Below are 144,179 nucleotides of genomic sequence, written 5' to 3' on the forward strand. Positions count from 1 at the left end.
CCAAAATAAATAACTGGATAAAAACACTATAATTACCTATATTATAGGACCCTAACAGTCTCATGTCTCCTTAGGCTTATCTTCACCTTAACTCTTATACCATGTTAATATTTCGAGTCCTCTACGCCTAACATGATCACCTATTCCAATTCCTCTTGAATTAGTAATCACTTTAATTCAATATTCAAACAATAATAAGCAATTGCAGATAAAAAGTTAAATCAAATGCACAATAGAAAACAACAAAGAATAATGGATACACAGTATTTGGTCAAAGACTAGAGAAAAAACCCATAAGGGGGAAAACCCTTTCAAAATTCTTCTTCTATTAGATTTTCATCAAATGTTCAACACAGAGATACAATGTTCAAGTTCATCAACAAAGATTCAAAGGTAAAAGCCTTGACTATCCAAATACCAATCCAATATCTAATAGAAAATGAGCCAAATATATCAACTCGAGTCAAAATTCAAATATGCAGATCCTGGTCAAAGTCAATAGTAGTAGAAATAGCCCTAACCAATCTTGGTTAATGGTCAAATCATCCTTCAAAAGGCTTCGTCAAACAGTCAAAGAACTCAACCTTTTTTCCTTAGTCAAACCCTGTCAAAGTAGCCTCCAAAAACTTGGTCAAAGGAGAGATAAAGCTTGCGGTCAAACCTCAATAGGTCTACAATCAAACTTAGTCAAAGTATATGGTCAAAGTAGGTCAACTTATCCAAAAAAATTCGGTCTCTTTTCCAATCAATTTGGCTTTCCAAAATAGAGATAAATTTTGAATTTCCAATTCAAAATGATCCAAGTCAAACGAAGTGAATGGTTGGCCAAAGTTGTCGCATCTTAAAGTCAACGAACCAAACAGAAATATCCTCCTTCCCTTCACATGTGCGAGCTCAGACCTATTATTTTATACTTGTATGAACCAATCAAATCAAGAGAGTGAAGATGATGTGATGTGTGATGATGCCTCCAAGAAATGTAACATGATGTGTATTTATGTGTCTTAGGGTGATCTAGGATATTTACTTCAGTAATTTTCAAAATTACATCAAAGAGCATGTAAAAACCATATATGCAAACACGTAAAGAAGAAGCAACATAAAAGAGACCATAAAATAAATGCAACCAATATTTGATAACAAAGTTCATCCAATGTGGACTATGTCTTCAGATCCTACTCAAATAGTGGGGAGGCCTCTTCATTCATCTCAACTTTGGACCCCCCAGAGAATCTTCAGATTTCATAATAGATTCTGCATGGGAATACTCCCTAAGAATATATCCTCGAGAACTGTGTCCTCCTGGTTTTTCACACACAAGGTTTTGCCTAGGTCAGGGTTTTGCGGCCCTATCCTAGTTTCGTCCCTCGTGCTTGGCTTTGATGCTCCTTTTCTCATGGCTCCATTCCCTGCTGCTCGGATGAATGGATTGAGTCAGGTTTAAGTATTCTATGGGAGATGAATTAACCAAGGTACCTAATCAAAGATCCCAAAAGGCCAAAAATTCTAAGTCCTCAAATCTTAGCAAAACTAACATCAAATCGTAGAGCTCAGCAAGAGCTTTCCGAGGTGAACAACACCTCAATTTGACACAATATGTGAAAGTTATGCCCATTTGAAGTTTGTGTCAAACAAGAAAACAAATTTATAGGTGGACCTTAGGGTGCCACTTGGCACTTCTACATGCTACCACTTGGCAACCGAGTCATCAGTTATGGACAACATTAGAGGGACCTACTACTGACAGGGTAGACACTTGGCAGAGACGGGGCATGATTGGGTACGGCATGACTGTTGTAGTGGCCCAATGATATGGGGCCACTCAACCCAATTAAATGGTGCAATGTGGCAATCGATGGGTGACCAAATTGGCCCCCAACTAGCCAAATTAGTGTTGTCGATTGAGAAAGTCAAGTCAAATAGTTATCAAGCCTGGTGGTCACGTCAAACGGTTATCGAGTTGGAATTTTAACTTTATTGGCACATAGAACCAATGGTTATAACCATTGGTATTGTCATATGTATATAAAAGGGTCGCCAGGGGGTTGGAACCCGTGACCTACCCAAATCGCCAATACCTATTGATAGTCCACCAACAAACGTGCCCCGCGGAGGGGCTTTATAATATTTTCCCACCCACATATATTTATATCGAGTCTTGCCATTCGAATGGGGACATGACCACCAGAACCACGTGAGCGGAACAATTCCGTCAGAACTATGATGCAGGATGGGAACCAGGAGACGCGAATTTTGAAAAGGGTATATTCCCTAGAATATTATAGGAATATTCCTATGCAGAATCTATGTGGAATCAAAAACATTCTCTGAGGGGCCAAAGTTGCATGTGACAAAATATAGTCAATTTTATACTCAAATTACTCAGAATTTTGAGAGGAATTCGCTCGTTCAGTCTATTTCTAGATCTAAGAAGCCCATTTTCAGGTCACTCCCAAGATTGGAGGTGTAATGATGTAATTTTTCATGTACTCATACTTATTTTTTCTTAGATGAATGAAGATGCCTCCCCACTATTGAAGCAGAGTCTGAAGACGTAGCCCACAGTGGACAAACTTTATTATCAAATTTTTGTGTGCATTGCCTTTATGGTCTCCTTTATGTTTCCTCTTATTTAGGTGTTTGCACATATGGTTTTTACATGCTCTTTCATGAAATTATGAAAACATCAATGAAGTAAATATCCTGGATCAGTGCTACTCGCTAGGCAGTTTGGCTGGCGGTCTAAAGTTAGAGAATTGATTGGACGGGGGTTGCAAGTTCCAAACCTGTTGACCCCATTTTAATATAACACACAACAACCCTTATATATATTAAAGAATTGTTTAAATCATTTTTTATTTTACACCATCCACCCAAACCATTTGTCCCAATTACATTAACCGCTTCCCATAACATTTTGTAATATATATAACCATTGTATATACTTAACATTTGTTGAATCCACCAAACGGGTTGAACCCTTCATGTTGTCCTAGTTGGTTTGGGCCAATTTGGCCACCAATTGAGTGCCACGTGGTACCATCTGATTGGGCCAGGTGGCCCCATGCTATTGGGCCATAATTCTGCTGCCATATTTAGTGGGATGTCGCTGTATTTGGTGTTTCCATCCAACTGTAGTGGTGTCACTACTTTTAACTGGAGGTTCGCCAATTTTATCCCCCCTACTGCCAAATTTGGACAAACCTCCCACTTTGGCATTGGTCCAAATTTATCTAGAACCAACTAACTTGTCATTTTTTCCAAGTTTGACTACAACTTTGATTGGGCATACCTTTCACATATGAGCTTGGATTGAGCCATCATTTTTGTTATTGGATTCCTTATTATGAGATCTTTGACTTGGCCATGGTTTTGTTGAGATTTGAGAGCTTTGATTTTTGAGCCTTTTAGGGATCCCCTTAGATCATTCCTCCCCTATAAAGGACATTTAGTCTTCCAAAAGTATAAATAGTACTACAACCTTGATCTGCATAACAAATGTCTATGACAATCCACCTTTCCTTTCCTTCACCTTTGTAATTTGGGACTAGGAATGATGAAGCTAACACCTATATCCATATGCAAATCTGTAGCTGCCAATGCATGTCTAACTTGCAAGATCTCAAGCAAGATCATAGTTGAAAAGAGTTTATAAAACACTCATGGTCAAGTTTTATAATAGAACCCATACCTTTTCCTATCCAACTAAAGGCCAAAATATCACTATGTTGCATATTCAAGTGATGTTATACACTTCATCACTTTTACAAGTTTTTTTTCATTTATGGGGTCTTTTAAAAAGAAACGTGTGATTTATAATGGTGGCCATACTCAACTACTTAGAAAAGCTTTCTCCCTAATTGGCTTCCTTGTTGAACTGCTTCATTGGTTTGTTCCTTCGTAGGTGCTTTCACATGCTTCTAGTCCTTCTTTGGGCGTAGCTTTGAATGGAGCTTCCAACATGTGGCTTTCTGATGTCCACCTTGTTGCAATGGTTTTATTTCCTCCAAAATCTCTTAACCTTATTTTGTGTCTCCTTCCTGGGTGACATATCCTTCCTTAAATGACTGTCTTTGGTGCAGCTTTGGCGATGTGAACTTGACTTAGTTCTTCCTCTGAAATGCTTACTATCACTAGAAGGTTGTGATGTGATCTCAACATCCTACCATTAGAGGAAATTTCAATCTACAAATGGTCTCCTAAGGAAAAATAATAAAATAAGAGTTATGAATTTTGGAGGGAAAAGAAGAAAACTACTTTTTTTAAATTGTATTTTTGGCTTATCTCTTTATAGGTTTACTCAAATTTCAAGTGTAGACACTCATTGGATGTGGAATTAAATTCCACATCCAACGAGTACCCATTATGCATACTTTTGAGAAGACCCACATTGATAAAAATTGAAGATACATTAAAAAACATGTTGAACACACTTTTTTAATGTATCTTCATTTTTTATCAATGTGGGTCTTCTCAAAAGTATGCATAATGGGTACTCATTGGATGAAGAATTTAATTCCACATCCAACGAGTGTCTACACTTGAAATTTGATTTAACATATAAGGAGATAAGCCAAAAACACAATTTAAAAAAGTAGCTTTTCTTCTTTTCCCTCCAAAATATTTACATGTACTTCTTTTTAAATTTAAAAGATTTTGATTGGTTTACATATTATGACATGGAAATTACATGAAAATTTCATGGGCACTTTTAGGCTAAAATTTCCTTTAATGACTGACTTAGACTTTTCACTTGAAGACTCTTCTGTCTTTGTGGGTTTGGAATGTCTTTTTGCTTCCTCTCTAACATATCTCGATATTCCATATTGGGGTAGTTCCACCACTTGGATGGGATTCATAATGCCCCGGAAATTAACTCCTAGGCCCGTTTCCGTCATATCCCATCTTATTCATTAGCTTAACCAATTCCTGTAGTGTGCTTTTCAAATGCACCAAAATCATCAGCATAATGAGAACATGAAATTTAAGAATCACTGACACCATTTACCTCAATTGTCGTTTCTGAAGCAGGTGATGATGGTTTCACTAAGCCTTCATTGCACTTCAAATTTTCCAAGGCCTCTTTTGTGGCTTGTAACTGAAGCTATAATCCTTGCTTCTCCTCTTTTTCTTCTTGTAGTAGCCTTCTCAGTTCAACATTCTTTGCTTGAATGCTCTGGTTGATCTCCTCAAGTTCTTGGAGCCATGCATTCTTTGATGTTCTGCCCATCATTGGTCCAACAACTATAATTCCAAGAACTGTAATCTTTGTCTCATCACCTGAATCAGAACCCAGGTCAATTGGTCCAACACTTGTGGTCTTAACAGCTTCGATCTTCATCTCAATGTCTGAATCAGAACCTAGGTCATGTTGCACTGTAGCAACAATTTTTGGCTTCCCTTTGCCACCATAATTCTTAGGCTTAATTCTGGATGCAGTTTCTAGAAATACTCCTCATCATGCCCTTCTTTCTTGCAATGAGAGAAATATGGATTCTCTTCCTTTTTCTTTTTTGTCATTGTATTCTTTGCATGGTCATCTTGTTCATGCTTTCCCTTATTTTCAGGGCGAATGACTTTCACACTAGTTTCATCAAGAGTAGTTGGATCAAACAACAACAATGCACGATGAAAACAATTGTGTAAAGCACCAATATGTTTCATCAAAGTATCAAGTGAATCTAAAGGAATACCCAATTCCAATGCATAGTTCCTAAATGCCTTTGTGAAACTTGGAACATTTTTGCCTTTGCCTTGTCTCAGATATAGCCATTGCATCATGGGTTTTTCCTGGTATCCTAATGTATAAAATTTCCCACTTAATGCATAAACAAATTCAGACCAAGAAGAAAGGAGTTTACTCATATGCTTTCTAGTTTTCTGACGTTTTCTCTCCCACCATACAAGAGTGGTGCCTCCTATTCGAAGAGATGCTAATTGGATCTTTGCTTCATCCTCTTTGATCTATTATATTCAGAAATATACTTCAATTTGTTTGATCCAATTATCTAGCTTTTTAGCATTAAATTATCCATTGAACATGGACAAATCAAATTTTACATCCAACTTAAAAAAATGATTTTTAGAAGAATTTCTATGCTAATTATTATAATGATGAGAAGAATATGAAGAAGCTATGTTGATGGAGGTTCATTAGGTTCTCATCCATTTCCCTAATTTACCAAAGTATTGTACTCTACGTTTTCTTTCTTCTTCTTTTCCTTCTTTAAAAATTTCTTCTCAGAATCTACACCATATTCTCCATGTTGTATAAAGCTTTACAGAAAGGTTTCTCATTCTCGGTACATGCATCGTCATCTTCCATTTTCCTTCTTCGTGTTGCATGTCCAATATCTAGGTCAAAAGACTTAAGCTTTCCTTCACCCTTTTTGAGTTTGGCCTTGGTTATCATCCACACTCACAATTCACATGAACAAGAAGATTGGTCTGTTACTAGCATGATCTGAGATCTTTACTTCATTGATGGTTTCATAATTGCATGGAAGAGCATGTAAAATACATATATGCAAACACTTAAAGAAGATGCAACATAAAGGAGACCATAAAGAAAATGCAACCAATATTTGATAACCAAGTTCTTCCAATGTGGACTATGTCTCTCGCCCCTGCTTCAATAATGGGGAGGCCTCTTCATTCATATCAACAAAAATGAAAATGGGTACGTGGAAAAATACATCATTATACCTCCAATCTTGCGAGTGACTTGAAAATGGGCTACTTGGATCCAAAACAGATTGCATAACTGAAATCATGGCGAAATTTTGGTTAAAATGAGTATAAACTCAACTATATTATGTTACTGTCAACTTTGGACCCTCCAAAGAATCTTAAGATTCCACAACATATTCTGAATGGGAATATACCCTCAAAATTGTGCCCTCCTGGTTCCACACGTGCATGGTTCCGTGGCTCTATCTTGGTTTCGATGCTCCTCTGTTCATGGCTCCGTTTCCCATTGCCCGGAAAAATGACTTGAGTCAGGTTTAAATATTATGTGGAAGGCGAATTATCCAAAGCCTCACTCATTGGGCGGTTTGGCTAGCTATATAAAGTTAGAGCGTTGGTTGGTCAGGGGTCGCGGGTTACAACCCTGTTGAGCACATTTTGATATAACACACAGCAACCATTATATATATTAAACACTAGTTTAAATCCCTAGTTATTTTACACCATCCACCCAAACCGTTTGTCCCAATTACATTAATCATTCAGCGTAACGTTTCGTAATATATATAACCATTGTGTTTATTTAACATTTGTTGAATTCGTCGAATTGGTTAAAGCCTTCACACTGTGCTAGTTAGTTAGGGCCATTTTAGCCGCCAACTGGGTGACACGTGGCACCATTTGATTGGGCCACATGGGCCCATGCTATTGGGTGACATGGGCCCATGATATTGGGCCACAATTCTTTTACCAGATTTAGTGGGATGTCGCTATATTTGGCAATTCTCGCCCATTGTAGCAATGTCGCTACTTTTTACCAAAGGTCTGCCAATTTTAGCCCATTGGTCCAAATTTATCTGGCACCAACTAACTTTTCCTTTTTTCCAAGTTTGATTACAACTTTGATTGGGTATAACTTTCGCATACGAGCTGAGATATAGGCATTACTTGCACCATTCGATTCCTTACAGTGATATCTTAAACTTGGTCTTATTTTCTTTGAGATTCAAGGACTTTTGGGCCTTTCAGAGATCCTCCTAGATCACAGGGAGTTAAATTTTCTTGCCCAGGGTGACTTGTCCTTTTGTGCACATGTGGGTTTCACATCAAAAATAATATTTTTCCTTGACCAAATTGAATTCTTCCAAGGGCCAATAGGGTATTCTCCAGATGAGGAAGACTTCCCAATGAAGGGAATTTCTCCCAGAGCCGCCAAAATTTTAACACATAACTCATATTGCATTGCAATGTTCATATTTTGTGATTAAATATTTCTTAATGGTTATGTCACATTACAACATTCATCAAAAGTTATATTTTTTCTTACATTCCTCAATAATTACCTCTCATTATAATGTTTCCAAAAAGTATAATGCACTCTAATATTCATCTTAGTAAACTTATATGGAATATATATGTTTCTTGATTATTCATCTTAGTAAACTTATATGGAATATATATGTTTCTTAATTGTTATCTAAAATAATAAAATTCATCATATATTATATCAGATTTATAATGTGGCCTAATAAATATAAATATTATACTTCAAAAAATAAAGCTAATATATTACCTGGTTTGGATCAAAGATCCATCTAAATGTAATTTGAAATTTAAAAGTAACATTGTTAAGTTTTATAATGAAATGGACCCTAAGTTAGAAGGATAGTGATTATTTTTGTCAACTACACTAGATAAACTCAATTAACAAATTCTATAAATTATTATAATAAAGAAATAACAGATATATATTCAATGATGAGATTTTATACAATTACAAAATCTATATTACCTTTTCATATTTAATAAATTGATATTTAACAAATTATATATTTAATTTAAAAATAAATTTAATTAAGAAATTTGTCTAACAACAATTTATTAAATATATATATATATATATATATATATATATATATATTTATTTATTTATATTTTTGCCAAAGTCGTATAGAATCTCATAGAAATTATTTAAAATTAATTTATTAAACATGGAAATATAATGTAGATTTTTTTGCAATATAATTTAAGTGGTATATAATCTTTCATATATATATATATAGATATAGTTTAATTTATATGCGAAATTGTATTTTCCTCACTAGAATTTATTAAAATCTGGTAATGCAATTTCAAACTTTTTTGTTGTTTAAAATAGATTTTTGAATGCATAAATATATTTAGCACCCTGAAAAACCTTGGAACACTCAAAATTATGATTAAACAATTTAAACTCAAGGTTTTAAAAATATGTGACGAATTTTGATTAAAATTAACCAGAATTAATGAAAAGAACCCATTTTGTCTATATATATATAATCTATATTATATTTCCATATTTAATAAATTAATCTTAAACAAATTATATAGATAATTTTAAATTAATATTAACTTTTTTATTATCAAATTTTGAAATATTATTTTTCCCATCTTTTAACAATTTAATATTAAATTTATATTCTATAATACTTTAAAATCGATATTAAAATTTTTCATTTTAATTATTATAAAAAATGATGTATTTTTGTTTTTTTAATATATAAATACAAATATAATAATTTATATCCTAACTTCTAACCATTTCCAAATTTCAGAGAAATGCTTGGGCTATCTTAGTTGTATTATATCTCTGTATCTCTTATATATTCCATTTTATCTTTATTTTAATATGCAAAATACAAAACTTTATTACTTTAAAAAATATAAGATTTTATAATTTTTTTGTGGTTAATAATAAATTTATTAATATGATTAAATTATTTAATTTAATTGATGATAAAAATGATGATGATTAACGTCTATTAAGACCAATACGACTTATCAAACTTTAAGAAAAGAAAAAGAATCTAAGTGTGATTCTTCAAAATCTTATTTCTATGATCCAAGAGAAGGGAAAGAAGCGCTCCAAGATCGCTATAGTTGGGTTGGCTTAATAAGTCAAGAAGATTGGAAGTGTGACAAATGCTCTAGAATTGAGAGCGGATGTGAGTAAGAGTCAGGCAGTCTAAAGGAAGTGCTTTTCATATTCCACCTTCTTAGTATCACAAATCTGATAGATTCTATCATTCTAGGGAGCCTTGGGAGTAGACCACTGCTCGGTTTCAGTTCAAAGCTCATGATAATTAGTTCTTATCCTAGCGATGTTCATTTTTTTGCTAGTTCTGGTCAACACAGAGAGATAACTCTGGTTATCAAGGGTGGGGTTGATCACCTCCTTATAGTATCTTAGCTTCCTTTTACCCTCCAGCTCCTTATCCTCCCACAACTTGTCCTTAAAATTGGTGGTAATAGTATCTTATAGATAGTCTGTAAACAAACCCAAGACAAGGAAATGGGAGCTGGAAGAGAAGTCACTTTTGAAAAAAAGGAGAGAAAGATGGAACATGCTTCTACATTTCCAAAGAAAGTTGAAGAAAGTAATGCTTCCCCCTTTCCACCTTTTCAAAAGTGTTAAAGAAAAATTCAAGTCCTCCCCCTATTTGACAAGAGGTAAGAAAGACAACAAAGAACGAAATTCCAACTCAAAAAAAACTCCAAGATTGCTTGATTTATTAGACCAAATTTAACTTGTTTATAAATGAAATAATCCTAAAACTACTTTATTTTAATAAAAAAATAAGTAAAAAATTTATAAATGAATAAAAGAGCTTTTGTTTATTTAAACCGAGCTCATGGACTATATTACCACATATCTGTATATAATCACTTTGGGCCTTATTTTTTTAATAAAATATTATGTAGACGGCTTCAAAGGCTTACAAACCCCTTTAATCAAAATTTGATGTTGGTAAAGTTACCCATTTAATTTAATTTCTAAGTATTGTAGGTTGGAGACATGTGATTTTCAACGTCTCCTTCTCACCCAGTTTTTTAAAGGATTTTGAAACGTAAATAAAATCAATAAATATGATATTTAAAAATTAATATGATGAATATCATTAATAATGATAAAGTTGACGAAAATGTTATTGGCATTTTACGTTAATTATTCTTAACATATAAAGGTTTATATTTTTCCATAAAAGTAATGATATATTTTTACTATTAAATTTTAAAATTAGTTAAAAATAATTTGATATATAAAATATTATTTTTATAATAATAATAATAATGATTAATGTTTATTTATGATAAATTATAAACAATTATTTATTTAATTAAATAAAAATTTTAGCCATAGTATTTGGTTTTGAGGTTACATTGTATTTAAAAAAAACATAAGAGATAATTTTAACTATAGTTAGAAGGAACGATGGTTTTTTATTTTATGAAAAACAAATGATTTTATTAGAGATAATTTTAACCATAGTTAGAAGTGACAATGGTTTTTTCATAAAAAATATTTAAGTTAAAAGCATCTTTAATTTTAAAGTAAGATTTAAAAGTGCTTTGTAATTCATTAAGATTTTGTCTTTTTAGCATATTTGGAAACAACTTAATAGTCTAAATTCCAAATGCATTTGATAGGAGTGAAATTCTACCCCCTTACACACATTTTCATTTACAATAATAGAAGGGACAATGGCTTTTTCATGAAAATTATCTAGGTTAAAAACATCTTTTGATCCTAAATTAAGACTTAAAAGTGCTTTGTAATTGGTTAAAATTTTGTCTTCTTAACATATTTGGAAACAACTTAATAACCTAAATTCCAAATGCATTTTATAGGAGTGAAATTCTACTCCCTTACACACATTTTCATTTATAATAATAACCAATGATATTGTCCTCAACATTTCACAATTTTCATATCTATATATATATATATATATATATATATAAATGAATATGATTATTATTATTATTCTTCCCAATTTTCTTAAATATATAAAAATAAAAAACCATAACTTAATTATTATTATAACACTCTGATAAAACTTAATATTAATAGATTCATTGTTAATATCATTACCAATAATTTTTTAAACCCATAAAGAATATAAAATCATAACTTAATTATTCCTATGGCAATTTGACCAATCTTAATGTTGTTGGGGGATCAGGTAAGAGGAAAGATGCAAATGATGGTTCTATGAAGTGTTCACAATCGACATGTAAGAAGAACATACGAAGTATTGCTTCTGCTATGCCTTCATCTCCAGGGATTAATGAGGGAAAAATCTAGATCCATGCTTTGATAATAATGAGGAGAGTTATGTGTCACTATGTTGTTATCTACGTCACTTGCCACATTGACCAACACCTCAACTTTGAAGACATGATGGAACAAGAACTAGGTTTCTACGTAATGACAACTGTCGCGGGGGATCCATCCCCCCACCCTCCTCTTCTACTTCTCCTTAGTCGCACACCACATCTTCTATGGTAGCAGTTTCCCTTAACGCACTAGCTCAGAATGGATTGAAAGGGATTAAAACTAGGAATGAGAAATTTATGAAGAGACTGGAAAGTATTTGAAGGTTCAAGTAAATCCCAATAAGCCTAGAGCTACAACTCTCACTCTTGCTAAAAGGGATTTGGTAGGGAAATTTATGGGAATCTGGCCATCCCCTAATACCCTTAGGTAATGGGTGGATATGAGTTGGAAGCCCTTGGTTAAGGGACAAATTGAATATGATTTATGTGGGAAAGGCTTCTTAACTTTCCTTTTTAAGCACAAAGAAGATAGGGATTTGATCTTTTGAAAAGGACCATATTTTATGGGTAATCAAGGACTGCATTTGGACTGATCGACATTGGATTTTAACCTAGAGAATGATGTCCCATATGTTGTTCCAGTTTGGGTCAAACTATCACATCTCCCTCTTCACTGTTAGGACAAAGATACCTAGAGTGGTCCAAATCTCTTCAGTTACCGGAATTAACCAAGATCTTTTACTTCTGTGGTGTTAGTATAATTGCATGTGAAAGAGTATGAAAAAACACATGTGCATACTTTCAAGAAGAGGAAACATAATGACAACCATCAAATCAAAGAACACAACAAGTTGAGAATCGAGTTCACCCAGTGTGGGTTACATCTCCGGGCCCGGTGTCAAGAGTGGGAAGGCCGCTTCATTAAATGGTGCAAGACGATGATGATGTACATGGTATCTTCTTTGTCGTTACAAGGATAAACTCCCTCAAAAAGAGTGGCATGTCTCTCCACGAGATTCTCTCCTACATGAAATCTCACTCATATGGGCCCTCCTTTAGCATGACAAGATATGTAATTCTCACATGAAGTGGCATATGAGTATCCTCCAATAGAATGGTAAACAAGGATCTCAACATCAAAAACGTAATCTCAGCAAATCAAAATAAAGATATAGCATCACGACATTATATATCTCCACTTCTGGCGATGGCTTGAAAATGCACAACTTTGTTGAAGATATGGACTGCACTGTTGAATTCATGGTGTGAAATTATGTCGAATGACTGTAAACTTGACCCCTTTCTGACACCGTCAAAATCTGGACCCTCAGGGATCTCAAAGATTCCCTAAAGATTTCATCTCGCTGGTTGATGGAAGTTCTACTGTTCAGATGACAAATATGACTTCACTGTTATGCTCCTTGCAAAAAACTGAGTACTTTGAGTACAAAGTCGGCCTGGTTCGGAAACTGTAAAAAATCAACCCTTAGGGAATCTTTTAGATTCCTCATGATTCCACAAAGACTCCTCTATGCAAATTGACTGAAGGTTTATTTCTCAGATCTGAAAATCGATAACGCCATCAAACTCTTGGCGAAATTATGGTTCGTTTGAGTATAAAGTTGACATGATTCTGTCACTATGAAAAATTGGCCCCAAGGGAATCTTTTAGATTCCTCACGATTCCGCAAAGATTCCTCTCTGAAAATTGATTGAAGATCTGCTGCTAAGATCCGAAAATCGATCACACCATCGGACTCCTAGCAATATTCTAGTTCGTTTGAGTATAAACATGGTATGAATCTGACTCCGTTAAAGTTTGGCTCCAAGGGAATATTTTAAGATGCCATAAAATCTTTATGGAATATTCCTCGAGAATATATTGCAGAATATTCCTACCTTGAGATCCGTGCCTAAGCATATTTCCACTTCTAATTATGCTCTTGTGTCCTAGTTCTTCCACAAACCATACGTTGTTCCACTCCCCCTCTCCATGCGAATGGGATATGTGAGTTTATATAAATTATTTGTGTAGGTTTTAACCTTGTATAGAAATTACTTGCATATGAATTCTAAAAAACAGATTATATACAATGGTGAGAAACACAAAAAAAATATACAGAGATTTTACCCTGGACCCCAAAACCGGGACTACTAGATTTATTTTTCATTATTATTCCATTATGTTACAATACATATATATATATATATACATGTTGAAGCATCCATAAACCCCAATCCATTAACCCTGGATTAGAACATAATCATAGTTCCCTTGACTGGATCTACAAGATACCATGGGTAGAAAACCATCATGCCCAAAACCATGTGCAAAACTCATACACAAAACCATAGGTAGGTCCACCTGCCACCGCCTCTGTGACCCCCCCGCTACGCCCGAGGCAATGAAGGGGGCTAGCCTCCCCCCTCTAACACCCCAGCTTCGTGCGTGGGGCTAGTCATGGAAATAATATTACACACACCCAACATTCTCCCACTTGTTTTTTTATTTTCCACACAAGGGGCCAAAGGAGAGCTTAGTCATTGGTCCAACCCTGCAATGTCCATTATTTCTCTACACCAAGAAAACTTCCCAATACTCACAGACTTCGTTAATGCATTTGCAGTATTCTTCAAAGTGTCCACCTTTACCAACAACACCTTTTTTTCCTCAACCATATCCCTCACAATGTGATATTGAACATCAATGTGCTTTGTCTTTGAATTATAAGAAGGGTTCTTTGCCAAGAAAATTACACTTTGGCTGTCAGAGTCTATCCTTATAGCTCACTATACTAATCCCATACTTGAACACAATCTCTGCAACCAAACTGCTTCCTCAAGATGAATTGCCTTCACATTGGCAGAGTCAATAGTAGTTGGTTCAAACAATAATAATGAATGTCTAAGGTAACTATGTAATGATCCAATATACTTTGTTACTACTTCAGGTGAGTCAAGTGCAATGCCCAAATTAAGTGTCTGTTTTCTAAATTCCTTTATAAAGCTTTGAACATCTTGACCTCCCCCTTGCCTTAAGTATTTCCAATCCATTAAGGCTTTTTGTTTATAACCCAAGGGATAAAATTGTTCCTTTAATGCAGAAATGAAACTAGGCCATGAGTAAAGAAGATTACCCACACTCTTACTACTTCGTAATTTTCTCTCCCACCAGACAAGAGCGGTGCTACTCAACCGAAGAGAGGCCAGATGAATCTTTGCCTCATCCTCTTCGATCTGTTGAATTCTGCAGTAGATTTCAATCTGCCTAATCTAGTTATTAAGCTTCTTTGCATTACTTTCACTGTTAAACATGGGAAGACCAAATTTGACATCTAATTTAAAGAAAGGTTTCTTAGATGCATCCTTGGAATTTCTATGATGATGGTGATGAGAGGAAGAAGAACTTTCACTCGTGGAAGGAGAAGGAGGGGGTTCTTCTTCACCATTTCCATGCACTGAACCTTGTTCTTCTGCCTTTTTCTCCTCTACTTTCTCCAGTCTTGAAAGAAATTGGCTGACATTTTCTGTCATTGTATCGAAGGTTTTGCAGAAATTGAGCTCCTCTTCATAGTGTGCCTCTTCATCTGCCATGTTTCTACTTCGATGTGCATGCCCCGCTTCGGGATTGAAAGACTTTAGTTTCCCTTCGCCTCTTCAGAATCTGTTTCTTGTTAGCATACAAACATGCAATTCACATCTAAAAAGACCTGCTCTGATACCACTTGATCCAAGATGTTTTGCTTATAGATGTGTTAAAGAATTACATGCATAAATTGTAGCTTAACATAGAAAACTTAATGTGCACATGAGAAAAGAGGAGAAACACATAAAGCATGAAAGAAGACAACAAGACTTGATAACGGAGTTCGTCTGACTTGGACTACGTCTCCAGGCCCTACTCGATCAATGGGGAGGCCTTCATTCATTAAGTGGCATGAGAAAGAAGAGTACAAGCATCAGTTACAAAAAAGGAGTTTTATACCTCCATATTGAAAAATGGCCGAAAAATGCAGAACTATGATGGAGAAATGGACAACTCCATTGCGTTCGTGGCGTCGAGAAATGTTGAAACCATATAAAATTTGTCAAAATCTGACAAAGTGAAATTTCGGCCCTCCTGCAAAATTCTACCTCGAACTATGTGCATTGCCTCCTCTCCTGGGCACACTGACAAACTATGCTTAAATAAAAATTGTCCAGCGGATTTTCCAAATTGGACAGTTGGCTGAGTTGGTTAAGGATCCCGGTTAATAGGGAGGAGGTCGGGTGGTCAAACCCCGCCTCCTCCTTTTTCCATATAACAAAGCTTTTTAATTAGTAATTTGGTTGGGCTGGGCCCGCCTTGGGCGGCCCGCCCACCGTACCCACCTCCCTCATGGCTGTTGCGTGTTTCCTTTGGGCGTGGTTGGGTCTGTGCCCCAAGGGCTGGCCCACCACCCACTATGTATATTTGAAGAGTGCCGTTGGGTGTGAGTTGTGGGGTGGCAGGGTCATGGCCGCCCACCCCGTTTTGGGTTGTGGTTCCGTGGGAGGGGCCAAGGGTTGTGGCCCACCCCTCCACCAATATTTTTATTGTTATGTGGTTTGGGTTGATAAGAGTTGGGGTGGCGGGGTTGGTGGCCCGCCACCCTTTTTTTATATATTTTTTTGTTCGGTTCTTTTATATATTTTTTTGTTATATGAACCGAACTAGGCATTTTTGAAAATTCAGTTTTGGACCAAAGGAGTCATTTTAACGAGGCAACAATTTTTCCTGGAATCTGGCCGGAGGATTTTGTCCACCGGAAAAGTCAAACTGTTCCTTCATTAATCCTACCCAGTCATAAAAAAGTCAACCCACTTTGACTGCCTCTATCTCCTTCATCCGGATTTGAATTAGAGTGTCGTTCACACCGTTGGAATCAAGGCGATGAACACTTTGATTTGATGTCAAGTTCATCATCTTTTCTCCACTTTGAATTTTGAGCCTTTTCCATGTCATTGGTGTCTGAAGATCCACCTAGATCAATCCTCCCGCTTGAGGAGCTTTTGGACTGCCAAAATCTTTATCAGTCAATTGGCAAGCGAGGGAATTGTTCCCTCACTCTTTCTTTTTCCAACCATTTTGCCTTGCTAGGGTGCATCCCTTGAAACCAAATCGAAGGTATTCCACATCTCCCCATCATGAAGTCCTGGCTCTTCTATCAAGGATGATGTCTTTAGGCAACTCATCGAGATACTCTGGTGCAAAATCAACAACTATAGGAACTGTGCCCACCTCTTCGGTGTCCATAATCAATGGTGGCTCATACAGCTTTAAGTTCTCCACATTCACTATGGAGTACATTTGCATATATATCAGCAAATCGAGATGGAAGGCATTGTTTCCAATCTTCTCCAAGATGTTGAATGGAACATACCGTATTGGTCGCAACTTCTTCCCTTCTCCCTTCATTCTGTCCTTGCTAATATGGAACCACACTTTGTCACCCACTTGAAATTGATGGTCGACTCGGTGTTTGTCACGTCGAGCCTTGTACTGGGCTTGAATTTTCTCCAACTGCTCCTGTACTACTTGGTGAATCAACTGGATCCGCTGAATGAACTACTGTGATTTTTCCCTGTCATCACGTCCACTGGAGTCATCTTCCCTTCCAAATACCATATCAAAAGGGTCTTTTGGCAGGTAGCCAAAACATGTATTAAATGGTGAACGATGCGTAGATGACTGCATTTCTCGGTTGTAGGAATGGTGCACATATGGAAGATGCTCATCCCACAACTTGGGATGTTTCCCACAATAGCCTCGCAACAAGTGTACCATGGTGTGGTTGACAACCTCTGTCTATCCATCAGTCCGTGGATGAAATGTCGTGCTTTTTTTCAACTTGGTGTCCATCATCTTCCACAAGCTGGTCCAAAACTCTCCGAGAAAGCGAGAGTCCCGATCTAACACAATCGATGTGGGCAACCCAAAATGGACCCAAACATGCTGAAAGAAAAGATAAGTAGTCTACTCTGCAGTGATCTTCTTTTTACAAGGCATTAAAATACACATCTTACTAAAACGGTCAACGATGACATACAAATAGTCGTGACTTTTCCTAGAGAAAGGAAAACCTCCTACAAAATCCATTGACACACTTTCCCATGGATGACTCGGAATAGGGAGTGGTGTGTAGAGCCTGATTTTTCTATTAGAGGGCTTTGAAACAGAACACATCACACATCCCTTTACATAGCGAGTCACAATGTTCTTCATATGAGGCCAAAAACAAAATCTTTGTACGTGACACAAAGTTTTTTCAATACCAAAATGACCAGACACAAGGGAGGTGTGGGCTTCCCGGATTACATGTACCCTTTCTCCTGTGGGTATGCACAATTTACCCAGGTGATACAACAATTTCCCCTGCAAGTGATAGTTGTCCACCTGTGAACCATGGGTTAGTTTTACATAAATCTCCTTAAAGTCATCATCATTAGCATATTGTTCAACATAAATTTCAAAAGATAACGAAGCATTATGCAAAATAACAGAAGCAAAAATAGGAGGGCGAGATAGCATATCGACCACTTTGTTGCTAGTGGCCTTCTTATACTTTATTACCAGATGAAACTGCTGAAGAAAACCCATCCACCTAAAATGACGAGATTGCTACAACTTGGTTTGTGACTGAAGATACTGCAAGGGCTGATGATCCGTATGGATGATGGTCTCCTTGCCGATCAAGTAGTGTTTCCACTTTTTCACACTCTAGACTAAGGCATATAACTATTTGTCATAATTGGGATAGTTTATCATAGCCTGAGAGAACTTCTTTGAATGGTAACATATTGGCTTCTTTTGCTGCATCAGTACAACTCCCATGGCATATCCGTTGGTGTTTGTCATGATCTCGAATGGCTATTGGAGATCTGGTAAGGCCAAGACCGGTGCGATGCTGATATTTTCTTTCAATGTTTCAAAGGACTTCTACTGCTTTCCTCCCCATTGAAGGAATTGCTTTACACTTGTCAATGCGTGTAAAGGTGCTGCAATAATAGAGAAATTGGCAATAAATCTCCTCCACTACTGGATTGCACCCAAAAAGCTATAAACCTCAGTTACACTAGTAGGCTTAGGCCAATTTACAATTTTTAGCTGACCATGACCAACAATATGACCTAGGTAAACCAAAGAGGTTTTTCCAAATTCACACTTTGACAATTTTACATAGATTTTTTCGTTTTTCAATACATCAAGCACTTTCTTCACATGGCATACATGTTCATTCCAACTTTTACTAAAGATAAGAATATCATCTAGATATACAAGAAAAAATTCATCAATGAAAGGCCTAAAGAGATCATTCATGACCCTCATGAAAGTGGTTGGAGCGTTGCAAAGTCTGAATGCATCACTATCCATTCGAACAACCCCTGTTTGGTCTTGAATTTGGTTTTCCACACATCTTGCTTTGCAATTCGGACTTGGTGATAACCACTATGCAAATATAATTTGGTGAAATAGATAGCATTCTTTAACTGATCTAATAAGTCACCAATGTGGGGAAGAGGGTAACAATTTTTCACTGTGATTTTGTTTAGTACTCGGTAATCCACGCACATCCTCCATGTGTCATCTTTCTTCGACACTAAGACAATCGGTGAGCCGCATGGAGAAGTGCTTGGTCTGATGACCCCTTGGTTCAATAGTTCATGCACCTGCTTTTTGATCTCCTCCATCTCAATGGTCGATAACCTGTACATGCCAATATTTGGTAAATGAGCTTCATGCTGCAAATGGATCTCATGTTGGATTTCCCTCTTTGGAGGTAATCCCCTTGGTTCCTAAAACATCTCATCATAGTTAGAAATTAATTCACATAATTAATTTTTATGCACATGATCACAACCCTGGAAAGCATTGGATAATTCTACATCCTTCCCCCTTTCAACCATAAGCATGCAACCCTTGCTAGAATTCACCAACCTCTTCATTTGTCCTGCACTTACCAGGCTGGCGTTGATTTTAGTTTGATGAGCCCTTACAATATGTTCTACCCCATATTTTGTGATTTGGTATTTGTTTTCATGACGGAAGAAGGTTTCCTTTCTATCATATATATATGGACTCCCCAACACCATGCCACAGATATCCAATGGTATCACATCAAGTTTTACCTCATCCACTAACTTAGAAGCGATCACAAATTTAACCTTACACTGCTTAGTTACATTCAATTTTGCTTTATCGTGTATCCATCCAAGTGGGTAGGGTTTTGGATGTGGTTTGGTTTCTAAGTCTAGCTTCTTTACCAAGGACTCTGAAATTAAGTTTGCTTGGGATCCGGTATCAAATAGAGTTTCCACTTTTGTATGATGAAATAGTTCAATTCTCTTTCATTCATTAGAAAGAGACTCATTTATTGAACTAGTGCATTCATGTGATTCAAAATTAACATGAGGTGTAAGAGTACCTTTTGTTCCTGCTGCTGTGATCAATGCTTCATCTCCAGAATCAGATCCAAGGTCTTGTTGCATAGTTTCCACTGTCTTCTGCTTTCCTTTTCCTCCATACTTCTTTGGTCTCTTTTCTAGGTACTGTTTCCAACAATGATCGTCATCGTGACCTTCCTTTTTGTAGTGATTGCAATAAGGTATTTCTCCTTCATCTTTCTCGGTTGATGTCGTCCTCTTCTCCTTTCCTTTTCCTTGACATTGGGTTTTCCATTTGGAGGTTTGAAAGGTGGTTTCTTGAAATGATCATCTCTTTCATTTTTTCCCCTGTTCTCAAGATGAATTGCCTTCACACTGGAAGAGTCAATAGTAGTTGGTTCAAACAATAATAATGAATGTCTAAGGTAACTATGTAATGATCCAATATACTTAGTTACTACTTCAGGTAAGTCAAGTGCAGTGCCCAAATTAAGTGCCTATTTTCTAAATTCCTCTATAAAGCTTTGAACATCTTCACCTCTGCCTTGCCTTAAGTATTGCTAATCCATTAAGGCTTTTTGTTTATAACCCAAGGGATAAAATTGTTCCTTTAATGCAGAAATGAAACTAGGCCATGAGGAAAGAAGATTACCCACACTCTTACTTCTTCGAAATATTTCTCTCCCACCAGACGAGAGCGGTGCTACTCAGTGGAAGAGAGGCCAGCTAAATCTTTGCCTCGTCCTCTTTGATCTGCTGAATCCTGCAGTAGATTTCAATTTTCCTAATCCAGTTATTAAGCTTCTCTACATTACTTTCATCGTTAAACATGGGAAGATCAAATTTGACATCTAATTTAAAGAAAGGTTTCTTAGATGCATCCCTTGAATTTCTATGATGATGGTGATGAGAGGAAGAAGAACTTTCACTCATGGAAGGAGAAGGAGGGGGTTCTTTTTCAGCGTTTCCATGAACTGAACCTTGCTCTTCTGCCATTTTCTCCTCTGCATTCTCCAGTCTTGAAAGCAACTGGCTGACATTTTCTGCCATTGTATAGAATGTTTTGTGGAAATTGAGCTCCTCTTCATAGCGAGCCTCTTCATCTGCCATGTTTCTCCTTCGATGTGCACGCCCCGCTTCGGGATCGAAAGACTTTAGTTTCCCTTCGCCTCTTCAGAGCCTGTTTCTTGTTAGCATACAAACATGCAATTCACATCTAAAAAGACCTACTCTGATACCACTTGATCCAAGATGTTTTGCTTATAGATGTGTTAAAGAATTACATGCATAAATTGTAGCTTAACATAGAAAACTTAATGTGCACATGAGAGAAGAGGAGAAACACATAAAGCATGAAAGAAGACAACAAGACTTGATAACAGAGTTCGCTCGACTTGGACTATGTCTTCGAGCCCTGCTCGATCAATGGGGAGGCCTTCATTCATTAAGTGGCACGAGAAAGAAGAGTACAAGCATCAGTTACAAAAAAGGAGTTTTATACCTCCATACTGAAAAATGGTCGAAAAATGTAGAACTCTATGTTGGGTTGTGTTATATTCTTTCCACATAGTTAACAGGGGGTTTGAAGGGCATCCGTAACCCCACTTTATGGGGTCCGGGGCAGCGCCTTGGAAAATTTTGGTTTTGGACCCTATGTTAGGTTGGGCGGACCCACCTATGGTTTTGTGCATGATTTTCGCACATGTTTTTTGGACGCGATGGTTTTTGGTCCATGGTATTGGACGTGATGGTTTTCGGTCCATGGTATTGGAAACGATGGTTTTCGGTCCATGGTATTGGATGCTTCGGCATGTATAAATATGTATTGTAACATTGAAAGGAACAAAATGAAAAATCAAGCTGGTAGTCCTGGTTTTGGGATCCAGGGGGAAATCTCTGTGTATATGTGTTTTATGTGTTATGATATCGCATTGTTTACTTTCTATGTTTTAGAATTCGTATGCAGGTAATTTCTATACGGGGTTAAAACCTAAATTTTGTATCAGAGCAGTTTTGGCTTCAAGGGGACGCCTTTGTTGCTAATGGGTTTTGCTTGGGCCTGTGGTAGACCCTGTTTAGTGGGAGATCTACGAGATCGATTCTGGTGGTGAAAGAAGATGGAGAGCAGTGGAAAGATAGAGATCGAGAAATTTAATGGTCAGAGTTTTGAGTTGTGGAAACTCAAGATGGAGGATCTGTTGGTGGATAAAGACTAGTGGATCGCGGTAGATCCGGGTACTAAACCAATGGGAGTGTGCGATGAAGAATGGAAGAAGTTGGATCAGAAGGCAAAGAGCACAATACGATTGTGTGTCTCAGATTCAGCATTGCTGAATGTATCAGGGGAAGCTAAGACAAAGTCTTTGTGGGACAAATTAGGGACTTTGTACCAATCTAAGCCTTTGGTGAATAAACTGTTCCTGCGGAAAAAGCTGTATAACTTGAGGATGAAAGATGGAGACTCGGTGATAGAGCATCTGAATGCATTTAATACTGTGGTAAGTCACTTAGCATCTGTTGATATTAAAATTTCAGATGAAGATAAGTGCATTAGTTTTTTGTGTTCTCTACCAGATTCGTGGGATAGTCTGGTTATTGCAATAGGTAGCAATGCAATTGCCTTGCAGTTTGATGAAATAGTCTCAGCCTTGCTGACGAAGGAGATGAGACGGAAAAATATAGAGAGCCAAAATGGTGATGCCTTGTATGTATGAGGACGGTCCAAAAACAGAAACAAAAATAAGTCATCGAGTAGGAGATCTAAATCTAGAGGGAGATCTAAATCTCTAGGAAAACCTGTAAAGGTGGTATGCTGGAAATGCAGAAAGGAAGGGCACTACAAAAGGGACTGTAAATCCAAAGCTCTTTACAAAGGAAAGGGATCTAATGATGCTCCTTTTGCATAAGCGAAAACCACCTCAGATGAAGGTGGGGATGTGTACTTGGCTTCTTCAAGTACACATGTAGATCATGAGGCATGGTTGATTGACTCAGGTGCATCCTTTCACTTCACTCCCCATAGAGAGTGGTTCTGCGAGTATGAGAAATATGATGGTGGTGATGTCTTCTTCGGGGATGACAGGAAGGATAGACTCGTTGGTCGCAGAAAAGTAAAGTTGAAGTTGCAAGGTGGAAGGGTTAGAATGCTTCCAGGTGTTCTACATATTCCTGCATTAGCCAGAAATCTGATTTCTGTTAGCAAGCTAGATGATGTAGGTGTAAAAACAGTGTTCGAGAAGGATACTTGCAAGATGGTTCGGGGAGCATTGATATTGATGCGGGGAGTTCAAATTGGAACTCTGTACAAGCTGAAGGTAGCACTGTTATTGATGGGTTCAATAGTTCTGTGGTTCCTGAAAGAGGAGCAGAAAAAATAGTGGTCTCTGGAGAGAAGACCATGCTGTGGCATCAAAGGCTTGGACATATTGGAGAAAAGGGCCTTCAGATACTTCATGGTAAAGGTATGGTAGAAGGTATGAGTAATAGCTCTCTGAATTTTTATTTCTGTGAAAATTGTGTATATGGGAAGCAGAATCAGGTGAGTTTCCCCTCTCGTAGTAAGAGGGTGAAACAGATATTAGAACTTGTGCATAGTGATGTGTTTGGACCTGTGAAGGTTCCATCACTGGGTAAGTCTGTGTACTATGTATCATTTATAGATGAATTCTCAAGGAATAAATGGATATATTTCCTTAAGAAGAAATCTGAAGTCTTTGACAGGTTTAAAGAATTTAAGGCTCTGGTGGAAAACTAGACAGAGAAGAAGATAAAGGTGCTGAGGACAGATAATGATGGAGAGTTTTGTAGTAAGGAATTTGAAGAATTCTGTAAGAAGTGTGGTATAGCATGACAGAAGACTACTCCATATCACCTCAGCAAAATGGAGTTGCAGAAAGAATGAATAAGACGTTGATGGAAAGGGCAAGAAGCATGCTCAGTGGTGCCGGGTTAGGACAGGAATTCTGGGCAGAGGCGGTGTATACTGCATGTGTTGGGTCCCTATAATACTAGTGATTACCCCATTACTATTGTAGTTATACCCCTTATTTATATTGTTGTGCCCCCATTGCCCCCATATTGTTATTAATGTGCCCATAGAATCCCTCTATTGTTATTTTTGTGGCTTTATATTATTATTGTTAGGTCGGCTGGATTATATTGTGACTCCTTAGACTCCTATATATAGAAAGGAGGTTTTGTCATTTGTATCATCCAAGAATTGTTCATTTATGTAATGTAAAGGAGGTTGCCCCCTCGAAGAGGCTGAATTCTAAGGCGTTGATCTATCTTTTCTATCTTTTCTTGAGCTGGTTTCATAACATTTGGTATCAGAGCTTTGGATTCTAGGGTTTCGCTGCTCCAAACAGGTCATCGTGGAATTTTCGCTATAACGTTTTTTCTGTGACGTTTCAGAAGTCACAAAAAAAACCCATTTGAGAAGAAATCACGCTGAACCTTGGGTCCAAATTTCAGAGCTTTTTGCGTGATATTTTCGGAGATATGATCTGAGGAAGTTGGTCTTTTTGCAGACTCCTGAATTACATTCAAAACAGGTGACCTGGGGAAAATCGTCATAACTTTCTTTCTGAGCATCGGATTGAAATTTCGTAAGAAGGTACAGAAAGAGGACGGACTTAGTTTTTTTTATATATTTTTCAGAGTCAAAGGTTGAAACAGTGACTCGTGGCACTTCATACAAGTTCGCTCTACTGAACTAGTCTATAATCAGGTCACTGTGGGAGATTGTGCATAACTCTTTCTTGGAGAATCCAATTTGGATCAGACTAGTGGCATTGGAAAGAGGACATAGAAGGCTACTACAGGTCACAATTTCAGAACTGGATGATTCGAAATTACAGAGATACATCAGATTCAATATCAGGCTTCTACAAAGTGAAAAAAGGTGTGTAGTTTTTTTTTAATTTTTGCATAAGCTTGGTTTGAAGGAATTCAAAGGGCATAGTAAAGCATTATTATCGGTAACTGATGCCCCGAGGAAAGAAAATGCAAACACCTAGTAAGGAACCTGAAAGCTCTAGCATGACTCATGAAGAAGAGGAAGAAATGCTACATGATATATCAAAATTACAAGAACAAGTGCAACAAATGTCACGCTCACAAAAGCTAACAGATGCTAAGATAAATGGCGTGGAATCTAAGATAAAGGGCATGGAAGCTAAGATGGATGATCTGAAGACAGTTTTGAGGACAGATTTGAAGACGGACATGGCAGATTTGAAGACAGATTTGACAAATTTTCTACAAGAAATACTTACTAATGGTGAAAAGGTAGTAAAGGAAACTCATGATGAGAACAAAAGAAATGTTAATCATGATTCCATAGACTCTAATGTTGGATCGAAGACCCACCATATTCCAAAAATCGATATGAGGAAGTTTGATGGCAAGGATCCCGCCACATGGATATTACAGATGGAGCAATTCTTCGATCTCAATAATGTGCAAAACACACAAAAGGTACGTATGGCAACTTTATATTTGGAACCAAATCAGTTTGTATGGTATCAATGGCTTTGCTCTCGTAAACAATTTATCACTTGGGCAATTTTTACGGAAGAATTGATAGCACATTATGAGGATACAAAAAGCAACACTTTTTTTAGCCAATTGATAAGTCTCAAACAAAAGGGTTCAATAATGGAGCACATTGAGGAGTTCCAAAAATTGAACATAAGGGTAAAAGATATTCCAGAGGAGCATAGGATTGATGTGTTCATAGGGTCTTTAAAGGATAATATCCAACATGATGTTCGCCTTTGGGAACCTGATTCATTAGAGAAGGCATTCAGGTTAGCAAGAAAAATGGAAAGCAAAATTATGGCAACCAGGAAGCATACCACTCACAACTATAAAGACGGAAGTGTTGTTGCCCCTAGTCTTCCACAACCTATAAGGTTGACACCACAACAATTGGAAGAAAAAAGAGCAAAAGGGCTTTGTTACAGTTGTGATAGCAAATACACTAAAGGTCATAAGTGTGCTGAGAAGAAATTATTCTACATAGATTGTGAAGAGGAAGAAGAAAAGGAGCAAGAAAGGTCAAAAGAAGAGGATATATCCAGGAACAAAGCCTAGATGAAGAACAAATAAATCCGACCATATCTTGTAATGCATTGGCGGGAATTACCACTCCTCAAACCATCAAGATAGAAGGACAAATCAAGAAGAAAAAGGTAATAGTGTTGATTGATTCAGGAAGCACCCACAATTTTATTCATTGTAGGGTAGCAAAAGAATTGAATTGCTTCCTATATCCAGCACCAGAGTGTCAAGTGATGATTGCAAATGGAGGAACAATAAATTGCTCTGGAAAGTGCCATAATATCAAGCTATCCATGGGAGAATATGTATTGACTAGCCCAATGCTTTCCATTCCAATGGGAGGTGCTGATGTTGTACTAGGAGTCCAATGGCTACAATCCTTGGGTACAATAGCTTTTAATTTTCAAGAACTTTTCATCAAATTTTCTACGGAAGGAAAGGAAGTTGAATTAAGGGGTATTGCAGGGAAACCAGGAAAGATAATCAGCTCTAATGGTATGACAAAGCTTCTAAAAAAGGAGCAAAGAGGTGTAATTGCACAATTATGTTCGCTAGATGTTTCCACATTGGAATCATCTATTTCTCCAGATCTCCAAAAAGTCCTGGACAATCATTCCAAGGTATTTGAGACTCCCAAAGGTCTCCCACCTATGCGTGATCATGATCATGCTATTCATCTGATTCCAGGAAGTGTTCCTCCAAACATCAGGCCGTACAGATATCCCTATGTCCAAAAAAGTGAAATTGAACGTATGGTTGCAGAAATGCTAGAGGCTGGTATAATTCAACCGAGTCAAAGTTCTTTCTCTGCTCCAGTAGTATTGGTGCACAAGAAGGATGGATCATGGCGCATGTGTCCGGATTATAGGGAGCTCAACAAGCTCACTATTAAAGATAAGTTCCCCATTCCTGTCATTGATGAATTACTGGATGAATTGCATGGATCAATTTACTTCACCAAGTTGGATCTTCGTTCAGGATATCATCAAATCAGAATGAAGATTGAAGACATTCCGAAAACGGCATTTAGAACTCATGAGGGTCATTATGAATTTTTGGTCATGCCTTTTGGCCTTACCAATGCACCTTCAACATTTCAAGGTTTGATGAATTCAATTTTCAAACCATTCCTTAGAAAATTTGTGTTAGTATTTTTTGATGATATACTAATCTACAACAAGTCTTGGAAGGATCATGTTGAACATGTTGACAGGGTGCTACAACTATTGGAGGAGAAACAATTATATGCAAAAAGATCCAAATGTTTCTTTGGAGTCCAGGAGGTGGAATATTTGGGTCATATTGTATCTCATGAAGGAGTTAAGGTAGACCCTAGCAAAATTAAAGCCATTAAGGAATGGAAAATCCCCACATCCATAAAGCATCTGCGAGGATTTCTTGGGTTGACAGGGTATTATCGCAAGTTTGTTAAGAATTATGGGAGAATAGCAGCACCTCTAACAACATTATTGAAGAAAGATGCATTTTCATGGACTCCGGAAGCAACAAAGGCCTTTGAACATCTTAAAGAGGCAATGTGCCAAGCACCGGTCTTAGCTACACCGGACTTCACAAAAACCTTTATTGTGGAATGTGATGCTTCAGGAAATGGAATTGGTGCTGTTCTAATGCAAGATGAAAGACCCATTGCTTTTGAAAGTCGTCCAATCAAGGGAAAGTTTTTAAGCAAAGCTATTTATGAGAAGGAAATGTTGGCAATACTCCATGCACTTAAGAAATGGCGACCCTACCTAATGGGAAGACACTTCAAGGTAAAAACGGATCATGATAGCCTTAAATACTTTTTAGAACAAAGATTATCCTCTGAAGAGCAACAAAAGTGGGTCACAAAGATGTTGGGTTATGACTTTGAAATCATCTACAAAAAAGGGAAGCAAAATGTGGTGGCAGATGCACTCTCAAGAAAGGATGAGGATGTGGAAGCATTGTTGTGCGCCATTTCTATTATCCAACCAGATTGGATAAACGAAGCAAGGGAGGAATGGAAGAATGACGAAGAAGTGTGGGCACTTATTCGAAAGCTACAACAAGATTCCAGTACGTCTGATACATTTAGCTGGAAAAATGATTCGTTATGGTACAAAGATCGCTTATACCTCTGTAAGAATTCCCAGCTAAAACAAAAGATTCTTATGGAATTGCACACTTCTCCCTTAGGAGGGCACTCAGGATTTTTAAAAACTTACCACAGGGTTAAGAAGGAATTTTTTTGGGATGGCCTTAAATCAGATATTCAAAAGTTTGTGGCGGAATGTTTGGTTTGCCAACAAAATAAAGTTGAAACAATTAAGACACCGGGTCTATTACAACCTTTATCCATTCCAAGCCAACGTTGGGAGGAGGTTTCAATGGATTTTATCACAGGTTTACCCAAGTCTGAGGGAAAGAGTGTCATCATGGTGGTAGTTGACAGACTTACCAAGTATGCACACTTTTGTGCATTATCACATCCATTTAAAGCCAGTACAGTTTCTACTGCATTTATGGAAACAATTCAAAAGCTACATGGAAACCCAAAGATTATTGTAAGTGACAGAGATCCCATTTTCACTGGAAATTTTTGGACAGAATTATTTTCTTGTCTTGGTACTCAGTTAGCTCATAGCTCATCTTATCATCCTCAATCTGATGGGCAAACTGAGATAGTAAACAAATGTTTGGAAGGATATCTTCGTTGCTTTGTATCTGATAAACAGACACAATGGGTCAAATGGTTGCCTCTGGCTGAATGGTGGTATAACACTTCCTTCCATACAGCAACAAAAATGACCCCATTTATGGCACTTTATGGGTATCAACCACCATCCATCACATCATATTTAAGAGAAAATTCTAAGGTTCAGGCAGTGGAACATCACATCGAACATCAACAACAAGTCCTCCAACTCTTAAAGGATAACCTCGTGTTGGCACAGAATAGAATGAAACAACAGGCAGATCAACATCGCAGTGAAAGAAGTTTTGATGTAGGTGATTGGGTATTCCTACGGCTACAACCATATAAGCAAATGTCCCTCAAGCAAGCTAAGAAGGATAATAAATTATCACCAAAGTATTATGGTCCGTACAAGGTGTTGCAAAAGATTGGTACTATGGCATACAAATTGGAGCTTCCTGCAGCTTCTCGATTGCACCCAGTTTTCCATGTTTCATGTTTAAAGAAGGTTATAGGCGACAAGCTCCCAGTTCAAACAATATTGCCAGAACTTGACGAGGAAGGAAAAATTATATTGGAACCGGAAGCAGTCACAGAAACAAGAACTCGACAGCTACGAAATCGATCAATTTCAGAGTATCTTATCAAGTGGAAGAACTTATCCGCTGAAGATTCCACATGGGAGGATGAGAATTTTATGCAGAAGTATCCAGAACTACTCAAGCGTTGAGGACAACACTTTTTTGAAGGAGAGGGGCATGTTGGGTCCCTATAATACTAGTGATTACCCCATTACTATTGTAGTTATACCCCTTATTTATATTGTTGTGCCCCCATTGCCCCCATATTGTTATTAATGTGCCCATAGAATCCCTCTATTGTTATTTTTGTGGCTTTATATTATTATTGTTAGGTCCGTTGGATTATATTGTGACTCCTTAGACTCCTATATATAGAAAGGAGGTTTTGTCATTTGTATCATCCAAGAATTGTTCATTTATGTAATGTAAAGGAGGTTTCCCCCTCGAAGAGGCTGAATTCTAAGGCGTTGATCTATCTTTTCTATCTTTTCTTGAGCTGGTTTCATAACAGCATGTTACCTGGTCAACAGGTCACCTTCATCAACATTGGAGGATAAGACTCCACAAGAGGTATGAACTGGTAAGAAACCCTCTCTTTCACATCTGAGGGTATTGGGATGTGATGCATATGTACATGTTCCAAAGGAGAAACGAACCAAGTTGGATAGTAAATCTGAAAAGTGCATCTTTATTGGGTATAAGGATGGTTTAAAGGGTTATAAGCTTTGGAACCCAGTCACACGGAAGGTTGTGTACAGCCGAGATGTGGTATTTAGAGAGGTGAAAGATGTTATTAAACATGAATTCCAATGAAAGGAACATGAGAAGATAGAGTTTGAGCTAAAGGAGGAAGAATCAGACTCTATAGCAGAGGAGGAATCAAAAGATGAAGAGCCACAAACTCCAGCTGTGAGAAGATCAGTTCGAGAAAGAAGGCAGCCTAAAAGGTATAGTCCATCTGCTTTCTATTCAAATTTTTCTTTATCTATTACTGATGATGATCCCAGAACTATGAAGGAAGCAGTAGATTCAAAGGATGGAAAACTCTGGAAAGAGGCCATGGTTGATGAAATGACATCTTTGCACAAAAATAAGGCTTGGGATCTGGTGGAGTTGCCGGCTGGAAGGAAAACCATTGGTAGCAAATGGGTGTTCAAAAAGAAGACAAATGCAGAAGGAAAAGTGGAAAAATACAAAGCTTGGTTGGTAGCAAAAGGTTATTCCCAGGTGCCAGGAATTGATTTTGGTGATATTTTTTCTCCTGTTGCCAAGGTAACTTCTATTAGATTACTTTTATCTGTTGCTGCTGCTTTTGATTTTAAGGTAGAACAGATGGATGTGAAGACAACGTTTCTTCATGGGGATCTGGAAGAGGAAATGTACATGAAGCAACCTGAAGGCTTTGCGGCGAAGGGTAAGAAAGAAGTAGTATGCAAGTTAAAGAAGTCTCTGTATGGGTTAAAACAGTCACCAAGGATGTGGTATCAGAACTTTGATACATTTATACGGGGACTTGGCTTCACCAGAAGCAAAGTAGATCACTGTGTGTATTTTAAATTAATTGGTGACCGTGTTATTTATCTGGTCTTGTATGTGGATGATATGTGGCTGGTTGGAAATGACAAAGAAATTATCGAGGATTTGAAGACCCAATTGTCCTCCAAGTTTGACATGAAAGATCTTGGTGCTGTAAACTATATTTTGGGCATGGAAATTAAAAGAGATCAGGCAAAGAGGAAGCTCTGGTTAAACCAGAGGAAGTATGTAGAGACAATACTGCAGAGGTTTAATATGCAGGATAGTAAACCGGTGAAGGTTCCTATTCCTGTAGGTGTGAGCTTATCTGCTGAACAATGTCCTAAGACACAAGAAGAGGAAGAGGACATGTCCCGTGTTCCATATGCAAGTGTAGTCGGTAGCCTAATGTATGCAATGGTCCGTACTAGACCAAACATTGCACATGCAGTGGGAGTATTGAGCAGGTTTATGTCAAAAACAGGAAAGGAGCATTGGACAACAGTGAAGTGGGTTTTCAGGTATTTGCGTGGCACTAGTTATTATGGTTTGTGCTACCAAGGAAGACCAGGATTGGACAGAGTGTTGGATATTCGTGGCTTTGTTGATGCAGATTGGGCTGGAGATCTGGATCAGAGAAGATCTACAAGTGGGTATGTGTTTAACCTATTTTGAGGTGCAGTCAGTTGGATGAGTAAGAAACAATTTGTAGTGGCACTATCAACTATAGAGGCAGAATACATGGCAGCCACTCATGCAAGCAAGGAAGCAGTTTGGTTGTAGAGATTGTGTTCAAGTATGGGGTTAGTACAGGAAGCTATAAGGATAGACTGTGACAGCCAAAGTACAAATTTAATGACAAAGAACCTTGGATGTTCAGTGTCACTTTGTGAGGGATATGATAGAGGACAAAAAGGTGTTGCTGGTAAAGGTGGACACTTTGAAGAATACTACAGATGCATTGACAAAATCTATGAGCTCTGAGAAGTTCTCTTGGTGTAGAGAGACAATGGGCATTTCAGGGTTGGGAAAATGACTAAGCTCTCTTGTGGCCCCCTGTGGAAAGAAAAAAACAAGTGGGAGAATGTTGGGTTGTGTTATATTCTTTCCACGTAGTTAATAGGGGGTTTGAAGGGCACCCGTAACCCCACTTTATGGGGTTCGGAGCAGCGCCCCGAAAATTTTTGGTTTTGGATCCTATGTTAGGTTGGGCAGACCCACCTATGGTTTTGTGCATGATTTTCACACATGTTTTTTGGGCGTGATGGCTTTTGGTCCATGGTATTGGACATGATGGTTTTCGGTCCATGGTATTGGACGCGCTGGTTTTCGGTCCATGGTATTGGATGCTTTGGCATGTATAAATATGTATTGTAACATTGAAAGGAACATAATGAAAAATCAAGCTGGTAGTCCCGGTTTTGAGATCATGGGGAAAATCTCTGTGTATATGTGTTTTATGTGTTATGATATCGCATTGTTTATTTTCTATCTTTTAGAATTCGTATGCAGGTAATTTCTGTAAGGGGTTAAAACCTACACTCTGATGGGGAAACGGATAGTGCCATTACGTTTGTGGCATCAAGAAATGCTGAAACCATATAAAATTTGTCAAAATCTGACAAAGTGAAATTTCAGCCCTCCTGCAAAATTTTGCCTCGAACTGCGTGCACTGGCTCCTCTCTTGGGTGCACTAACAAATTGTGTTTAAATAAAAATTGGTCGGCAGATTTTCCAAGGTGGACGGTTGGCTGAGTTGGTTAAGGATCCTGATTAATAAGGAGGACATCGGGCGATCAAACCCCACCTCCTCCTTTTTCCATATAATAAAGCTTTTTAATTAGCAATTTGGTTGGGCCGAGTCCGCCTTGGGTGGCCCACCCACCATACCCACCTCTGCCATGGCTGTTGTGTGTTTCCTTTGGGCGTGGTTGGGTTCGTGCCCTAAGGGCCGGTCCACCACCCACTATGTATATTTGAAGAGTGCTGGTGGGTGTGAGTTGTGGGGTGGCGGGGTCATGGCCGCCGACCATGTTTTGGGTTTTGGTTCTGTGGGAGGGGCCGGGGGTCATGCCCTGCCCCTCCACCAATATTTTTATTGTTATGTGGTTTGGGCGAATAAGAGTTGGGGTGGTGGGGTTGGTGGCTTGCACCCCTTTTTATATATTTTTTTGTTATATAAACCAAACTGGGCATTTTTGAAAATTTGGTTTTGGACCGAAGGAGTCATTTTAACGAGGCAACAATTTTGCCCAGAATTTGGCTGGAGTTGGCCAGATTCTGTCCGTTGGAAAATTCAAATTGTACCTTCATTACTCCTACCCAGTCATAAAAAAGTCAACCCAAATTTGACTGCCTCTATCTCCTTCATCTAGACTCGGATTGGAGTGTTGGAATCAGGGCGACGAGCACTTCTATCTAATGTCAAGTTCATCATCTTTCTGCCACTTTGAATTTTGAGCCTTTTCCATGCCACCGGTGTCTAGAGATCCACTTGGATAAATTCCTCACTAACAAGTTCAACTATGGAAACTTCTAAGTTGCAAGCCTCATTGAATAATATTCATTCACATCTTAAATTAGAAAAAATGTCTTCCTTAGCCAAGGATACCAGAATAAAAGGGCTGGAAGATTTGGTGATAAAGTTAGGAGTGGATCCTAGTGATGTAAATCATGCTAAAGAAATAATCAAAAGAAGAAATTCAGATATACAAGAGCTCAGAAAACAACTAATGCTACCTATAACAAAACATCCACAAGCTAAAGAAGTAGGGAATCTGGAAAAAGAGAAAGAAAACATGTTGAAAATGATTGTGGAGCAGAACATACAAATACAAAAAATGGAAGCTAATATGGAAATCATGTTGAAGGAAAAAGAGCAGCAGACAAGTTCAGGGACTTTTGTAGTACAGACAAATACAATCAACGAGGAAGCAACAAAAAAATTATGAAACGCCATGGGATATTTATCTCTTAGAAATGTGGAAATTAAGAAGCTGAAAGCAATACTGCAGAAGATGGAGGAGAATAAAATAAAAGTATATAATGAATATATATTTGAGATATAGAAAAGATTCAAGCTAACCAAACATAACAACAATGAAATGTTAGGTTGGTCTGATAGTAATTTGACCAACATAACATTGCCTCATGTTTTGGTTCTCCCATGGCCTGTTTATATAGAATTTTTGAATCCATATTCCCTCTTTAGGTTCATGAATGATAATGACTTATGAGTAGGACACGATGATTCCAATGAGGGTTGAATATCTTTAGGGCAACTCAAATTCACTTGTCCTTGACTACGATCCTATCAGGGAATCGTCTCCAAGTGTGGGAAGTGGTCTCAAATTTGTTGACTTGACCATTTTCTTGATCGCAGAACATTTAAAGGAAATACCTCGTGGTGCACAACTATCAAAGAAGCAGGGGCACAAACTTCAATTTTTTAGCTCCGTATACTTTGGACCTTAAGAGAAATTAAATTTTTTGAACTTCATAATGTCTTCAATTGGAAAACCTTCACTTATGCATTCTGATGGATGACTTTAAGCATCTTTTGGATTGTGCACACATGTGTACGATTTTCTAGTGTTAAAAATTCCCCCTTGATGTATGAGGTTAGGAGCAATCATATAGCCAAAATACATCACATTTTTTTGTTCTAACAGAGAATCTGATTAACTTCTTGAGAGAGAGAATAACTTGTTATAGAGATGAGTAGGGAAACCCCTTGATTGAGCATAAAGGATAACCATGCTCTGAAGAAAACCTAAAATGTAAAAATTGTCTATACGAGTCGGGCATGTTCGGTGCCCATTATGATCACTAGTGATGAATTATTACAATCAGAAAGGAGATGGTTATGTCCAATCAACATTGTGGTGGTTGACATGTTGATGGTTGATGATTATAACCACTGACACCCTCAAGGGCATTTCTTGATTAATACACTGAATCTGGTGCCCCCATGCATAAGAAAGGTGAAGCACTGCTTGGGTGAGGTGATGAGGTATGCATGGGTCTTTGACTTTGGGTATCTCCCCCATATCATGATGTCAGAATTGCTGAACTAGGTGCTTAGTGATACGTGGGTATTTAACTAAATGAAAGAACTGCAATGATCATTAAGCATAGTACCACCTTTGTTAGAAATAATACTGAGAGGGGGGCGGGGTGAATCAATATTTATCAAATCAATAACCTTTTCATTTCCATAGTCAGATTTATATACGCTACTTCATTGAAGGTAACTCGCATGTACACGCAACTGTATTTAACGCAACCAGCGTATATCCAACAAACTTATGATTCAGATAATTTATCATATGTTGATCTTTAATCAGTGCATCAGTACTTCATTAACCATATAAACAATAACCATGTGCAGTAATAACAGAACAAACCATCACACATAAGAAACACAGATGAACACCAAGATTTAAGGTGGAAACCCAATGCGGGACAAAAACCACCTGCTGCTGTCTTCTTTTAATATAAAAAAAACCTGTTTACAATCTTGTACTAGTGCAGAATCATACCAGTATGTAGGCACCCACCTACAGAAGGCTACAACCTTCTCTTGTTCTCCAGCTTCTACTGGAAGGGAGCTACAACCCCCTATCTCTTGTACTAGCCGATTCGTTTACTACTACGTAGGCGCTGACCTAGAGAAGGTTCCAACCTTCACTCTTTTTCTAGCTGCTATTGGAAGGGAGCTCCAACCCCCTAGCTCTTGTACTAGCTAATCCATTTACTAGTACATAGGCGCCAACCTACAGAAGGCTCCAACCTTCACTCGTTTTCCAGCTACTACTGGAAGGGAGCTCCAACCCCCTCGCTCGTGTACTGGCCGATATGTTTACCGGTACATAGGTGACAGCCTACAAAAGGCTACGACCTTATCTCTTCCACCAGGGACCACGTTTCATAAATTATCAGATTGGATACTCCTAGAACACAACACCACAATCTGAAGGCCTCATTTCATCATATTTTCATACTGGACCCATCAACAACATTGAAGCTCAAAATCAATCATAACTGCAATACAACCTTCAAATACATCTGCATAAACCAATCACTAAAACTCAATCATTAATCTCTGAATCAACCACAACTGAATCAATCATTGAAAACCCATCATCACTGAAGAAAATCACAATCAATCAATCTGAACATTTAGAACACTGACACCAGAATACAGTCACCAGAACACATAGCAGAACCCAAAACTCTGCAACAACAACTAGAACCAACTGTAACTTCAAATATCATATTTCATAATGTATACGCTACTTGGATGTGATGAACCAGTGTGTATACGTGCTTTTATCAAAGCGAACCAGCGTACATATCTGCAAATACTAACTTAAAAACTTCACAACTATTCTAGACTTCAGTCATACCCAGATCATAACATTTATAGAATAAAACATGCGTTAGTATTCAGATCTAGACTATCCATGATCAAACCACATAATGATAATTCATTTCAGGCCTTATGATCCTGATCCATCATCCATCATCAACCACATAGGTGCATCCTTAGTTTAGATCAAGCAAAGCATCAGAAGCCCATAACCTGCATATTTGATCTATCACTTCATAAGATATTCAATGCTTGCACACTTGACCTAATGATGTTCTCCTCCTTATATAGTTTTAGGCCTTTCTCAATACCTTGTACCAAAACCACTTAGGACCAATACCTTGGACCAAATACCTAGGGTCAATACCTCAGACCAAATACCTTGGACCCAAAATACATTGGACCAAATACCTCGAACCAAAACCTTGGTTTTCCAACATGTACGCTCTTCTCCTCCTGTGGGAGTGTGTGTATGTGTATACACTCTTTTTTTCTATGTGCCCGTGTGTATATGCTACTTTGACAAAGTGAACAAGTGTATACCTCTCTTTCTTCAATCTCTAGAGTTTGATCTATAATCCTTTGCTATTAACCTTTTGCACTATGAACTGTCATCTGTGTGAGTTTCCATCAAGGACAACACCTATATCATAATGCCAACAATCCTCCCCTTTGGACTTGATGGCAACAACAACACCAAGACACTCTACCCCTATGACATCAAGGGAAAAGGGCAGAAAAGATATTCTCCCCCTTTGATATACATTATGTTGTCCATGCTCCCCCTGAGTACATGTTGAATTCTCTGATTAAGCTCCCCCTTTGTATATGCTGAGATGCACTAAACCGTCCATGCTCCCCCTGAGCACATGCAAAGTCTGAAAAAAATATTTTTCAAAAGAATAACATGAATCTATAACTCAACTAAGTGAGTATGACCTTCCTATCACCAATGACTCTTACATCAATCTCCGAACCAAGTTGGGATATACCAAATGTTTATACATGACTGAAATAGAAATTATTACATCATCCTTCCCATGCATAGTGGGGTTACAAATTAGGTCTTTTCATGACATTTACATCAAATGATATACATGACATTTATAACAAGGAACAACAATCTAAACAATACCATGATAGTCATCAGCAACTATCATACATCATATATGAACTGCACCATCAGCATCTTCTAGTAGCATCAATATCAATAGCTTGTATATTTCCATCATCAAATGAGTCACCTGCATCAAAACAACTATGTGGATCAAGAAATATAAGTATCTTCATGTACCAAGATCTTCTAACTTAATGCCAACATTGCATTATTAGACGCATATGCTCCCCATGAACCTGTGCCAGCCGTTCACTATTAGATATGATCATTGCAAATATCAGTAAGAATCATTAAGGAATCATCATCAATCAGATATAAATCAAGTCATCAACAACTCAAGAGCACTTCTACATATTATCAGTAGATTGTAATCATCATCAATAAGAACAGATAATTGATTGAACCATATTAGACCCCTTTTCTTGAGTCTGTCCCACTACGTTTTCCTCAAACCAACATATACGCGTCTGTGAAGCTTCGAACTCACGTATATACATGACTTGTATTCATGAAACTTTCATATGAGATTTATAACACTGAAGTATCACACTTTCATCTCCTCATGAGTCTGTTATGTCTGTAGACTGTGCTATTCCACATCTTTCTGACTGTACTTCCTTCTTCTTCCATATCTTCGAGTGTGATGATGTTTTTTCCTTTCGGTATGGTGCTTTAAATTTTCTCCTGCATTCCTTTTATATATGTCCAAACTTGTTACATGCATAACATCTTACATGTTTCATATTCCTTCTATAGCAGTCAATGGCTTTGTGACCAAACATTTTGCAAGAAAAAACAATATCCTTTAAAGTACCCGGAAGCTGATGATCTTTCTATGTGATGGTCTTGAACCATTCTACTTCTGCATCTTGCTGCAACGTGTCCAAAATTATGACATATAAAACATTCAACATTATTCATCAGAGGAAATAATCGACTATCACTTCCATCGTTAGGAGTAAATGATTTTCTTTGAAGACTTTCTTTCCTTGGTTGTTGATGGGGTTGACCTCTTATCTCCTTGTTGAGCATTTCATATTTTTCATTAGAGTTCTTTGCCTCATCTTTTGAGCTACATTCACCTTCAACAGATTCATGAAAACCAAGACCAATTTTGATGGTAGGAGACCTTTGACTACTAAGAATATTATCTAAAATTTTAGTACTGTCTTGAAATCGTAACAGTTTATCCTTTTCTTCTAATTTACCTTTTAAGATATTTACCTCAACCTGATATTGCTCTTCCTTTTCTAGATATTTCTTCTTCATGATTTCTTCAACCTTTCATCCTTCTTCCACTTGTTGCCTTAATTTGAGAATCTCCTTTTCTTGTTCTTCATTTGCTTGAGGTAGTTCTTCATTCTGCTTATTTGAATTTTCAAGATCTCCTTTTAGAGAGAGGATCTTAGCTTCAAGGCTTTCATAGTAACTGGATCTATCTTTCAGTCTCTTGATTGGTGTACTATTTTCATTTACTTCATTTATTAATGATGTCACTTCATCTTGCAGCTTTTGACATTGATCTTCCTTTTCCTTGTAATTCTTCCTTACTTTGTTTCCTTCCTCCAGCTGAGCTCTTAACCTGGTAGCTTCTTCTTTGAAGGCACACTCCCTTTTGTTAAATAGATCTTCTTGATCTCTAATTTTATCTGTGAGTCTTTTAACTTCTGCCTCTATATTTCTTTCACTATCACTTTCAATATCTTCAACATTGCATGAACAGAGAAAAGTATCACTAAAAGACCAAAAATTTGTACCTGATACTTCTTTTGCTTGTTCTGAATCTGAATACTTGCTTCCACCTGATGGCCCATTGTCTCTGTTGTTGTCATTGTTCCTTTGAGATGTCTTCTTCTTCTGAGGCGCTTTCTTCTTTAGCTTCTTTCCCATTGTTTCTACAGATCTCCTTCAAGCGATCAAGCTTCTGCCAAAGGACCCGCTCTGATACCAATTGTTGGAAATAATACTGAGAGGGGGGGGTGAATCAATATTTATCAAATCAATAAATTTTTTATTTCCATAGTCATATTTATATACGCTACTTCATTGAAGGTAACTTGTGTGTACACGCAACTGTATTTAAGGCAACCAATGTATATCCAACAAACTTATGATTCAGTTAATTCATCGTATGTTGATCTTTAATCAGTGCATCAATACTTCATTAACCATATAAATAGTAACCATGTGCGGTAATAACAAAACAAACCATCACACATAAGAAACACACATGAACACCAAGATTTAAGGTGGAAACCCAATGCGGGAGAAAAACAACCTGTTGCTGTCTTCTTTTAATATAAGAAAAACCTATTTACAATCTTGTACTGGTGCAGACTCATTCCAGTACGCAGGCACCTACCTATAGAAGGTTACAACCTTCTCTCGTTCTCAATCTTCTACTGGAAGGGAGCTACAACCCCCTAGCTCTTGTACTAGCCGATCCATTTACTAGTACGTAGGCACTGACCTACAGGAGGCTCCAACCTTCACTCATTTTCTAGCTGCTACTAGAAGGGAGCTCCAATCCCTCGGCTATCGTACTGGCCAATCCATTTACTATTATGTAGGCACCAGCCTACATAAGGCTCCAACATTCACTCGTTTTCCAGTTGCTACTGGAAGGGAGCTCCAACCCCCTGGCTCTTGTACTGGCCGATATGTTTACCAGTACATAGGCGCTGACCTACACAAGGCTACGACCTTCTCTCTTCCTCCAGGGGCCACGTTTCATAAATTTTCAGACTGGATACTCCTGGAACACAACACCACAATATGAGGGCCTCGTTTCATCATATTTTCATACTGGACCCATCAACAACATTGAAGCTCAAAATCAATCATAACTGCAATACAACCATCAAATACATCTGCATCAACCAATCATTGAAACTGAAACATCAATCTCTGAATCAACCACAACTGAATCAATCATTGAAAACCCATCATCAATGAAGCAAATCACAATCAATCAATCTAAACATTCAGAACACTGTCACCAGAATACGGTCCCCAGAACACATAATAGAACCTAGAACTCTGCAACAACAACCAGAACCAACTGCAACTTCAAATATCATATTTCATAATGTATATGCTACTTGGATGTGACGAACCAACGTGTATACGCGCTTTTATCAAAGCGAACTAGCGTACGGATATGCAAATACTAACTTAAAAAATTCACAGCTATTCCATAATTCAGTCATTACCCAGATCATAACATTTACAGAATAAAACATGCATCAGTATTCAGATCTAGACTATCCATGATCAGACCACATAATGATAATTCATTTTAGGCCTTATGATCCCAATCCATCATCCATCATCAACCACATAGGTGCATCCTTAGTTTAGATCAAGTAAAGCATCAGAAGCCCTTAACTTGCATATTTGATCTATCACTTCATAAGATATTCAATGCTTGCACACTTGGCCTAATGATCTTCTCCTCCTTATATAGTTTTAGGCCTTTCTCAATACCTTGGACCAAAACCACGTAAGACCAATACCTTTGACCAAATACCTAGGGTCAATACCTCGGACCAAATACCTCGGACCAAATACCTTGGACCAACACCTTGGACCCAAAATACCTTGGACCAAATACCTCGGACCAAAACCTTGGTTTTCCAACATGTACGCCCTTCTCCTCATGTGGGAGTGTGTATACGTATACGCTCTTTTTGTTCTGTGTGCCCACGTGTATATGCTACTTTGACAAAGTGAACTAGTGTATACCTCTCTTTCTTCAATCTTTGGAATCTGATATGTAATCATTTGTTTTTAACCTCTTGCACTATGAACTTTCATCTATGTGAGTTTCCATCAAGGACAACACCTGTTTCATAATGCCAACAATTGACATGAAAACTTGCGTTAGTGTCGAGTCTTAGGGGGACCATTGTCGCCAATGAGAAATAGTGATTCCCATTGTGCCACCTGAGGATTTCCATTAAAGGGGGGAGTATCCAAGGTACTAACTTGATCCGAGAATATGGTTGTTGAAGTCAAAAGGAAAGAAGCGTCAAAGACCCAAAATGTTTGTTCAAGGAATCAATATAAGGTGAAAACAATCTGTAATAGTGTGGGTTAGACAAGGCGTGATAATGAAATATGGTGATATGAATGTATATGGACAACTGGCCAGAGGTCAAGTTATAATACAAGTGGCGACAACCAAAACACTTTTGAAGACATGGATGGCCCTAGAGTTGGTAAGACTTCCAGGGTAGGTGTAAGTGTAGAAACTTTTTCTACAAATCATCTAGCTCCGATACCATGTAGAAATTTTTTCTACAATTATCTAGCTCTGATACCATGTAGAAATTTCGAATAATATGACACATATTCAACAGAGATTATCCTGATCATACAATTTAAGCGGAACATGTATAATACATAATCTCCTCTACGTTGATCATCAAATTACAGAAGCAGAAACATCCACAGGCACACATAGAAGCATCAATCAAACTCATAAACACAGTATGTATCCCGGGGAAAGCATCTCGCTAAAAACCCCACACTATCTGTATATTATATTGATTGAATCATGTAACAATACAAAGCATAATACTTCTCACAAGTATCTCCACCTGTTACACACAATACAGCTCAGATTTGATCTCCAAATCTCTTCCACTGCTTGCCTGCCTCCACTGCTCAAACCTGCTCGAGAACTGATGAGAATAGCTTCCCAAACTCGATTTTACACTGCAAAATAGTCACCCACACTATGTTGGACGTGAGCAACAGCTATAATATCATGAAGATACGTGAGCAAACTCATTGGCATACTCAATCCTTTGATTGTGCAAATCATCATGCACAGCTATAGTCACAACTGATAGCAATCTGATCCTCTAACACCTGTCCCTGCTGAACTGAACATGCACTGACATGCAACTGAGTTAACTGATGTATTCTATAGTTGCATTATGAGTTAATAACTTGTGAATTAATTAATAACTAATTCACCCAACTCATCTTTAGTCTATTGATCAGTTAGACTAAATACAACCAGTTTAACAAAGCTAAACTGAACACAACTCCATCAACTGTACCTCCAGTCCACTAAACTCAACTCACTTGAGTTCTAACTGAAGTCATGCATGCAACAACTCAACTGACTCATAAGAAAAACGAATTTCCTTCTGACAGCTGCATGTGCCACTTCCGTAGCTCAAACTGAAGTGCTCCAAGAGAATAAGATTAAGTTTATAGTCCAAATATTATTGTGAGATAATAATATTTGACTTTTCTATTTTTGACTTTGATCACTCACACTGTGATCACTCACACTGTAATCACTCACACTGTGATCACTCACACTTTCATCAAAAATAGAAGTCCATCTATTTTTCCCAACTTGATCAATCATCCATAGACATGATCCATATGTCTAAAAATAGACATAGTCTAAAAATAGACTTGCGCCAAAAATAGCCTGCGGGCCCACTTAGTGAAGGCAACTCTTTTCACTAAGCTCCATCATCTTGTTGCACTCTCAACAAGCATTTCTTGTTGCACACTTTTCAACACTCCCTCTCAACAAGAAAGGCTTCCTCTCAAACCCGATCCTGTAACTCTGGAATGTTCTCCATGCAACACATTTGGCCGGTCCACTTGCTCTATCATCAAAGTCTCTGACTGCATCCGTGCTGCTGCTGGTTCTATCTCCCAGCATTGCATCCGCACTGCACCTCCCAACTGACCTCCCTGTTGGGATAGAAACATCCTCTGATGCTGAAGCTCTACCTGCTGCTGACAAGTGCTCCCTCTCTGACATCTGCGCTACTGCAACATCTCCATGCATCTCGCACCATTGCACACCTCTCTGTGCCACCTAACACTGTGCAAAACACTTGTGCCTCTCGCATTGCTATAGCCTGCTAGCTATGCGCTGTCCTGGGATTCCCTGCATTGTCGCTCTCTCTGCCGCTCCATCCGCATCTGTCTCTACCCAATCAGTCAGTTCCTGCTACTACACATCGGGGCTCCCGTAGCAAGGTCTCATCCAAGAGGTTGGGTACCTCAAGGATCTTGCCCCTCCTCCTTGGGACAATCAATCCACATCACCCCACCTCCTACCTGGAGGTATGGATGCATGCGATCCCTCAGCCCACCTGGCTTGAAGTTTCCCCCTACTGGAGGTCTCTGGATGAGTAGATGTCTCTACTCGATCTCCTCTCAGCTTCCCTTGTTGTGGCTGCTCCACAACCTCCTGAAGCTGCTGCACCAATCGTGGCTCCTCCACAATCGTTTGAGACTTCTTCTGGCTCTACATGTTGAGAGGTAATATACGCTCCCTCTCAACCACCAAGTCTCCATCAGTTGCCTCATTGCTCAAGGCTTTGCATGCATCTTGAACCTCAAGAGCATATAGGTTCTTGACCCGTGAACCAATCTGCTTCACCTGTCTAGTGATGATGTGTCTAAGGAAAACCTTTCCCTTAGTAAAGACCACATCATATCCTCTATCTTCCAACATCGCGATCGACACCAAGTTTCTCTTCAGTCCTGGTACATACTTGACATCGGTCAAGGTAAGGCGAGCTCCATGCTCCCTCTGAAAAATAACCGTGCCTACACCTGAGACACTATACTTCTCATCATTACCCATCCCTATGAGTATCTGGAGATCTTTCTCCTCCAAAGTACTGAACAAACTTTTGTCACCGGTCATGTGGAAAGAAGCTCCACTGTCAAGAAACCAACCACTTCCCATCATGGATGAAACCATACATGCGAAGAGTGTGAAGTCCAACTCAAACTATGAAGCAAGTGAGGCTGCCTCACCTTCAGATCCTTCCCCGGATCCCTTCTTGGACTTCTTCTTTGGGCAATTAGTAGCATAATGACCCAACTCATGACAGCGAAAGCATCTCACCTTCGCCTTGTAAACCTTCTTCCCATCATTGGAAGAACTGGATTCGGAAAGAGAAACCTTCCCCTTCCCCTTCTTCGCCTTACTCGCTAAGGCACAGTTCTCCTCATCCTGCATGGATGAAGAACCGTCTCTGGTGCTCCGTCTAATCTCCTCCTGCATCAAATCCGACCATGGTCGTTCCCAATTTGGCAATTTCTCCCTTCCATTCACCGAGTCCTGGTAGCTATGCCAACTCTTAGGAAGGTCAAGGTGTCCTAGACTCACCATCCTCATCATCAATAGTAACCCCCACACTTCCCAGCTCATCTCGACACTGAGTGAACCTCGTGAGATACTGGGGCATACTATCTCCATTCTCGAACTGAATGTTTCTGAGTTTTATCTCTTGCTTTGGAATTAAATTCGAATTCCACCAGCTCAAAACTCAACCGCTTCCGATCTAGAATTCGTGAGAACAAAGTATTTCTTGTACAGAGATTGACTGTCTGGGCATTCACCGGATATCTCACCTTCCAAAAGAAAGATGAATCCAGAGGCTACCTGGCCCGATTACAGACTCTACCTGAAGAAATAAAATGTAAACACTTTCTAAATAATAGATCCGATGATCAATCCTCGCTTGATATCCTGTAAAAATCTCTTCTACAAATCAAGTAGCTCTGATACCGTGTAGAAACTTTTTCTACAAATCATCTAGCTCCGATACCATGTAGAAATTTTTTCTACAATTATCTAGCTCTGATACCATGTAGAAATTTCGAATAATATGACACATATTCAACAGAGATTATCCTGATCATACAATTTAAGCGGAACATGTATAATACATAATCTCCTCTACGTTGATCATCAAATTACAGAAGCAGAAACATCCACAGGCACACATAGAAGCATCAATCAAACTCATAAACACAGTATGTATCCCGGGGAAAGCATCTCGCTAAAAACCCCACACTATCTGTATATTATATTGATTGAATCATGTAACAATACAAAGCATAATACTTCTCACAAGTATCTCCACCTGTTACACACAATACAGCTCAGATTTGATCTCCAAATCTCTTCCACTGCTTGCCTGCCTCCACTGCTCAAACCTGCTCGAGAACTGATGAGAATAGCTTCCCAAACTCGATTTTACACTGCAAAATAGTCACCCACACTATGTTGGACGTGAGCAACAGCTATAATATCATGAAGATACGTGAGCAAACTCATTGGCATACTCAATCCTTTGATTGTGCAAATCATCATGCACAGCTATAGTCACAACTGATAGCAATCTGATCCTCTAACACCTGTCCCTGCTGAACTGAACATGCACTGACATGCAACTGAGTTAACTGATGTATTCTATAGTTGCATTATGAGTTAATAACTTGTGAATTAATTAATAACTAATTCACCCAACTCATCTTTAGTCTATTGATCAGTTAGACTAAATACAACCAGTTTAACAAAACTAAACTGAACACAACTCCATCAACTGTACCTCCAGTCCACTAAACTCAACTCACTTGAGTTCTAACTGAAGTCATGCATGCAAAAACTCAACTGACTCATAAGAAAAACGAATTTCCTTCTGACAGCTGCATGTGCCACTTCCGTAGCTCAAACTGAAGTGCTCCAAGAGAATAAGATTAAGTTTATAGTCCAAATATTATTGTGAGATAATAATATTTGACTTTTCTATTTTTGACTTTGATCACTCACACTGTGATCACTCACACTGTAATCACTCACACTGTGATCACTCACACTTTCATCAAAAATAGAAGTCCATCTATTTTTCCCAACTTGATCAATCATCCATAGACATGATCCATATGTCTAAAAATAGACATAGTCTAAAAATAGACTTGTGCCAAAAATAGCCTGCTGGCCCACTTAGTGAAGGCGACTCTTTTCACTAAGCTCCATCATCTTGTTGCACTCTCAACAAGCATTTCTTGTTGCACACTTTTCAACAGTAAGTATGTTATGACTAGTGTGAAAAGGGTAAATGAATGTGGATTATGTTCAAGCTCCGACCAAGGGTGACTAGAAACTGCCACTTGGTAAAAAGACATGAAAATATGTGTGGGAACCTTTTTCCTAAAAAAATATTTGTACATTTTCCAAAATAATATGAAGGTGGTTTGGATGTATAGACATGAAGGTATGTTGTTTTTGCTGAGGGAGGGGGCCCCATTGGTTGGTCTCCATGTTGGGTTGATGAGGCGGACGAAGTGACAGAGATGGTCTACTGTAATATGGGTGAATGGTAGGTAAAATGTAGAACGTGGTGGTGCATCCACCTTGATCCGTCACAACATACAAGTGGTGGCCGGGGAATGGGATTGGTAATAAATGAGTGAAGAAGAATGAGGTTGATCTTCAAGGCATGCAATCAGAAGTGGTTCTCGGGCCTGGGTAGATGGTCATGGATCCCAACAGTATGTGGGGGTCTATAACATGAGGTGATCCATGAGTGGGGGCTATATCAACTGGTGTGGACATTTACCGTATGCAAGGGGAGATGATGGTAAACGTGGTCGAGATGATGGACCCTATGGTTCATTTCAGAGAAATGATGTTAGGATATGCAAAGTTTTTTAGGATCCTATCATGATGAGTGATGAATGATACCTACTTTGTTACTCGCCACTGGGGTGTTGAACATGGTAGGAAGTTGTTGACGTGCCTGCAATTTAAAATCCAATACCCCAAGTAAAAACATATTTTTTGATCATATAAATAATCCGAAAGCAACTGAACTAGATGAATTGACAAAAAAAGAGAACGCACACCTGAAGTGGTACTCTGATCATGTGGCGGGTCCAAAAATGAGTTTTGGGTTGAAATGGAATGGAGGGTACCATGATGAAGATGATGTGTGTTGGGATAAGGTCCCTAGGGTTAGTTATGGGGTTAATTAACCAAATTTTTGTATAAGTTTTTGTAAAAGATGTAAAGTCTTTGCGAAATGTAGATGCGGAGTGCGTAGGTAGATAGGAGTCAAAGAGGTCTTAGCCCTTTGTTTGGGAAAGTAAGTAGGTCAGTTTTGATACTCACCCATGGTCTGCTGACCATGTTATTGTATTGAAGAAAAACATATATAGTCGAGTCATAGTGAGTCTAAGAAAAAAACGAATAGTAGTGAAGTCAAGATAGAAATTGTTTTTGGTGAGTGCTAAGGCAAGAAGGCTCTGCTTCCTGTAATTAGGAAAAAGGGGAAGGCTCTTGCAGCTGAGTGCACATGAGGCCTTGGTAAGTTGGTAGCTGAGTGCGTGGACCCTTGCAGCTAAGTGCGCAGGGTGAAAGAGTATGTAATATGAACGTTGTGAATGAATAAAGACTGATTTTGAAGAATTATCTTGCAATCTGAGCATTATCATTTATTTTGTTTATGTTATGATCTGTCACTTGATAATATGTTTTCTATGGAACAATGAATAAATGTTGCGTGAAACTACTGAATCTATCTTATTTCTGCATGAATGAAGTAATTACCTATGGTCACATAGTTAAGGGTTAATTCTGCTATGTTTTCTATTGAATCAGATAGATCTACATGGAGGCAGATCTAGGGTTATTGATTAATGCGTGAAAGTGGATAATTCACCTATTTAGTATCTGCAAAAACTGATCATAGACCTTCACAAAGGTATAGAATCCATTTTACCTGAGTTACAATAGCAAGCCCTAGAAGGATATCGATCTGCGCAAAGGCAGATCTAAACTATTAGAGCTTAAGAACCACTTATCACATGTCCTTGGATGAAAAAACTTACTTCTAGCATCCCCCAATACTGCTTTGGGTAAGACTGCAGTCTACACTATGCAGGTTGTTGCCGAAAGGGCCAGCAATTAGGGTTTTTTTGGTTGGTAAGAGCAACTTTGAACATGGGTTAGGCCCCTTTAAGCCAACAAATGGTTCTATTGTTGGGATCTGGATCTATTTGAGAGATGTGTGATAAATGGTTTCCTATGAAGAAAGAGCTTGATAAGTGGATTGATCGAAAATTATATGCATTCGCGGCTCAGGAAAACATGAGCCCTAAATTATCCACGGAGCAGTGGTTGTAGATATTTTTTTACATAGATGAGACCGATGTGTTCTTTTGTTTCTTCCCTGAAGAACTATACGAGTGATTGTCTAAATTAGCCAATAGCCAAGGGACGTGGAGGCTCGAAGGCCCTAAAGTGTGGACTCTTGAACTGGTGCGACGTCTGGAAGCATCAGAAAGTAATATCGTGCGGGTTGTGGACCATTGGATTGATCGCACATTGAGAAACCTTGTGACTTCTTTTGCGATCGATAGAAATATCAGCTATAGAGAAGCAGAGCAAAGAATCTTTAAAGGACCATGAGGTAAGTATTTGAAATAATTGAAGACTTGGATTAAATTGTTGTCATGTCAAAAGTGGGTTATGCAGTTACCTTGATGTTCGAGGTTACGTGAAGTGAGAGATTATTTAGAAGAAACGGAGGATATAGCCTAGAATATAGTCCGCTCATTGAACCCCCTTCAAGTGACGGCGAAGGGACAATGCTGACTACGCCGCGAAGTGCAGTTCAGTTAATTACGTAGGGTATTCCAGGGATACCTCATCCATCCACTCCACCTCCACCTCCACCTCCGCCTCATACACCTACACCTTCATGCTCTCCGCCTCCATTTCCTCCAATCAACATGGTGAATGCGATGAAGATGCTGATTTTTAAAGGAACATGGACCGAAGATCCCGAATAGTTTTGGTTTTTTGCATGAGCTGTTTGGACAACACAAGAGATTATGGACGATAATATTAAGAAAGAAATTGGTTACATCCTTACAGGATCGCACATTAACATGGTATATCAAGTGTTGCACTGATAAACCCGACACGACATTGGTGGATACCCAGCTAGCTTTAAACAAGGAGTTCAGTAAGCCTAAGTCAGAGGCACAATCTGTAATTGAATTTAAGGAAATTTGATAGAAGGTAGATGAGGCACCCTAGGATTTTGATTAGAGGTTGAAGTGGATAATCTCATATTCCCAACATCGCGACTGATTTATAGCATCGCTCTTGCCACATATAAGAATACCTCCCTCACAGTAGAAGATAACAACGCAAGTAGAAGCCTTGGAGATTGCGATGAGGATGGATGCCTCGCCTATCCAGGACATGAACCTGGGAGTGCAATAGATTCATTCATAGCTGGATACCCTGCACTTAGAGTTGCAGAGCCTGAAGAAAGGAAAAAAGCTCAACCAGAGGTGCATGCTGAGTTTTGGTGTCTGAAGTGTAAGAGCCATGGATATGATAAGGACCATTGCCAAGTCTTTAAGAATTATATTATAGGGGGAGGGCTTGTACCTCTGAAACCCGAGAATAATGTTGGGACAAGTTCGGGAGCTGCGCTGTGGTGTGCTATCTATCAGGTTACATGACAACATGCTCCTGATAACTGCCATCTATTGTAGAAGTTTGTAAATACCCCTCAACAATTATTTTGCAATTTATGTAAGTCTGTAGGACATGTTGAACGCCATTGTAGGAGTTATAAGCTGATGATGGATAGAACCCATACCTACAAAATGCAGGCAGAGAACCAACCTCAAGATCAAGGCGTAGGAGTAGTGTGTGGAGGATTCCAAGGCCGAGGATGAGGAAGAGGCATTGGAACAGGACAAGGGTGTGGGCAGGTAATCTTCTATAACTGTGGCAAAGAAGGGAACTTCACGCATGATTGTAGCAACCCCACGCATCCCTCATGTCAATATTGTCAACAGTTTGACCATGTCATAGAGGAATGTCTGGTCCTTATGGCGAAGATGCAAGTAAAGAAGGTGCAGCGCCAACAGCCTACGCAGAACATCTAAATGATGAGGGCTAAGCCCGTCGAAGAAGATTAGAGCATAAATATCGCATTGAGAAGTGGTATGACCACTGATGTAGATAAAGGTAAGCAACCTGAGGAAGATGGATGGGTGCGCAAGGCTTCTAAGAAGGAAGTAGATTTTGATCTTAATTGTGCCAAGGAGACGTTCATGGAAGCAAAGAAGCACTTCGCTGAGGCCTCCACCTCAGGAAGTCAGGAGAAAATGCCAAAGACTATTGCGACACCAGAAGTATATCCTTCAATACTAGCTACTTTCTTGAAGACTTACATGAAGTTACTGCGTGACCAGAAAACAGTAGAAGGGTTACAAGAGTTAATATATAAGTGCGCTAATAAGGAAAAGACTCCTACTGAGCAGCGCATAGTAAGAAATATAGGTAAGCATAAAATGCGAACGGGGTGCGAGATGAGGCTACCTGCGCAAATAGATGATTATGAGATGGACCAAGTAATCTTGGATCTGGCGTCTGATGTGAATGTCTTGCCGAAGTAGAGATGGGAAAGGATGGGGAGACCTACGCTGCACTGGTCTCCTATTTAGTTGCGCATGGAAAATCAGTGGAATATTATTCCAATGGGGTGCTTATATGGTGTAACGATGGACATTGAAGGTGCAAGTGCCTTAGATGAATTTGAGGTCATTGAAATAGTGGATGATAGTAATCCATACCCTGCGCATCTAGGAGTTGACTAGGATATTCATATGAATGGTGTAATCAACTTGAAGAAGTGGAATATGTCATTTGAGAAGAAGTCACTCAGGGTTGTAGTGTCATTAGACCCTGTAGAAGGAGCGCGTTATACTAAACTTGTGCGCAAGTATGTAGAAAGTGATGATGATCTAGATCAGATATACAAGATAACAATGCGAGATGAGAATTGGCTCAATCCTATAGCTGATGGATGAATTGCATGGGACAGGGATAGCTCCTACACCTCAAATTCAGATGAAGAGATTGAACACTGGAAAATTCAGCTGCATGAAGTATCTATGTCCGCTGTAATATGATGACCAAATCACTGAGATGTGTCTCCACTGAGGTAAGAAATCTTATGCATTATGACGGTTAGACTGACGTGGAGTTGTTTTTGGATGAATTTGAAAGGGAAGTACCAAAAGAGCATCGATTATAGGCCCTAGAATTGGCGCTATGCTTTACGCTTGCCCGTTGGTGGGGTACACACAAGGAGAACTTTGTTGGATGGAAAGAATACAAGAGAATGATGAAGTTAAGGTTTGGGTATGCTAATACTAGAATGACAGAAAAATACAACGGGAAGGATGATCCACGCGATCATTTCGCACGATGGAATGAGGCCTGGGGGATAGAACCACAACCAGAATGGGTGCATATTTTCTGTCATACGTTAGATACAATCCCAATGAAATGGTATCTAGAGATGGAACTTTGCCATGGGACTTCTGAGCGGGTCATTTTAAGGGAAAGTTTTCTATTAACCTTCAGCTTCGAGGATGGTTTTGAGAGCATTGACAAGGTGCTACAAGAAATAAAAGAAGCTATATTTAGAATGCTGAAGGAACCTGTACTGTGGACTCAACATGATTGGAGTACACAATTGCACCATGGGTTGGAATGTTATAATGTGATTGTTGCTCAAGAAGAGGATGATCTGCAGAATATTACCATTCTAGAAACATAAGGATAGCGCGAGGTCGAAGGACTGAAGGTGGCGAACCTAGATATATTAGAGCCTCTGAAAAATTGATAAGTAAACATTGGATTTGAAGAAGAACCTAACTTCGCAAAGATAGGAGACTATTGGGATGAAGATACAGTTGATAAGGTAGCTGAGATGCTGTGCGAATATCAGGATTTGTTCCCATCTAAGTTTTCATATTTGAAAGGGAGCATCAGAGATTTAGGCGTTATTAAGTTTACATTGAAGCCAAATGCGAAGCCTGTTAAGCAACAACCTTATCGACTGGATCCAAAATATAAGGAGAAGGTGTGCCAAGAACTGGATAAAATGCTGAAAGTTGGTATTATTGAGCTAGTGGAAGAATCAAATTGGGTAAGCCCAATGGTGTTCAAAGAAAATAAACAGAAGGGTGAGATTCGCATATGCATAGATCTGTAGAAATTGAATGATGCCTATGTGCATGACTCATTCCCAACACCGTTTACTGATGAAGTGTTAGAGAATTCTGGTGGACAGGAGGCATATTCGTTTACTGATGGATTTTCGCGATATCATCGAATAAAGATTGCACTGGAAGATCGAAGCAAAAAAACCTTCACGACTAAGTGGGGTTTCTTTCAATATATAATTATGCCTTTCAGATTGAAGAACGCGCCTGCAATCATTTCTCGGGTAGTGATTGCGGTGTTCAAGGAGTTTATTCATAAATTCCTAGAGGTATACTTTAATGATTGGACTATGTTTGGATTAGTGAAGCGCCATGTTGTGAGTCTGTGCCTAATGTGGGATACATGTCGAAGGTATAAGATCACATTGAACTTAAAGAAATGCATATTTTGTGCGCCCTTTGGGATTTTTCTCGGCCATCTTGTATGTAAGCAGGGATTCATGGTGGACCCTGTGAAGATTGTTGTCATTGTGAATTTGGAGGCTCCTCGAAATGTAAAAAACATGCATGCGACATTGGGGCACACTGGGTATTACAAGAATTTTATTAAAGCATATGCTCAGATAACCGTGCTGATGGAGAAACTGTTGAAGAAAGATGCGATGTTTTGTTGGGATGAAGACTGTCAATGCAACTTGGATGTCTTGAAGGAAAAAATGGTGACAATGCTTATTTTGGTGTTTCCGGATTGGAAGAAGGAGTTCCATGTGCATGTATATGCATCTTGTATTGCGATAGGAGTTGTATTAACACAGGCAGGTGAAGGAGAGATTGGTCATCCAATAGATTTTGCGAGTAGAAAGTTATCCAAAGCGAAGAAGAATTACTGCACTACAGAGCGTGAAGGGTTGACGATGGTCTACGCGCTGCAGAAGTTTAGGAATTATTTATTGGGTGGACACTCTAAAATTTATACAGATCACTCCACGCTAAAGTATGTTAGCCCCCTAATTTTCTCTCTTTTTGCCATTTCCCCTTCCTTAATCATAACCATTTACCGTTGTTTTACCTCTCTTATACACCCTCATCTTGCACCAGTCCAAGCACGGTGACATATTTGGTATAAACTTTATTTTTCATATTTTTAACTTAACTTAGCATTAATTAATCATTTATTACATGATTTCTTACTTTTAATGACTCTTTGTAACTTATCGATATCTCCAATGTTTATTTGGTAGTTATAGTACTTACTGTGACTACTGATCCTAGTGCAGGATCAGATCTTGCACCGTTGCCAGCACAACAAATCCTTGCAGCAGATTTGAACCTCCTTGATCACCACCTCATTTTGAGCAGCTTCAACCATGACAGCAACATCGAGCCAAAGGCAGTCGAGATCGAATCGCCCTGTTTTGAGCAGCTTCAACCACGACAGAAAGATCGATCCAAAGGAAGTCAAGATAAAAAATGTGAAGAACGAAAGCTGGAGATTGGCTACGACTAGTTTTGTTAACTGTCTAAGTTTAAAGGCCGAGAAGCTAAATTCTGTGGCTGGTTATGTAATCGGTTGAAAGATCTATATAATGTAGAATGTAAATAGGACTAAGGGAGTTTTTTCTGGATAGAACAGAGACACATCCAGAGAGGTGATAACAGGTTTCTGTATTTCGTTCTCACCCGAATTTGGGCTGGATGATGTATTAACGTATGTACTTGCTGTTGAGTGATAAAAAGGTGCCTTTTAACCCCTATTTTCCCTACATTAATTATCAATCCAGGTATGATTTTTTATCTCAAGAGTGTACTCAGTTTGAGGCGGTCACTTGTTCAAGAGTAATGCTTGCAGTATAGTGTTTTACAAAAGTAAAAGTAAATGAATGCTGGAAACAAAATCTAATTATAATGCCAAGAAACTTAAATGCTTTGTAACTAAATCATTCACTCAAGGAACTACAACAATCATCAGTCAAGGATACAGTAATGATAACTATTCCCCCTGTAAACTGATGTAAATGGAAATCAATCACAGACAAGATATCCAATCTGAGAACTTAGACAACAATAGTCAATGTTCGTTACAGTTGTAGATCTTTCTATCCACACTCAAGTAAATATTGGAAATAACAATTCAATTAGCAGAAAAGGAACAACAACTAATTCTATTGAAAATATCGAACAACAAAGCTTAATCTACAGGAATGAATTGAGCAACAATCTTAACTGAAAGGAATCGAACAACTATCTTTAACTAAGAAAGGAATTGAAAAACAATTTAAGAAAGGAACAACAAATCTAAGTAAATCTACATAAATTGAACATCAAACTTAATTAAGTGAAAACACACAATGACTATAGAATCAGTAATCTTATTTTAGCATACAGGACATTAACCATAGTTATAAAGGAACGATAATTGCAATTATAATTGAACAACAATTAAATGAACAACAATCGCAATCATACGTGGACTAAAGTTAAATGAACAACAATCACAACTGTAAATGAATAGCAATATCAATTTGTAAATGAACAACAGAATCCTAATTAGACAATGCAATATTTTTTCAGAAGGAACAACATAACATTTTCGGTTGCAAATAACAATCTTGCTATCTAATTACAATTTTGATATAACGGAGTAGTTCAATGAAATGTTTAGAAACGAAAGGTTACTGAATAAAGTAAGTTAAGGGAATGCAAATAAAATCAAACCACACACGACTGTAATCGTAAAATAGTGATACAAGAAGCAAGTGATTCACTAGGGCTGGGCCCTTAGCCACTAGGGAAGCACTGCTGCGGTTACTCCAAGATCAGAAGACGGAACAACAATGAAGTTATATATTAATCATAAATGATAGAGTTACAGTGATTGCTCTTCAAAGAGAGTCAATGATCAAAGTTAAGTTTACAACAATAAGTTCTACAAATTAACAATAATCTGCCCCTTGGGATACCAGCGCTGCCCCTTTTTATAATGGCCAAGTGGAAGTATCAAGAGTACCGATAAGCTTTGAAACAGCGATCCCTCAGGATCAAAGGGTCATGAGGGATTCAATTTGTATTTGATCTCTAGTTATGGTTTTGTTCTCTTGCGCTGACGCCGCGTTTTCTCTTCCTTTTCCTGGACCATGCGCTCCAATATTGATTTCCTCGTCTGGATACAGCTTCCTGTCAAAGGGACAATAGTTGCTTCTACTTTGTCTTTTCCTCCCGAATAGTGATTTTCCATTTCCTTCACTTTCTGTATAGAAAAAGACAATAATTAGTCATTTTGCATCAATCACAAATCTCCTTAATTCTAACATAATTCTTTAATCATATTGCCATCTTAGAGTGTAAAGAAGTTATGATTCAAAGGAAAACATAAAGAAATAAATGGTAAATACATACCTTTTCCAGTGCTCAACACACCCCCCTTCTTACCCTTTTTCATGCCCTCATGAAAACATTGTAATTTACATGCACGGCAGTTAGGGAATAGGTTGGAGAAGGATTTGCATGCAGTGGTCTAAAACCATGATTTCTAGCTAAAGATTAAAAAATATGCCCTGTTTGGCCTTCAGGCAATTCATATAGGGTTCTATACCCTGGTGCAAGAGACTAGATGATTGGACTTCGAAACCTACAGCCTAACCAATGTGGGCCCTCCCTCAAGATGAGGTTACTATAGGTAACCAGGCGATTAGCAACTAACTTAAAATTTTCGTAATTGAATGGCTCTCTGTCTTGAACATTCCAATTGGAAGTCTTGTATCAGAGTTTAGCTACTGCTATCACAAGGTCTTTGATGGCTAGAAAGTATTCTACTCCTTGCTGGAAAACTGTTGTGTGAATGGGTTCCAATGTCTGGATCACACCCTGATTTCTCATTAAGCTTCTATGCTTATTCCACAGTCATAATGGGTTTCTTGGTTCACCTCTTACCCACAGATCTAACACGTTCTCCTGTCTTTGAAAGGTATTATGGGCTTTAAGCCACTTTATCTGGTTAACAGCAAAAGAGATGAATGCCTGAAGCTGGATATCACCCACAAAAGGGCTCGGGTTTTCTTCCTTTTCACCGTCCAACACAAGATTATGCAAATAAAACTCACATAGCAATTGCTAGAGTTTCACCCCATAATGTTTACAATAGATTATGAAATCATAAATAGTTTTTAACTCTATAGGCACCCCTGCCTTGACAACTTTAATTTTTAATTGTAAGTACGTTTCCATAAAAGACAAAGCATAGTTTTTGGCAGGTTCCCTACATGCTAGAACATCAGTATATAGGGAATAGAGAGTATCCATTTGACTCATAACTGTGTCTAGTCTATTGGTTACATTTTTAACTTTTTCCTTTGCCCTCATCCATTTATCAAAGGCCTCGCTCCCTAATGCATTGATGTTCTTTACTCACTGCCGTAACTTCTGATATTTTTCCTGAGGAACAGTTTCTTTTGTGAGCTTTTCTATCGTTTGTTGGGCCTGTGCCAAATCTTTTTGAAGTCTCACTATCCTCGAGTCATTGTCCATCAAAACATTTTTGGGTTGGAGATCTCCCTGAATATTCTTATTGCGACATCTCGTTCCTATAGTCTGCGTTTCCTTCTCATGAACTGTCTAATTGGTCATGATGCTAGAGGACAATGCCTCTGTTTGGAATTCCTTATTACAGACTGGTGTGCTTTCTGTTTGGGCCTTTGCATTTGTAACAACCGCATGCTGTTCCTTGCGGTCCTAAATGATAATAGGTTTGGTTTGAGTCCTTTTGGTCTTCATTTTATGGGGTTTCGTCTGGGTGGCTGCATCCTTTGTTCCAGGGGTTCTTTTTGAGATCCTCCCCATTTTTAGGACCGTTATTTGTTGTCTGAGATGTTTAACTACATTTAATAGCCTTTGCTGTTCCTTTCACAGCCTTTGGATTTCATTTGTTTTCATCGAAGGAATAACTGTTTATTTTCTTGGGCCGGGGCTTTGTTCTTCAGGGATTGTACCCTCGCCTTGGCCTATTTCCATGTTTTCTGCTTGGAACACTTCTTCAGTGTTCTCATCCTACTGATCAGGTTTCTCAAGAGTGGACACCCAGGGTTGATCTGCTATTTCCCGGGCGGCTTCCTCTTCTACTTCTTCTTCGTCATGCATTTATTCAGATGCACTCCAACTATAAGCAGAGTGTTCCTGAGATTGTCTTTCCTCTTCTTACTCATCATTCTTTTCTTTAGATGCACTCTTATTGTGAGAAGAGTGCTCCTCTGATGGTCCTACCTCAATATGGAGGTTGAGTGGGTTGTGGGGCTGGATATAATCCCCCATGTTGGCCAAAATTTGGGTCAATTCGTCTTATTGCAGAGGGTTTTGTAATGGGCTTTCGCTGGGTTGCTCTACTTCCTCCCCTTCTTCCTCGCCGGAATGCTCAGTTTCCTCTTCCGATTCCTCTTCTTCATTTTCTTCTAATTCTTCTTCTTCATCGTTTCCCCTCCTTCAAGTCGTGGGGGTTGCTCGTCCTCTGAGTCATATATCTCTATTGGCTGGCTACTACTTTCTTGGGGATTTCCCAACATTCCTTTGCTTCTCTCCAATCTGGCAGACTGTCTTCGTTTCTGCGGTCTCATTGGTGTGCTATCGGTTCTCTTTCGTTTTGGGGCTGGCAAGGCCAATCTCCCATCTATTGAGAATATCTATTCTTCCCAACTACCTTGCTGTTGACCGAGACTGTAACTGACTATTAGCCAAATTAAGCCATGATGACTTACTACCGTTCCCACATGTCAAGATTTTCTTATACTTCGAGCAACATCATGTAACAAAAAATTCAAGTATGCGGGAAAATTCACAACTCATTTTTGTTTTAATACAACTAATAGTTTGAGATGGCATGGCCTTACCATGTCTTTTCTGCCATCGCAAGTGATGTAGCTTTGCACAATCCTGGAAAATTCTGCCCATGGTTCTCCTAGGATTGCAGACAGAACTACTTTCCCTTTGACAATAAGGCTCTGTCCTTCGTCCCAGAAGATGGTTATAGCATCTTGAAGTCTCACTTTCTTCTGGGTCCATACTGGTCCAACAGTTGGCAGTCCCGATACTTCAGAAATTATCGTGTCTGTTACTGTTATTTGCCTCCCCCTCACCATGGAATGATCTTCTTGCAAATTTTGTAGAAATTCAATGGCCACTGTCTCATTAGACTGCTGTAGTTGGTTAAGGTAGGCAATCCATCCTGCTCTTATTAAAATTTCGTGTGCAGCTTTGGAGATCATTAACACCTATGGCTCGTTGCATAACAATCTGCCTCCCATCTTTGTTCAAGCTTAGCACACTGTTACTTTTTTTTACAGAGGAAAAACACAGAAACGATGATGGAGCAACAAGCTGTGCATATTGGGAAATATCAATACCGTTAAACTTGCTATTCTCGAGTTTTGATGGAGTCATAGTACCTCCAGATAAGGAATCGACATGTATGCCATCGTATTATGGAGGTCACCCATGCCCCCCTGAAATGTGATAGGCTATCCTCAGCTGACAAATAAAGGAGTAGCATGCTAGACTGCAGTCGTACAGTAAAATAAAGGAACTGTGTATATATCCATGACATGATTACAAAAATCAACGGATTACTGAAATTGAGGCTTATGATGGAAATTGCAAATAGATATGGAAATGCCGTGAAATGATGTGAAAAATGGAGGATAGGACAACTGACATAAGTAAAATTCCACTTTAACCATTATGATTGATTTATAAATTATTTTTCATGTATAAAAGGTTCGAAAGGGTTATATAACATAATCTCATTTGAAATCAATATAAAGATATAAGAATAAGGGTTTATAATGACTATTGGTGTTGTTAGTGTTAGTATTTGAAACCTTCCACCAGCGATCAAATATGCTCTTACAAAGTGGTCTCAGAGTGTCAAAGTCAAATTTTGTTAGTTTAGTGAGTTTTCAAGTAAAATTTGGTCACTAGGTATTAGGTCTAGGGTTTGTTTTCACTCCTTCCAAATTTTTCCAAATGTCGGTCCATGTCACCATTCAGCTGAGTGTACCATCATTCAAAGAGTTGTCATCATCATTTCAGGTTCCAATGGGTCATTTTACACCTTGTTCATTCTTCAATTGTACTTGGGTAAGGCTCATTTCCCTCTCCTAGGGTTTTGAAGGTAATTCTCTTGGATGGTCAAATCATCAACAAAACTTGTATCCTAATGTTCATACACCTTCCCCTATCCTTAATGTACCATATTAAACACTTCCCATCACTGAGATCCCCCGAATTCCTCATTTTCCCACAAACCCTAGTTTCTTGCTACAATTTGACAATTTTCTAGGCTAGGCCTGTGTTTTTCCCTTTTGAATCCCTTCCCCTCACTCAACATTTGAAATTCCACTTTCCCCTACTTCCTAACATCCCTCCGTACTTCCCAAAACTTTCTAAATAATTTAGAAGCCCCTTATCCCCTTGATTTCGACAAATCCCCTGTTCCACACATCAGGATAGGTTTTACTCAAATGATGTTTCTGAGCAAGAAAAAATGAATTTGGAAAATGTGAGATAGGTTTTTGTACATAATAGGCCAAGGAAGAAATACCTCTTTCACTTTTTACACAGGTGTCATGGTTTTAGAGAAATATCAAAAATATAGTTGCCTCAGGAGAGTTGCTGCACCTCTAGAGTGACCTTAGGAAAATCAAGATGTCTCCTAGCTTGGTTGGCCAAATGATTTGTTTGATAAGTGAAATGATTAGTAGACACAAAGATATTTTCAATGAGCTATCATGAGATCAATTTGGATTTGAGGAAGACCTTCACAAGTTTACTGCAACAACACTCTGCATTTCTTGGTAAATGTAAGCATGGTAAATGATGAATTTGATGTAAATATGGTTGAAAATCACTTCTTAAGGTAGATACATCAAGTTCCAAGTGGTTTTGAGCTTTAATGAATTGGTTTCCTTGGTTTTAGAGGCAAGATGTTCCCCTGCCCATATTCCTGTTCTTAGTTTAGATATGGTTGAAACCACCCCTCTTCTCATGGATTCGACCCTGATAGCTAGCTTGAGTAGTTTCCTTGCCTATATCATGTACTTTTTGATTCATTTGTAAAGGTTGGACTTTGGCAGAAGTGTTGGACTCACTGAACATTTTGTATCAGTAGTTTAGCAAGGAATAAAACCAGGTTTCATAGCTATTTTTGCGGGATTCTTGTGACAGTGAGTTTATGTATTTTTTCTTCTTTGTAATGAGTTTTTCTGATGTTTTATATGTATCTAAATCCATCTTTCTCTTCTAAAACTAAATGAATCAAGGTGAATAGTCAAAATACACTAAGTTAAAGTGCTTTGTCTTGGGATTGCATTTAGTTTTCAATGTTTTCAACTGTTTGAAGAGGATTCATAGTTTTCTATGCCCTCCTCAACTCCTCAGCTGTCTTACTTTACCATCTCAATCCTTTGCTAGTACATAAACTCTTGTCTACGCTGCCCCATAGGACATGACTGTATCCCTGAATTGATTTTCCAGATCCAATCTGTCTTCTCCAATTGATCTAGCAACCAAAACCTAAAATCAAACTAGAAACCCTAATCTACTATACCTAGCCTAAAATCAACATTCATTTCAGTCATCTCAAGCCCTAGTTGCCATTATCCTAATTGAGATTGACAAGGAGAGAGCCCTCTCCCGAACTGGTAGGGCTAGCTACTAGGTTAAGCGTGTATTGATGTTGCCCTAGACCTGCCTTCCTTCAGCCTGAGGTAGATCTAGGCACTAACATAGTGGCAACCATACTGGGGAACGTAGTTTTATGTTCCTCAACAAAATGTAATCAAGTTCAGATCTAATTGTTTATGGTGAACGACGATCAGATACAGTAAGGATGAAATCATTCACCTCGCGACTCCTAATCAGTTTCAAGATTAGATCCAAAGACTCCACTGGAGGATGAACCAACCAACAGAAACATGAAAGGACAATATGGAAAGATTAGGTATTCAAGTTGGAATTTCATCCAAGACATTATGTTCTTTGTTATAAATTATTTTTCTCGTTTCCTGAGAATGTCAAGAAGGCTTTACGAAGTATATTGTATCTGAGAGATCCTAGACCTCCATTTGATTCTTTCCCTGTGAATATTGCCAAATATGCACATGCCTTTGAGCTTGATCAAGAACCTTCTTCTGAATCTTGTGATGACCGTCTTCAAACTGATGAGCCTCAAGAGACCAAGACTGATTCTACACCTTCTGTACATATTCCTATACCTTGTAAAATTCCAAATCGATACAAGCCTCTAATTTTACCTCCTATATCCCATGCTTTCCCTAAAAATCATGACCTATATCTACCAAGATTTGATGGTGCATGCGACAACATCACTGCTGAGAGGCATGTACTGAATTTTGAGTCTTTTCTTGACCTTTTTGAAGTTGATGAAGAGGATGTCAATATTAGGATTTTTGCTCTTTCTTTGCAAGGCAAAGTCAAGAGTTGGTTCAAAACCCTGCCTGATGCGAGCATTTCAGATTACCAGCAGCTCATCAAAGTTTTCCTTGACAGGTGGGTGGTCAGACAGTTGCCTTTCTTGATTCTAGAAGAGTATAACCAGCTGAAAAGACAGTCGGGGGAGACGGTGCAACAATTTTCTTCCAGGTTTAACCAAGTCTATTTTTCGATGTTGGTTAATATAAGGCCTCCTCCTGGATCTGATCTCTTGTACTACCCGGAAGCCTTTGATCTGGAAATGGAGTTTCAGCTGAGAGAAAGGAACCTTGCAACATTTGAGGAGATGCAAAACAATGCAGTAGATGTAGAGGCTCATTTGTTGATCAGAAGGGCAAAGTTGAAGGAAGAAGAGATGAAGAACATAGATCTAGAGGAATCGACATCTTTGGAGGTAAAGCTAGACATTTTGGTAAGTGTAGTGGAAGAGATGATGCAAAAGATCACCACAAGGAATGAGTATGATGTTCAAGACCGTGGCTCATTGATTGAAGAAGAACAAGAGGCTGATCCAAAACTTTTTCTTTCTTATCCCAGTTGTCATAGATCTGATAATGATTGTTTTGTAGATCATCTTGGAGAAGAGAGATCTGTTGATATGACATGTATTCTTGATGATGTGTTTTATACTGATGAATTCCCTAAGTTTGATCAGTATGATGATGATTATGTCCTCCAAACAGAAGCTAGTCTTGTAGACAAATCAGCAGCTAGTTTATGGGAGGAGGAAGTTCACTTTCCACAGTTCGAGTACAGTGATCAGCCGTTGCATATCAGCTATGGAAGTGAGGAGGAAAGTGCATCAAATTTTGAAGTAAGTGAAGGATATTTGCCTTTTTGTTTTGCTTCATTTCAGTTCATTAGAGACAACTTTCATGCAATCAGAAATAAACTGTCGACAAGTCTTAATCTGGACCATCTTGAGGGCAATGGAGACTTTTCATATCCAGAGTTGCAGCCTCCGAATGCCATTGATTGTCAAGTTGCAAATGAAGACTTGGAAGCTGGACCATATGACCAAATGATGCAAGATGATTCCGTACCATTTTGTTTTGAAGCATTTAAGCTTTTGAAGGGAAAATTGCATAGTATATCTTCAAATGAGCATCCTATAGGAAATCATGTAATCTCATTGAAACCAATAAAAAATGGGTTGCAGCAGTCTTTTCAAGTTTTTCACGATCCAATAGCTGATGTGTTGGATGATGTCTGTAGTCAAAGCCCTTCTCCATTAGCTACCTATGAGCTTGAAACAAGTATTGATACAAACTTGATCTGGCTGCCAGTTTCTTTTTCATTATCAACAGGAGTCTCGTCACAAAGCTTAGATGAAAGTTTTCATTCATGGTGTGAGGAGAAGAAAATCAATCCATTGGATGAGCTAAGTCTCAGTGCACATGAATTTCAAGATCCTTATACAGTGTTTTTGGAGGCGGATAGAGAATCCATATTATTCAATTTAGGAAAATTTCGATCTGTTTACAAGTTTTCATGGGAGTTTCCTTTCAGTAGTTCTCTCTTATGGTTCATAAGAAAGCACTTGCGAATAATTCAAACAGCAGCCAGAATACTTACTTGGTTGCATTGGTTGTTTCATTTCACTTGATCAGGTGATGAATGGAACAGTTAGATTAGGCTTTATTGAATAAGCTCCATTTTGAGCATATTTTCCAGTTTGTCAGTTGTATTATAGTATTGAGTCAGTTTCAAGTCAGTTTGTGTCGTCAAGTTGTCAGTTTTCAGTCATCTAGTTTTAGCTGAGTGTCTAGTTTCAACTTTTGAGTGTCTAGTTTCAGCTTTTGAGTGTCTTGTTTAAGTTTTGAATTAGTCTCAGTTCTTAGTCATTTCAGTTATGAGTCTTAAGTATCAATTCTTGAGTCTTGAGTTTTGATGTTTTTGTTGCCAAGATATTGACTCCATATTGCCTAATGGATAAGGCACTGGTTTGCTCTCCCAAAGATCTGTGGTTCTTGGCACCTCCAAGGAGCTACCATCCCCATTGGAGCCAATGTTAGTGTCAGTCTTTGAAACCTTCCACCAGTGATCAAATATGCTCTTACAAAGTGGTCTCAAAGTGTCAAAGTCAAATTTTGTCAGTTTAGTGAGTTTTCAAGTAAAATTTGGTCACTAGGTATTAGGTCTAGGGTTTGTTTTCACTCCTTCCAAAGTTTTCCAAATTTCGGTCCATGTCACCATTCAGCTGAGTGTACCATCATTCAAAGAGTTGTCATCATCATTTCAGGTTCCAATGGGTCATTTTACACCTTGTTCCTTCTTCAGTTGTCCTTGGGTAAGGCTCATTTCCCTCTCCTAGGGTTTTGAAGGTAATTTCTCTTGGATGGTCAAATCATCAAAAAAACTTGTATCCTGATGTTCATACACCTTCCCCTACCCTTAATGTACCCTATTAAACACTTCCCATCATTGATATCCCTCAAATTCCTCATTTTCCCACAAACCCTAGTTTCTTTCTACAATTTGACAATTTTCTAGGCTAGGCATATGTTTTTCCCTTTTGAATCCCTTCCCCTCACTCAACATTTGAAATTCCACTTTCCCCTGCTTCCTAACATCCACCCCTACTTCCAAAAACTCTCTAAAGAATGTAGAAGCCCCTTATCTCCTTCATTTCACTTCATTTCGACAAATCCCCTGTTCCACACATCAGGATAGGTTTTACTCAAATGATGTTTCTGAGCAAGAAAAAAAACGTGAGAGAGGTTTTTGTCCATAATCTTCCATGGAATAAAAATTTCCTTCACGTTTTACACAGGTGTCATGGTTTTAGAGAAATGTCAAAAATATAGTTGCCTCAGGAGAGTTGCTGCACCTCTGGAGTGACCTTAGTAAAATCAATATTTCTCTTCGCTTGGTTGGCCAAATGACTTGCTTGATGAGTGAAATGATAACTAGACAGAAGGATATTTCCAATGAGCTATTAGGATCTCAATTTGGAGTTGAGGAAGACAATAAAAGGTTGACTGCAACAACACTCTACAGTTAGGCAGCCTCATTTTTGCACATTTTGACCAGTCTTGGGAGATTTGACTTTTGACAAGGCAAATGAACTCCAAATTGAAAAATTCAAGTTATTTTAGAAATTAGACTCAATAGGAATTCCAGCGAGCTATCTGACAACCAATTTTGACATGGGTAAGGTCTCCAAAACCGGGTTTGAAAGCGGCACTGCACATTAAATTTTGCAACACAGGAAAACCCAATAGGTGTGTAGTGCCACTGGCACTGCATTTTTGATGGGTAACTCCATTTTCAAAATGGCTTGCATTTTTGGAATCAACATGGAAAAATATGAAATCTCAAAAATGGCGAGGAATTTTGGATAAGTTCTAGGTCTCCAAAAGGGCAAAAAGCATCCAAAAAGGGCCCTCTCTGCCACTTTTTTTCCACACAGGAAGCAGTCTTGGGATAATCAATTTTTGGAGGGGAAAATGGACTCCAAATTCAGAAATTAAATTTTTTCCAGAAATAATACTTGAAATATTTCCAATGAGCTATTCTGCACTTGATTTGGACTCCGGGAAGGCTTCCAAAAGTGGCCTAGAAAAGGCGCTGCACATTAAATGGATTTTGCCAATTTTGCCTGATTTTCCAGATTTTTCCTAGTTTTCTTGGGAGATCACTTTTTCCTCATTTCTTGGTAAATGTAAGCATGGTAAATGATGAGTTTGATGTAAATATGGTTGAAAATCACTTCTTAAGGTAGATACATCAAGTTCCAAGTGGTTTTGAGCTGTAATGAATTGGTTTCCTTGGTTTTAGAGGCAAGCTGTTCCACTGCCTATATTCCTATTCTTAGTTTAGATATGGTTGAAACCACCCCTCTTCTCATGGATTCGACCCTGATAGCTAGCTTGAGTAGTTTCCTTGCCTATATCATGTACTTTTTGATTCATTTGTAAAGGTTGGACTTTGGCAGAAGTGTTGGACTCACTGAACATTTTGTATCAGCAGTTTGGCAAGGAATAAAACCAGGTTTCACAACTATTTTTGTGGGATTCTTGTCACGGTGAGTTTATGTATTGTTTCTTCTTTGTAATGATTTTTTCTGATGTTTTATATGTATCTAAATCCATATTTCTCTTCTACAACTAAATGAATCAAGGTGAATAGTCAAAATACACTAAGTTACAGTGCTTTGTCTTGGGATTACATTTAGTTTTCAATGTTTTCAACTGTTTGAAGAGGATTCATAGTTTTCTATGCCCTCCTCAACTCCTCAGCTGTCTTACTTTACCATCTCAATCCTTTGCTAGTACATAAGCTCTTGTCTGCCCTACCCCACAAGACATGACTATATCCCTGATTTGATTTCCCGGATCCAATCTGCCTTCTCCAATTGATCCAGCAACCAAAACCTAAAATCAAACCAGAAACCCTAATCTACTATACCTACCCTAAAATCAACATTCATTTCAGTCATCTCAAGCCCTAGTTTCCATTATCCTAATTGAGATTGACAAGGAGAGAGCCCTCTCCTGACCTGGTAGGGCTAGCTACCAGTTAAGCGGGGTTTGATGTTACCCTAGACCTGACTTCCTTCAGCCTGAGGTAGATCTAGGCACTAACAGGTGTATGAAAAGTATGAATTCAATACCATCAGCAGAGCTCTGTTGTCCACATTTGTCCATAACCTTGATAGAGTTGCTTGTTTCACCCTTGGAACCATAATCCTTTGTGTATGCCTAGGAAAGTGCTGTGCGATGTCAGAATGGAGGCCATTGTGCTGGCTTGGTAACCAGATGAATCACAATGTGATTCAGCGGGAATGAGTGAAAGGTGGGCAGGCCGGCTCATGATGAGACCTCCTATTCCAAGGACTTTTTTTATTTTTCTGATATGTCTCTTGGATCATTGATGAGCCCCAATTTTTGGTAACAATTTGGGCTCATTTGGCCTACTCACCTTGCTCAACCCTTCATCTTTTAACACTTATGCATTCATTTCTTAGTATATTCGTGTTATTTGTAGGAAGAAGGGCAGGCATTATATCTATGTGGCTAATACATGATGATTTCAGGTTTTTGGCATTAAAGAGAGCAAAAGACCACGCAAATGGAGACAAGGAGACAGCAAAGGTGACATTGCGGGTTCATAGGGAGGTTGTCCATAGTCTTGATGACCTTCCTCGTGATTTTCACCTTAACTCCGAGCTCCAATAGCTCTCCCCACCGAGCTTAAAGGCAGCCAACAGATTCTACAGGATCAACAGTTTAACTTTCAGTTGGACAGCCAAGCTCCATGAATGGAGGAAGCCAGCTTGATCTTCATTGTGTATAAATATGAAGGCCGTAGCCTTTGATAGGAGCTTTTTGAACTTTTGAACTAATATTGTAATTTCTGAGTACGAGCTACAGCTCGGTGTTTGTTTTTGTAAGCCAGTTTTGGCATGACATTAGACTCTTGATTATGAATAAAGGCAAGAAGATTTGGATCTAATTCTGAGTTTTTAAGGGAGCTATAGCTCTCAGGTTAGGGTCCAACCTGAGAGCAATAGACCTCCTCTTCTTTGTAGTGTTATTTTCCTTTCTTTTCAGCACTTTGTTTCTTTGCTTTGACATGCATTTCGAGAACACAGTCTGCTGATTTGATTTCTTTAATGAGATTGAGTAGGATTAGCTTATGGTTAAATCGCTTTCAGTTGCTTAGATTAGAATAGGAGGATTGTAATTCATTGGAGCTCCAAGAAAAGGTTGATAGTGCCTTCACTGCCATCTCTGTTTAGAGATTGGGGTGCAGTCTGTACCAACCACCAAAAAAACGCAGTCTTTTTACTTTCATGCAAGCTACAACACAGTCATTTTAATCATAGATCCATCCATGCACTCTGATCTTGAGCCATACTTCTTCATTCCAACTCCATGCACGACTTCTCTTCAGGATTTACATTGCTGTTCATTGGTTTAATAGCACAGGTAGCACAGGTTAATGAATTCTCATTTTTGGTGCAAGACATAAGCAATTTGTTTTATTTACACTACTCAGCATCATTCCATTTCCTTCTTCTTCTTCTTAACCACGCCTAAAACCACCTACTCGACCTCTGTTCAGCTCGTTTACCTTCCAACTCTTCCATTGTCCACGTAGCTCCATTTTCTTGACCTTTCGTTGTTTCCATCCTTCTATCCACCAACCAACTTCATGCACTCTTTCTCCATCTTATTTCTCTGCCCCTGAGCCATCACAAGCTCCATCTCCATCTTACCTATCCACCCATACCGCTCCATCACTTCACCATCACCCAAAACTCCCACGGTAGAACATCCTGTAGAAGTTAGCAGACTTCCTGTAGAATTCCTGAGGTTCCTGTAGGATCCCCTGCAGACATCCTGTAGAAGCCTGCAAACTCGGTTGCCGAGCACCTGAACATTGTGGACTTCTATGGACTGATGCTAGGGATCCCCTGGGACCTCTCCTAGCCCCCCTGACCTTTCCCAAGCTTTCCTTCCCTTCAAACCACTCCTGCACAGTCAAAACCTAGTCAAAAGCACAATCATAATAACTCCAACCACTTAAGCAAAAATACAAAAACATGTTCTTTTCAGATGCAAGTAGCTTAGATTCATGCATTTCAACTCACTAGAAGTAATGGCATCATTGGTAGAAGTTTCATTCCCATTTTTGCATTGTAAGGGTTAAGCTAGTCAAATTAGGGTTTACTAGGGTTTCCATGTTTTGTTGGCTTTCAGTTTCTTTTTGCAAAGTAGGTTAACTTCCTTCGAGATAGCTTTCGTCCATCACTCATAAAGCTTCTTCTGAGAGCATATAGAAGTTGGCTTGAGCCCTAGCGGACTTGTGCCAGCTGACCAAGTGACAGCTGCGACAAGAGCTAGTACTTGTGCATACAGCACCGTCGCTTCCAAGTTTGTACGAACTACCGGGTTGATAAAATTAGAGATAGGAAGCTCCAGGAGTTGTAGCATTATTGCTACAATACTGGAGCCCACGATCTTTTTGGCGCCGTTGCTGGGGAAGCGTCAGAGTATTAGTAATCGTTGCTTTTCTTCTATTTTCTTACTCTTGCCTTCTGCTCAGTAGTTTATTTCATTTCCATTCTGCAAAAGTAGCCTAGACATTTCCTGCTTTCATAGATTAGCATTTCCTGCTTTCATAGATTAGCATTTCCTGCTTTCATAGATTAGCATTTCAATTCGGTCATTTCATTTCTGCAAGCGTAAACTAGCATTTCCATTCCTGCAATTTCATTTGAGCAAAGTAGATTAGTTCTTTCCTGCTTTCAATTCAATTCTGCATCTTCATTTCAGTAAGATAGTTAGTTGTAGATCAATCTGTTTCAGTTTTGCAGGTACCAAAGAAAAAAACAAAAGAAATCAGAAAAAAGGGAAAGTCTTTTCCATTTCATGCCTCGTAGGAACCGAGATAAATCAGGCAAATTCCTACCCAACACCCCCACCACATCACTGAGTCACCCTTCTCTCTTCTTTGGTGACAGTGACCCAGAAGAACCTATAGGTGAACATCCTGAGATATACAAAGATCCTATAGAAGAAGAAGAGTTAGAGACCACTCCATCTGAAGCTATGGCTGACAATAGAGGAGAAGATGAGAGAATAGAAGGTGCCTTCCCCATCCGAGAGACCAATGGAGAGATGAAAATGAAGAACATTAGCCCCTCTACTTTACCTCACTTCCATGGACTGACTACTGAAGATACTGATACCTTCCTGTTTGAGTTTGCTGTCCTTTGTAGAACCTATGACTATACTGAAGATGAGCAAAAGATGAAACTCTTCCCTTCAACTCTTAAGGATGCAGCATTACGCTGGTTCATGGGCTTACCTGGGAATAGTATCACCACTTGGGCTCAGATGCAGCAAGCTTTCAATACCAAGTACCGGGATTACTGTAGGTCCAAGGAAACCAAGGGAGAAATCTTTTGGATGACCATGGGAAATGATGAGTCCTTAGAGGATTATGAGGAAAGGTTCCAACTTAGCTATAAGCGGGCCAGGTGCACACTTGACCCTGAATCCCTCAAGTTGGTTCTGCTCCGAGGAGTCCCTGAAGACCTCTTAGATACCCTTCACATGTTAGATGGGGGGGGATATTTACCAACTGCCTTATGAGGACATCAAGACTGTGTTTAGAAACCACTCCACGGCAGCTCGGAAACGAAGAAGAGGAAACCTCCCCTCAGCTGGTATTCCTTTCTCCAAACATGAGTTTGCAAATCAATTAGAAGATCTTAAGAGTGAGGTGAGACAGACCATTGCCATGCAAATGGACACATTCAGGATCCAACAGAAGAAAGAAGAAGCTGAGAGAGCCTTGGCTGTCTTCTGCCCTAGGTGCACAAGGAGACACCCTAAGAACGAATGCCCATTGCATTCGGTTGAAGTATGTTTCGTTTGTGAGGAGGACCATCCCACAAATCAGTGTCCAACCTTACCTGGGTTTAAAGCCATGTACCAAGGGACAGAAGCCCCCACTGAACCTCTCTACTACCTCAACCAAAGGAGGCCACAAGGATCTAGACCTTACTAGCAGGGAATGCAAGGGGCACCTCAAGCTTATTACAGCCACAACCAATCGACTCCTATGCCTTCCTGGGGTCCCCCTGCTCATCCTTCCTGGTCCATGCCTCCTCCATGGTCTTATCCACCTCAGTACCCTACTCAACCTACTTCTCATTCATATCATTCACATGCCCAGCCACAGCCTCAGTGGAATGCACCTCAGTCGGGGTGGAGGCCCCAGTACAACACTCCTCCTGCCATTTTGCCTCCACCACCAGTTCAAACTCAGCCATTACCTCCTGCTCCTCCAAGGCAACCTCAAATGCCTGCTCAACCGAACCCGAACCCCAACAATAGACAGGCTCAACAGGTATATACTGGGGAAACCTCATGCGCTACCTATGCTGTGGAGATCCAGGAGATCAATCTTCGATCTGGAAAGACTCTACCAGATCGCCAACCTCCTCCCCCAGAGGATGAGGAAGATAAACAGGAAAGTGAACCAAAGGCTATTCCACCCTTTCCTGAGAGACTAGCAGCCACCACACAACCCAACCTAGAAGAAGATGAGCTTCTGGGAGAGCTCAAGCAGTTGTGTGTGAAAATACCACTTCTCCAAGCCATCAAGGATGTGCCAATATACAACAAACTGGTTAAGGAAAAGTGTTTCAAACACCCAGGCAGGTGGAAGAAAGATGCTTCAACCATCAATGTCATAGGACAACTGTCTGACCTTATGTTAGGACAAGTCATCTGCCCAAAGTACCTAGATCCTGGAAGTCCTGTAGTAGATGTCCACATCAATGGCTCCATCATACCTCACACCTTGATTGATCTGGGGGCTGCCATTAATGTGATGACCAGGGATACCATGCTCAAACTCAATCTTCAGGGTTCCTTGAGGAAGACCTCGACAGTACTGCAACTAGCAGATCGCTCCACCGTGACTCCCGAAGGGATTGTGGAGGATGTCTTGGTCTCTATTGACTCTTGGGAATACCCTGTAGCCTTCCTGGTTCTGCAACCAAAGGCAAAGCTTACTGGATATCCTCTCATTTTGGGAAGGCCTTGGTTAGCCACTGCAGATGCTTACATAAGTTTCCGTGCAGGAAATATGACCATCAAAAATGGTCCTATGTCCAAGCAGCTAGTCCTATACCCTCCTGCCCAACCCTCCTTAGAGCATGACTTGCCACTCTGGTTGGAGGAAGGAGAGGAAGATGAGGTGTACTCAGCACCTCTGTGCACCCTAGATACCACTAGAAGAGACCCCCCAACCGAGGATGACTTGATTGAGACCTTGATTCAGAATCCACCTTCCAGTGCACTATCCTTAGAAAAATTGGTGGAGGATGCCCAAGCTAGCACCTTAGTGGATCTTTGTACAACCAACCCTGTCACTCCCAGAGTCAAGAATGTGGAGTTCGGCCCTGAGAGAGCATTAAAGATCAGCTCCTCCCTATCTCCTTCTCAGGAAAAGGAGCTGTGTAGCCTGTTGGCCAGCCACCTAGATGCTTTTGCTTGGAGCTATAAGGAGATGAAAGGAGTCCATTCTTCGGTCTATACCCATCATATATACATCAAAGAGGATTGTAAACCGGTTAGGCAACCCTAGAGGAGAATGAATCTAGCCCTTAAGGACATTGTCAAGGAAGAATTGCAAAAACTGTTGGATGCCGGATTCATCTACCCCATCTCAGATAGTGAATGGGTGTCCCCTCTGGTGTTGGTTCCCAAGAAAAATGGGAAATGGAGAATCTGTGTGGACTACCGAGAACTGAACAAAGCTACCAAGAAAGACCATTTCCCTCTACCTTTCATAGATCAAGTGTTGGATGGACTGGCAGGAAAGAAGTTCTTCTCTTTCCTGGATGGGTTTAGCGGGTACAACCAAATCCAAATCAGCCCGGAAGACCAAGATAAGACCACCTTCACTTGTCCTTGGGGTATCTTTGCCTACCGAGTCCTTCCCTTTGGGCTATGCAATGCTCCTGCTACCTTCCAGAGAGCTGTCTTAAGCATCTTCTCGGAGCTGGTCCATGATGCAGTGGAAATCTATATGGATGACTTTACTCCTTATGGGGCCAACTTCCAGGAAGCATTGTCCAATCTGGGAAAAGTCCTAACCAAATGCATTGAGATGAACTTGTCCCTTAGTCCTGAAAAATGTGAATTCCTAATGACTGAAGGGACCGTGCTAGGCCATACCATTTCTTGCCAAGGGTTACAGGTGGATCCTAACAAAATTGCTCTCATCAAGAAGGTTCCACCTCCTCAAAAGGTAAGGGATGTTCGAAGTTTCTTGGGATTAGCAGGATATTACCGGAGATTCATTAAAGACTTCAGCAAGCTAGCCTCGCCATTGTTTGGCCTGTTGGAAAAAGATGTGGAGTTTAAATGGACTGACGATTGTCAGAGGGCTTTGAATGAATTGAAGGACAAGTTGGTGTCAGCCCCAATCCTGAGAGGTCCAAACTGGGCCCTACCTTTCCACATCCACACTGATGCCTCGAACAAAGCCATAGGTGCAGCTTTAGGACAAGTTGAGCAAAAACTTCCTTATGCCATTTACTTTGTTAGCAAAAACTTGTCCAAAGCTGAGCTGAATTACACTGTAACCGAGAAAGAATTCTTGGCTGTGGTCCATGCATTGAACAAGTTCCGACATTATATCACTGGCTATCAAACCTTTGTACATACAGACCATGCTGCAATTAGATATTTAATGAATAAACCAGATGTGAATGCTCGTATTATTAGATGGTTACTTTTGTTGCAGCAGTTTGATTTGACCATTGTTGACAAACCAGGTAGAGAAAATGTTGTTGCTGATTTTTTATCTAGATTGGATTTGTCTGCAGATGAGGATGGAACAGTGGATGACCAGATGCCCGATGAACATCTGTTTGCTATTTCAGTACTCTCTCCATGGTTTGCTGATATAGCAAACTACCTTGTTTCAGCACAGTTCCCTCCGCACCTATCTTCAAGAGAGAAGAGCAGAATCATCAGAAAAAGTGCCTCATTTACTTGGATTGGGGGCAATCTGTTCAAGCTTGGCCTCGATCAGATCTTAAGGCGTTGTGTAAGGGAGGAGGAAGTCTTTGATATCCTCCTCACCTGTCATGATGGGCCTTGTGGAGGACATTTTGCAGCAAAGAGAACTGCCTTCAAAATCCTGCAGGCAGGCTACTATTGGCCCACACTTCATCAAGATGTTAGAAGATATGTCAGCCAGTGTGACCAATGCCAAAGAATGGGGAAACCGACCCAAAGGGATGAGATGCCTCTCCAACCTCAGGTGACTCTTGAGCCATTTGAGAAGTGGGGTATGGACTTTGTGGGCCCAATCAACCCTCCTTCGAGGCAAAGGTCTTACATCATTGTGTGCACTGACTATCTGACAAAGTGGGCAGAGACCAAAGCAATCAAAGCAGCAACAGAAGAAAAGGTGGCCGAGTTCCTAAGAGAAAACATCTTCTATAAGTTTGGATATCCAAGAGAGCTGGTCACCGATCAAGGGAGCCAGTTCACCTCCAACCTGGTTGAAGATCTACTAGCTCATCACAAGATCAAGCATAGGACTTCCACCCCCTATCACCCTCAAGCAAATGGGCAGGTGGAAGTCACCAATAGAGCATTAGAAGGGATCTTGACTAAGGTGGTGAGCAGCAGCAGAAAGGACTGGGCAGATCACCTGGTTGAAGCCACATGGGCTTACAACACCACTTGGAAGACCACCACCGGCTTCACACCTTATGAGCTGGTCTATGGGAAGAAAGCTTTGCTGTCCATTGAATTTGAATACAACACTTTGAGGATAGCAGCTCAGCTGGACCTAGATCTCAGCCATGCACAACAAGAAAGGTTATTGCAGCTGAATGGACTGGATGAGCAACGAATGCAGGCCCTCCTTCACTCGGAAGTGGTTCAACTTCAGAGAAAGGTGTGGCATGACCAACACCTCCATGACAAGCAATTCCAGCCGGGAGATTGGGCCTTGTTGTATGACTCCAGGTACAAAGATTTCAAGGGGAAGCTGAGAACCAGATGGCTAGGTCCATATTCAGTGGAGAAATGCCATGACAATGGATCTGTTCTTATTCGAACTATTGATGAGGAAGCCATCCCCATGCTTGTCAATGGGCATCGATTGAAGATCTACAGGAGACCTCTCTCAAGACAAGAGTTCATCAAAACTATGGAGAAATATGTATTGGTCATAGAGAAGGGTTCTGCCTCTGCTTTGGGCATACCCTGAAAGATTCAAAAAAATAAAATAAAAAAAATAAAAAAAATAAATAATAAAGATCCTTGGGTGAAAACCTCTCTGAGGCGCCCAAGGCAGGTGGTAGGGGTGAAAACCTCATTGAGGCGCCCCTATTGTCTTTCAAAAAAAAAAAGAGAAAGATTTGAAAAGATCCTTGAGTGAAAACCTCTCTGAGGCGCTCAGGGCAGATGGCAAGGGTGAAAACCTCTTTGAGGCGCCCCTGTTATCTTTCAAAAAAAAAAAGGAAAAAAAAAGGAAAAAAAAAAAATAAGCAAAAAAGACAAGGACAACAAGTTCATATTGTAAAATTGCATGCAGGTTGCAGGTGTCTATGGAGGAGAGGAAGCCTCTCAACTCAAAGCCAAGGGTCCTCATCATGCTGTCAAGAGACCTCACCAGCACCTCCTCCAAGAATACTCATTCTTTTTTCTAAGGTATGTGCAATGTTATCACGGCTGAGTCTTCTACAGGAAGATGTAGATCTTCTACAGGAAGATGCAGATCTTCTACAGGAAGATGCAGATGTTCTACAGGAAGGTGCAAACTTTCTACAGGAAGCGCAAACTTTCTACAGGAAGCTCTGTATTTCTACAGGGAACTTCCTGTAGAAGTTCAGGACGGGCCAGAATCCATTTCATGAGGAGATCTAACGGCTAAGGATCGGTTTGGACGCATGCAAGCAACTGTTGCCACCCTTGCACATTGCTGTTATCTTGTTCCACCATCCTTGTCGACATGCAACAAAATTACCTGCACCAGCAAAGCAGATCGATGAGTTATCAAGGAGAAAGCAATTTTTGAAGATAAACAAATGCTGAGATCTCATACCATATCCATCCCAGTCATCCAGAAGCTCCGGGAGCATGATCGTGAGGCCAGATCCTTCGTCGTGCAGCATGCACCCAAGGAGGAAGAACTGTTACAAGACATCCCGCGGGAGTCCTGTAACAGTTGAGCCCGCTAGAGTGTATACTCTTCACAGCGCTGGCCATATGCAATGAAACGCGGGCGCATGCAACCAAAGCATCCAATCCATCGGCGGTAGCCTGTAAACATGAACCTCCGGACCTGTGTAAAGTCATCAGCGGCAGATAGATCCACTCATCATCGTCCAAAAGCTAGAAAATCGTGTTGCAGCTGCGCAGGTAAGTGTCTCGACCCTTCCTTCCTTCAGATTGCATGAATTTTACTTTGAAATTGTCTGCAAAGTGTGAGGTGAACGGGTTGAATGGTGGTATGGTCACTTGAATGGCCACGTCGACCGGTTAATGGTCCAGTCGGAAGTTTGGGTGGCGGCTGTGACAAAAGGAATGAGCAGCACGCACGTGAGAAAAATCCCGTCGGGAAGAACGAGTCTAACGAGAATGGCGGCGGCGGATCTGCTGAGGGATGATCGGCAGTAAGTGAACTCGCAGACAAATGATGGGATGACGTCGCCCAACGGTCCGGCGGGGACAGCTCACCCCCACGCCACAAATTCTTCCGGTTCAAAATCTAATCGGCTAGATTGCCCTCATGCATTTATCAATCACCGTTTTGAACTCGAGTGGCTATCCTGATCTTTCTGCAGTTCGATACGCCGAGCCTTTGGCTATCAGAACGCTTGTGAAGCACACCCAGAGCGCAGACCAACTGCAGTCTTTCCCGAAAATCGCGCGCTGCTCCTGCAGGAACGCTGTTTCTACGGGAACGCAGTTTCTACAGGAAGGCGGGTGCCTCACGTAAAAAGGTGGCAGATTAAAAAGGTAACCCTGAACTCTTCATGCAATTGGTTTTTAAAGGTGGCAGAATCGTCGTCCACAGTCTGGTCATAGAAAATTGATGAAATTGTTGTCTGCTGTGCCTATACTGTCATTCTACAGGATGTCAGGGTAATTAAACTGTGTTAAGTTCCTCAGGGATAAGTTTTGTGGATTATGTGAATGACAGAAGCGTAATTCTACGCTCTGTCTCAGTAGACCAAATTTCTTCCACAATCACCACCTCTGGTTAAGGAAACTGTTTTATCATGCCGGGTGGGTTTATTAGACGAGAACCCACTGATTCAACCAAGTTAAGGGAAAACTAGGAGGTGGTGGAGCTCTTCACACGGGTTCAATGGATATCTTTTTGTGACAAATTGCAGGGTTACGACGATGAAGTGGCAGAAGAATTTTTGCAGGCTCTGAGGCTGAAATCCAAGACACTGGCCACAGTGAACTTCAGGGGCCTAAGCCTCAAGATCAACCCGCAATATATCAGTCGAATTACTGAACTTCCAATGGGTTTGCCATGGGATAAGGAAGAAAGGAAGTTGAGCCAGCAGGCCAAGAAAGAATTCTTTCCACCTGAGGAGGAATTCTCGGAGGACAAAAATGGGGTGCGTAGAACCAGTTTGCTGCCACCATGGAACAAAGTTAGCCTGCAGATCATGAAGTATATAACCTGTGAAGGCCGTTTTAGCATCGTGTACGGGTATCACTTTAGGTTGCTCACTGAATTGAGGCACCAGATTGATCTTCCTGTAGAAAATAAACTGAGCATTCCTTATTTCCTGCTACAGTCTTTAATTGAGTGTGCCACAAAGTTAAAAGAAGGCATACCAGATCAGGTAGCCCACCATGGGTTGATCAAAATTCTTGTGGAGGATGCACTTCATTCATATAAGGTTCCCCTCTCATGGGAATCATTCAGGAATTTGACAAAAGATGGGGACATAAAGATGTTGACCGAGGAAAGTGGTTCCTCCAGCAGTGAGGAAAAAGAATCAGTGGCCGCGGGAAAGAGAGAAACAGGCCAGAAGACCCCGACCACAGTGCAGAAGAAAGAACAAAAGAAGAAGCATGAGAAAAAGGATGACAAAGAAAAAGGTGACACACCCATCTTGTCAGCAAGAGAGAAGAGGTTGCACGGCAGAACGGGCAGAGCGGAGATGGTCCACATCAGCCTAAGTACCTCATCAGCACCCGCAACCAAACCGAAAAGCAAAACCCATGCAGCAAAGCAAGCCAAGGTGGTGAAACCTGTGTCTACAGGAAAGCAGAAACAGGCTTCTACAGGAAGCCCGAAAACAGAGAAAGGGTCTTCTACAAGAAGCCCGAAAATTGCTAAATCAGGGTCTTCTACAGGAAGCCCTGACAAAGTGAAACCCAAGGAGAAGAAGGCTAATATTCGTGAGAGAGAGGCAGCAGCTGTGCTGGCTGCCCTCAGCATGCCACCTAAGCCAAAAGAGAAAAGGAAGAGGGAGACCCCTCTATACTTTAAAGCTCGAAGAAGTGTCCGAATAAAGACAGGCAAACCACAGCCTTCGTCCAGCAGCCCAATTGTCATTGAAGATACCCCTACTTCTCCCAAGGAAAAGTCCCCCTCAAGGATAACAGTCACCTATGAGAAGGGGAGCCCAAAGAAAAATACGTGGCAAGAAAGGTTAGACCTGTTGACTGAAAAAGCTCGGCTACAGGAGGCTGAAAATGTTCTACAGGACACTCTGGCCCGGCTACAGGAAATGGAGAAGAGGGAAGGAGAAGGACCCTCATCACCACCAAGGGAGGGTGAGGTAGAGCCACCTAAAGAGGCAGAAGAAGTACATATACTAGAACCCAGCCCTCAGCCTAGTCTGAGTTCATACTACACCTTTTTAGAGGCGGGCAAAATCATACCGCAGAAACTTACTGTACCCCTGTTTTTTGCATTAGAGGAACAAAGAGTCCGTACCCACACATGGATGCAGATCGCCAAGTCAAAGGGTGTGGCGGACATAGGTCCCTTACAAGAGCAACTCAAGGAGGTCAGGAGTGAATTCGCCATGGCTAAACATGTGGCTAATTGCCAAAGAGTGTACCTACAGGAAGAAAACCAGAAGCTAAGATTGCAGCTACAGGAGCTGAGGGCAGGGGCAGGTACATCCTCCAAAGACACCACAGAAGAACAACAAGGCAAAAAGGAGCTGACCACCAGTCTTGAGGAGCCAATGACACTTCTATAGGAAGCAGAATAGCAAGCACAAATTGAAGTGCAAGCTCTAAAAGAACAGCTGCAGCAAAAGGAAGCACAATTGGCCTGCATGGCCAGTTGGGCCATGGAGGCAATACAGTGCAGACAACCTGCAAAATCCTATGGTTTGTATTTGAAAGACCAATGGCTGCAGTTCCAAATAAATACCCTGGCACAAAAAGGTATTTCTCAGATCCAGGACCCACAACAATTTTCTGAGTTGTGCAGTACTAGTTCGTCAGAAGATAAAGCCAAATTAGCAGAGTTCTACCTCCACAATTTGGCCTTGCCTAATGAAGTTTCCTGGGATCCCAATACTGCCTTGGGAGATATGCAATTGATGGCGTTCGCTTCATGGTTGAACCATGAGGATCAAAGAGCAGCTGAAGCAAAATCGGTCATGAACCGAGAATTGAATGAGCCATTGTTCATTCGAGCAGAACCAGAGGATCCAGTGGCACTCATCTCAGCACACCAACACTTGTCTATTGATCCCACAGCTTCCTTGAGATTTATGGACCAACAGGCCCAAGCCATAGCTCATTTTGAAGACATGGAAAGACTGTCAGGAGAAACTGCTGCCCAAGCATGCACACGCAGATGGAATACCTTGGCACACAGTTTGAAGATCCGAGAGTACCATACCCCAACTCGGATGAGGGAAGCTTTGGTAAGGGTAGACCTTTACAAGAAATCCATGCAAAGCCTCCAGGCCAGCTGGATTGGCCTTAAACTCAGCCCACCACCGCTGCTAGGATTGGCTGAAGGTAGCACAGAGAAGGATGACAGTGAACAATGGGAAGAGGTGAACAGGAAAGCTGGGTTTCATATCAGCAAGGAGGACACTACCACAGAGGCTTGGGATGTAAGGGAAGCAGTAAAAGCAATGAAGGATGAAGATTTGGACTAAGTTGCTCAAGGATGAGCAAATATTTTAGCTGGGGGGTGATGATGAGCCCCAATTTTTGGTAACAATTTGGGCTCATTTGGCCTACTCAGCTTGCTCAACCCTTCATCTTTTAACACTTATGCATTCATTTCTTAGTATATTCGTGTTATTTGTAGGAAGAAGGGCAGGCATTATATCTATGTGGCTAATACATGATGATTTCAGGTTTTTGGCATTAAAGAGAGCAAAAGACCACGCAAATGGAGACAAGGAGACAGCAAAGGTGACATTGCGGGTTCATAGGGAGGTTGTCCACAGTCTTGATGACCTTCCTCGTGATTTTCAACTTAACTCCGAGCTCCAATAGCTCTCCCCACCGAGCTTAAAGGCAGCCAACAGATTCTACAGGATCAGCAGTTTAACTTTCAGTTGGACAGCCAAGCTCCACGAATGGAGGAAGCCAGCTTGATCTTCATTGTGTATAAATATGAAGGCCGTAGCCTTTGATAGGAGCTTTTTGAACTTTTGAACTAATATTGTAATTTCTGAGTATGAGCTACAGCTCGGTGTTTGTTTTTGTAAGCCAGTTTTGGCATGACATTAGACTCTTGATTATGAATAAAGGCAAGCAGATTTGGATCTAATTCTGAGTTTTTAAGGGAGCTATAACTCTCAGGTTAGGGCCCAACCTGAGAGCAATAGACCTCCTCTTCTTTGTAGTGTTATTTGCCTTTCTTTTCAGCACTTTGTTTCTTTGTTTTGACATGCATTTCGAGAACACAGTCTGCTGATTTGATTTCTTTAATGAGATTGAGTAGGATTAGCTTATGGTTAAATCACTTTCAGTTGCTTAGATTAGAATAGGAGGATTGTAATTCATTGGAGCTCCAAGAAAAGGTTGATAGTGCCTTCACTGCCATCTCTGTTTAGAGATTGGGGTGCAGTCTGTACCAACAACCAAACAAACACAGTCTTTTTACTTTCATGCAAGCTACAACACAGTCATTTTAATCATAGATCCATCCATGCACTCTGATCTTGAGCCATACTTCTTCATTCCAACTCCATGCACGACTTCTCTTCACGATTTACATTGCTGTTCATTGGTTTAATAGCACAGGTAGCACAGGTTAATGAATTCTCGTTTTTGGTGCAAGACATAAGCAATTTGTTTTATTTACACTACTCAGCATCATTCCATTTCCTTCTTCTTCTTCTTAACCATGCCTAAAACCACCTACTCGACCTCTGTTCAGCTCGTTTACCTTCCAACTCTTCCATTGTCCACGTAGCTCCATTTTCTTGACCTTTCGTTGTTTCCATCCTTCTATCCACCAACCAACTTCATGCACTCTTTCTCCATCTTATTTCTCTGCCCCTGAGCCATCACAAGCTCCATCTCCATCTTACCTATCCACCCATACCGCTCCATCACTTCACCATCACCCAAAACTCCCACGGTAGAACATCCTGTAGAAGTTAGCAGGCTTCCTGTAGAATTCCTGAGTTTCCTGTAGGATCCCCTGCAGACATCCTGTAGAAGCCTGCAAACTCGGTTGCCGAGCACCTGAACGTTGTGGACTTCTGTGGACTGATGCTAGGGATCCCCTGGGACCTCTCCTAGCCCCCCTGACCTTTCCCAAGCTTTCCTTCCCTTCAAACCACTCCTGCACAGTCAAAACCTAGTCAAAAGCACAATCATAATAACTCCAACCACTTAAGCAAAAATACAAAAACATGTTCTTTTCAGATGCAAGTAGCTTAGATTCATGCATTTCAACTCACTAGAAGTAATGGCATCATTGGTAGAAGTTTCATTCCCATTTTTTCATTGTAAGGGTTAAGCTAGTCAGATTAGGGTTTACTAGGGTTTCCATGTTTTGTTGGCTTTCAGTTTCTTTTTGCAAAGTAGGTTAACTTCCTTCGAGATAGCTTTCGTCCATCACTCATAAAGCTTCTTCTGAGAGCATATAGAAGTTGGCTTGTGCCCTAGCGGACTTGTGCCAGCTGACCAAGTGACAGCCGCGACAAGAGCTAGTACTTGTGCATACAGCACCGTCGCTTCCAAGTTTGTACGAACTACCGGGTTGATAAAATTAGAGATAGGAAGCTCCAAGAGTTGTAGCATTATTGCTACAATACTGGAGCCCACCAATCATATCGCTGGTGTGGTGGCCGTAGTGGGAATTCCATTTCACTTGCTTCCTTATGATCATGGTAGGCTGGCTCTTGATGAGACCCCCTATCCTTGATCTGACAAATCATTTTAGTAATCATATAGATATATATTTTTCTCTTTTTTTCTTTTCTTTTCTTTTATATAGCACTTTCCTATTTATATACAGAGGGTGGCTCAACACTCCTTAAGAGTAGGGATAGTGGAAGAAGTATGAACATCTCAATAGAGGAAAATATGCCCTTATTATTATTCAATAATAATGATCAAAGTGAATTATGAAGATTTAAGGAAGAACCAACATGATAAAAATAATCAATCAAATTGGTTTTAGTGAAATAAAGACAACAAAGTGATATAAATAGTTGTGTCCTTTCCTCTTTTTTCTTATCGATTCAAAGCAATTTCTCTAAAGATAACAATTTTTCTTTGATTTGCTGATTTCAGTATCCTCTAGTTTTTGTGTTCTTGCATAAATGTATACTTGTGCCTTTAAATGAACCATCATTCGCAAAAATCCTCTAAATGATAAAACACACATGCACACAAAAAAACAAAAAAATGCACTCAAAAAGTGTTGTTCCTTAAAAGGAACAACTGCTATTCCTTAAGAGGGACAACAAAAGAATATCTACATGCAAAAACCATGGTTCCTTTGTAGGTTTTAACCCCGTACAGAAATTACCTGCACATGAATTCTAAAACACAAAAAATAAACAATGCGAGATGATAACACATAAAACACATATACACAGAGATTTTCCCCTGGATCCCTAAACCAGGACTACTAGCTTGATTTTTCATTATGTTCCTTTAAATGTTACAATGCATATTTATACATGCCGAAGCATCCAATACCATGGACTGAAAACCATCGCGTCCAAAAAACATGTGCGGAAATCATGCACAAAACCATAGGTGGTTTCGCCCAACCTAACATAGGGTCCAAAACCAAAATTTTTCGGGGCTTTTCCCTGGACCCCATAAAGTGGGGTTACGGGTGCCCTTCAAACGCCTTGTTAACTACGTGGAAAGAATATAACACAACCCAACATTCTCCCACTTGTTTTTTTCTTTCCACAGGGGGCCACAAGAGAGCTTAGTCATTTTCCCAACCCTGAAATACCCATTGTCTCTCTACACCAAGAGAACTTCTCAGAGCTCACAGATTTTATCAATGCATCTGCAGTATTATTCAAAGTGTCCACCTTTACCAACAACACCTTTTTGTCTTCTATCATATCCCTCATAAAGTGATACTGAACATCAATGTGCTTTGTCTTTGAAGGATATGCAGGGTTCTTTTCCAAGAAAATTGCACTTTGGCTATCACAGTCTATGCTTATAGCTTCTTGTACTAACCCCATACTTGAACACAATCTCTGCAACCAAACTGCATCATTTCTTCCTTGAGTGGCTGACATGTATTCTGCTTCTGTAGTTGGTAGTGCCACTACAGATTGTTTCTTACTCATCCAACCGACCGCACCTCCAAATAGGTTAAACACATACCCACTTGTGGATCTTCTCTGATCCAGATCTCCAGCCCAGTCTGCATCAACAAAGCCATGAATATCCAACACTCTGTCCAATCCTGGTCTTCCTTGGTAGCACAAACCATAATCACTAGTGCCACACAAATACCTGAAAACCTGCTTCACTGCTGTCCAATGCTCTTTTCCTGGTTTTGACATAAACCTGCTCAATACTCCCACTGCATGTGCAATGTCTGGTCTAGTACAGACCATCGAATACATCAGGTTACCGACTGCACTTGCATATGTAACACGAGACATGTCCTCTTCCTCTTCTTGTGTCTTGGGACATTGTTCAGAAGATAACCTCACACCTACAGGAATAGGAACCTTCACCAGTTTACTATCCTGCATATTAAACCTCTGCAGTATTGTCTCGACATACTTCCTCTGGTTTAACCAGAGCTTCCTCTTTGCCTGATCTCTTTTAATTTCCATGCCCAAAATATAGTTTGCAACACCAAGATCTTTCATGTCAAATTTGGAGGACAATTGGGTCTTCAAATCCTGGATAATTTCTTTGTCATTTCCAACCAGCAACATATCATCCACATACAAGACCAGATAAATAACACGGTGTTATCGGGAAAACTAGTGTCTATTTAGAACTACTAGTCACACTAAAACGGGTAGCTATCTTAGAAACAAACAAACTAAAGTCACTTGTGTTTTTCTTTACGAGAGATAGATGAGAAAGAAGCAGAGAGTACCAACCTCAGTCTTTCTCTTGGCTCCTTGCTTGTTTCCTTTCCCCTTTGTCAGAATCTCGCCACTCCTTCCTTACTTGTACCGCTTCAAAGAGCACCTGTAGAGTCAAAGCAGCATAATACCATCAAAGCATAGAGATATATCACCGTAAACAACATAGGATCATATATATATTGACCATATAAATGCATATAACAACACAATATTCAGAGATATACAAGAATATGGAGGAAAACTCAAATAGCTTTATTGATATAAGTGCTGGCATTTTGGCACAGGTGTGGCGCTACGGTACAGGTGTTGTCCTTGATGGCAACTCTCTTTGATGACAGATCTCAGTCCAGACTACAAGAATGAAGAGAAATTTCATATACGCAGGTTCATTAAGCCCAAGTTGCGTATACACGCTGGCACGCTACATACTAAGTCGCGGATACGCAGGCTCGCTATATACGAAGTCGCGTATACATGCAGTTTCATGAACAGAAAAGAGCGTACATGTCGAGAAGCTTCCCTTTGGTCCGTGGTAGTTATTCCTCGGTACTTGAGCCTATGTTTTTGACCAAGGTATCTCGACAGACGTGTTGATCCCTAGTTTTGAAGTTGATGGTATTGTGTTACTATGGTTTTGGACCGTGGTATTGTGAAGGGCCTAAGGCTATATAAGGAGAAGAAGATCATTAGGAAATTGTACTGAAAAAGTCTTAAATATCTGAAAAAGAAAGAGATCTAGTATGCAGGTTCTGGGTTGCTTGATCTAAGCTAAGGAGAGATCACACCGGTTGATGGAAGACTAGATCTAAGGATAGATCGGGATCAAATGGTTTGAAATGAACTATCGGTATATGGTTGATTACGCATATTTTTAGATCTGCATACTGACGCAATGTTATGTTCTGAGTATGACTGATGTCTGGTACAGCTGCAAGTTATGAGAAATTATTTTTAGATCTGTACGCAGGTTGTCTTTGGTAAAATCACGTGTATACGCGGGTTGGTTTCATTGAAGTAGCGTATATCTTTTGAAGCTTAATTTTTGGGGTTGCAGTTGGGTCTGACTGTTATTGCAGAGTTCTGTAGTCTCCTCTGTGTTCTGGTGACTGGGTGTTGACAGGTTTTCAGTGGTTCAGTGATTCAAAGATTGATGATGCTAGTATTGGTTTTTTTGTGCTTCAATGATTTGTGAATGAATCGTGGTCTTCAGATTGTAATGTTGTGCTTCAAGAGTATCCAGTCTGAAAATTGATGAAAAGAGGTACCTGAAGGAAAGAAGATTGTAGGCCAGCACCTACGTACTAGTATCTTAGCTAGTACAAGAGCAAAGGGGGTTGGAGCTCCCTTCCAGGAGAGTCTAGAAAACGAGAGAAGGTTGTAGCCTTCTGCAGGTTGTAGCCTGCGTGCTGGTATAAGGCTGCACCAGTACAAAAGATTGTAAACTGAAGTTTCTGATTAAAGAAAGATAGAGACGACTTGCAGTAGGTGGTTTTCACCCACATTGGGTTTCCACCTTATATCTTTGTGTTCATGTGTGTGGCTTTTGTGTGATGATCTGTTCTGTTATACTGCACCTGTTTACTGTTAAAATGGTTAATAATGTTCTGATGCATTTACTGAAGATAAGCTAACTGAATCATAAGATTTCTGGATATACGCTAGTTGCTTTAGACACAGCAGCGTGTACACGCGGGTTCACTTAACTGAAGTAGCGTATATGTTTCTGAATATGAAATTAAAAAAGTTTTTGATCTGATAATACTAATTCACCCCCCCCCCCTCTCAGTATTATTTCCAACAATAAGTAGTAGAAGAGAGGATTACAACCACTTGGTCTGACCCAGCGCCATCCTCCCAGCTTGAAAGCCCTCTTCACCTCATACAAAGCAAGATCACCCAACAATGTCTTCAAAGAGAAACCAACAACACTTACTTGCAAATTACAAAATTCCAGCCTTTGGATCTCTGGGATGAACGATCCATATATAGATGTTTGCAGGGGGGTGAGTCAGCTCTTCTAGGATTTTGATTAGTGTAATCTCTCTGATAGTTCTTGGTTCCACTTGGAGATTTCATGATCTCTTACTCATCCTTGGGCGAATTCAAAGAGGCAAGTGTCAAATGAGTAGCTTCTAGAAGATTCTCAGGGTCTCCACCTAGCAAACTACTTGTGCCATTTGTCTGCTCTCGCTCATCATACCCTATAGAAGGGCTTTCCAGTATGCATCACACTTTTTGCATGTGGCAGGTGAGATGCATCGCACCCTTAGCACTGGGCAGTCTGTATGGTCCTGCTTTGACCAGTTCTGAGTAGTTTTTCATGGAGAACTTCTGGGAGATGATGTAATCAGCTGACCTTGCTCCTTTAGGGTATGAAACAACACTTTTAGGGACTTAGAAGCCCTTGGTTTATGGACATATGTGATTGGGGTTGCAGTGCCCAAATATGTCTATAACAGTTGCCCCCTAAAGCATGAGGTCGTAAATCTTTTTGATGTCGGGTGAAATGCTTTATAATGAGGATCCAAGGTTTTTTGAACTGGCAGGTGACCTGTAACAAGATACAATACAATACACTATCTTCATAATATTTTCATGATCAAGCTGAGGCGGGCATTCCCATGCTCAGCTTTGATAAATTCATTTTCATGTACATAGTACAGACAACCGTCTGTGTGTAGATTGATGATTCTGGTAGAGACATAATCCCTTAGTTTGGATGATTATCTGTGTAGCAATGATGTACATTTGATGTCTTTATTTTCCTGAATATATCGTAGCCCGGATGGATGAAACTAGATCCGGAGTCTTCAAAACTCGTTCAATCTTCGCTCGTAAGTACAAGTCGGTCCATGTGAAAAGATGTTCTGACGTCGAACATGGAAAGACATCACCTGATTACTAGCCGATGATGTAAGCTGTTAACAAGCGCGAGAGGAATCACCGATGACGATGATGACCCTCAAGGTACTGCAGTACAATTCACGTCGTGTGAATACATGAGTCGATGTCGAACACCACGCAAAATCTTTCGGTCGAAGGCCATTAATGTGAACCTGTCACAAGAAGTGAGAAACTTGGCATTAAGGCATGCAAGCTTCAAAGTACTGAAAGGGTTGTTCCTAAGTTGACTTCTTGGATAATGAGCTGATGTCAACAAGAAGTGACCCATCGTAGGAGGGCATTAATGAATCAAACATATACGACATGGAACGGAGCAAATGATTTTGTAGAGGTGAAATGATCTGATGATACAAGGTTCAGGGTGGCGGTCATGAAAGAATGAAGCGTGAAGGTATTGCAGCGGATGAGACAAAAGCTGGGTAGGTGAATTCTCTGAGCGACTTCTCTTGAACATATTGGCGACACTAAAATGGATTGGTAGTGTTAACCCCAAAAGTGGATGGTACGGTGGACCAATGGCGAGATGACCGACGAATGGAATAACCCAACCCGACTCAATCATGGTGATGGAGTGAAAGTGTCATGTTCAAGAGCGACTTGCTACCAATAAAGTTTCTTCGAGTTTTCTTCCCAATTTTCCCCAGTAATTTTTGACTAGTACCTATTTATTTTTGTCAAGCTTGGGGAGGATAACATATGCTTGTTCTATGATTTTCCCTTCGGGCAAACCCGTCGCTATGTTTTAACAAGCCTAGTGATAGTGAAACTCGCTCTTGTCTGGATGGACAAGTTTGTCGCTATTGTTTTAACGAGTTTAACGACAAGGATAACTCAGTCCTTTTCATTTTTAGAGAGTCTAAAAAGAGACGGAAAGGAAAATCCAATATTCCGTTTTCGTAGTATAATCCCTTAAGTCTGAAAAAGTATAAAACAATGCGAAAGGGATGACTTTTTGATAGTTTTAACGAGCTGAACAAGACAAACGCTCGATCTTTTTGTGTAATAATCCCTCAAGTCCAAAAAATATTAAAATCTAGAGAAGGGATGGCACTTCCCATCACTTTAATGAGTTGGAGAGGCCAATTGCTCGGCAATCTTTTCATATTTTACAAGTCAGATGAAAAGAGCTGAAAGGAGACTCGTTTTTTGAGGAACAAGTGATATATTTGAGTAGCAGCTGGTTCCAGGTAAGGGTTGGAACTTTCTAATCATGGCAGTGTTAAGAAGATGGCTAACAGAATCACTCGTCGTAGCTATTACTAAAAATGGGTAAACAATCAAATGGAGGCATATGATCGGCTAAAACATAGTGGAGGTGATAGTAAGAACACGACGAAGGCTCAAAAGCTAATGATAATGCATTCGCAATGGTTATTTACCGGAGGTGGGTTCATTTTTTAATGAGCTTAAACTCTGGTGAAACATATGCTCATTGGTAGGTTTAATTTTTAACAAGCTTGAACTTTGCATAAAACTGCTCGTGCCAGTCGTATAATAAGGATGTCTCATCGATAGGTTCATTTTTTAGGGAGCTTGCACCATTCAAAATTCTGCTTCGACTCCTTTTATTATGCAAGCTAGGAACGACCAACTACTGTCTTAGGGGTTAAAAAACTACTAAGGTTAGGTAGGATAGCTTCCCGGTGGGAAACATATCTTTTACTCTGTCGTTTCCGTCGGTCTCAGCAAAGGTGAATGGTTGATTAGACCAATCACCTAACTTAAGTGGTTGAAGTTAGTAAAAACTACGAGGTTAGAGTTACATTGGCCACTTTTCACTTGCATGCCCCCAGGTATAACGAAGTAGAGTTTCCAGGTTACCCTTCAATTTGCAGACAAAACATTTGTTTTATCGGGAAAGGCATACCTTTTGACGGAAGTATCTTATTCCAGTCTAATCCCATTTTCCTAAATGGACGGATGTGCCAGACTAGTCATACATCCTCCGCGAAAACCCACCTTATAACTGGGTTTTTCCTGCTGAGGCAGACCAGGGCACATGCCCCCTGGGTTTCAGTCATAACCACCGAATCACTCGCGCTCATCAGGTGGATGGACTAGAGATTGATGAGACATTCCTTTGCACAAAAAGGATTGTTAGGGATGGTATTTGACTATTAGCTATGTGTGAATAGGGGAATGAAAGCTGGTCTACGAGCTGGACCACTCTGCCTTCATGTGGAAAACACATCACTCGAGAGAGTGAGGAAACAATAGCTCCCATTCTATAAATGTAGCCGCGCCCAAGGAGCAGATTGTAATCTAAAGGTCCTTGGAATACCATTACGTTCAGATAAATGGTTTTCCTTCTCAAAGTTATAGGCAAATTTGGGAGGATCCCTAATGGTTGACTGGTTCCTTTGTCGAAGCCTGTCAGATTTCGCATTTCAGGCAAAAGTGACGGTGAGCCAAGTTCTTTCCAAGCAATTGAGGAAAGGATACTCACAAAAGCCCCTTCATCTATGATGGTACCAACCATGACCATTCTATAAGTTTGCACTATGATTCGGAATGGTACATTAGATGGTAGACAGGGTTTGCCTAGTAGATTCCAATCGAAGGAGATGACTAGGCTGCTTGGAGGTGGGACCGAATAAACAACCAGATACATCTCTGACAAACTTCCTTCCTGCGGTAAAGGAATGGGTAGATTTCCCCCATGTTCATCGGAGTCTGTGTTTACGAAAAGAATTTGAACAGTGTCGTTCTCATTCTCTTTGGTGACTGTATCATCTGAAGGTGAATCCTTCGAAGACAAGATGGGGTCGACTGCCATCTTGACCTGTTGAGTTTGGTTCGATGTGGACTCAGAGGGTTTATCTTCAATGATAGGTGCTTTGACCGAAAACAAGGGTGTGTCAGCCAGATTTTCAACTAGCGATGGACTCGGAAAAAGTTTCTTGTATCCAGGAGGAAATCGCTGCGGTGATACATGACGGTTATCCAAGACTCTTTTAGCTTCATCCAGGAAGGGACAATGGTGGAGGCCATGATCGCCTTCACACAGTCTGCAAGGAAATTTAGATTTTCCTTTCTGTTCGGTGACTTTGTTTTCACTAGTTGACGGTGTACTCTCAACATGATCGTCAGAGGTTGACGACACCGGGTTGTGCAAGCGGGGAGACTAGTCCCTTAAGATCTGTGGGATGCAAGGACAATCTCTATGATAATGGTCCCCTTTGCAAACGACACATGGAGATTTAGGTTTGGATGGTGCAGTGTGTGGATTTCCGCTAGACGATGTACGATTGCCCCTTTTTTCCGTTGGCTCCTTCTTCTTCTTCTCCTTCCCTTTCTTCTTCTTCTCAGTTACTTGGTTTTTAGCCTTACTAGCTTCACCAAGCGAAGAGGAAGAAGGAGAGGGAGAAACAAATGAAGTAGAAGGTTGGGGGTAACTCTAGTATCATCTAGTTGCTGATTTGATTGCTCAGGAATCACGGTGCTTTGAATGGCAGAGGTCGAGAAAAGCCATACTGGCAGGCCAATTGTCAGTCTTGGAAGGGACAATGTGGCCATATGAGGTGCACCAACATCTCCCCAAGAGGAGAAAGGACTAGGATTTCCCCAAAGGGGAAATCCTTGGTTGGTGGACTCCATTTTATCAACCTAAGATCAACGAGGGAGCAGTGACATTATTCCGATTAAAATAAATTTTAGACGCTTTGACACAACTTGCTTTTTCAATTTTTAAGAGTCGAGAAAAAGCTAAAGATGACTCTAGTCGCCTTCAATTTTTAATGAGCCTGAAGTGACAAGTGCTCAGATGGACCTTTTCCTTTAAGGAGTTTGAAAAGGAACGAATGAGACTACTTTGGAAATCTAGACAGAGGGATTATCAAACCAATCGCAAAACTGCAGAATTCTTTTTACGGTATGACAGTCAATCTTCCCGAATGCTGTGTTCAGTGCATTGCAATCGATAGGGTGGTAGACACGACTTCCTAAGGATAAAGGATATAGCCTATTGTGGTCTCCTAATATATACTCGACGGTACGTGGGAGCACAAGTCCATACTAGCACTTGTCATCTCAAAGAGGAGGAATCACCCAACCTACGATGAAAGCAACAGTTACCAGGCTTTACGACGTCGGAATACGTCTCTAGCCTAGACTTCTAGATGTTGCACGTTAGGTTCCAAAGCGTTTTTATGTTCATTGAATTTATTTTACAGTTGATCTTTATTAAGAAGTTTGCCTTTAAGGTTCACCGCGTGATGTAGATATACAACTTCTAAATATGAAATCTAAGATGATAAATAGTCGTTTACTCTTATTTTTGCAATGAAAATCCTACCTACTAAGGAAAGAGAAGCAAAATCCTTTCAACATAGAGCAGAGAGCACACACTAGATGCACTGTCCTAAATCAAAATCAACAAGCAGTCTAATTGCAAATGCACATGCATGTATTTGTTTTCCGCTTTCTTAATGTGTGAATGACAAAAAGAATGCTAAATACAAATCTGAATTATTTCTTCTTTCAGAGCGACAGTACTAACGTTTTTCTTTTCAAAAAATGAAAGGAAGACAAGATGACACTTTGCGATTTTGAATTGAAAACTTCTTTCGACACTTGAAATACTATTAATTCAGATCAAATACAAGAGGAACAGTGTAATAGACTATCAAAAAGAGGGGGATCCTTTTCTTTGACTGAAAATGACACTTGCGACACTTTCAAATCAAAAGACGACAATTCGATTAAGCTACTGTTTTGTAAAGGAGAACTGTAAATGGCGAAAAATACATAAAAAAATTCATAATTCTTTGTACAATGGAGGCTGAATGATGCAAATTAAGGGGGTTTCAATAGTGGTCTACTGATCACAGACAACAAAACTCATGAATAAAGCTGAAGACAATGAAGAAAAAACCAAAATCTAGAGGCAGAAACAATCTTACCTGATCATCGCACCTGTAACACAGGGAAACAGGGATTCATCCCACCTACTGCACACGAGAGGTGCGATGCATCCAGTCTGCCAAAAGGAGACAGTGTGATGTTCCAGGAACGAGACTTTAACTTGATTTTTGGTCGCAGTTTGCAGCTTAGTTCAAGGATTTAGGCTGAGCTAATGATAGTTAGTAACTATAAAGTATAGGGGCTGATCTAATGAGGTTAGTTGAGCTACCTCTAGGGCACTTAGAATGTTTGCAAGTCAATTGTTCAGTTCATAAACAAACCCAGAGATTGATTGAAGCAGCGTTGATCTACTTTGCACTTGCATAGAAAATGCAGTTCGAAGGCTAGCTGGCTTAACTTCAGGCTCCGTCTGTGGTTTATGAATCAAACAAATAGAGACAAGCAATCAAACTATTCGCTCCCCAGTGGAATCGCCATTTTGTTATCGGGAAAACTAGTGTCTATTCAGAACTTCTAGTCCCACTAAGACGGGTAGCTATCTTAGAAACAAACAAACTAAAGTCACTTGTGTTTTCCTTTATGAGAGATAGATGAGAAAGAAGCAGAGAGTACCAACCTTAGTCTTTCGCTTGGCTCCTTGCTTATTTACTTTCCCCTTTGACAGAATCTCACCACTCCTTCCTTACTTGTCCCGCTTCAAAGAGCACCTGTAGAGTCAAAGTAGCATAATACCATCAAAGCATAGTGATCTATCACCATAAACAACATAGGATCAGATATATATTGACCATACAAATGCATATATCAACACAATATTTAGAGATATACAAGAATATGGAGGAAAACTCAAATAGCTTTATTGATATAAGTAGTAGAAGAGAGGATTACAACCACTTGGTCTGACCCAGTGCCATCCTCCCAGCTTGAAAGCCCTCTTCACCTCATACAAAGCAAGATCACCCAACAATGTCTTCAAAGAGAAACCAACAACACTTCCTTGCAAATTACAAAATTCTAGCCTTTGGATCTCTGGGATGAGGGATCCATATATAGATGTTTGCAGGGGGGTGAGTCAGCTCTTCTGGGATTTTAATTAGTGTCATCTCTGATAGTTATTGGTTCCACTTGGAGATTTCATGATCTCTTACTCATCCTTGGGCGAATTCAGAGAGGCAAGTGTCAAATGAGCAGCTTCTAGAAGATTCTCAGGGTCTCCACCTAGCAAACTGCTTGTGCCATTTGTCTGCTCTCACTCATCGCACCCTACAGAAGGGCTTTCCAGTATGCATCGCACTTTTTGCATGTGGCAGGTGAGATGCATCGCACCCTTAGCACTAGGCAGTCTGTATGGTCCTGCTTTGACCAATTCTGAGTAGTTTTTCATGGAGAACTTCTGGGAGATGATGTAATCAACTGACCTTGCTCCTTTAGGGTATGAAACAACACTTTTAGGGACTTAGAAGCCCTTGGTTTATGGACATATATGATTGGGGTTGCAGTGCCCAATTATGTCTATAACACACGGTCACCAATTAATTTAAAATACACACAGTGATCTACTTTGCTTCTGGTGAAGCCAAGTCCCCATATAAATGTATCAAATTTCTGATACCACATCCTTGGTGACAGTTTTAACCCATATAGAGACTTCTTTAACTTGCATACTAGTTCTTTCTTACCCTTTGCTGCAAAGCCTTCAGGTTGCTTCATGTGGATTTCCTCTTCCAGATCCCCATGAAGAAATGCTGTCTTCACATCCATCTATTTTACCTCAAAATCAAAAGTAGCAACAATAGATAAAAGTAATCTAATAGAAGTTACGTTGGCAACAGGAGAAAAAATATCACCAAAATCAATTCTCGACACCTGGGAATAACCTTTTGCTACCAATCAAGCTTTGTATTTCTCCACTTTTCCTTTTGCATTTGTCTTCTTTTTGAACACCCATTTGCTGCCAATGGGTTTCCTTCCAGCCGACAACTCCACCAGATCCCAAGCCTCATTTTTGTGCAAAGATGCCATTTCATCAACCATGGCCTCTTTCCAGAGTTTTCCATCCTCTGAATCTACTGCTTCCTTCACAGTTCTGGGATCATCGTCAGTAATAGATAAAGAAAAATTTGAACAGAAAGTAGATGGACTATACCTTTCAGGCTGCCTTCTTTCTCGAACTGATCTTCTCACAGCCGGAGTTTGTGGCTCTTCATCTTCTGATTCCTCCTCTGCTGTAGAGTCTGATTCTTCCTCCTTTAGCTCAAACTCTATCTTCTCAGGTTCCTTTCGTTGGACTTCATGTTTAATAACATCTTTCACCTCTCTGAACACCACATCTCAGCTGTACACAACCTTCCGTGTGACTGGGTTCCAAAGCTTATAACCCTTTAAACCATCCTTATACCCAATAAAGATGCACTTTTCAGATTTACTATCCAACTTGGTTCGTTTCTCCTTTGGAACATGTACATATGCATCACATCCAAATACCCTCAGATGTGAAAGAGAGGGTTTCTTACCAATCCATACCTCTTGTGGAGTCTTATCCTCCAACGCTGATGAAGGTGACATGTTGACCAGGTAACATGCAGTATCCACCGCCTCTGCCCAGAATTCCTGTCCTAACCCGGCACCACTGAGCATGCTTCTTGCCCTTTCCATCAACGTCTTATTCATTCTTTCTGCAACTCCATTTTGCTGAGGTGTATATGGAGTAGTCTTCTGTCGTGCTATACCACACTTCTTACAGAATTCTTCAAATTTCTTACTGCAAAACTCTCCACCGTTATCTGTCCTCAGCACCTTTATCTTCTTCTCTGTCTAGTTTTCCTCCAAAGCCTTAAATTCTTTAAACCTGTTAAAGACTTCAGGTTTCTTCTTAAGGAAATATATCCATGTATTCTTTGAGAAGTCATCTATAAATGATACATAGTACACAGACTTACCCAGTGATGGAATCTTCACAGGTCCAAACACATCACTATGCACAAGTTCTAATATCTGTTTCGCCCACTTACTACTAGAGGGGAAACTCACCTGATTCTGCTTTCCATATACACAATTTTCACAGAAATCAAAATCCAGAGAGCTATTACTCATACCTTCTACCATACCTTTACCATGAAGTTTCCGAAGGCCCTTTTCTCTAATATGTCCAAGCCTTTGATGCCACAACATGGTCTTCTCTCCAGAGATCACTAGATTTTCTCCTCCACTTTCAAGAACCACAAAACTATTGCACCCATCAATAACAGTGCTACCTTGCAACTTGTACAAAGTTCCAATCTGAACTCCTCACATCAATAGCAGTGCTCCCCGAACCATCTTGTAGGTATCCTTCTCAAACACTATTTTTACACTTGCATCATCCAACTTGCTAACAGAAATCAGATTTCTAGCTAATGCAGGAATATGTAGAACACCTGGAAGTGTTCTAACCCTTCCACCTTGCAACTTCAACTTTACTTTTCCGCGACCAATGATTCTATCCTTCATGTCATCCCCCAAGAAGACATCACCACCATCATATTTCTCATACTCGCAAAACCACTCTCTATGGGTAGTGAAGTGAAAGGATGCACCTGAGTTAATCAACCATGCCTCATGATCTATATGTGTACTTGAAGAAGCCAAGTACAAATCCCCACCTTCCTCTGAGGTGGTTTTCACCTTTGCAGAAGGAGCCTCATTAGATCCCTTTCCTTTGTCAGGAGCTTTAGATTTACAGTCCCTTTTGTAGTGCCCTTCCTTTCCACATTTCCAGCACACCACCTTTACAGGTTTTCCTGGAGATTTAGATCTCCCACTTGATGACTTATTTTTGTTTCTGTTCTGGGTCTGCCCTCGTACAAAAAAGGCATCACCATTTTGGCTCTCCATATTTTTCCGTCTCATCTCCTTCGTTAGCAAGGATGAGACTATTTCATCAAAATGCAAGGCAGTTGCATTACTACCTATTGCAATAACTAGACTATCCCATGAATTTGGTAGAGGACACAACAAACTGATGCACTTATCTTCATCTGAAATTTTAATATCAACATATGCTAACTGAATTACCACAGTATTAAATGCATTTAGACGCTCTGTCACCGAGTCTCTATCTTTCATCCTCAAGTTATACAAATTTTTCCGCAGGAACAATTTATTCACCAGAGACTTAGATTGGTACAAAGTCCCTAACTTGTCCCACAAAGCCTTCTTCGTAGCTTCCCCTAACACATTCAACAATACTGAATTTGAGACACACAATCATATTGTGCTCTTTGCCTTTCGATCCAACTTCTTCCATTCTTCATCGGACACTCCCGTTGGTTTAATACCCAGATCTACCATGATCCACTGGTCTTTATCCACCAACAGATCCTCCATCTTGAGTTTCCACAACTCAAATCTCTGACCATTAAATTTCTCGATCTCTATCTTTCCACTGCTTGCCATCTTCTTTCACCACTAGAATCGATCTTGTAGTCTCCCACTAAACAGGGTCTACCACAGGCCCGAGACGCCTCAGCAACAAAGGCATCCCCTTGAAGCCAAAACAACTCTGATACCAAATGTAGGTTTTAACCCCATATAGGAATTACCTGCGTACGAATTCTAAAACACAGAAAATAAACAATGCAAGATCATAACACATAAAACACATATACACAAATATTTTCCCTTGGATCCCAAAACCAGGACTACCAGCTTGATTTTTGATTATGTTCCTTTCAATATTACAATACATATTTATACATGCCGAAGCATCCAATACCATGGACCGAAAACCATCGCATCCAAAAAACATGTGCGAAAATCATGCACAAAACCATAGGTGGGTCTGCCCAACCTAACATAGGGTCCATGGGGTTATGGGTGCCCTTCAAACCCCCTGTTAATTATGTGGAAAGAATATAACACAACCCAACATCCTTTAAGAGGAAAAACAAGCAAAATAAAAAAAAAATACACTCAGAACTGCTATTCCTTAAGAGGAACAACAACTGTTCCTTAAGAGGAACAACAACTATTCCTTAAGAGGAACAACAACTATTCCTTAAATGGAACAGTAAATAAAGCAAGTGCGAAATAAAATACTGCTCCTTTGGCGGAACAGCTTAAGATCATCCGAAATTGAAATTGTTGTTCCTTTAGAAAGAATGGCAAAAAGAAAAAAAATGCAAAGGAGGGTTGTTCCTTTAAAGGGAACGACAAAACAATCTGGAGGAAGAGTTGTTCCTTCGGAAAGGAACGTCAAAACAATTTGGCGGAAGTGCTATTCCTTCGGAAAGGAACAACAAAACAATCTGGCGGAAGTGTTGTTCCTTTGGAAAGGAACAACAAAAATGCGGAAATGCTGTTCCTTTGGAAACGAACAACAAAAAACGAAAATGTTGTTCCTTCAGGAAGGAACAACAAAAATGTGGAAATGTTGTTCCTTTGGAAAGGAACAACAGAAAATGAAAGTGTTGTTCCTTCACAAAGGAACAAAAAAAATGCGAAAATGTTGTTCCTTCGGAAAGGAACAACAAAAGTGTGAAACTGCTGTTTCTTTGGAAAGGAACAACAAAATGCAAAAGTGTTGTTCCTTCGGAAAGGAACAACAAAAATGCGGAAATGCTTTTCCTTCAGAAAGGAACAGCAAAAAATGAAAGTGTTGTTCCTTCGAAAAGGAACTGCAAAACATGAAAGTGCTGTTCCTTCAGAAAGGAACACCAAAAAAGGCGGAAATGTTGTTCCTTCCAAAAGGAACAACAAAAAATGCGGAAATGCTGTTCCTTTGGAAAGGAACAACATAAAGCGAAAGTGCTGTTCCTTTGGAAAGGAACAACAAAAATGCGAAAGTGTTGTTCCTTTGGAAATGAACAACAAAAAGCGAAAATGTTGTTCCTTTGGAAAGGAACATCAAAATACGAAAGTGTTGTTCCTTCGGAAATGAACAACAAAAAAACGAAAGTTTTGTTCCTTCGGAAAGGAACAACAAAAAAGACGGAAATGATGTTCCTTCGGAAAGGAACAAAAAAATGCAAAAGTGCCGTTTCTTCGGAAAGGAACAACAAAAAAAGCGGAAATGTTGTTCCTTCAGAAAGGAACAACAAAATGCAAAAATGCAAAAAATTGTATAGGAAGTAGTTTATACAAGCAGAAAAGAAAAACTTATGTACAAAGTTTAAAAACAATGAAATTATTTAGTGAACCAATGCCGAGGAAGGATTGTTTTCCTCAGCAAGAATCTGCATATCAGAATCTTCCCAGAGCTGTTGGTAAAAGGATTCCCGAGTAAGCGGTTTGTGGTACAATCGCACTCGGTGGCCATTTGCTTTGAAGGTATGTCCAGATCCGTCCATAGTAGTCAAAGTAATGGTGCCATTGTCATGCAATTTCTAGATTTCATATAGTCCAAGCCATCGAGTTTGACGTTTCCCCGGAAAATCTTGAAACCTAGAGTCATATAGGAGTGCCAAATCTCCATCGTGGAAGATTTTCTTTTTGATCAGGGCGTCATGCCATTTTGCTCTATGTTGTTGAATTAGTGCAGTGTGTTGAAGAGCCGAGAGCCTAATTTCATCTACCTCGTTAATTTGCTGTAATCTATTAGTCTGGGCCTCATTTAAATCTAGATTGATCTCCTGTGCTGTTCTTAATGTTTGTATTTCAAACTCTATTAGAAATAAGCGTTCTTTTCCAAATACTAGCTGATATGGTGAATAACCGGTGGTGTTCCTCCACGTTGTTCGGTATGCCCACAAGGCCTCCGGCAATCTTGAAGCCCAATCATTCCTATGTGATGCAATGGTTTTTTTCAATATTGCCTCTATCACCTTATTCATGCTCTCTACTTGGCCATTTTCCTGTGGGTGATACGGAGTGGTAATTTTGTGCTGAATGTGATAATTTTTTAATGTTGCAGTGATTTTATTAACTACAAACTGTGGTCCTCCTTCCATGATTATGTCCCTCGGGAGGCCATATCGCACAAATATTTGGTACAGGAAATGAATCACAGAGTCCTCTGTAGCTCTTGGAAGTGCCTCTGCTTCAACCCATTTGGTAACATACTCTGTTGCTATTAGAATATATGTTTTCTGATTTGATGATGGGTTGATCGGACCAATAAAATGGAGCGCCCAATGCTCAAATGGTTCAATTACTAATTGTGGGTTTAAAGGCATTTCGTCGGACTATCCAGGCCATCCTGCTCTTTGGCAACTGTCACATGCTTGCACAAACTTCTTAGCGTCTTTAAATATTGTGGGCCAGTAATAACCTGTTTGAAAAACCTTGTGACCAGTCCTTCGATTTACGAAATGTCCGCCACACGGTCCATCATGACAGGCTTTCAGAATGTCAAATATTTTTTTTTCACGGACGCATATTCTGATGTGGATATCTGCCCCTGTATGAAATAGTAGCCCCCAATCTAAGAAAATCAGGTACTACATTGCACAATCTGTTTTCGTTCACTGGAGGTTAGATGTTTTGGTAATTTTCCTACTGCTAAATAATTTGCAACATCAGCATACTAGGGTGTCTGTGTCCACTAGCTTCGGCATTCATGAGAGAAAGTCAGCTACAGGATTCTCTTTTCCAGGTCAATCTTTTATTGTGATGTCAAATTCCTGCAATAAAATCAACCATCTTGTTACTCTACCATTTGTAATAGGTTTATTTGCTAAATATTTTATGGTGGAGTGATCTGTATATAAAACAACATGATACCCAGTGATATAATGCCTAAATTTATTTACAACATGTATTACAGCTAAAAACTCTTTTTCAGTAACGGTATAGTTTAGCTCAGCAGGAGACAAATTCTTGCTAATATAATAAATTGCATATGGTTTTTTGTCTTCTTCCTGCCCAAGGACTGCTCCAATAGTTGTGTTTGAAGCATCCGATGAAATTTGAAATGTCAGGTCCCAATTTGGGCCTTTGAGCACTGGGGCTGTTGACACAAGCTTTTTCAGATCCTCAAAATCACAGTCGTATTTATCTGTCCAAACAAAATCAACATTCCTTGCCAGTGCGTATAGAGGTGCAGTTATTTGAGAAAAATGTTCTATGAATCTCCTATAATAACCACAAAATCCTAGGAAACTGTGTACCTCTGTCTGTGTGGTAGGAGTAGGTATTAACATAATTATTTGAATTTTGGCTGGATCTACCTGTATTCCAGCTTCTGAGATATAATGACCTAGGATGAGCCCTTCGGTCATCATCATATAGCACTTTTCATGGCTCAAGCAGAGCCTGGTGGTGATACATCGTTGCAGCAACTTTCCAATGTGTCTAGTGCTGGCTCGAAATCATCTCCATATGGTGTGAAATCATCCATGTATACTTCGAGCCCTTCATTTATTAAATCTGAAAAGATGCTGAGGATGGCCCTCTGAAATGTGGTAGGGGCATTGCATAGGCCAAAGGGTAGGAGTTTGTAAGCAAATGTTCCCCAAGGAAAGGTAAAAATAGTTTTGTCCTGGTCTTCAGGGGCAATCTTAATCTGATTGTATCCACTGAAGCCATCCAAGAAAGAAAATAATTTCTTTCCTGCTAAGGTATCTAATACCTGATCAATGAATGGAAGGGGAAAGTGGTCTTTCTATGTTTCTTTGTTTAATTCTCTGTGATCTACACAAATCCCCCACTTTCCATTCTTCTTTGGCACCACTACTAGTGGAGAGACCCACTTGCTATCGGAGATTGGATAAATAAAGTTCACATGCAAAAGTTTTTGTAATTCAGTTTTCACAATATCTTTCAGGTGAGGGTTGAGTCTCCGTTGGGGTTGGTGAACGGGTCTAACATCTTTTTCTGTATAAATTTGGTGCGTACACAGCTGGGGATCAATTCCCTTCATGTCCGAATAATCCCATGCAAAAGCTTCCTTATATTTTATCAGTAGCTGGACTAGCTTTTCTTCTTGTTCCGGAGTCAGTTTTTTGTTAATGTTCAAGGTTTTTCCTGGCTCAATCTCTATAGTTTTTCTGTTTGAAGCAGAGGTAGTGGGTATTGATTGTTCATGAGTGTCTTTGAGTGGATCTTCTTCTAGTTCATTGTCAAATGCTGCCTCTATCATGTGATATTGTACATGAGATCTAGATTCTGATTGGTTAATCAATTTGTTAATAACATCATCCTCTATTTGATCTTTAAAATCGAGGGCATCTTCTATGGTTAATGGGGACCTAATGTTTTCTGTGAGGTATGATACAGGTTGTTTGTTAGTTTTTATTATTGTTACACTTGGCTGGGGTGGAGGGTATAGAGCTAGATTCTTGATATTGCTCCCTCTAGTTATAGTCATACTGCCTTGTCGGCAGCCAATGTAAGCATCAGCAGTCGCAAGCCAAGGTCTACCTAATATTAACAGATGTCCATCGAGTCGGTTTTTGGGGTTGATTATCAGAAAGTTGGCAGGATATTCCCAGGAATCTACGGATACCATCGGTCAGCCAATTCCAATAAGGTGGAGGTTGGTTCCACTGATGTGATGCCCAACTTTTGACAAGTGGTGGTTGTTAAATTGCAGCTCCTAAATCAACTAGGGCATTTGAAAAAGTTTGTCCATTGATTTTCACTGTCACTATAGGATTCCCTGGGTCTTCATATTTGACAGGTGCTTCTCTTCTTGATAACAGATCAAATAGGGTGCCAACTACTTGGACTATTGGGTTATTTGTTATGAATCTCCTCCTTGTTTTTTTTATACATAACTCTTTGATGGTTTTTGCATATATTGGGATATCTTGGATAACTTGGAGGAGTGGGATTTTTATATACAAATTATTTAGTTCTCCCAGAATATCAAAGTCAGGATGTTCGTTAGGGCGCGGTATGATTAATCGTTCTGGGAATGGGGGAGAAGATGTGGTTGCTTGGTCATGAGTTTGTTGTCTGACCACATCTTCTTCTTGTAATGGTTGTTCTGTGGGTAACTGATTTTCAATTTGAACATTTTTATCTCCCTCAGTTTCTATAATGCGCCCAAACCTTAATTGAAGGTTGTTGCACTCCCTTACATCGGTTTCTAGTTCTGGTGTTTCGATTATTTGAACAGATTGAACCAGTCTATTATTTGGGTTTGGGTTGGCTTGGGCTGGGAGTTGTGGTCTTCAGTTGGACTGGGGATTTTGTTGTAGTGTATATGGCACTGGCAATGTGGGTTGAGGGAGTGGGATGGTTCCAGCTGGCTGATTCATCGGTCTTTACCAGTTTGACTACCAGGCTTGACTCTGCGAAGTGGGAGGGGACCATTGTGTTGGATATGCACTGTTTTGCCAATATGGTGGAGAATAGGGAAAATTTGGCCAATTAGTTTGGCCTATTTGATTTGGCCATGGTAATGAAGGAAATGGTTGTTGTGACCAGTTTGAGAAGGGTGGCTGATTTTTCCACATTGTATTATATTGTTGAGCATGATATTGCAGAGGTTGGAAAGAAGAAGATGGATCAGAGGGCATACCTGGTTGTCGTGGCTGCCATTGACGGTGCTGATTGAGTAGGTACACTGGTTCTGATTCTTCTTCCGCTTCCTTCTACACTGCTTTAAAACCCAGGAGTGAGGGGTAGTTCTCTGTGGAGTGGTCTTTTGTACAAATAGCGCATACTTGAACTGCATCCAGTGGGAACTCTTTATGGTTGTGTTTCTTTTTGCATCTAGAGCAGAATATTGCTAGATTTTGCTCTGCTTCTGCTTGTTTCATTTTAGCTTGCATAATATCAAGCTGCGTTGTCAGAGTCTCTAATATGTCGTTTTGAAATTCTCCAGTAAATTCATGATTTCTGCACGGGTTACTCCTCCACTAGAGATATTGCTATCCCTTGTGACCATATCACGTTCCGCTGGTTTTAGCCTTGTATTGCCTCGTAAACTCCTGATGCACAAATCAATAATGTCAGCAAAATTTTCTTGATAGATGTCACCTTTTCCCATAATATTTAGTGTTTCAAACCATTGTTCTTTCATGCCTTTAATTAATTTCATTTTTAATACATTGTCAGGTAAGGGTAGTGATGCATAAGGCGATCTCTGAAGATTACATTGAAAATGTTCAACATATTCTTCTAGTGTCTCATTAGGTCTAGCTACCATTTGAAATATTTCATCCTTTAACTCTCTAGACCTACAATAATACTGATATTTCTTTAGGAAAACACCTTTCATTTGATCCGAGTCGTTTATGACACCTCCACCTAACTGCATAAACCATTGTAAAGCAGCCCCTTTTAGTGTGGAGGGAAATAATTTCAGCTTTTGGGGATCGATGGTATAGTCGTACCCCCTGCACATTACATCGAATTCAAATAAAAATGCATCTGGATCTTCCGATGTTAGGCCATGAAATGTAGGAATATGTTGGAGAGGAATGGCCTTCATAGGTGCATTAGCTGTAGTATCTACAATGGGATATTATAGTGTGGAGGTTTGGGGTGTTTGTTGGTTTTGGGCCATTTGGTCAAATATGTGCCAATATCCTTCTGGGATGTCTAGGAGGGTATTCCTAGGCTGGTTAGAAGGAGCAGGAATGGCCTTAACAACACTTCCTTTGTTTGGGATGATGAGAGTTCCTTTCTGAACTAATGTCTAGGGGGATCTTGGTTTCTCAGGTTCTTCAACTTTGTTCTGGATTATTTTCACAACACTTCCCTTAATCTGGGCTGCTTAGTGTCTGAACTATTCCAAGAGGAGATCTTGGTTCTTCGATTTCCCCTGTTTCTCCTCCTCCTTCACAGAGATTACTAAGGTTCCCTTCTTGTAACGATTTTGGGCTAGAATTCTTAATTTCTTGAAAATCTTGCTCCTCTGTTAATTTGTGCACCTCAACAAAGGCTATAGATGGTGATTTTGTGGCCCGAAGGGAACTAGTAGGTTGTTTAGAAGCAGCTTTTCTAGGGCCTAATGACGGCTGAGATTCTACTTTTTTAAGGATATCATCTATAAAGGTCGATCGGCCAAGGGTCGTCGGTCCCTTAGCTTGATCAGGTTTGGGTAGCGGTTTTGGATTCTTTTCATTCTTTTTCTGCTTAATCATGCACACAAATCAAATACTTATTTCTACCCAAAATAATCAACAAATATGCAGGAAAGCGGGCAGGGGAGCAGGGTTGTTACATGCTCTGTACGCAGGTTCTTACCTTTCATTTTTAAAACCCAACTCTCTCCTAGCAAGTACTTACACTACTCTCTTTTCAAAAGAAACAAATGGCTACACTCTGCCCAGCTATGGCGCCAAAATGTTGAGCGATAAAAAGGTTTCTTTTAACCCCTATTTACGCTACATTAATTATCAATCCATGTACGATTTTTTATCTCAAGAGTGTACTCAGTCTGAGGTGGTCACTTGTTCAAGAGTAATGCTTGCAGTATAGTGCTTTACAAAAGAAAAAGTAAATGAATGCTGGAAATAAAATATAATTATAATGGAAAGAAACTTAAATGCTTGTAACTAAATCATTCACTCAAGGAACTACAACAATCATCAGTCAAGGATACAGTAATGATAACTCTTTCCCCTGTAAACTAATGTAAATGGAAATCAATCACAGACAAGATCTCCAATCTGAGAACTTAGACAACAGTGGTCAATGTTCGTTACAGTTGTAGATCTTTCTATCCACACTCAAGTAAATACTGGAAATAACAATTCAATTAGCAGAAAAGGAACAACAACTAATTCTATTGAAAAGATCGAACAACAAAGCTTAATCTACAGGAATGAATTGAGCAGCAATCTTAACTGAAAGGAATCGAACAACTATCTTTAACTAAGAAAGGAATTGAACAATTATCTAAGAAAGGAACAACAAATCTAAGTAAATCTACAGAAATTTAACAACAAACTTAATTAAGTGAAAAAACACAGTGACTATAGAATCAGTAATCTTATTTTAGCATACAGGACATTAACCACAGTTATAAAGGAACGCCAATTGAAATTATAATTGAACAACAATCGCAATTATACGTGGACTGTAGTTAAATGAACAACAATCACAACTGTAAATGAATAGCAATATCAATCTATAAATGAACAGCAGAATCCTAATTAGACAATGCAATATTGTTTCAGAAGGAACATCTTTTCGGTTGCAAATAACAATCTTGCTATCCAATTACGATTTCGATATAATAGAGAAGTTCAATAAAATGTTTAGAAACGAAAGATTATTGAATAAACCAAGTGAAGGGAATGCAAAGAAAATCAAACCACACACGACTGTAATCATAAAATAGTGATACAAGAAGCAAGTGATTGACTAGGGCCGAGCCCTTAGCCACCAGCGAAGCACTGTTGCGGTTACTCCAGGATCAGAAGACAGAACATCAATGAAGTTATATATTAATCATAAATGGTAGAGTTACAACAATCACTCTTCAAAGAGAGTCGATGATCAAAGTTAAGTTTACAACAATAAGTTCTATAAATTAACAATAATCTGCCCCTTGGGCTACCAGCGTTGGCCATTTTTATAATGGCCAGGCGGAAGTATCAAGAGTACCGATAAGCTTTGAAACAACGATCCCTCAGGATCAAAGGATCCCGAGGGATTCGCTTTGTCTTTTATATCTAGTTATGGTTTTGTTCTCTTGCACTAATGCTGTGTTTTCTCTTCCTTTTCCTGGACCATGCGCTCCGATCTTAATTTCCTCGTCTGGATACAGCTTCCTGTCAAAGGGATAGTAGTTGCTTCTGCTTTGTCTTTTCCTCCTGAATAGTGATTTTCCATTTTCTTCACTTTCTGTATAGAAAAAGACAATAATTAGTCATTTTGCATCAATCAAAAATCTCCTTAATTCAAACATAATTATTTAATCATATTGCCATCTTAGAGTGTAAAGAAGTTATGATTCAAAGGAAAAGATAAAGAAATAAATGGTAAATACATACCTTTTCCAGTGCTCAACACTTGCCTCAGTGAATTAATAAAAAGGGAGCTCCGCCTCATGTTTTATAAATCACATTTCCGTGTTTGAGTTGATGAATTAATTAAAGTATTGAGAAACATTTTTATTTAAAAGGGAAACGTGCTGGTTGGCTAGGGCCCATCCAACCCAGCACGTTTACCGTATTTACTGTTTCTTGTAATTTGTGATTACATTGTCAAGTGTGATTTAATTTTTAAGCACATGCATTCTTGTTTGAGTGAAAGTGGATCCATTGTGTGAAGTAGATAAATTTCCTTTTCCTACACTTGATCTCAGATTGATTTTCCCCGCCTGGTCCAAGCAGGAGAAATAAACCTGCACCAGTGCACGTTGGTGTGATGCAACAAGCCTTCTTAGTCTACTTCCCACAATCTTCTTTCTTTCATTAAATGCTTATGACATGATAAATGTATATGTATTATTTCTTTATTCCTGCACTCTGTCAAGATTAGAAACATTCACTTTTTATGTGTGCAATTTGATTTAACAGTATAATAGCACTTGCAGTAACTAAGCACTCATTTTAAGAATTAAATGCTAAGTGCAAGAAGCTCTGATCTGGTGCAAGAACTAGTTTCTTGCCACGGGATCTGAGTGCTTTGAACCTGGAAAAGTTCAAGCCCTTGCAGGAAGTAAAAAGCCTTTAGTAAAGACACCATTTATACCTTCTGCATAAATCTTTTTTCCTACACTAGTGCAAGTAGATTGCAATAGTACATGATAGAATAGCGCAAGAAGGAAATATCGAAAGGAGCAAGTTTAAGGGCCCATATGATGAGACTGCTAAGTGTCTCTGCTAAAGAAAAACACACACTCAATAGTTAAACAATAATTAGCTAGAGTGATTTCCATTTACTTTTAATTCCCTCTTGCAAATGCATTCTTCCTTGTTCCAGTCTTAGATTATTTTGATGGTTCAAGTTGCCTTTTTCTCTTTTTAGTTTGGTTCTACAATATTTCCTTTAAAGAAAGTAGGGATTCATATTAGAAAGATTCATACCATCTATGGCATTGCCTATGCTTCGTCTCTAAGTTTATGGATTCCTCAGGTTGACAAATTAAGTTTAAGCAGTTTGCTTAAGTGTAATTCCTACACCCAACATTTTGGCGCCGTTGCCGGGTAGGCGATTTGATTTGGTAAGAATTTTCTGATTACACAATAGAGGTAATTTTTCCTTTATTTTTGCAGTATTATTTGGAAAAGATTCTTTGAAGGAATTTTACTGGTGTTAATTGATTTTTGACAACATTTTTATTAGAATTTGTTTGTTATTTTTCTTTCTTTTTTGAAATAAATGCCTAGAAAAGGTAAGGGTTCGAATCCCACTAAGGGTTGAAAGAATTCTGAAAACAATTCTCATATTGGGTCTCCTTCTGTAAGCAGGAAGCCCAATCCAATTCAAATCCATCATGCAGGAACAGTCCACCTGGATTCTGGTGACAACAACTCAGGTGTGGTTCAGCCTATTGGGAGAAAAAGGGAAACAATGGCAGACCATGAAGATCATGTGGAAGGGACTGGTGAAAACTAGGTAAGTGGAGAACAATCCATTTTTGTGTTTCCAATTGTGGACCCTGATACTGTGGCACAAATGAAGAATATTCCACCATCAACTCTCCCTCATTTCCATGGTAAAGTTCATGAAGATCCTGACTCTTTTCTATTCGAGTTTGATATTTTGTGTAGAAGTTATGATTATTCAACTGACGCTCAGAAGTTAAGATTATTTCTTGTTACTCTCAAGGAATCAACTCTATGCTGGTTTATGGGGTTAGGAGGAAACACTATAAACTCTTGGGATCAGATGAAGGGAGTCTTTTTGTCTAAATATCAAGAATATTGCAAAATTTGGGACATGCACGATGAGATTTTTACAATCATACAAGATGATGATGAAACTCTTGAAGATTACCTAGAAATATTTCTGTATATTTTACAAATGTCGAAACTTAAGCTTGATCCCAGTACTATTAGAACCTTGTTCTTAAGAGGACTTACTGATAATGCTAGAAATAATTTAAATATGTTAGGACAAGGTGATATTTCTCAGCAAACTTTTGAACGAATTTGTGAATTATGCAAGAAATTTTCAAGAAATCGGTATAGATCTGGTAGAGGAACTCGAAACAGAAATAGAAAAATTGAATCTACTGATGCTATGATTATTGGACTAGAAAATAAAATGGAAAACATGAAAATTGATATAATGAATATTGTTACCAAATAGTTGGACTCTTTAAAATTTCAACAAAAACTCATGAAAGAACAAGAGTCATTATGTATTTTCTATCCTAAATGTAGAGACAAGCATCCTCCTAAAGAGTGTCCTCTAATTTAAAAGAAACTAATAAGTATGCTATTTGTGCAAAAGACCATGTCACAGAAAAATGTCCCTCTATACCAAGACTTAAAGCTGTATTTACAGGGGGACAACCTGAATTTGAATACTTGTATGCTATGGGGGCAAAAAGGAATTGGCCTCAAGTAGGTGCAGGTATGGCTCCTAAATTTTCTCCGCACTATTTTGGTTATAATTCACATGCATATTATTATCCTAACACTAATCATCAGTGGAATTATGGGAATCAATATCAACATGGGCAAACTTCTCAATCATGGCAACAAGGTTGGAGAGGGCTAACTCATTCTCCATATTCCTACCAGCCACCTTTGCAGTCATATCCATCTACACATACACCTTATTCAATGCCTCAACTTCCAAGTCAGTTTACTCCACCGTTTCCTTTACCTCCACCTTGTCGACCTCCTCAGTTGCCTGCTCAACCTATGCCCAATCCTAACAATAATAAAGCAGTGCAAATGATCTATGTAACAAACCCACCTTTACCATTCGAGTACCAGTCGATTCCAGTTGGGGTTCATGATATTCAATTAGGATTGGGAAGCACTGTAACATCAGAAAATTAGAAGCAACATAGAGTGATTGTTGAAGAGAAAGGAGAAGAGGAAACTCTTAACCATTCTTTGAAAGCTATCACTAAGTAGCCCTTAACCTCTGAATCTTTGCCATCTTCTTCCAACCAGCCTCCCTTCCTAGAGAGGCTAGTAATTGAAAGAAGTGAGCCTATTTCTGAGACTAGCTTTGCATTAGAGCTTCATAATCTTTTCATTAAGATACCTCTGCTTCAAGCCATCAAAGAGATCCCTATTTGTACCAAGATTATTAAGGAAATTTGTCTCAAGAAACCCAGGAGGAAGAGATTGGAACCCCAAACCATTCAATTTGTTGGTAGGGTAGCAAAGTTGATGACGGGATGTGTGTCTATGGAAAAATATATTGATCCCCGAAACCCTATTGTCTCAGTTCATATTGGTAATGTCCTTGTCTCTAATGTTCTTATAGACCTGGGGGCAGCCATTAATGTCATAACTAAGCAAACCATGGATCAAATTCAGTTATCTCATCTTCGACCTACTCCCACTGTGCTTGAATTAGCAGATAGATCTAAACTTAAGCCAGAAGAAGTATTGGATGATGTGATCATCTCATTAGATTCTTGGGAATATCCTGCTAATTTCATTTTTCTTTAGCCAGAGAACCCAGTAGGATGACATCCCTTGATCTTCGGTCGACCATGGCTTGCTACAGCTGATGCATGTATTGGATGTAGTTCCGGTGATATGTATATTTCGCATGGAGATTCTAGGAATAAAGTTACCTTATACCCCCTGCCAGATCCATTTAAGACCTCCAAGATACTTTATGTTTGGATCAAAGCAGTGATGAGGAGATTCAATCCATTTCCCTTATCCATTATTATACTGGGTCTTCATAAGAAGTTGAGATTCAAGATTTCCTGAATAATCTAGAAACTATGCCTAATTTTGAGCTATTGAGCCAGATTTTCAGCCTAGATTTTCAAGATAATAATGATTCTCATTCTTCTATATTGCTGCATTTGACCACTCCCTTGAGTACCCCTGAGCCTGATACTACTCTTGTTGAGATATTGGCCCTGGTAAATGCTTGCATATTAGTTCAGATTTGGACTCATCTCAGTATGAGCAGCTTGTGAATTTGTTGCAAAACCATCTTAGTGCCTTTGCATGGGGCTATGAAGATATGAAGGGTATTCCTCCTGAACCTGGTACACATTATATCTATATTCAGGAAGGAACCCAACCTGTTCGACAACCCCAAAGGAGAATGAATCCAGCGCTAAGAGATCTTGTGAAGGAAGAAGTACAAAAACTCTTGGATGCCGTTTTATCTATCCAATTTCTAACAGTCAGTGGGTCTCTCCATTAGTTCTAGTACCTAAGAAATATGGAAGATGGCGTATTTGTATTGATTATCGAGAATTAAACAAAGCCACTCTCAAAGATTATTTCCCTCTTCCTTTCATTGACCAGGTGCTTGATACCCTTGCAGGAAAGAAATATTTTTCCTTTTTGGATGGCTTTAGTGGTTATAACCAGATACAGATTGCACCTGAAGATTAGGATAAAACTACTTTTACATGTCCATGGGGTACATTTTATTATAGAGTGCTTCCCTTTGGTTTATGTAAATCCCATCTACCTTTCGAAGCGCAGTCCTGGCCATTTTTGCTGACCTAGAATTTGTAGAAATTTATATGGATGGCTTTTCGGTGTTTGGTAATTCGTTTCAGTAAGCTCTCGAAAATATGGAGAAAGTACTTCTTCGTTGTCAAGAAGCCCATCTCACCTTGAGTGACAAGAAATGTAGATTAATGTGCAAAGCGGGAGTGGTACTTGGCCATTTGATTTCTGGTAAAGGTATCCAGGTGGATCCATCGAAGATTGAAATCATTTTGCATCTTCCTGCACCCAAAACTCAAAGGGAAGTAAGAGGTTTTTTAGGACATGCTGGTTACTATAGGAGATTCATTGAAAAATTTTCTAAGATAGTTGCCCCTCTTTTCCAACTTCTAGCTAAGGATAGTGAATTTTCTTGGACCACAGCTTGCCAACAGTATTTTGAAACATTGAAGGAAAAGTTAGTACATGCACCAGTTTTGAGAGGTCCTAATTGGTCCCTGCCTTTTCACATTTTCTTTGATGCTTCAGATTTGTCTATTGGCGCAGCTTTAGGACAAGAGGAAAATAAACAATCCTATGTTATTTATTATACTAGTAAGAATTTGTCTTCCGCTGAATTAAATTATACAGTTACAGAGAAAGAGTTTTTAGTTGTAATTTTTGCAATTAATAAGTTTAGGCACTATATTACAGGATATGAAGTATTTGCACATACTGACCATTCCGCGATTAAATATTTGATGAAAAAACCATTGCCTAATGGTAGATTGACTAGGTGGTTACTATTGTAGCAGGAATTTAATATTACTATTGTTGATAGACCAACAAAATCTAATGTTGTAGCAGATTTTCTTTCTAGATTAGATAATCCTGGTGAAGCAATTCTTGTTAATGATGATTTTCCAGATGAACATATTTTTGCTATGTCAACAGATTCTATGTGGTTTGCTGACATTGGTAATTACTTGGTTACTGGGAAAACACCACCCCACTTGTCCGCTCATGAAAAGCGGAATATTATTCAGAAAAGTGTTGCATACTCTTGGATTCAAGCAGATCTCTTTTACACTGGTCCAGATCTGATTATTCGTAGGTGTGTAAGAGAGGAGGAAGTGTTTGACATATTGAAATCTGCTCATGATGAACCTTGTGGAGGCCACTTCACTGATAAGTGGACTGCATATAAAGTATTGCGTGTTGGTTACTTTTGGCCTTCCTTGTTTAAGGATGCCAAACAGTACGTCAGGTGATGAGATAGCTGTCAGCGAATGGGCCAACCTAATCAAACCAATGAAATGCCTTTGTGCCCCCAAGTTATGATTGATCCATTTGAAAAATGGGCTATTGATTTTATAGGGCCAATAAATCCAACGTCATTAAGTAAAAAGAATATCTTGGTTTGTACAGATTTTGTTACAAAATGGTAGAAGCTAAAGCTATTTCCTTTGCTATAGAAAAAGTTGTTGATTTTCTTTTTACTAAAATCTTTACTAGATTTGGTGTGCCTAGAGAAATTTTTTTTGACAATGGCCTGTAGTTTATTTCTAATCTGATACAGGGTGTGATGGAGCAATACAAGATTCGGCACAGGAAATACACGCCGTATCACCTGCAAGCAAATGGCCAGGTGGAATCCACAAACAAAGTGATCGAGTCCATTCTTACAAAGATAGTAAATATGCATCGGAAAGACTGGGCTAAAAGATTACCAGAAGCTTTGTGGGCATACATAAGCACTTGGAGAAATAGCACGGGACATACACCATATGAGCTGGTATATGGAAAACAAGTTCTGTTACCAATTGAATTTTCAGATTAAAACTTTCAGAACTACAGTTCAGTTAGTACTAGATCTCTCTGAGGCACGACAACAACGTCTTCTCCAAATAAATGAGTTAGATGAATTTCGTAGGGATGCTGTTCAACAGAACATACTAATTCAGAAGAAACATAAAAGGTGGCATGACAAGTCTATTCGGAAAAAGCAATTCCAACTAGGTGATTGGGTGCTCCTTTATGATTCTAGATTTAAAATTTTTAAAGGGAAATTCCATACACGTTGGATGGGACCTTATGAAGTGATCCGAGTATTCGAGAATGGAGTAGTAGAAGTTAAAACTATTGATGGACAAAATTCAGTATTCTTGGTAAATGGACATAGATTAAAGAATTATTTTCAGCTACTTACCAGGAAAGATTTTACACAGCAAGTCCAACAACAATTCGGGACGGTAGTGGTGAATGGTAATACCAACCTTTTGAAAAAATGAATTCTTCTTCTTCTTAAAGATAAAAAAATAATAATACAATTTTTTTTTTTTTTTTTAATGAGTAAAGAAAAAACATTTTCCTATAATTATGAAAATCAGTTCGCTGACATGATTGCAGAAGGATCAACCTGAAAACCAGCTTGTAGGTAGGAAGATCAAAAATTTCTAATAAAAAGAAAATGTTGCTTGATCTTTAGATATGCCAGCGAACACCAAGTAAAATCAGGTTCAACAGAACCAACCTTTATAAAATTGGGGTAATTAGCATGGATATTTTATTCAAGTAACGCTTAATTTTCGCTATAGTTATTTTTTATTGCACCAGTGCAGGCAGACCTTCCAGAAAATTTTCTGCCTTTCTTCATATTCCACTTTCGTAATATTCCCTTAGTTTTCTTCTTCAATCCCAGAATGATTAACCTTCCCATATTCTTCTGAATTTACCTTGTCCATTTCGAAAAAAATCCCACTTTACCCTTGAATTTTTTTCCCTATCCCACTTTTGTTTACCCCCTCTTGTGGTACTATTCCTGGAATCCCTATAATAGAATTCCTTCCCATTCTGAAATTTCCCTTTTCCCACTTCTTTGTTCCCTCATGAATTCATTGCAGGATCTCGCGCACAAAGAGCAAAAGGATATGCTCTGAAGCATCAAGAAAGGGCGAAGCAAATTTCCAATATAAGTTGAGGAAGCTAGGTTGGAAGTCCAGCCTATATTTTATTTAAATTCTTTGTTCTTTTTTAGATATTATGCTTGCACTAGTGCAAGCATGTTGTCCTATATGATAATGCAAGCAGAATGGTACCAGCAGAATAGCATAATTTAAGCGGTGCAAGCAGACCAGTGCAAGCATGCACCTTGTCAGAAACATAGTACAATTTGTTCTTTTCATAGTATACATCATAGGAAAGTGGTCATCATGAAAATTTATAAGAAGTCCTTTCACTTAGTCAATGAGTACTTGTGCTATCATATTAACCAAGAGAAAATTATTTAAAGTACAAGGTGTTTTAAGTTAAGAATCATGATCATTTTTAATGAATGCTAAGTTCTCTTTTTTGAATTATGAAGGAATGCGGAAGTGTTTAACCATTGCTTGGACATAATTGCCCCTTTCCGCCATAATACTAGATGTCCTTCACTCATAATGATTACCTCACCTAGCCGTTAAAATGCTGCCGCAAGTACCAATCCGACATGATTTCAAAGATCCCGTGTCTCCATGGCTATTTTAGTGGAATGAATGGGTTATAAGATGGAAAGGATAGTGGACAGTTGGATCCCTATCTATAAGAACCAATTTTCCGGTGTTGCATGAAAATTCTCTTACTGTTCATAGTCGTTAAGCAGCGATGCCACCTGTTCGAAGCGAACCCTTGTCTCTCATTAGGGTAGAAAAAATTGATGAGTATTGTAATAGTCTTGCACTATTGTGAGACTCGGGCTTTCTTCAGTTCTTGAAAAAGTTTGATGGGCACGATAGAGAAGTTTCCTTACAATTTTCCAGAAGTTTCAAAAACGGCCGACTAAAAATTGGGCCTCTAAAATTTGAAGTTACAGAAGAGTTTGTAGCAGCAGTGACAGGGTTGGAAAACACTGGTGAGCAGTGGTTTAAAAATCTGAAACTAGAAAGCAAGAGATGGCATCATTTTGTCGTTGACAAGAAGATGAAGGTAGATTGGAAGGAAGGAGTTCCACGCAGTGCCCTGCTGGGACAGTGGCAGGACCTCCTTTTAACCAGAAGAAGAAGAACCAGAAGAATTTCTTGATGTAACCATGAGGGATACTGAGGTCCCTGAGGAAGACACAACCCCTGTTGAGACAGAAAAAGAAAAATATTTGGTAACTCCTGCTGCTCAGGTAGTTGAACTAGAGCTTCAAGTGCAGAACTTAGAACAGCTCATAGCTAAAGCGTAGGAGGATAAAGAACAGAGTAAAGAAGAATTAACTATGGAGATCTAGAAAAAGAAAAGAGAAGTTAAAGTCTGGAAGTACTGAGCTACGCAATGTTTCAAGTGACTTAAAAAGGTGACAAAGAAACTAAAGAACATCAGAAAAAAGAAGTCTAAAACATTGCAGGCTGATGTTAGTATGCCAGAGTAGAATTGAGCTGGAATGCTCAAAGTTTTGAAGGTTTTTTTTGCAAAGGTAAAGAGTTGTGTGAGGACACACAACAGTTTAGGGATGGGAGGATGTTAGCCCCCTAATTTGCTCTCTTTTTTCCATTTTCCCCTTCCTAAATCATAACCATTTAATGCTGTTTTACCTCTCTTATACACCCTCATCTTGCACCAGTCCAAGCACGGTGACATATTTCGTATAAACTTTAATTTTCATTTTTTTTTAAACTTAACTTAACATTAATTAATCATTTATTACATGATTTCTTACTATTAATCACTCTTTGTGACTTATCGATATCTCCAATGTTTATTTGGTAGTTATAGTACTTACCATGACCGCTGATCCTAGTGTAGGAACAAATCTTGCACCATTGCTAGCACAACAAATCCTTGCAGCAAATTCGAACCTCCTTGATCACCGCCTCATTTTGAGCAGCTTCAACCACGACAACAAGATTGATCCAAAGGCAGCCGAGATCAAATCACCCCATTTTGAGCAGCTTCAACCACAACAACAAGATCGATCCAAAGGCAGCCGAGGTCAAAACTATGAAGAACGAAAGCTAGAGATTGGCTATGACCAGTTTTGTTAACTGTCTAAGTTTAAAGGCTGAGAAGCTAAATTCTGTGGTTGGTTATGTAATCAGTTGAAAGATCTGTTTTGGCCCTTGGCCAAATATATATATAATGTAGAATGTAAATAGGACTACGGGAGTTTTTTTTGATAGAATAGAGACACAACCAGAGAGGCGGTAACAGGTTGCTGTATTTCGTTATCGCCCGAATCTGGGCTGGACGATGTATTAATGTATGTTCTTGCCTCAATGAATTAATAAAAAGGGAGCTCCGCCTCATGTTTTATAAATCGTATTTCTGTATTTGAGTTGATGAATTGATTAAAGTACTGAGCAACATTTTTATTTAAAAGGGAAACGCTCTGGTTGGCTAGGGCCCATCCAACCCAACACATTTACCCTATTTCCTGTTTCTTGTAATTTGTGATTACATTGTCATGTGTGATTTAATTTTTAAGCACATGCATTCCTATTTGAGTGAAAGTGGATCCGTTGTGTGAAGTAGATAAATTTCTTTTTCCTGCACTTGATCTCAGATTGGTTTTCCTCGCCTGGTCCAAGCAGGAGAAATAAACATGCACCAGTGCACGTTGGTGTGATGCAACAAGCCTTCTTATTCTACTTCCCGCAATCTTCTTTCTTTCATTAAATTCTTATGATAGGATAAATGTATATGGATTGTTTCTTTATTCCTGCACTCTGTGAAGATCAGACACATTCATTTTTTATGTGTGCAATTTGATTTAATAGTATAATAGCACTTGCAATAACTAAGCGCTCATTTTAAGAATTAAATGCTAAGTGAAAGAAGCTATGATCCGGTGTAAGAACTAGTTTCTTGCCACGGGATCCGAGTGCTTTGAACCTGGAAAAGTTCAAGCCCTTGCAAGAAGTAAAAAGCCTTTAGTAAAGACACCATTTATACCTTCTGCATAAATCTCCATTCCTGCATTAGTGCAAGTAGATTGCGATAGTACAGGACAAAATAGTGCAACAAGGAAATCTCTAAAGGAACAGGTTTAAAGGCCCATCTGATGAGACTGCTAAGTGTCTCTGCTAAAGAAAAACACACACTTAGTAGTTAAATAATAATTAGCTAGAGTGATTTCCGTTTATTTTTAATTCCCTCTTGCAAATGCATTCTTCCTTGTTCCAGTCTTAGATTATTTTGATGGTTCAAGTTGTCTTTTTCTCTTTTTAGTTTGATTCTACAATCTTTCCTTTAAAGAAAGTAGGGATTCATATTCAAAAGATTCATACCATCTTTGGTATTGCCTGTGCTTCGTCTCTAAGTTTACGGATCCCCTGAGTTGACAAATTAAGTGTTGAGGAGTTTGCTTAAGTGTAATTCCTACACCCAACAAAGTACCTGGTCAATAAGCCTGTGTTGGGGGGAAGATATGTCGATGGTTACAATTGTTCCAGGAGTATGACTTTGAAGTGATTGTGAAGCCTAGAAGACTGAATTAAGGTCCAGACCATCTTTCAAGGATTGAAACATGTGAGGAACCAAGTAGTTTGGAGGAAGGACTTCCGAATGCGCAGCTCTTTGTGGTGCGCGTCGTGGATGATCATTTTTATGAGATCATTCAATTTTTAACAACGGGAATAACCCTGGAAGGCTATTCCACTCAATGAAGGAGTTAGTAGTTCGTGCTGCGGATTTTTTAGTAATTGTGGGTCATTTGTATAAGATTTGAACAGATGAGATATTGCACAGGTATGTTCTAGAGTTTGAATGCGCTAGTATCCTAGTTGAAGCCCATGGAGGAGTGGTAGGAGGTCACTATGCAAGGAAAGAGACTGCGCAGAAGATTTTGTGTACTAGGTTATGGTGGCCAACATTACACAAGGATTCTAAGGCATACTGCAAGGCGTGCAATGCTTGCCAAAGGATGGGGAAGCCTTCGCAAAGGGATGAATTGCCTTTAAATCCTCAAGTCTCGTTGCAAGTATTTGAAAAATGGGCCATTGACTTTATAGGTTCAATACAACCACTAGGAAAGAAGACAGGCATGCGGTATATCATTACTGCAACTGAGTATTTAACCGAGTGGGCACAAGCACATCCAGTGAAGGATTGTACAACGACCACTGCTGCGAAGTTTTTATTTGAATATGTCTTAACAAGGTTTGGATGCCCTAAGATTTTGATGAGTGATAGGGGTATGCATTTTTTGAATGAAACAATTAGCACAATGCTTGAAGAATTCCAAGTGTATCATCATAAGAGCATGCCCTATCACTCGCAAGCGAATGGAACGGTGGAAGATTTTAACAATATTTTTGAGCATGCATTGACAAAGGTATGCAACGCGCAAAGGAATGATTGGGACATGTACGTAACTACTATGTTATGGGCTTATAGGACAACTTGCAAGAAGTTGACAGGACAAACACCATTTAAGTTGGTTTATGGAACTGAAACCATAATGCCTATGGAGTATATTGTGCCAAGTTTACGTATTATAGAATTAATAGAGATGGCAGATCATGAGACCTTGGATGAACAACTCGCGTAGATCATGGAGTTAGAAGAAGACTGCTTCCTTGCAGTATTTCACCAGCAAGTGAAAAATGGGAGCGAGAAGGCATGGAATGATTGACATATTAAGCTACGCACGTTTAAGGAATACTGAGAGGGGGGGTGAATCAGTATTATCAGAACTATAAAACTTTTTCAATGCTCAGAAACATATACGCTACTTTCGTTAAGTGAACCAGCGTGTACACACAACTGTGTCTAAAGAAAACAACGTATAACCAGAAATCTTATAATTCAGTTAGTTTATCTTCAGTTAAGTGCATAAGGACATTATTCACCATATTAAGAGTAAACAGATGCAGTAGAACAGATCACACAAAAACCACACACATGAACACCATGATATAAGGTGGAAACCCAATGTGGGTGAAAACCACCTGCTGCAAGTCGTCTCTATCTTTCTTTAATATGAAACTTCAGTTTACAATCTTTTTGTACTGGTGCAGCCTTATACCAGTACGCAGGCTACAACCTGCAGAAGGCTACAACCTTCTCTCGTTCTCCAAATTTCCTTGGAAGGGAGCTCCAACCCCCTTTGCTCTTGTACTAGCCAAGATACTAGTACGTAGGTGCTGGCCTACAATCTTCTTTCTTTCAGGTACCACCTTTCATACATTTTCAGACTGGATATTCCTGAAGCACAACATTACAATCTGAAGACCACAATTCATTCAACTTTCACAACAGATCATTGAAGCACAAAACAACCAATACTAGCATCATCAATCTTTGAATCACTGAACCACTGAAACCCTGTCAATCACCAGTTACCAGAACACAGAGCAGACTACAAAACTCTGCAATAATAGTCAGATCCAACTGTAAACCCAAAAATCAAGCTTCAAAAGATATACGCTACTTCAATGAGAGAAACCCGCGTATACACGCGCTTTTAACGAAGACAACCTACGTACAGATCTAAAAATAAATTCTCTCAACTTGCAGCTGTACCAGACATCAGTTAGACCCAGAACATAACATTGCGTCAGTATGCAGATCTAGAAATACGCATAATCAACCATATCATAATAGTGCATTTCAACCAATAGATCCCGATCTATCCTTAGATCTAGTCTTCCATCAACCGATGTGATCTCTCCTTAGCTTAGATCAAGCAACCCAGAACCTGCATACCAGATCTCTTTCTTTTTCAGATATTCAAACCTGTTCAAGATATCTTTGCCTAATGATCTTCTTCTCCTTATATAGCCTTAGGCCTTGCTCAATACCAAGGGCCAAACCATAGAAATCCAATACCATCAACTTAAAAACTAGGGATCAACACATCTGTCGAGATACTTTGGTCCAAAGACATAGGCTCAAGTACCGAGGACTAACTACCACGGACCAAAGGGAAGCTTCCCGACATATACGCCCTTTTCTGTTCATGTATCTGCGTGTATACGCGCCTTCGTATATAGCTCACCTGCGTATACGCGACTTAGTATGAAGATAACCGGCGTGTATACGCAACTCGGACTTAATTAACCTGCGTATATGAGATTTCTCTTCATTCTGTAGTCTGAACGGAGATCTGTCATCAAAGAGAGTTGCCATCAAGGACAACACCTGTACCATAGCGCCACACCTGTGCCAAAATGCCAACAATCTCCCCCTTTGGACTTGATGGCAACCCCAAGATCCTTAGAATCATTCTCCCCCTTTGTCATCAAGGGCAAAGGGCTGAGCTCCCCTTGAGTACATGGTGATATCTCTGCTTGGCTGTGCTGAAACATGCTCCCCCTGACTGTAGGCCAGATCTGCAAAAGATGTTCTTCAATAAGAACCAAGACTTATACATCATAAGGGACGTTCCTATCACCAAAAGACTCAATACATACATCCATACTCCCTACCAAGAGGGGACACATCAGAAACAACCAATTATATTACATCATTCATCCCAGGCATAGTGGGGAAACCAACATAGGCCGTTACATGACCTTGACACCATAAAAGAGATATCACAAAAGAGATACATGACATAGAGACAACAGATCATGGAAAATTTTAGGGGCTAATGTTCGCCCAGTGGGCTAATTTTCCGTGATTTTTCCACAAAAAAGATTCGCCAATTTCCAATTTTATAAAAGACGATTCGCCCAAATTTTAGAATATAAAATTATTTTACCTTAAAAATCGCCAACATTATAGAGAGACTATATATAAAATAATTATAAATTTGATTAATTTTACAAATATATCAATAAACATTTATAATTTGCATATTAGGGATTAGTGAGATTCGCCAATGTTTTAAACTTCAAGAAAATTTTCCATCCTTAAAATTTTCCTTGCAACAGATCTAGACCAAGACTTATGAAAATCACCAACAGCATCTGATAAACATCTTTTAGATCAGTAACCAGGATTTCTTTCTGAGCTCCTTCTCCTGAAACCAACAACCAAAACATCTAAATGCCAACAATGCTTTATGAGACTTTTAAGCTGCTCCCCCTGAACCTGTGCCTGCTGCACAAGGATAATTTTAGGGGTGAATGTTTGCCCTTTGGCCAAATTAAGGGGTTTTAAATTTTTAGTGGGCGAATATTTTGTATCATAGTACATTTTTACAAATCACCTCAAATAGCCCACCTTATTTTAAGGGAGAGGGTAAAAAAGGTAAATTTAGCCCTTCAAATTAGGACTTACAACCTTCCATTCGCCCCTTTTCAAGAATAGGTTTTATTTAAGTGAATCCATTCGCCCATTTTCAAGAATAGGTTGTATTTAAGTGAATCCTATGGGCCAAATACCATATTTATAAAAGAGGTATGGTAAATTAATAAAAATATAAATAAATGAGAGGTATGGTAAATAAATAAAACATTTTTTATATTTACTCCATAAGTCACCTTATATACATGTAAGGGTGTAAACAAATAAAAATATAAGTAAAGTGGAGGTATGATAAATAAATAAAACGTCTTTTTATACTTACTCAAAAGGTATGGTAAATAAATAAAAATATAAATAAACTAGACGTATCATAAATAAATAAAACCTCTTTTTATATTTAGTTCATAACCCTCGTTCTATTTATGAAGGCTCAAGAAAGAGGTTTTATTTAAGTGAATCCTATGGGCCAAATACCATATTTGTAAAAGAGGTATGGTAAATTAATAAAAATATAAATAAACGAGAGGTATGGTAAACAAATAAAACATTTTTTTTTATATTTACTCCATAAGTCACCTTATATTTACGAACACTCAAAAAATGGGTTAAATTTAGGTGAAACCTATGGCCAAAATATTATGGGACAAATACCATGGACTAGATTATTATTAATACCATGCAAAAAACCATTATTAACCCTAATATTAGAATTAATAAAAATACAAATGGCACATGGTATTGACCCATGGTATTCACCAAAATGGAACATGGTATTGACCCATGGTATTCACCTGGAATGTAGCCTATTTAAATGGGGGAATTAAACCAGCATGTAGCCTATGCTAAGATTCACTATGACTTTACAAAGTTTTATTATTTAGTGAAAGACTCGCCAAGATCTTACAAGATTTTATAATTGAGTAAAATATTCTAATAATAATAAAAATGGCACATGGTATTGACCCATGGTATTCACCTGGAATGTAGCCTATTTAAATGGGGGAATTAAACCAGCATGTAGCCTATGCTAAGATTCACTAGGACTTTACAAAGTTTTATTATTTAGTGAAAGACTCGCCAAGATCTTACAAGATTTTATAATTGAGTAAAATATTCGCCATGCCTGGTGAGAGATTCGCCAAAAAATTATATATACATATTATATTATTGATAAAATCGCCTTCCATTTTTCCTATATACCATGGAGATTCGCCCATTTATTATATTTATAAATTTAGGGGGGGTTCTTAAAATTTTCCCTGCTGCTGCACCCCCCTGAAACTGTGCCTGAAGAATTCTGACATACCCATCTCAGACCTTTTCAAACCAGAGTTTTCCCTTGCTGTTCAGAACTCCATATACGCGATTTCTCCTGCATAAACTAGCGTATGTACGCGGATATACTTTCTGCAACAAGCGTACAACATACACGCGACTTACTCATCATAAATCGGCGTATATACGCCGATATCCCTTACGTAACTTGCGTATACCAACTTTTCTGTAGAACAGACAATCTTTAACAGCAGGATGAAGCATCAACTACTCCCAACTTTTGTCTGAGATATTCAAAAGTTTCCCTGGGCAGTGGTTTTGTGAGAACATCAGCAACTTGTTCCTTAGAAGGAACATACTCCAACTTGACCTTCTGCTCAAGCACTTGTTCCCGAAGAAAATGGTACTTGATTGGTATGTGCTTGGTCTTTGAGTGCATGACTGGATTCTTTGAAATGCTGATTGCACTTGTATTATCACATAAGATAGAGACTGGTGGAGTGCAAACGATTTGAAAGTCCTGCAAGGTCTGCATCATCCAAAGAAGTTGTGTGCAACAAGATGCCGCAGCCACATATTCTGCTTCAGCTGTAGATAAGGCAATCGAACTCTGTTTCTTGCTGAACCAAGATACTAATCTGGAACCCATGAAGAAAGCACCACCACTTGTGCTTTCCCTATCATCCACACTTCCAGCCCAATCTGCATCTGTGTAAGCATGAAGAGTGAGATCTGTGTTTCTAGGATACCATAAGCCATAGTTTTGGGTCCCTTGAAGATACTTGAAGATTCTTTTGACTGCCTGAAGATGAGTTTCCTTTGGGTTGGCTTGAAATCTTCCAACAATTCCTACTGCATGTGTAATATCTGGTCGGGTACCTGTCAAATAAAGCACACTCCCAATCATGGATCTATAAGTGGGTTGGTGAACTGCTGCTGATTCATCATTTGCACTGAGGCTGCATCCTCTAACCATGGGAGTACATACTGGCTTTGAATCTTCCATGCCATACTTCTTCAAGATCTGCTTGAGGTACTTGGTTTGAGACAAGAAGATACCTCCTTCATTTTGTTGGATTTGCAATCCAAGAAAATATGTCAATTCTCCAAGTAGTGACATTTCGAATTCTTTCTGCATAACCAAGGCAAAGTTTTGACTCATAGTCTCTTCATTGCTGCCAAAGATAATATCATCTACATAAACAACAAGAATTAGTAATTTGTTATTTTCAACTTTTATATAGAGATTGCTATCTGCTGATCCTTTTGAAAAACCTTGTTGGTGAAGATATTTGTCCAACTGATAGTACCAAGCCCTTGGAGCTTGTTTGAGTCCATAGAGGGCCTTTTTCAATCTGCATACAAGGTTTGGATCATTCCCAAGAATGAAACCATCTGGCTGCTCAATATATACTTCTTCTTCTAAGTCTCCATTCAGAAAGGCTGATTTCACGTCCAATTGAAATACCTTGAAGTTTTGAAAGCTTGAGAGAGCAAGGAACATTCGGATGGCCTCAAGTCTTGCCACAGGCGCAAAGGTCTCTTCAAAATCTATTCCTTCTTGTTGCGCATACCCTTTACAAACAAGTCTGGCCTTGTTTCTAATTACTTCTCCATTTTCATTCAATTTATTCTTGAAGACCCATTTTGTTCCTATTACATTCTTATCTTTTGGTCTAGGAACTAATTCCCAAGTGTTGTTCTTTTCGATCTGCTCAAGTTCTTCATCCATTGCTTTGACCCAACATTCATCTTTGCATGCCTCTTTCACATTTTGTGGTTCAGTGGAGGAGAGTAATGCCAAATAGCTTGAAGCTTCTGCAAGTGTCCTTCTTGTTTGTACTCCTGCTTCTTTCTGCCCCACAATCTGAGATTCTGGATGATTCTTTTGAACATATCTGGATGGAGTCTTTTCTTCTATTCTTGTCTGCTCCTCTGGTTCTTCTTCTTCTTGAGGTTCTTCTTCTTCATCATTCCGCCTTTGAGGGTAGCCTTCATCTTCTTCAATGTCTTCATGATGAACTTGCCTAGGAATATATCCCTTCTCATCAACCACTACATCAATGCTGTCAACAATTCTGCCAAGTCTTTTATTGTAGCACTTGTATGCTTTGCTATGTGGAGAATAACCAAGAAGAATGCTCTCATCTGCTCTTGGTTCAAGTTTGCCAAGTTGCTCATCAGTATTCTTAATATATCATTTGCTCCCAAAGATTTTGAAGTGCTTCACCGAAGGAGTCTCACCACTCCAGAGTTCATGAGGTGTTTGAGTGCTGTTTACTCGGACATTTGTTTTGTTAAGAATAATAACCGCAGCATGTGCAGCTTCACCCCAGAAGGTTGCGGGAGTACCTGATTCATCAAGCATAGCACGAGCCATTTGTTGGATTGTTCTGTTCATTCTTTCCACAACCCCATTTTGCTGAGGAGTTCTAGCTATAGAGAATTCTCTTCTTATCCCATGTTCTTCACAGAAATCGAAAAATTCATTTGAGGTAAACTCCCCACCTCTATCAGATCTGAGGCACTTAATTTTGTGTCCTGATTCATTTTCAACCAAGGCTTTGAAGGATTTGAATTTTTCGAATGCTTCATCTTTGTGCTTCATGAGCCCTAACCAAACAAATCTGGAGAAATCATCAATGAATAATATCAGATATTCTTCTCCTCGAGGTGTCCTCTTCCTAAATGGACCACATACATCTGTATGGACTAGCTCGAGAGGCATGCTAGCTGATCCTTCCTTCTCTGGAAAGTTAGTTCTGGTTTGCTTTCCAAACTGACAAGATTTGCATATGGTATTGTCTGGAATTTTGATATCTGGAAGACCACGAACTGCCTGATATTTGCATGCTTTCCTTATTTGTGAAAAGCTTAGATGCCCCAATCTCCGATGCCATAGCCAATGTTCATCATCCTTGCTTAAGTAGCATTGTTGTCTTTCCTCAAAGATATATAGATTATTTGGAGTCCTTCTTCCTTTGATCACTGTTTTACCTGTATCAAGATCGCGAACACAACATCCATTTGATCTAAATATTACCTCAGTTCCTTGATCGCACATCTGACTGACACTCAGAAGATTATGCTTCAATCCATCAACATATAAAACATTTCCTGCTTTGACCTTCTCTTTAAACGGAGCAACACCTTTTCCTTTTATGGCTGCAGAGATATCGTTCCCAAAAGAAACTTTCTTCCCCTTTTCTAATGCGGTATATGAATCAAGCTTTTCTTTGTCCCTGTCATATGCTTCGAACATCCGCTGTTAATGTACCATATACTTTCTTGACCTTCTGCATAAAAGGCTATCCCACATCTTTCTGGTTGTGATTCTTTTATTCTCCATGTTCTAACATTTGAGGTTTTTTCCTTCTGAGTTGTCTTCCGGAACCTGCTCCTGCATTCAGAGTCTTCATGACCAAAGTTATTACAAATAGAGCATTCAACTTCATTTTCAAGAACCGAAAAATTGTTATAAGTCCTTTTCATGGTTCCAGTCATTCTCCCTTGCTTTTGAGCTTCTCTAGTCATGATTGTTTTGTAGGCAACACATTGAGCTGCTTTGTGACCGAAGTTATGGCAAGAAAAGCATTGGCCATTAAAGAAACTTCTGCGATAATCAGATCTATCATCTAACCGATTGTAGCTTCTATTCATTCTTGGAGCAAATTGGGAAGATTTTACCTGTGGCTGATTGTAGCTTCTGTTTGTCCTTAAGGCAGTTTGTCCCCGAATTTCTTGATGGTATTTATTTGTTCTTGAGATAGACTGTCCTTGATTCACCTGATGACTTTTATTTGGCCTTTGCTTGCTTCTCCTTGCTGCATCAAGATAACTTTTAGAGGTAGAGGCTTGAGATGTTTCTCCATTATATCCAAGACCTGTCTTGATCAGAGGAGATCGCTGCACATTGATAATCTCATCCAAGGTTTCAGATCCTTTAACAAACTTAAGATTAATTGCTTTGGTTTTCTCAATCTCCTTTCTAAGACAAACAATCTCACATTCCAATTTTTCAAGATGTTTTTCCTTTTCAGCTAGTTGACATTGTAGAGAATCAATAATAGCACTCTTCTCTTCTAAACAAACTTTGAGATCTTTCATTTCTTCATAAAAGCCTTCTACATCTATAGCATCCATGTAGTCATCATCTTCAAAAGCCATTAAAAGTTTATATCTATTACCTTGTTCATCTTCATCACTATTTGAAAGTCCATCACTATCTTCATGAGTGTAATAGCTTTTTTTCTTTTCATATTGTTTCTTGTTCCATTTAACAGGTTCCTTTCCCTTGTCATTCTTATCTTTGTGAGGACATTTGGCAGCATAATGACCTACTCTTCCACAAGCAAAGCATTTAAAAGGTAACTTACCTCTGAACCTTCCAGAACCCCTTTGAAGATTTCTGACAAAATTTGATTCCTCTTCTTCATCTTCTGGCAGGTGACTTGCTTCATAGTAATCTTCTTTGCCTGAAGCCTTGAAAGCAGCTTCTCTTCTGTCTGATGGACCTCCCTTTCTCATTTCATAAGCGGTTAGAATTCCGTGAAGCTGAGACATAGTAAGAATTTGCAAATTTTCCTTTTCTTCTATGGCAGACACTTTAGATTCAAACTTGGGGGACAAAGATCTTAGAACCTTTTCAACCACAATAGCCTCTTTTATTTCTTCACCCAAGTTTTGCATGCAATTGACAATCTCATCTACCCTAAGGAAGTAGTTAGCCACACTTTCATCATTATACATTCTGAGAGTCTCATACTTAATCCTGAGAGTTTGAAGTTTAGCACGCTTTACCTGATCGTCTCCTTCATAGCTTGTGACCATTTTATCCCATATTTCTTTTGCAGATTTATAGTGCATTACCTTCATGAATTCTGATTGAGAGATGCATCCCAATAGAGTATTGACTGCTTTCGCATTTGTTTCATATTTCTTTTTCTCGGCTGCATCTGTAGGAGTAGCTGAAGGAAAAGTGTAGCCTGTCTCTACGATGTTCCAAACTTCTGTACCAAGAGATTGAAGATAGGCAGTAACTCTTACCTTCCAATAATTGAAGTTTGTCCCATCAAAAACCGGTGGCCTGATTGATGCTTCTTTCTCGTAGTTGCTCATGATGAACGATCTACCTTCAAGCGGTCAAGCTTCTCTGAAGGACCTGCTCCGATACCAATTGTTGGAAATAATACTGAGAGGGGGGGTGAATCAGTATTATCAGAACTATAAAACTTTTTCAATGCTCAGAAACATATACGCTACTTTCGTTAAGTGAACCAGCGTGTACACGCAACTGTGTCTAAAGAAAACAACGTATAACCAGAAATCTTATAATTCAGTTAGTTTATCTTCAGTTAAGTGCATAAGGACATTATTCACCATATTAAGAGTAAACAGATGCAGTAGAACAGATCACACAAAAACCACACACATGAACACCATGATATAAGGTGGAAACCCAATGTGGGTGAAAACCACCTGCTGCAAGTCGTCTCTATCTTTCTTTAATATGAAACTTCAGTTTAGAATCTTTTTGTACTGGTGCAGCCTTATACCAGTACGCAGGCTACAACCTGCAGAAGGCTACAACCTTCTCTCGTTCTCCAAATTTCCTTGGAAGGGAGCTCCAACCCCCTTTGCTCTTGTACTAGCCAAGATACTAGTACGTAGGTGCTGGCCTACAATCTTCTTTCTTTCAGGTACCACCTTTCATACATTTTCAGACTGGATATTCCTGAAGCACAACATTACAATCTGAAGACCACAATTCATTCAACTTTCACAACAGATCATTGAAGCACAAAACAACCAATACTAGCATCATCAATCTTTGAATCACTGAACCACTGAAACCCTGTCAATCACCAGTTACCAGAACACAGAGCAGACTACAGAACTCTGCAATAATAGTCAGATCCAACTGTAAACCCAAAAATCAAGCTTCAAAAGATATACGCTACTTCAATGAGAGAAACCCGCGTATACACGCGCTTTTAACGAAGACAACCTGCGTACAGATCTAAAAATAAATTCTCTCAACTTGCAGCTGTACCAAACATCAGTTAGACCTAGAACATAACATTGCGTCAGTATGCAGATCTAGAAATACGCATAATCAACCATATCATAATAGTGCATTTCAACCAATAGATCCCGATCTATCCTTAGATCTAGTCTTCCATCAACCGATGTGATCTCTCCTTAGCTTAGATCAAGCAACCCAGAACCTGCATACCAGATCTCTTTTTTTTTCAGATATTCAAACCTGTTCCAGATATCTTTGCCTAATGATCTTCTTCTCCTTATATAGCCTTAGGCCTTGCTCAATACCAAGGGCCAAACCATAGAAATCCAATACCATCAATTTAAAAACTAGGGATCAACACGTCTGTCGAGATACTTTGGTCCAAAGACATAGGCTCAAGTACCGAGGACTAACTACCACGGACCAAAGGGAAGCTTCCCGACATATACGCCCTTTTCTGTTCATGTATCTGCGTGTATACGCGCCTTCGTATATAGCTCACCTGCGTATACGCGACTTAGAATGAAGATAACCGGCGTGTATACGCAACTCAGACTTAATTAACCTGCGTATATGAGATTTCTCTTCATTCTGTAGTCTGAACGGAGATCTGTCATCAAAGAGAGTTGCCATCAAGGACAACACCTGTACCATAGCGCCACACCTGTGCCAAAATGCCAACAGATCTACCGCCAAAGATGCATTCATTATCAGAATTTGGGGGGAATGATCCGATTTGAATTCAAAACTTCCTATAAATTACATGTGTTGGTCCGTCGAAGAACACTTTTCATTCTGAGAGTTTTCTGGGTTCTTGGCTATTTGAAGTTTATGAATCATCAATTCTGGGAGGAGTTCGTCACGTGTCTCTTATTTGGAAACTACATTGCAGAAGCTCAAGAGCTATTCATAGAATGAATGAATGCTACAAACCCTGTCGAAGCCGTAAGTTCCGAAGCTATTGTTTCTGACATGCCGGGTTGTTGGGCATGGAATCCCCCCAAGGCATGTTTTGGGGCTCAAAGCCCAAGTTTTGACCAAATTTTGTTGTAAATCTCCTCGAATTGCGGGCGCGGAGCGTGAATAGTATATTAGAGTCATAGGGTTGTCCGCCCTAGTTTTGTAATGTAATGTCGGCTAAAGAGACCTACCCATGGTCCGCAGACCATGGGATTGGATAAATAGAGCAAGGCTCTAAGTGTAGAGGAGATAGATAATAGAGGATGAGCATGAGAAGTCTAAGTGATTGAGTCACAGTGCGAAGTGTGTCTTTGGGTCGTAGAGTAGGAGAAGGCTATGCAACTGAGTGTGCGGACCCCTGTAGCTTAGTGCGCAGGGCAGAGTCGAGTGTGTAACGGAGGAAGGAATTAATAAAGAGAATTTTTATCATAATTTTGTGTATCTGTTCTTGGGTTAATGCATGTTTGATATAATTTGAAAATGTATTGTTTATTTACTGCGAGCACCTGTATGACTGGTTTATGTTGTTAAGTATAACTTAAAGCTAAGATAATCACTAACAATGCAATACCAATAAATTCTTGGGTAATAACGCAGAAGCACATTGATCAGCCCCTGAGTAGGGTTGCACGTAGGCAGTATATCAGGTTGAGAAGTGTGGGAAAGTGCGCAAAGCAACCTGCACGTAGGGTCAAACCGTAGACCACTTGAACTCATCAGACATCTCCAGGGTGCAGAAACCTAGTTCTACCACCCTCCCATACTACTTCGGGTGAGACCTCAGTCCGCGCTCTGTGGACTGTTGCTGAAAGGGCCAGTAGTACCGGGATTTGTTTAGCTAAATTAACTTTGAACTTAGGTCAGGCCCCACTAAGCCAACAAATGGTTCCGTTGCTGGGACTGGGATCTGCAAAAGAGATGTCTGATGTCGTATCACTGGAATCTGACAAAGAAAGGAATTGAAGAGTGGTTGGATAGGAAGATTCACGAGTTCGCAGCGCAGGAAAACAGGAATCCGTGACTATCAAAGGAAGAGTGGTTAGATTGCTACTTAGATACGAAAGTCAACGAAATTTTCTTTATCCTTCCCCTCTGAGTTGTACGAGTGGATTTTGAAGCTAGCAGACAGTCAAGGAAGGTGTAGGCTCGACAAACTAATTGTGTGGACTCCAAAGTTGGTGAGCAGATTAGAGGCATCGGAAGATAAGATCGTGTGCACTGTGGACCATTGGCTCAATCGAATTATAGGAGGATTTATCACCAAGTTTGCGGTAGATACTTCAGTCAACTATAGCGAGGCGGAACGTTGTTTCCTTAAAGGACCGCGAGGTAAGTACATTAAATATTTGAACACTTGGATTAAAATGCTACCGTGTGAAAAACAGGTTATGCGAATAAATTGATGTTTAGGGCTACGTGAATTGGAAGGATCTACAGAAACGAAGGTAGTGCAAAGCTAGAAACTAGCCCCTTCATTTAACCCCCGTGAGAAAGAGAGGAAGAGCTCGCGAAGGTTTCACCAAGAAGCGCGATCAGTTTGATAAGTGTTGTTGGGAAAAGTATCCAATTTGGAATGCCCCTATCCCACTCTAAGGTGTGATAGTGCCTTAGCAACAAACAAGGTAAACTAATTGAGTATTCCTCTTTATGAAATGTAAATGAGGAGCAAGGATGTAACTAACCTGTGTCTTCCGCTAGTTTGTCGATCCAAATCACTCCTCTCTTCAGTAGCTCCTAGCTTCTTGCTCCTTCACCGGCCCAGCTTCACCGAATTCCTGCAAGATCACAAGAGAGAAAAACTACACAAAGATACAGATATACATTCATAAAAAGCTCAAGATCGGATTAAGCTAAACATGTAAGAATAACAAAACATCATTGATACACAACATGTAGGAGAAACTCAAATAGTTTATTGATAGAATAAGAAAGTCCAAGAGGAGATACAACCAAGTGAGTTCCGATCCAGCATCTACCTCCCAGCAAAGGAATCCCTTCCTCTCCTCCAACAAAGCATAAATCACCCAATGTACTAATCTCAATCTCAAACCAACAGCAATTCTCTGCAAAGTACAAAATTCCAGCCTCTTGAACCTCTGGGTGAGAGATCCATATATAGATGTAAGCAGAGAGGATGAGTCAGCTTATGTTTTGACTTGTGGCTTATCTCTATCAGTTCTTGCTTCCACTTGGAAGTTGAGAGCCTCTTACTCATCACTAGTCGAATTCATTGAGGCAAGTGTCATTGGAGAAGATTCTGGAAGCTTCCAGGGTCTTTCCACCTCGTTGAATGAGCTTGCCATTTGTCATTTCCCGCTCAGCGCACCCTGGTAGTGCTTCCACCTGCGTTGCAGTGCACTTAGCCAGTGTAGCCTCTGCATTTCAACGTAGGCAGCTAGTGGAGCCTTTGAATTGATCCTGAATTGACTGTTCTGAGTGGTTTTTGGTGGAGAACTTCTGGGAGAAGCTGTCATTGGTTGACCTTGTTCCTTTAGGGGCAGGAACAACTCTTTTAGGGACTTTGGATCCCTTGGATTATGGACATTTCATGCTCAATGCTGTAAGGCACAAAAATGTCTATAACAGTTGCCCCCTAAAGTATGAGGCCGTTTATCGGGTGAAATGCTTTATTAGGAGGATCCGAAGTTCTTCCAATGCTGGGAGGAGACCTGTAATAAGATACAATACAATACATTATTTTTCATACTGTTTTCATGATCTAGCTGAGGCGGGCGTTCCCATGCTCAGCTTTATAAATTCATTTTGATGTACATAGGATAGACAATCGTCTGATGGTAGACTGATGATTTTGATGAAATCATCATCCTTTTGGTAGGATGATTATCTGTACTGCAATGCTGTACATGTCAATGTCTTTATTTTTCCTGAATATATATCGCAGCCCGGATGGATGAAACTAGATCCAGGGTCTTCAATCTCGTCCGATCTTCACTCTAAGTACAAGTCGATCCATGTGAGAAATGTTCTGAAGTCGAACATGGAAAGACATCACTTGATTACCAGTCAATGATGTAAACCGTTAACAAGCGCGAGAGGAATCACCGATAATGATAATGATCCTCAAGGTACTGCAGTACAATTCACGTGGTGTGAATAAAGGACTTTGCGTCGAACACCACGCAAAATCTTTCGGTCGAAGGTCATTGATGTATACCTATCGCCGGAAGTGAGAAACTTGCCATTGAGGCATGCAAGCTTCAAAGTACTGAAGGGGGTGTCCCTAGATCAACTTCTTGGATAATAAGCTGATGTCGACAAGAAGTGATCCGTCAAAGGAGGGCCTTGATGTATCCCACATCAGTGACACGGAATGGAGCAAATGATTTTTATGGAGGTGAAAACGATCTGATGATATACGGTTCAGGGTGGCGGTCATGAAAGAATGAAGGATAATGTATGGTAGTGGACGGGACACGGTTGACTTCTCTGGATGACTTCTCTTGAACATATCGGCGACACTTGTGTGATGGATTGGTAGCATTTACCCCAAAGGTGGATGGTATGGCGAGACCATGGTGATGTGACCGGTGAATGAAACAACCCAACCCGACTCTGGCACAGAGTGGAAGTGTCATGTTCAAGAGCAACTTGCTACCAATAAAGTTCTTTGAGTTTCTTCCCAATTTTTCCCCAGTCATTGCTGACCAGTACCTCTTTATTTTTGTCAAGCTTGAGGAGGATAACATATGCTTGTTCTATAATTTTCCCTTCGGGCAAACCCATCGCTATGTTTTAACGAGCCTAGCGATAATGAAACTCGTTCTCGTCTAAAGACAAGTTTGTCGCTATTTAATGTTTTTAACGAGTCTAACGACAAAGATAACTCGGTCCTTTTCATTTTTAGAGAGTCTGAAAAGGTACGTAAAGTTAACTCCGGAAGTACTTTTTCGTCATCTAATCCCTTAAGTCCGAAAAAGTATAAAACAATACAGAAGGGATGAATTTTCGATAGTTTTAACGAGCCGAACAAAACAAGTGCTCGATCTTTTTGTGCAATAATCCCTCAGGTCCAAAAAGATTAAAATCTAGAGGAGGGATAGCTTTTCCGGTCGCTTTAATGAGCTGGAAGGCCAAAACTCGGCAATCTTTTCATATTTTACGAGTCAGATGAAAAGAGCTTAAAGAAGACTCGTCTTTTGAGGAACGAGTGATAAAACAGGTTAGCAGCTGATTCCAGGTAAGGGTTGGAATTTTCCAATCATGGCAGTGTCACAAGGATGGCTAGTGAAATCACTCTTCGCAGCTGTTCCTCAAAATTGGTAAACAATCAAATGGAGGTGAATGATCGGCCAATGGAAAAGTGGAGGTGACGGTGCAAACACGACCAAGGCTTTAATGGCTGATAATGCTACATTCACGGTGGTTATTTACTGGAGGGTAGTTCATTTTTTAACGAGCTTAAACGCGGAGAAACACTGCTCGATCTTATGTTTATTTTTTAACGAGCATGAACTATGTGCTAAAACTGCTCGATTAATACAATTATATGATAAGAATGTCTCATGTAAGATCCCATTTTTTAAGGAGCTTGCTCCTTACAAAGCTATGCTCCTGGAATCCTTTCCTTATGCAAGTTCGGAAACGACTAATCCTACGAGTTTAAAGGGTTAGACCTACAGGTTTAAAGGGAGGACCTAAAAATTTAAAAAATAAATAGTCGCCCCTTGCTTGCACTCAAAAAGGTTTGCATGCCCCCAGGCATAAAGCAGAGTTTCATCCGATAAAACATTTGTTTCAGCGAGAGAGGCCTACCTCTTACAGGTCACCCAAAGATTGTTCTATTAATCTTTCAAACAAAACACTTCTTCGGCAATGTCTACCGAGATAGACAAAGGTGATTGACTCAATTCTGTCAACTCACATAACTTTGACAAAAGAATCTTATTCTAGAATAACCCTCTTCCAGCATGGGCGGGGTACAGACTAGTCATATTCTCCCGCGGAAACCTACCCTATGCCCAAAGTTTTCCTGACGAAGCAGACCAAGATACATGCCCCCTGGGTTCCAGTCATATCCTTCCGAATTACTCGCGCTCATCGGGAGGACGGACCGTGGGTTGAGACATTTCTTGCGTGAAGAGACCATTTAGGGAAGGTATATGACTATTTGCGATGCGTGATCCGGGAAATGAAAGCTGGTCCACGAGCTTGACCACTCTTCCTTCGTGCGGAAAACACAATACTCTAAAGAGTGAGGAGACGATGGCTCCCATGCAATATATATAGTCTCGTCCAAGGAGTAGGTTATAATCCAAGGGTCCTTGAATGACCATCATGTTCATTTGAACGGTCTTCCCTTTCAATGTGATAGGCACATTGGGGAGGATCCCTAAAGGTCGACTGGTTCCTTTATCAAAGCCTGTCAGATTTCTCATTTCAGGAAAAAGCGCTGGTGAACCAAGCACTTTCCAAGAAATAGAGGAAAGGATACTCACAGATGTCCCCTCATCAATGATGGTGCCGGCCATGACCATTCTGTATATTTGGACGATAATTCTGAATGGTATGCTTGCTGGAAAACGAGGTCTGCCTAGTTGGTTCCAGTCGAAGGAGACAACTAGGTTGCTTGGTGGTGGGACCGAGTAGACGGCCGGATATTGGTCTGACGAACTTCCTTCCTGCGATAAAGGAATGGGGGGATTGCCCCTGCGCTCGTCGGAGTCTGTGTTGATGAAGAGAATTTGGATGGTGTCATCTTTATCCTCTTCAGTGACTGCATCATTCGAAGACAAAACCTCTGAAGGCAAGACCGGGTCAACTGCCGCCTCGACCTTTTGACTTTCGTCGGGTATGGATTCAGCTGGTTCATCTTCAATGACTGGCGCTTCAGCTGACCACTTGTGCGGGCCAGCTGGATTTTCAACTAACGAAGGACTCGGCAATAGTTTTTTATATCCAGGAGGAAGTCGTAACGGTGAAACCGGATGATCATCCAAAACTCTTTTCGCTTCGTCTAAGAAGGGACAACGGTGGATGGCATGATTGCCTTCGCACAGTCTACAGGGGGGTCTAGCTCTCCCTTTTTGTCCAAGGACTTCACTTTTGCTAGTTGACGGTATGAATTCAACATGGCTATCAGAGGTTGATGCCATCGGGTTGTGCAAACGGGGAGACCAGTCCCTTAGTATCCGAGGGATGCAGGGACAATCTCTGTGGAAATGGTCTCCCTTGCATATGACACATGGCGATTTAGGCCTAGTCAATGCTGTGTGTGGATTTTTGTCAGACGACACTTGTTTGCCCCCAGACGCTTTTGGCTCCTTCTTCTTCTTCTGTTTCTTCTTCTTTTCCTTCTTCTCCTTAGGAACTTGGTTTTTTGTTTTACCAGTTCCGTCAAGCGAAGAGGAAGGAGGAGAGGAAGAATTAGAGGAAGTAGAAGCCTGGTGGGTAACTCCGGACTGGTCTAACTGTTGATTCAACTATTCAGGAATAGTGGTGTTCTGAACGACATTGGTTGAGAAGAGCCAGACCGGCAAGCCAATTGTCAGTCTTGGAAGCGACAATGTGGCCATATGGGGCGCACCAACATCTCCCCAAGAGGAGAAGGGACTAGGATTTCCACCAAGGGGAATTCCTTGGTTGGTGGGCTCCATTTTCTCAACCTAAGGATCAACGTAGGAAAAAAGGGTATGAATATTCCGTTTAAAATAAATTTTAACGACGCTTAGACACAACTTGCTTTTTCAATTTTAAAGAGTCGAGAAAAAGCAAAAGATGACTCTAGTCTCCTTCGATGTTTTAACGAGCCCGAAGTGACAAATGCTCGGATGGAATTTTCCCGTTATAGAGTCTGAAAAAGGCCAAAAGGAACTGCTCTGGAGTTCTAGGTAGAGGGTGTGCCAAACTTTTCGCAAAACCGTAGAATACGTTTTAAGGTACGGCGGTCAATCTTCCCGAATGCTGTGTTCAGTGCATTGCGATCAGTAGGGTGGCCGACACAGCTTCCTATGGATAAAGGTTTTATTCCTATAGGGGTCTCCCAATATATACTCGACAGTATGTGGGAGCACAATCCGTACTGGCGCTATCGTCTCTTAGGAGGAATCACCCAACCATCAGCGAGATCGACAGTCACCAGGTTTTACGACGCCGGAACACGTCTCTAGCCTAGACCTCTATGTTGTGCGTTAAGTTACAAAGCGTTGTTAAGTTCATTCAATTTATTTTAGGTTGATCTTTCTTAGAAGTTTGCCTTTTTGGATCACCACGAGATGTATGATACAATTCCTAAATGCAGTCTAAAGATGATAAGCAAGCTTTTATATCTTTTCAACAATGAAAATCCTAGCTACAAGGGGAAAAGGAAGACACAAACTTTTCTCAAAGAGCATAGAGCACACTGTAATGCACTTTTCCCTAAATCAAACCATACAAACTATCAAAATGCAAATGCACATATGCATGTATTTGTTTTCGCTTTCTTAATATTGATGCCTAAAAAGAAAGCTGTTGTACAAATTTGAATTCGATTTCAAGTGAAAACATAAACAAGCTCCTTTTTCGAAATCAAAAAGACGATTGCGACACTTTATGATTTACTTGTTTAGACACTAGAAATGCATAAATTCAAACCAAACGACAAAAGTAAAAGCTTAATCAACTGTGAACAGCAAACAAACTCACTCCTAAGATCAAAACGACACTTACGACAGGTCTAGATCTAAGGGCGACAGTATGACTAGTTTACTTTAGTAATGGGAAACTGCAAATGATGTAACAAATACACAAAGAACAAATACAGTTTCTTTATACAACTGAGGTGGAATTGAGGCAAAGAAAAGAGGTTTCAGATAGGTACACTGACTGATAACAGGCTGCAAAAACAGAGATAAAACTGAGCAAAAGGAAGCAGGGAACCACAGTTGCACAAGGCAAAGGTTGATCAGCGCACCCTCAGCACAGAGAAATTGAACTTCAGCGCAGGTATCCTTCACGGGACCTGCGTTGAAATGCAGAACCTCTTCACAGAGTCTGCGCTGAAGCAGAAACGAGAGTTTTTTCTGGGTTCTGGGTCACGGTTTGCAGTTTAATCTACAGTTTTTGGCCGGATAAAAGCTATCAATTAGGTACAATTAGGAGGATGATTTAAAGGAGGACTAAGATCTATCACAAAGGGCTGTTAGAGCACTTGTGGATCAGCTGTTCAGATCATAAAAACAGGCCCAGTGAGTGGACTAGAGTGGCAGATCTCTACTTCGCATTTGAAAATGGCAAATGCATTTCGATTTGGCACTCCTGAGTTTATGAGAAGAACAACAATAGAAACAAAAATAAACTAACAAGATACGCTCCCCAGTGGAGTCGCCAATTTGTTGTTGGGAAAAGTATCCAATTCGGAATGCCCCTATCCCACTCTAAGGTGTGATAGTGCCTTAGCAACAAACAAGGTAAACTAATTGAGTATTCTTCTTTATGAAATGTAAATGAGGAGCAAGGATGTAACTAACCTGTGTCTTCCACTAGTTTGTCGATCCAAATCACTCCTCTCTTCAGTATCTCCCAGCTTCTTGCTCCTTCACCGACCCAGCTTCACCGAATTCCTGCAAGATCACAAGAGAGAAAAACTACACAAAGATACAGATATACATTCATAAAAAGCTCAAGATCGGATTAAGCTAAACATGTAAGCATAACAAAACATCATTGATACACAACATGTAGGAGAAACTCAAATAGTTTATTGATAGAATAAGAAAGTCCAAGAGGAGATACAACCAAGTGAGTTCCGATCCAGCATCTACCTCCCAGCAAAGGAATCCCTTCCTCTCCTCCAACAAAGCATAAATCACCCAATGTACTAATCTCAATCTCAAACCAACATCAATTCTCTGCAAAGTACAAAATTCCAGCCTCTTGAACCTCTGGGTGGGAGATCCACATATAGATGTAAGCAGAGAGGATGAGTCAGCTTATGTTTTGACTTGTGGCTTCTCTCTGTCAGTTCTTGCTTCCACTTGGAGGTTGAGAGCCTCTTACTCATCACTAGTCGAATTCATTGAGGCAAGTGTCATTGGAGAAGATTCTGGAAGCTTCCAGGGTCTTTCCACCTCGTTGAATGAGCTTGCCATTTGTCATTTCCCGCTCAGCGCACCCTGGTAGTGCTTCCACCTGCGTTGCAGTGCACTTAGCCAGTGTAGCCTCTGCATTTCAACACAGGCAGCTAGTGGAGCCTTTGAATTGATCCTGAATTGACTGTTTCTGAGTGGTTTTTGGTGGAGAACTTCTGGGAGAAGCTGTCATTGGTTGACCTTGTTCCTTTAGGGGCAGGAACAACTCTTTTAGGGACTTTGGATCCCTTGGATTATGGACATTTCATGCTCAATGATGTAAGGCACAAAAATGTCTATAACAATAAGGCAGTGAATTCCGTGCATACCACTCCCACCTACACCACCACCAGTTTCACCATCTTCACTCGGTCTTCGCTCACACCACCTCCGCCACCACCACAGTTCAATATGGCGAGCATGATAAAGTTGCGGGTATTCAAAGGAGTAGGGAATGAAGACCCAGACCAGTTTTGGTTTGTGGTAAAGGTTGTATGGGAAGCGCAGGGAGTCACAGATGAAAATATAATGAAAGAAACGTCAGTCAGTGCTTTGCAAGATCGCACACTAACGTGGTACATTAAGCATTCCAATGACAATCCAAACGTAGGGATCGTGAATATCCAAGCCACGCTAAACAGGGAATTTAGCAGGCCAAAGTCAGAGACACAATCGATCATTGGATTTAAGGAAATTGTGATGCTTCCAGGCAAGACCCCCTAGGAGCTGGATCAAAGACTGAAGGGTATGATTCGTGAAGCCAACATGAACTTGATGGATGGGAAAAACCATGCATGGTTTGTAGCGTCACTAACGCCGCATCTAAGGACTGCGTTGTCATAGTAGAAGCTATCTACTCAGACCAAGGCCTTGGAGATTGCAATGAGACTAAATGAGACCCCAATACAAGATCCTAACCTGGGAATTCAACAGATCTACGCGCAGTTGAAAAACTTGTGCCTCGAGATGCAGAGTTTGAACCAGGATAGGACAACTCACCCAGAAGCGTGCGAGGAGGTATGGTGCGTAAAGTGCAAGGGCCAGGGACATGACAAGGACCATTTTCCAGTATTCACGAATTACCTCACGGCAGGAGGACTAATGCCATTGAGATCAGAGGCACAAGAAGGACCGAGTGTGGTTCTTGCATTATGGTGCGCGATTTGTCAGATAGGAGGGAAGCATGCCATGGATAACTGCCACCTATTATAGAAGTATATCTAGAGTTCCCAGCAGTTGTTCTGTAATTTCTGTAGGTCAGTAGGCCATGATGAGCGAACTGGTAGAACTCATGAACTGATGATGGATCAGAATCCTACCTACAGAGTTCAGACCGAAACACAAGCCCTTAATCGAAATGTAGGGATGGCACGCACTAGATTTGAGGGGCGCGGATGAGGGCGAGGTGGAATGGGACTAGGAAGAGGTCACAGATAGCTGATCTGTTACAATTGCGGAGGGCCAGGGCATTATGCCCACGATTGTACAAATCCGACGAGACCATCATGCTTATATTGTACCCAGTTTGATCATGAGATGGAGGACTGTCCCACGCTGATAGCGAGGTTGTGTGATAAAGGAACACTCCAACTTCCCCCGAGTTAGAACCTGCACATGATGAGATCTGAACCGCGCGAGGAAGACCCAGATGTAAATATCGTGCTCTGAAGTGGTATTACGATAGGAGATGACAAAGGCAAGAAGCTCGAAGAGAGTGCATGGGTTCGCAAGGCCCCAACGAAGGAACCAGAATTTGATTTGGAGCACGCTAAGGGGACATTCATGGAAGCTAAGAAGAGCTTCGCGGAGACCTCCACTTCAGGTAGTAAATACAAACTGGAACCAGAAATGGACCCATCAATGCTCACTACCTTTCTGGATACATGCATGAAGCTGTTGCGTGATAGCAAAGTTGTGAAGGCACTGCAAGAACTCATCACTATATGCGCTAGGACTGCGCCAGGAGAACTGCACGTAGTTCTGAATCTCGGGAAGCACACAACGCGAACAGGAAAGGAGATGAGATTGACCAGGCAGATTGTGGAATATGAAATGGATCAAGTGATTATAGATCTAAGATCATATGTGAACGTCCTGCCAAAGAAGACATGGGAGCGCATGGTTAGGCCTGCACTGCAATGGTCATCGATCCTGCTGTGAATGGCGAACCAACAAAATATCCTACCCATGGGAAGATTGCAGGGAATAATGGTGGATATCGAAGGTGCGAGCGCGCTTTCAGATTTTGAAGTGATAGAGATTGTTGACGACAACAATCCATATCCCACGCTACTAGGAATAGACTGGGCCACTGACATGAATAGAGTGATAAATCTAAAGAAGCCCAAAATGATTTTCGAGAAAAAATCATTATGCGTAGTGGTACCTTTCGACCCTGCAGAAGGATCATGCTACACAGAGCCAATGCACGACTGTGAAAGCGAGGACGATGTAGACTACATTTACAAGATAATTGCACAGGGGAAGGATTGGGTAAATCCAACCGTGAATGACAACATCTTGTGGGAGCATGAAATCTCCTGCACCTCAGATTTGGACGAAGAGGTAGAACGATGGGAGAATCGGTTAGACGAGGTAACCACGCTCAATTGTAATATGATGATAAGGTTGCTGTGCTGTGTGACAACAGAGGTAAAAGTTTTGCCTGTGTATGATGGATTGAGTGAGGTGGATGATTTCCTGAACAAGTTTGAAGGAGAAGTACCGGAACAACAGCGTTTCGGCGCTCTGAAATGGGCACTACGTGCTACGCCTACAAGATGGTGGGGTATGCATCAAAGAAGTTTTGAGGACTGGCGCGAATGAAAAAGGATGATGCTCATGTAGTTTGGAAAGCCTCAGATGTGGATGAAAGCCAGGTATGATGGATTAAACAGCCTGTGTGCCCACCTCTCCAGATGGGTACAGGCATATGGTGCGCAACCTGCATGAACGCACACTGTCCTTGCTATAGGTAACACGACCAACAAGCAGGAGTGGCGAGACGATGGTATGAATGACAAAGTATGATAAGACCTAGTGTGCCAAAGATTATCTGTGTGGAAGCCTTTGACAAAGTACACAAAGCGCTGAACGCGATCCACCATAATAAGCGAACTGACTGGGACCTACGCGTACCAACGGTTCTATGGGCTTATAGGACCATATGTAAAACCCTGACCGCGTGAGCACCTCCAAAGCTGAAGTATGAAGCAGAAGCTATAATCCCTATAAAGTATGCAAAGCCTAGTCCGCACAAAGTAGTGCCCATAGATATGATGTTTCGTGAAGCTTGGAAAGAAGGGATCACACAGCCGCTAGAAACAGAACGTAGGGGACTTCAGGAAGAAATCCAACTGGGAAACCTCAAACTCCACAAACTTGAAGAGGAAAGGGTACGGTTAAGGAAGAAAAGCGCTTTGATGGACGCGAAAGTCAAGAAGATGGAGGACGAAACAAAACAGATATTTTCTCAGTAAAAAGACTAGAGTGGCAAGGCAGGAGGCATGCGATCACGATGGCAGGGTTAAGGTCTATTGCCACAAATTGATCAGTCTGATGTCTTGTCTTGGACTGCATATTTCTAAGCATAGTGACCACGGTAGCATGTTGCAAATAGTAAAGTGCGTGAGGCTGACCATAACCATGATGGAGGACTGGATGGAACTCTATACGGGTGGTACGACCACCTGACTAGCCAATGGAAGGATAGTCTTAGCGCTCCAGGTAGTTGGAAAGGAGTGCGGGACTGTAAAATATCCTTCTCCGGAGCTACGCAATGTTGGAGATGCGTGCAGAAGGAGAGAGTCACAAGGTCCACGTTTGCGCACGGGGGATTGCACTGCCACACGAATTGGCTAGAAAGTGACCATTAAATTCACTATTCATGATGGGATGATCAACTTGAGGCCAAGTGGAGCGGGCAGCGGACATTGAAGACGCGATTTATGGGCAAGATTTGGGAAAATCTACCGCCAAGAAAGCATTAATGAACTGGAATTGGAGGGAACGATCGAATTCGAATTCAAAAGGCGCTATAAAATGCAAAGGGCTACCCAGTAAACAATACTTGGTCATTTGCGAATTGAGCGGTTGAGAAGAGCCCTAAGTTTTGTGAGCCACCCATTGATTAAGCCTTTGAATTCGTGAGTGATCAATTGCATCACGTATACAATGACAACAACTAAGGATGGTCTGGGGATAGAAGAGGTGACCATTGGCGAGGCCATGCAGGCCCCAACTGCGGAGAATGTGCTAGAAGGTGTCGGGATTGTGGTAGAGATCCCAAAATCACCGCGTTTTCCGAGACCCAAGAAGGATAAACAAGCAATGGCTCCCATGCATTTTTCCCCAAGAAACACGCTGCGCAACAAGCTATCAATAGAAGAGAAGGGGAAAGTTGTCACGATAGAAATAGATGAGGAAGAAGAAGATTTGCAGGCTCTCATCATCACAAAGGAAGAAGACAAAGGCATGGAGGTGGATATTCCACCTATGCACTCTACGACAAAATTTCCCGCCTACATCCCCTCGCGAAAAGGGAAGGCAAAAGTGCGCAAGGACTTGGATGAGACCAAGAGTTTGCTCCAGACCCCGCTCCTCCCAGATGGCATTATGTTTGAAGGCATGCACCTGGGTGGGATGGCAACAATGAAATTTGAATATTGGAACCTTGTTGACCGCGAGAAGTTGCCTCACCTTGAGACCGGGAACCTCATGAAGTAGAACACCGCAGGGGTGGTGACAACGTTAGAGCCACAAAAGTGGCTGCGCAGAGTGGGAAAGGCTGGGCTACTGAATCTACTATGGGTGCTGCATTTCCACCGCACCCCAATAGCAATTTTTGTCATCAGGCAGCTACTCTGCCTGGTGCATGATGGGTATCTATGGCTGGAGGAGCCCATCCCCATCACAGTTGACCTGATTCATCGCATTTCCCAGCTTCCATACAAAGGAAAGGACCCCGCGACCATTTCAGAAGGAAAGGGCAGTGATCTGGCCCTTGCAGAGGCCATGAAGATGAAGTACAAGCTGGAAAAGAAGAAGAGGGGCTACGCCATCTCCAACATCAAGGACAAAGCAGTACGCATAGCAACTCAAATCCTGGTAGGCAAAGTTATGCGAAAGTGCAGCATAGATGAGGTACTTGCGTTGGTGATAACACTGGCTAAGAAGTGTGTAGAGGGGGTCCAGTTTAACTGGTCTGAATTCCTCTACATAGAATTTTTAGAGAATTGCCGTGACGCCCGGGAGCAGGGTAAAACCTTCAGCTATGCGTGGCTGTTGCTATCCATAGTGCTTGTAGCAGGGGAATTGCCGGAGGAAAGTCAATTCCCCATCATTGACAAAGAATTATCGGAGGCCGCGAAGTATGCTTCACTCCGAGCCACGAAGGATGTGAAAGGGATACACAACAGCAAGATCTTATGGGTGCTCATGGAGATGAACATCTGGATGTGGATCATCTGGATGCCGTGCTTGTCACCCAAGATGTACAACAGTCTGCAGAGTTTTGCAGAATTTAAGGCAGACATGCATAATATATACATTAGGGTGCAAAAGGATCCGACAAAGTAGTGGACAAAGCTACCCTTTGTAGCCACTGACGACGCCATTTTTAATGTCTTGGAGGCATGGCGACCGGAATGGTGTGCCCCAGAAATTGTAGAACTTGAAAGGTCAGCAGCACATAAGAAGAAAGACGATGTCAAGTTGTGCATCGCACAGTTGGCTGAGAAAACGCGGAAGGAAATAGTAGCAGCAACAACACAGGAAGAAGCCACGAAGGCGAGTGAGGGCTAAGCAATGCCTTTGCGGGAGCAGGAAGCAAAGGAAACCAAAATAGAAGAAGCAGGCATGGACCCACGGATCATGTACACATAGTTGAAGCGCCAACACCCAGCAGAGTGAGTAGGACTGAGGAAGAAGGTCAAGGCCTCGAAATTGGCCATTGACCCGATCACCCTAACCGAGGGTGATCTGCATGACATCGGCAAGACGGTGCACGATGTCACAAATGAGGCTCTTCAGGATTTAATGTTGGAGAACCAGACTATGTTGGAGGCCCTCAGAATGTAGTTGTAGGAAATATAGGTGCGCCCCCCTCAGGTTGGTACCCTTTCAACCAACCTCGCAGTAGGATCCTCGTCAACAGAGGAGATGTTGCGTGCGCGGACAAAGAACACAATAGTGTTGCCGGAAGGGGTGCTAGTAACATCAAATGAGGCCGACAAGTTTTCGGTGAGCATGATGAGAGGTATCGGTGTTAATCCGGCTACTCTCCCACGCGAGACACTATATCTGGTGCAGGATGGGATAATGACAAAGTTGTACGCTAGGGAGAGTCACGCACTCCAAGTCCTTAGCAAGTAAAAGATAAATATGGAACAACTAAGCTTGCACCATGACGAATTGGTGTTGCAAAATCAACAGTTGGTGCAGGTGATAGGTGATGCTTGCCGAAGCATCCCAGAGCTGGCCATCCTAGCAGATCTACCAACAGAGGTGCAGATTCACAGGTTCGCAGCAAGATTCCGCGAGGCCAGGGATGAAATGACAAAGGTTCAGCTGGAGCTGAATCTTCAGATTGCTGAGCTGCAGTTAAAGGCACAACCATCCACTCCCCTAGAAGTCAGAGAACAACATGATGGCACTATC

This window comes from Pinus tabuliformis, chromosome 4_2 (genome assembly GCF_031772625.1).
Source record: "Pinus tabuliformis cultivar Carrire ecotype Pingquan chromosome 4_2, CPIR1, whole genome shotgun sequence".
Taxonomy (NCBI): domain Eukaryota; kingdom Viridiplantae; phylum Streptophyta; class Pinopsida; order Pinales; family Pinaceae; genus Pinus; species Pinus tabuliformis.